Source organism: Eutrigla gurnardus (genome assembly GCF_963514095.1).
Source record: "Eutrigla gurnardus genome assembly, chromosome: 22".
Lineage (NCBI taxonomy): Eukaryota > Metazoa > Chordata > Actinopteri > Perciformes > Triglidae > Eutrigla > Eutrigla gurnardus.
Genome location: NC_139933.1, coordinates 11,947,134 through 12,077,490, shown reverse-complemented (window position 1 = coordinate 12,077,490; position 130,357 = coordinate 11,947,134). Strand labels below are relative to the sequence as shown.

The 130,357-nt window shown below is 44.1% G+C and overlaps 12 protein-coding genes across 24 annotated transcripts in view; 5 read left to right on the top strand and 7 right to left on the bottom strand.

Moving 5' to 3' along the window:
* The window catches only part of bahcc1b (BAH domain and coiled-coil containing 1b), a 52,574-nt gene extending 38,539 nt beyond the window's left edge, over positions 1-14,035 (bottom strand). The window contains 3 exon segments of the mRNA XM_084040527.1: positions 10,256-10,308; positions 10,310-10,574; positions 13,896-14,035. Coding sequence (XP_083896653.1) covers positions 10,256-10,308; positions 10,310-10,413 — 157 coding nt within the window. The 5' untranslated portion in view covers positions 10,414-10,574; positions 13,896-14,035.
* Positions 14,036-46,887: 32,852 nt separating this feature from the next.
* slc38a10 (solute carrier family 38 member 10) lies at positions 46,888-64,729 on the top strand. Of its 4 annotated transcripts, none has more exons than XM_084040668.1 (18): positions 46,888-47,089; positions 47,295-47,511; positions 48,723-48,840; positions 49,065-49,110; positions 49,254-49,347; positions 49,540-49,683; positions 52,187-52,311; positions 55,494-55,596; positions 55,797-55,979; positions 57,145-57,256; positions 58,568-58,674; positions 58,760-58,913; positions 60,437-60,595; positions 60,676-61,101; positions 61,200-61,280; positions 62,004-62,024; positions 62,411-62,551; positions 62,643-64,729. In XM_084040668.1, the coding sequence occupies exons 2-18, from the start codon at positions 47,422-47,424 to the stop codon at positions 63,734-63,736; spliced, it is 3,198 nt and encodes a 1,065-aa protein (XP_083896794.1). In that variant the 5' UTR covers positions 46,888-47,089; positions 47,295-47,421; the 3' UTR covers positions 63,737-64,729. The 4 variants fall into 4 exon arrangements, with proteins under 4 accessions (XP_083896794.1, XP_083896796.1, XP_083896793.1 ...); XM_084040667.1 differs by lacking the exon at positions 52,187-52,311 and adding an exon at positions 51,297-51,421 and having other exon boundaries at positions 46,893-47,089; XM_084040670.1 differs by lacking the exon at positions 62,004-62,024 and having other exon boundaries at positions 46,891-47,089.
* Positions 64,730-64,803: 74 nt separating this feature from the next.
* ndufaf8 (NADH:ubiquinone oxidoreductase complex assembly factor 8) lies at positions 64,804-65,894 on the bottom strand. The gene is made up of 3 exons (XM_084040671.1): positions 65,618-65,894; positions 65,144-65,254; positions 64,804-65,056 (listed from the first exon to the last, which is right to left on the bottom strand). The coding sequence occupies exons 1-3, from the start codon at positions 65,696-65,698 to the stop codon at positions 65,036-65,038; spliced, it is 213 nt and encodes a 70-aa protein (XP_083896797.1). The 5' UTR covers positions 65,699-65,894; the 3' UTR covers positions 64,804-65,035.
* Positions 65,895-66,068: 174 nt separating this feature from the next.
* tepsin (TEPSIN adaptor related protein complex 4 accessory protein) lies at positions 66,069-71,473 on the top strand. The gene is made up of 12 exons (XM_084040339.1): positions 66,069-66,172; positions 66,615-66,687; positions 66,976-67,067; positions 67,236-67,329; positions 67,438-67,587; positions 68,419-68,490; positions 68,584-68,772; positions 68,881-69,067; positions 69,223-69,336; positions 69,456-69,534; positions 69,616-69,750; positions 69,846-71,473. Exons 1-12 carry the CDS (start codon positions 66,134-66,136, stop codon positions 70,509-70,511), a joined length of 1,890 nt encoding a protein of 629 aa, XP_083896465.1. The 5' UTR covers positions 66,069-66,133; the 3' UTR covers positions 70,512-71,473.
* A 109-nt stretch (positions 71,474-71,582) lies between these two features.
* LOC311033133 (uncharacterized protein) lies at positions 71,583-74,392 on the bottom strand. The gene is made up of 3 exons (XM_084040340.1): positions 73,662-74,392; positions 73,141-73,246; positions 71,583-72,837 (listed from the first exon to the last, which is right to left on the bottom strand). Exons 1-3 carry the CDS (start codon positions 73,676-73,678, stop codon positions 72,580-72,582), a joined length of 381 nt encoding a protein of 126 aa, XP_083896466.1. The 5' UTR covers positions 73,679-74,392; the 3' UTR covers positions 71,583-72,579.
* A 517-nt stretch (positions 74,393-74,909) lies between these two features.
* Positions 74,910-76,003, top strand: amz2 (archaelysin family metallopeptidase 2; the record flags this gene model as incomplete). The annotated part of the gene is made up of 3 exons (XM_084002190.1): positions 74,910-74,977; positions 75,090-75,310; positions 75,831-76,003. 3 exons carry the CDS (start codon positions 74,910-74,912, stop codon positions 76,001-76,003), a joined length of 462 nt encoding a protein of 153 aa, XP_083858316.1.
* Positions 75,212-87,916, top strand: arsg (arylsulfatase G). Its single transcript, XM_084040233.1, has 11 exons — positions 75,212-75,310; positions 82,182-82,421; positions 82,525-82,760; positions 83,754-83,868; positions 84,171-84,317; positions 85,097-85,311; positions 85,404-85,484; positions 85,584-85,692; positions 85,957-86,077; positions 86,195-86,285; positions 86,555-87,916. Exons 2-11 carry the CDS (start codon positions 82,195-82,197, stop codon positions 86,833-86,835), a joined length of 1,623 nt encoding a protein of 540 aa, XP_083896359.1. The 5' UTR covers positions 75,212-75,310; positions 82,182-82,194; the 3' UTR covers positions 86,836-87,916.
* LOC311008496 (monocarboxylate transporter 7-like) lies at positions 77,002-80,389 on the bottom strand (the record flags this gene model as incomplete). The annotated part of the gene is made up of 5 exons (XM_084002189.1): positions 77,002-77,189; positions 77,853-78,833; positions 79,629-79,757; positions 79,902-80,045; positions 80,152-80,389. 5 exons carry the CDS (start codon positions 80,387-80,389, stop codon positions 77,002-77,004), a joined length of 1,680 nt encoding a protein of 559 aa, XP_083858315.1.
* On the bottom strand, positions 87,164-93,086 carry LOC311033060 (WD repeat domain phosphoinositide-interacting protein 1-like). Of its 2 annotated transcripts, none has more exons than XM_084040234.1 (12): positions 92,692-93,086; positions 91,720-91,802; positions 91,168-91,337; positions 90,949-91,045; positions 90,588-90,685; positions 90,364-90,456; positions 90,212-90,282; positions 89,766-89,873; positions 89,115-89,279; positions 88,925-89,032; positions 88,702-88,841; positions 87,164-88,551 (listed from the first exon to the last, which is right to left on the bottom strand). In XM_084040234.1, exons 1-12 carry the CDS (start codon positions 92,775-92,777, stop codon positions 88,433-88,435), a joined length of 1,338 nt encoding a protein of 445 aa, XP_083896360.1. In that variant the 5' UTR covers positions 92,778-93,086; the 3' UTR covers positions 87,164-88,432. The 2 variants fall into 2 exon arrangements, with proteins under 2 accessions (XP_083896360.1, XP_083896361.1); XM_084040235.1 differs by having other exon boundaries at positions 91,168-91,334.
* Positions 93,087-93,747: 661 nt separating this feature from the next.
* Positions 93,748-102,050, top strand: prkar1ab (protein kinase, cAMP-dependent, regulatory, type I, alpha (tissue specific extinguisher 1) b). Its single transcript, XM_084040236.1, has 11 exons — positions 93,748-93,937; positions 95,525-95,740; positions 96,888-97,058; positions 97,162-97,253; positions 97,354-97,415; positions 97,508-97,554; positions 97,655-97,813; positions 97,948-98,008; positions 98,230-98,351; positions 99,193-99,274; positions 99,473-102,050. Exons 2-11 carry the CDS (start codon positions 95,567-95,569, stop codon positions 99,643-99,645), a joined length of 1,143 nt encoding a protein of 380 aa, XP_083896362.1. The 5' UTR covers positions 93,748-93,937; positions 95,525-95,566; the 3' UTR covers positions 99,646-102,050.
* A 1,124-nt stretch (positions 102,051-103,174) lies between these two features.
* Positions 103,175-113,546, bottom strand: fam20a (FAM20A golgi associated secretory pathway pseudokinase). The gene is made up of 11 exons (XM_084002017.1): positions 113,025-113,546; positions 111,225-111,418; positions 111,095-111,145; positions 109,962-110,040; positions 109,761-109,853; positions 105,692-105,807; positions 105,143-105,323; positions 104,479-104,588; positions 104,305-104,386; positions 104,156-104,215; positions 103,175-104,028 (listed from the first exon to the last, which is right to left on the bottom strand). Exons 1-11 carry the CDS (start codon positions 113,393-113,395, stop codon positions 103,758-103,760), a joined length of 1,608 nt encoding a protein of 535 aa, XP_083858143.1. The 5' UTR covers positions 113,396-113,546; the 3' UTR covers positions 103,175-103,757.
* A 94-nt stretch (positions 113,547-113,640) lies between these two features.
* On the bottom strand, positions 113,641-129,229 carry LOC311008372 (cilia- and flagella-associated protein 337). Of its 9 annotated transcripts, none has more exons than XM_084002016.1 (19): positions 129,063-129,229; positions 127,828-128,071; positions 126,642-126,788; positions 125,737-125,859; positions 125,396-125,567; positions 125,244-125,290; positions 125,023-125,160; positions 124,727-124,915; positions 123,997-124,188; positions 123,420-123,893; positions 123,146-123,295; positions 121,584-121,768; positions 121,172-121,311; positions 120,165-120,313; positions 119,827-120,038; positions 118,209-118,345; positions 117,532-117,584; positions 117,285-117,404; positions 113,641-113,717 (listed from the first exon to the last, which is right to left on the bottom strand). In XM_084002016.1, the coding sequence occupies exons 1-18, from the start codon at positions 129,131-129,133 to the stop codon at positions 117,324-117,326; spliced, it is 2,904 nt and encodes a 967-aa protein (XP_083858142.1). In that variant the 5' UTR covers positions 129,134-129,229; the 3' UTR covers positions 113,641-113,717; positions 117,285-117,323. The 9 variants fall into 9 exon arrangements, 6 of the variants coding, with proteins under 6 accessions (XP_083858142.1, XP_083858141.1, XP_083858140.1 ...); XM_084002015.1 differs by having other exon boundaries at positions 113,660-113,722; XM_084002014.1 differs by lacking the exon at positions 113,641-113,717 and adding an exon at positions 113,745-114,664.
* Positions 129,230-130,357: the final 1,128 nt, after the last annotated feature.

The following is a 130,357-nucleotide window of genomic DNA, read 5'->3' as shown; positions in this document are numbered from 1 at the left end:
ATATATGAAAGGTGATTCTCACGACACAGTTAAGCTCCACGGAGCGTTTTAGCATCTTTCGGCTTATTGTTTTGGCTTCCTGCAACATTACGGTTTCCCTCATAGCGTCGTTTCCAGCTGCAAGAAAGCTCGGAAAAGCTAAGAACGGCAGACAAAAAAAGTTAGCAACTAACTATTAAACAAAGCGTAGCATTAAGAGGTGAAAGAGCCAGATAGGAATTGGTGGAGAGCAAACATAGAAGTAAAAAGAAGGTTAATATGAGACTGAAATTCATCATGTGGACGCCAACAAGACTCAAGCTAATACTGCTTCGTTACGGCTGGTTGTGGGAATTGTGTACAGTTTGCAATACTATAAGTATGAAAGGATTAACTACCCCAACTGTTAAATCCACTAAGTACTATAATGGCCTATATTTCATTTTACTGTTCAAAAAGTAAGTATGAATGAAAACGCTTTTTTAATATATATATAATACATTTTTGCAGTAATCTATTCTATTGCCTCCACACCGCTTCGAGACAGCTGAGCAGGCGGATAGCAGCTAACAGTGCATCAGCGGAGGGGGAACTGAGCTGGCGACAGTGAGACACGCTCACATGCACGAGGAATACTCAGATTACAACACACAAAGTGGGAGCGTGACTTCACTCTCTGCTCAGGGAGACATTACTCCGCTATAACTTTACATTGCATCTTGTTGTTTGCTGCTATGTTAATGCTCTTAATATTGTCTAGAGAACCTTCTTTTGTCGAGAGAAAAAAAGTCAGACAAGCCCTGCACAAACCGATGTGTTTCTTTGGGTCTGGAAATAACTTTTATTGTCGACTAAACTCACCAAAAATAAAACACTATTTTTAACAATCCTATTTATTTCTGTGAAGGTTTGTTTTCGGAGCCTCAGACTTGCAGCAGCGCGATCGTGCCTGCCGCTAAAGTTAGCACAAACTCCAGTGGAAACAAACGCCACCTACGCAGCAGAGCACGCGGGGCGGAGGACAACATCCTTTGACTAGCGCGGCCAACATCCACCCTGCTGAAGTGTCCTTGAGCAAGACACTGGATCTGTACCAGCCCTGCCACTGCTGTAACTGACCCTCGCGGGCTGAGCCGAGAAAAGGTGAATATCCCTACGGGGGGATCGAATATCACATTATTATTACAGTGTGCTACTTACAAGCCATCTACAGTGCTTCCTTCAATCCCGCGCCACGGAGAGTCATATCTCAGCAACACGGGAGCAGGATGTGTGTGTGTCTGCGTCTATGTATAACTGTGCGTGTGAGTGTTCAACCACGCCGCTCCGTATCACCCTCCATCATCGGAGTTGAGGGGTTGTGGTTCCTAGAGAAGCACTTTACTTAAATGAGACCCTCAACGGCTCGACATGCAGGTGTCAGCGTGTGTGCGTGTGTGCTGCATGTGTGTGTGTGTGGGCGTCAGACAGTCACCGTGTGTGTGTGTGAGAGAGAGAGAGAGAGAGAGAGGGAAGAGACTGAACAAGAGAGAAGACAGACAGCGAAAAGGAGAGAGAGGCGGCGAGGGAGCAAGCGGGGGGAGGAGGGAGGTAGGGAGCGAGGAGTAGGGCGAGAGAAGATGGGAGCCTGTGACAGAGCAGGAGAGAGAGAGAGGGAGAGAGAGACAGCAGGTGAGAATAACCTAGTCTGACCTTATTTCAGCATGGCTTTTCCATTCTTTATATTCCCTCATTGCTGTAATATTTACACAGGAATAAAAGATTATTGGAGAGATCAACGGAGAGGAAATAAAGAGCAAAGAAAGGGGGGCGGGATAAACCCCCCCCCCAAAAAAAGAATAGAGAACAGGCTGATGGATTGGGTAGTGGGGGGGGGGGGGGGGGGGGATTTCAGGGCTGCAACTAACAATTATTTTCATTGTCGATCAGTCTGCCAATTATTTTGTTGATTATTCAATTCATCATTGAGTGTGTGAAATGTGAAAAAACAGCCAGTGAGAACACCGTTTCTGAGAGGCCAAGGTAATGTCTTCAAGCGTCTTGCTTTCTCCAACTGGCACACCAAAACCAGAACACCTTCTACTCACAATGATATTAAAAAGACGGCGGATATTTGGCATTTCAGCTTCAAAAAAATTCAAAGACTGATGGGTTATCAAAATAGTTGCATTTCATTTTCTGTCAGTCAACACACCTTTATTACGACGCTCCGTTCCTTCATTCTAGCCAGAAAGAGAAAGTGGAAGAAAAACGAGTATACGGCACACGGCCTGGCCTTGAAACAGGTACACGCAATGTCTTTAATGATGTCATTTTATCGTTGGACAGATTTTGTAATGTACAAAAGCTGAACACATTTGATGCTGTTGTCGCTTTTTATGCAATTTTGTATCGTGATGTATCAGTATTATGATAATAAGCCCTGCTACCAAGGAGACAAACTGTTTTCACTCTGCACTGCAAGCCGTTGAGACAGAGCTTTACTTCCTGGATGCACACAATTATACAGACTTGTGAGAAAGAAATGAGGGTAAACATGCCCACATGTTTGGAACAGATCAGCAAAACAGGTCTCTTAGCTGCAATATGTATCTGCATGTCACAACTGAGGAGAAAACCCACAAGCCTTTGTTCCACTGGTTTCTGTTATATATCAACTGGATTGTCTTCTTGTTATTATCTATTTATCCGTATGAAGTGTTGTTTTCAGAAATGTGTAATTAAATGTTGGCAATAACTCTAACATCCATGCCGCTAAGCGTATTTGACTTTTTTGTTTTTGATAAAGACAGAGCTTAAACAAATGGAAGAGCCGATGAAACGCAGACAAGACCAACACTCAGAGGTTCTGATGAAGCAAGACGTACAAACGTGCACTGACACACAAACACGAGCAGCCGTGATCACACACACACACACACACACACACACACAAGAGCGGAGATAAGTGCACACTCGCACACAACAGACTGCCCTATATTATGCATGCACACATGCTTCCAAACATTACAAAAACACACATCAAAACGACCGGAAAAGACAGTAGGCGGTTATTAAAGAGACAAAAGAGAAAAATAGAGAGAAGGAGAAGAGACACTTTACCAGCAATCAAAGACGTGGAGGAGAAGAGACGGAGAGAAGGGGAGAGAGAGGGAGGGAGGGGGAGAGAGAGAGGGAGAGAGAGAGACATGCAAAAGGGGAGAGTGTGCTTCTAATCAGGCTGGATCCAAAATTTAGACAGGCACACACAGAGGCACAAGCAGTCCCAGTAGGATTAGGACCTCAGCACTCAGTGTGTGTGTGTGTGTGTGTGTGTGTGTGTGTGTGTGTGTGTGTGTGCACATCCCACGAGACTGATTAGCCATGAATGACTGATGACGGATCTTTGTTGTTGTTGTTTTTTTTCTCCCCACTCTCTCTCTCTCTCTCTCTCTCCCCCTCTCTTTCTCTCTCTATCGTGCTCTCTTTTCTTGTTTTCTTTCTCACTCTCGGGCAGGAGCATGGGAGTGGATTCTCACACACACACACCCACACACACACACCCACACACACACATTTATATAGAGCTGCACACAGCTCCATGTATATTCAACGACGGCTCCTGAATATACTTAATGCTTTCATGTGTGTCACTGTGTAACGATCCATGCTGTTCCACACAGCTGCTTCTCTCTTTTTCTTACTCTCTTACTCCCGTAACACACACACACACACACACACACACACACACACACATGTGCACACGCACGTGCACGCAAACATTTTTCCTAGATAGGAGCACATTAGCCGTCTTTCACACCAAACCCACAATCTGTTCAATCAGCGGTGTGACTCCGAACAAGTTGAAGGGTGTAGCATTCAGTCGGCAGTCTGACCACTCTGCCTTCTTTAACCTCACCTCCAGATGAACCTTCAGCCCCCTCCATCCATCTGAGCCCCTGACAGCAAAACAAACTGGACACAGACCCGCCTGAATGGAGGCCATTACAATATGAATGAGCCAAACAGAGCTGAAATGAATCGAATAGAGGGCCAAAACGCAACAACTGCAGAGAAAAAAGGGCCCCGGCTGACTCAAACAAGTCAGCTCGAGTGACGATGAGTCACAAATGTGACCCCGAGACTGAATGAAAGCCGGTCGGCCTCAGGTGTCGCGATAAGGGGTTGCCGTGGTTGCAACACCTCTGCTTTGCGGTATGCATTTTCAGAGGGTTCAGACCTGTGGATCTGGCGAGACTGTGACATCATGTCTGCCCCCCCACCACCACCACAAAGTGATGTCACTTCTCTATCACGTCGCATAAACAGGGAATCGCCTTGACCCCTCTGAAGAAGTGGAAAGCCATAAAATATCAGGGAATTATATTGTCTGTACGCACGCGAATAGCCACTTTCTTTTCACACATCTGGTGACTTTCTCATGCATTCATATCATCCAGCCACATATTCACATAAAACACCTTATAGTGTGTTTTTAAATGAACACACACACACACACACTGCTTCCCCTCCTCCTGTAGTAAGAAGCTGTTTTAGCCTTGTGTTTTGCGGGCTGTTTAAAATGTCATTTTTCTCTCGTTTCTCTGACTTCAAAGGCGCTGCGCTGAGCCCTCGCTCCCTCTTGCCAAATCCTCCAATCGTTTCTGATTTAGTGAGTTGGCTATGGGCCGAGTAGCACCGGGACAGGCCCGTTAACAACCGGCCGAATGGTGGGGAGAGGGGAAGGCAAGAAGAGAGAGAGGAGGAGGGGGGGGGGGGAAACAAATGAGGCAATGTGGAAAAGATGTGGGAGCAGGCTGAAATTAAGACAGAAATAGGAGGAGTGCTGAGAGAAGCCGGGCTGCTAACAACGCGAGGAGGCGATGGGCGTGTGGGGAGTTAGACAGAGATGGGAGCTTGATATAAGAGGTGGGGGGGGAGGGGGGGGATCGATTGAGAAGAGAAGGGGGGAGCGAGAAGAGTGGGGAGGTACATGTCTGCGAGGAGGAAGGAGGGCTGGAGGACCACTCGAAAATCTGAGAGGAGCGAACGCAGAGTGAAGGGGAAGTGAAAGAGGAAAGCAGAAGGAGAGGAGGAAGAGGGAGGGCGAGCATGTGGTCAAAGAGGAGCGAGGAAGACAGTGTGGAGGGGAGGTCTGGCCAGTAAGGGACAGAAGAAGAAGAAGAAAAGAGGGAAGAGGAGAGCGACGGAGAGAAAAAAGAGCACATGGGCACAGGAAGTCTGGCGCTTTCCATTCACATGCCAAGTCATCAGATGGTGGTGTGTGTTCACACCCCGGAGATGTCGCAACCAAACGCACCCCACTCCCTTCAAATCACTGCTACCGACAATAAGCAGCTGTTCACATGTTGGATGGGAGTTGGAGATGAGACAAAAGTCTTCTGTCAGTGCGGCAAATGTGCTCCAGAACAAACGCGTGCTTCGCTCCAAACTCCCAACATCAGCTCGGCTAATATATTCCAATTTATTTATCTTTTTTTTTATCGCTCCGCTGATGTGACCTTTTCAGACGGCTGGAGTCGGCGGTCACAGTTACTCCGAGGTCAATCTGATTAGACTAGACTGGGTCCGGGAATGTATTTAAATGATGTGCCATAGTCGGCTTGAAATATCAAAGCTAGCGCAAGAGTCTAATTTGTAATGGAAATGCCTTTAATGACTCTACTGGCTTTACTTAATGACTTAATGCTTTAATGCGTCAACACATTTCAAACAGTCAGACTCATTTAACTGATTTCTTTGGCCTTGTTGCATATTTTATTTCTAGTCGTGAAAAGTGCAGTACTGATGCGGGTGTAAAATTAATTCTCCAATGTGGTTTTTTTTCTTCCAAATTGTGCATAATGTAAAATGTGTTTTTTACAGAATTAGTATGGAGTGAGTGTTAATTTTGACCTTAATGTTGGTGATTTGGCTAAACTAAAATTTATCTTAAAAGTGTCACAAATGTGCGGTTAAAAGGATCCACATATTATTTATAAATCAGCAAATAAATAGTATGTTTTTTAAAAGAAGCTATAAATCATATTTAAATGTAGATCAATCAAAAGTAATAATAAAACAATAAAACTGGGTCACAATGTTTAATTTGATTAAAATTAACCCTGTATTGCATCAGTGCAATATTGACTTAAAAGTCCATGTAGATTTTAAGTGTGCTTTTTTTGTCGTGAATTGAACTGAATTGACAGTTTACACTCTGCTCCTTCCTCACTGCGTCCAATCACAGCACGGCTGGCTGCAGCCCCCACCAGCTGTCTCCGGCACACAGGGGGTCGTCTTGCACACTGCACCCGGGATGTGCCCCTTGTACCCTGGGTAGCACTGGTGAGGTGGGGGGGGGGGATGTCTGAGGCTCATCCATTGCTGACTCATCTCAGACACACACACACACACACACACGGGGGAAAGCGTCTCTTCTCTCTCTCGCTTTCACTAACGCGCACTCTTGAGAAGCAGCGGATGCGGTAGGCTGAGGAGTCGAGGATGGCGGCCAGTGGGCGCCGTCAGGCAGCGGTAATCTGACTGGATTACCAACCAGGTGGAAACATTCAGCCTCTCGACTCCCACTGCTCCTCCTCTTCCTCCCTCTCTTCCTCTGCTCCATCCATCTATCATTTGCATGCTTGTTTTCTCTTTTCACCTCATTCTTTCGCAGGGCCTTTTACACACTACACACACACGCCATCTTCCCTCTCTCTGTCACGCTACTTGTCTGTGTGTGAAGGTGTGTGCAGGTAGGAGTGTGAAGGGGCGTGTCTCATATGTGCAGCCGTGACGATCAAAGCCAAAGCCGAGAAACTTCCAAGAGAAGAGAGACGTTACAGACAGCATCATGATGAATGGACAGGGTGGCTGCATGCAACACACACACACACACACACACACACACAGCGGAGCACATTTATAGCAAAGAGTCGCAGGATTTAGCTGCAGGATCTTGTGCCTCACTAACAAGACTGAACGGGAAGCAGGGAGAGCCAGGAGAGAGAGAAAAGAAGAAGAAGAAAGAAGAAAGGTCAAAGAGGAAAGATTGAGAGAAAAGAAAGAGAGGAGCGGCAGAGGTTATCTACTCCAACCGAAACATTCTGATTATGGTTTATTACTTATTCAAAGTACAAAACACAAGCGGCTTAAGATAGAAACCCTTTAAGGGTGTGTGTGTGTGTGTACAGCTGTGCATGCATGCACACATGTGACATGAATGGGCGCTCTTTCTGTCTGTATTACTAGGTCACACACACACACACACACACACACAAAATCATGTAAACAAAAACCGTCTGCTGTCTGGGAAGTAACACACCTGTTCAATGACATGCTTTGCCACGCCCTCCATAATACTGCACACCTGTGCTACTGCAGGCTAAACCTAACCTTAATCACACACACACACACATACACATACACACACACACACACACACACGGCTACTGCCCAGGGGCTAACATCACAGAAAAGGGGAAGAAAGAGAGGGGGACTGGAATAAAAGCAAAGCAGTGAAACAGGGAGGGGAACGAGAGACAAAGGCTTTCTGCTCCTATCAGTAATCTAAACGCCTGTGTAATATCATTGTGGGGCTTTATCAATTGGGAGGGGGGGGGGGGGGGGGGGTTGAATCTTATGCCGTTGGTATGCAGCTGTCATTCCATCACCTTGTCAAGCGCAACCATATTCAAGAAGACACCATGCTGATCTAAATAAGAGGCTTCAGCAAAATTGATGGATTGCAGGTTTTCCGGGATATGAAGAAACAGGGGGGCTTTTTTTTTTTTAATACTATGAATTACTGTAAGTAATGAACCCAGTTTGGTCTTGTGAGAAGTTAGAAATGTGTGTGTGTCTCTTTCCAAAGATCTGAAAGCACCCCCCCTTGCCCTGGTATGGCCAACCCCACATCGTATCTACCCCCTGTGCCGAGGCCTAGGGCCAGGCATACAGCTCTCTGAATCTCTGAGGGGGGGCAAGCACAAAGGTAACCCCCATCTTAACGTCCCAGCACACACACACACACACACACACCAACCCCCATCCCAAAACAACAATCCTCTACGCCCATCATGTCAGTCAAAACCCCATCAGGGACATGCATGGAGAGTCTGGATATCTGGAATCTCAATACAGTGTCATGCACCTTGAGACCCAGTGAGAGGCCCCCTTGAATATATTTCAATAGCATTATCACCGTGCATTACTACACTTTTCTCCCCTTTCAACATTACAGAATCATCTTTAAATTTGACCATAATATATGTCAGCAGGTACGACATCAGTCAAAGTGTTGTATAATGGGTTTAAATTGTTATGCAAGCAACAATCTCGCCATCAGTTAGAGGTTTAAAAATATGCCATTGCCACATTTTTGGTAAAACCGTTTCAGTCAAATTTTAAACGTGCAGCTAAATGTCTTTGGAATTATGGAAAATATTGTATTTATTTAAAATAAATTGAATTATTGTGTAATACTTTTAAATAAATTGTAGAACTGTAATTATGTTAATTGTGTAATGTGAATCATTCTGTAATATATAGCTGCGTTGCAGAAAAATTATACATTTTATGAGACATTATGTACACTTTGCATTTACATTAACACATTTATTAGACATAAAGACGATGAAATATGCTACATTTTAGAATATATTTTTTAAATTCCTAAATTGTGAAAAATAATAAATATAAATATTGTATTATTAGTCCTGTGTGTAGATTGTAAATTGACTTTAGAAAAACTGAAGTGTATACATACACGATACAGTTTTAGAAACAGCATGTATGCTCATGTAAAAACATATCTGAAGACAAAACAAGCTAATAAAAATAATATTTTTCATCAGGCTTCCTCCGTGTGAATTGCAGCCAAGACCAGAACCAGGACCTGAGGCACAGATGTAAAACTGGTTCCTGTTTCTGAAAACAACACAGCTGAATGGATTTGGACGGAAAAGTGGAAATTGCGTATTTTGTTAAAAAATATATATATTTAAAGAAATATGAGTTAAAATTGCGCACCGGACGTTTGCGTCGTTTCCCTCCTGCTGTTGTGTAAAACTAATGAATATGCAAATGAGTGGCGACATAGGATGTGTGGATCCTACACACGACAGACAATATCATTCATTCATAGGCCGCGAGTCTCAACGTCTATTTAAAGAAGCCGCCGCGTTTGATGAATGATAATTAATGAGATTTCTCATCGAGCACGTTTACATTCATCCAGTCACTCCACTTTATAGACACTGTATGATTTCGAGCAGAGCCTTTCTTTCTTTCCCCTTTCTCTCGCTCTACACACGCGCACACATACACACGCGCACACATGCACATGCACGCACCCCCCCACCCCCACCCCCACCCCTCCCCCTATTGAGACAGGATACCAAAGCTACTTGTTAAATCTAATGCATGCACTGTCAACCCATTCGCACCCCGTCACGTCCCCGCTCAATATAGAAACCGGATTTTCTGGTATTACCCGCACCTCTATTAGCCAGAGCTCCCCTCCACTCCCACCACCTCCACCACCGCGACCCCCAGTTTGTGACCAGTACAAACCAGCATGTTCCCCCGAACCCACCAGCATCAAACCCACCGTGGCCCCCGGAGCCAAGGAGGAAGGAGGAAACGTTGCACAGAAACTGTAGTCAGCTAATAGCTTTAATTTATTGTTTAATGGGAAATATAAGCAGTGGAATTACCCACTTCTAATTAATTACTTCAAATGGCAATGATTAGTACTTTACTAATTGATGAAAGCATATAAATCTATGACAAGATTATACAACTGGAAACGCCTAATAATCCGTGTGTGATAAAGGCGAATAATCCGAGAATGTTTCTAAAAAGAGAGGTTTTAAGTCTCAAACAAAAAAAGGGGGGGCACGCCGTAAATTTAAAGTTAATCTAATTTGCCAAGTTTCCGTGTTCCATATTTTTGCTTTTACGCGAGGCTGAAACATTAAACTGGGAAATGATATTTATTTTTCTATAACACACAGAAAGCAGCTATGTCATAAACAGGTCATGAAATAAAGTAAAGCATAAACCACTTTAAGATGCCTGAGCTTTTTTTGTTTTGTTTGTTTTGTTAATAATTTCTAATTGACCCAAATTCTGAGCAATTTCCTCCCACAGTAAAATTCAAGTTCGTCCCAAGCAGCTTTAAGGTTGACCAAGTTTGTAACACGGTGCACATTCTGACAAAAGAGAGTATTCATTTTTGTTTTATATATATATATAAAAACCCACACACGAAAAGCGCTGATTGAAAACTGACCTGAGTGCGGAGCCATGGAGAGGTGGGATGAGTAGTATTTCCCAGGCTGGAAGCACGGAGCCGTGGCCGCCTGGCGCCATCCGAGACGCGGCGCTGTGAACCAACGCGCTCCGCTCCGTCAGGAGGTGGTGCGGAGGAGCGAAATCTCGGCTTTCCATCCCGTCGAGAACCGATAAATCCCAAATCCGACGTAAAATCCGGAGGCACCGAAGGTCTCAGGCGCCCAGATGCAAATAATCCCTTTTTATGAACTTCGGGCTCCCCTCGCATTGAGCGGAGTTTCGGCTTTGCAGCGTAGAAACTGAGTCCCCGTCATGTCCTACAAAAGAGAGAGCAGGAGACGCGTCAAAGCGCTGACAATAATGAGCCAACCAGGGATGTGGTGCTGGAGAAAAGGCTGAGCTGAGAGACAGTCGCTGTTCGCGTTTAGACAAACAGCCTGGCATTTACAAAAGCAATTCGGTTTTCACCAAAACAACAACAAAAAAAACAACAACGAGCACATTTGCCTATTATGCTCACTAGTTTGTCCTCCGCGTTGCGTTTAACGACGACGTGTGCCAGCGCAGGAAGGTGAGTGGAGTCTGCTGCAGATAGAAAGGTGGTTGAAGTGAGTTTGTGTGGATTTACCCTGCACCCCCCCCCCCCCCCCCCCCCCCCCCCCCCTCCATACTAACATATGAAGGAAACCGTTTCCACAATACTCGTGAGCAAGAGCGCACAAACCCCTAAATTATGGCGACTAATATCTATCCCGCCGACCTCAGAGTTCCCACAGTTGCCAAAAAAAAAGGCAGAAAGAAACGCGCGCTTTGATTAATGCGTCGTTGTTTATGCAAATGAAGTTTCTATCCACGTTCAGTTGTCATAAAATCGGATCCATTGTACGCTCATTTAACATGTGGTCGCGTCACTTCAGAGCACAGGCTATTCTATGATTTTTTTTAAAGCAATAAAACATGGGATTAATATAACATCTAGTAGCACACACACACACACACACACATTCCTGCCCCGGATCAAGGTTTTTTTTTGCGTTTTAAAAATGTAATCTGACTTCGCTGCCTTCTGTTTTTATGGCTTAACCATACCAAACTTGTTTCACCTTTAATGTTTGTCTTTCTTTTTTTTCTTTCTCCCTTTTTTTTTTTATTGCTGGCACCATCGTAACCGAGATTCGTATTTGTGGTGTCGCTTATTAATGGAAACGGTGATGAAACAGCTATTTCTGTCAACTCCTACGGGGGTCAGCGGCTGTGGCCCCCTCGCCTCCTGGCGATGGCAAACACCATGCATCAGCTACACACACGGTATACTGTATATGGGCTACACTGTAATCACAAACACAAATCAAATCACCTTTATGCCCCAGCTGCGTAAGAGCGGGGCAATAAACAGCGAAATAGACTAGGAAATCATCGACTTGATATGTATGCCTTATAGCCTATAGGTCATTTACTTAAATAGGGCTCAGACAGTGAGAGCTCGGTGCCTGCGTTCACCCAAACACACCTCAGCAGTCCATCCATTAGGCCTCTCAATGCATGGCACGTCCATCCAGCGCTCTGTAGATGCTGATAGCACCTCCCAGGAACCGACGATAAAGGAACAAAGAAAATATCAAATGCTCTGGTGGACCAGGGGCTTATGAAGAGCATAGGAATATATAGGCTGCACGAGCTCGGAGATTCAATTCTCCTTTACGCACGCGCGCGCGCGCGCACAGACAAGCTGCTCAAGGACTCCCAACTTTCAGGGAATTGTGCTCGGGGTAAGGATGGTTCTCCAAAGTTCAGCGGGGCTGACAGAGCGATGGTGTTCCCGGTCAAACACTCCCAACGAACTATCCAACGCGTGCACACACCGCTTCCCTTAAGGAGAATCTGGCCTAAAGTGCAAGTGCATTTTCAATCACTTCATTTCCCTTTTGTTGGTGCAGCACCACGTTCTGGTTTGTGACCCCCATCCAGTCGACATCGAGAGGGGGGGAAAGGCGAGGGTGAGACGGGAGAGAAACGCAGGCTATACCGCTAAGCGCACTGGGGAAGGCAAAATGGACTCTCTCCTGTCCCCTAGGCTGTGAGAAACAATGGCCCTTCTCTACGGGACATCAATCATAAACCACTCTCGGCTGACATTTGTCTATACATTTTTAAATTTTGGGACCGTAAACACACGTCCTCGGTGTTTACATTCCATGTCAACACAGAGCCACTCAGCTACATTTAACAACCTGGATATAAATCCCGTGTTATCGCTCGCCACGCAAACAAAACAGACGTGAGCAGATCGCGCGTAACAGTTTGGGGGGGGTGCTCATTTGGATCTACTGTATTGTGATGTGTGTGTGTGTGTGTGTGTGTGTGTGTGTGTGTGTGTGTGTGTGTGTGTGTGTGTGTGTGTGTGTGTGTGTGTGTGCGTCTACGTGGAAGGCGTTCAGACTTCCTTCCACTTCATCCAGGCTCCTCCAAAACCCCATACACACTAGGCTACCCAAACATACACACACACACACGCACACACACAAACGCGCGCGCACACGCATCTCCCAAACACGCGCGCACACACACCTCCAACACCACTGGCCCTGCAGAGGGTCAAACACAGCCAGACGAAAATCCCCCCTACAAAAGTGCCCCAATACTGGTGAAAACGACACAACACGAACTCCGCACGAAAAGCAGCACATCTGCAAAGAATTGTATTTTCAGGTCACGTGCAATCCAGGTTTCAAACCTCCAAAATACGCAGTTTGTGCCATTTGAACAGAAATCCATTAAATCATAAATGCGTGGACCTTTGGACAAAAGATTTAAAAAAAGGGGAATTAGTGGCTTCAGGTTCAGAGGCCAACTCACTGCCTTCAACAATTTTGCAATAAAGTGAAGTCGCAAAGCATAAACGAGACACTAAATCCGGGTATTCAGAGGCCGAGTACGCAGGAGAGACAAGCCCGGCCGAGCCGAAGACAGACCGGCGTCTGCGTCAGGCTTCGTACCGATGAGGGGGTGCGGGGAGCACTGCAGTTTGCAATAAACTGCCCCGTCTGCCTCTCCCTCGAATACACACACACACACACACACACACACACACACACACACACACACACACAATAGGAAACTAACAAAGAATAATCTACAATTTAGAATCTATAAAACTACGGGCGTGTGGAGGCGCGCTGAAAAGCGAGTGCTTTTGAATAGTCCTCTGAATGAATCAGCAACACACAAGTAATTTGGCTGTGAAGAGAGGTCAAATCAAAAAAAAAAAGTGACACACACACACACACACTCACACACACACACACACACACACAGCTCCAGACTGGACAGGAGAGACCTGAATGTACACCCTTCAAAATACAGTAAAATCGTGAGACGTGTTGTTTTAATTACAGACTGTCTTCAGATTATTATTCTGTAAGGGTTAGCAGTCACATCAACTCGCGTTTTACTGTTTACTTCTCTCGAGGTGTGACAGTGAACGCTCGCGGAGTAAACTGTAAAAATAGATCCCCATTTAAATAAAACGGTGCATTTAGATCCTCTCGCGTGCAGCACTTGAACTCACATTTACATCCAGTAGCTACAATACGGCAGGGATTATAAAACGCGGCATTAAAAAATAATTTGCTACTTACTGGCAAGTTACATCCATTGCGTGGCGACTCGGTCACAACGAAAGAAGAAAAGTACAAAAAATATTCAAAGTGAAAATCCCCGAGTCGCAGAGATGAAACATGTGGGATTGATTACATCCTATGCTGCTGCAGACTGTGGTGTGCAGTCAGTTGAGGTATGGGAGAGACGCATCGTAGAAGTTCAGGCTTGTAGTGAATCGAGGCTCGTTCATGCAGCCGGAGACTCAGACACGCCGGGAGGAGGAGGGGGAGGAGGGGGGGGTGGAGGGGTGTGTGTGTGTGCGCGGGGAGGGGTGAACGCGCAGGCCTATTGGTTTGAGAACGACAATGTGAAAGCGTGCCCGTGAGGCGCCCCTCCACCCGCGCCCCCCCTCCCCGCCCTACCCTTTCCTACATCCCACACACCCCCCACCCACCCCCCCCTTCGACGGTAAACACACGCCGCCATTGGCTGCCGCTCCGAGCCAATGAGGAAGCCGCCGGAGCCGCGGAGCAAAACCGCGGGCGTTTGATTTGCAGCCCTCGGCGCACTGCGTGCGCAAGCAAATGCGATGAGACAGGCGGCACCGCTCGGCACCGTTCAGCGCGCGGAGAGGAGAGGAACTGGAGCCGTGCAGCGCCGCCTGCACTTTGTGATCACTGGTGGAGAGCAAACAGCATCTAGCCTATTCCGTGTGATCCCACTGCAGTTCAGTTCAAATGCTGCATGCGCTCCGAGTGTATCGTTATTTTGCTGTGTGACAGCGATGATGTGATAGTTTTATTGATGCTCCTTTAGGGAAATCCAGCTTTTTTTTTCTCACTCGTCCCACTGCATGTGTTTTGCTAAATAAATCCTTATTTGCAGAATCTGTATCTGATTTAGTGAGCATGTTGGCTCGCAAAGCAAGACATTTTTGCCCCCCTCCCCCTCTCCCACATTAAGATAAGAGGAGTTTAGGACCTTTAATTGACAGGCATAAAGTTAAGTATAAGTTTGACAGGGAAAATGTGCAGACTGGGATACTGGGAGCACATCTATAGGGTGATTTTATCAATGCAATTTCTCCGCTTCGTCCCTAAATCCTCTCGGTATTAATAGTGCAGGTTATGCTCTGTACATGGACGTGCATTTCTTCTTCATCAGCTTCACTAAATCCAACAATATGCCACGTATTTAAATGACTGCCGTTTAATTGAAAACAGTAAACTGCACCTGAATGCAGATAAGCTTGTTTTTTTTGTGTGGAGAAAGGGTTAATAAAGTTGCTTTATTTTTCATCTATTTTATGACGCTATGTCTGTTTACGTGTCTCTGTCACTCACAAACACGTGCACGCGCGCACGCACACACACACAAATTGAATCACTGCGTAATTTGAAAGCATTACTGTCCCCGGGGTTAGCCTTGCGCACGGTTCACTAATTTAGCCAATTAAAAGTGGAAGGATATGGGCTTGTGTGTTTCCATGTCGAAATATATGAGCTGCTATAGGCTAATATTCCCGTCCAGGTTTGTTTATACGCGGAGGTAAAGGGTTAAAACTCGGGGCTCCAACCTTGCGAGGCTCCTGATTGGCTGGCTCGTTGCCAGATCTCTGTCAATCACCGAGTGTAAACAAGGCTCTGATTGGCTGCTGGCCAGTCCGCACTGGGCTGCCTGAAAAAAGCAATTACTGCCCCTGCGGTTTCAAGGCGGCCCCGCGCAGAACGATGAAAGGAGATAAGGAGGGGCGGTTTCAAGGCGCCCCCCACGGCGAACCCCGTTGGCCCCAGAGCAAAAGGAGAGTCAAGAGTGACTAAATCAAAGGGAATACAGTAAAAGGGGGGAAATTACACGTTGTATTAAATGTAGAGACTAGATTCGCGGAATGGTGCAATAACAACTTTGTGTTTAGAAAATGGAGGGAGAACGGCAACAAGAACGGGAAACAGCTGCAGCTGCTTCGAGGGAGTTCCTTTTTTTATTTTTTATTTTTTGTTTAACACACAGAGAGAAAAGTTTTGCCGAGAATGGAAGCGATGGAAAGAGAGCAATAGGTCTGCTGCTCAATTGTAATATTTTTATCACCTTAATGTTAAAACAGTGGTGATACTGGATCGTCAGGACTCGGCTGTTGTTGTGCTGCTGCTGCGCCCAAAGATTTGACTAAAACTTTTTATTGTTCAATAATTAGGTGGACATTTCTGCTTTTACACAACAGCTTAAATGCAGTTATAGTTATATTAGGTCATTGGTAGTTTTTGAAAGGGATAATAGTACAAATTAACCATATTTTTTAGAAATTAAAAAAACATCTATAAATGAAAAACAAAATATATAGAATAAAAAAATTATGTTTTTAAATTTCTACTATATTAGAAATTAGGAAATAGGAAATGTATATATATAAACACACACCCACAATGTATACACACAATATATGTATATATTGCATACATACATTTTGATAATTTATATCAAATTACGTCGAGGCCAGCAGATTTATCACGTCTGTAATTAGATAATCGTTACCCTCCTTTCCTATTTACATAGCAGCCTGCATTCCAAAGCCCTGTGCTCTCCAATGGGGTTCAGCCACCACGTGTCCACACACACACACACACACACACACACTTGACAACAAGATCAGATGTAGCTATATCTAGCTATAATCTGCAGACTTCCACAGCCATTCAAAGTCAATATTTTAATAGTCCAAATGTGTTCTGCAACTAGCAGAACAACACACACATGCATTAGCATCCATTAAGGTGGCAAAACCTTTGTGGAGTTGCGGAACTCATAAGATGGTGCTCGACCTCCATCAAAATATATATGGGCTGTATATGTGTGCAGACTCAATGAGAGAAAAATAAATAATTATATTATTCTTGAATAGGCTTTCTAATATGTTGAATGCAGAGTGTCAGTCAGGCAGTTTGGATCCGAAATTACCATTTCCTCATTTAAAATCCTAACCAACAGGTTTGCAGTGATATTACAGATTCACAAAATATAATATTGCAAATTATTTAAAAAATATTGCAAGAAATAGGCATGCATTTTTGCATCACTGTATGATAAGTCACAATTCCTCACTCCAACTTCATGGGACAAAAGCAACGGCAGGATATGCGGACATACCCTCAACAGTAGCCTAACTGCATATCTTTTTTTTTTTCTCCTCTATTTTTTGAAATGACTTAGTTCGCCTGTTCTCTCCCACAACAGTGTTGCCCTCGGCACTAATGACAGAGGGACAATAAAGAATCCTGTTCCGCAGCTCACAAAAGGGGTCCGGCACTTAAAACAGAAATCTGCATTTAATTTATTTAGTGACAAGGAAAAGCCTTTTATAGCTTGATTTTTATTGGTTCTTTTTCACTTAAAAGGTGGGGGTTGGGCGTGCGCGTGGATGAGTGTGTGCGCGTGCAGAGAGAGAGAGAGGGACTCTGGTCCGTGTGCCAGCGCGAGCTCCACTACTATACGGTGTGTGTGTGGGGGGGGTAATTAATGCGGATTGACTGATTGCTCTTGAAACGGACCGGTCCTGCGCGTGGATTGTCCTCGAGCAGTGAAGCGTTCCTGACTGACACTTTCCACCATCCCTTCTTCGCTTCCTTCTTCCTCTTTTTTTCCCTCTCCCTCTTTCTTTCCCCTCACACCAGACCGATGTGTAAGAATCTCCCTCCGCGGCGAGGAGCTACACATTCCGGCCGCCTTTCAGCCGTCCAGCCCGGCCGACCGCAGCAGCTTCTCCCCGCCTCGGGAGATGTAGCGTGTGACGATTGAAAACGAAAGAAAAAAAAAAAAAAAAAACGCAAATTAAGCGCGCGGACATCACGTGGAGGCTATTTTTTTTTCCAGAATGTATCTTCGTGTCGATCTACATTATAGGTCCGAAGACATGCCTACAAAGACGTAGCGTCAGTCCAGTGTTGCTTTTGTGTCGCCTACTGCAACTTCATGAATCTCTGTGTAAAAAAAAAAGACTGAAAAAAGAAGTGAATAAGCTATTTTCCGCACATTAAAAAGTGGTTGAAGTGGTTAAAGTGGGTGCTATATCCTCCACTGCGCCCCTCCCCCCCTCCCCAGCATTAATTGAATAAACTTTTGAACATCTAAGTAGGACCACATAAAGAAAAAGCATAATTCACAGTCAACGGGAAACACATTGGCGAGGCTGCTTTTAAATGAGGTCCAAATGGAGAGCTGTCTCCACGGGAGGCCCTCCATACAGGGAAACCATCCCGCTCTCCCCCAGATATTTCTGATAGCCCTTTAATGATGCGGATTTCCAAACGGGGCCGTTCACCAGGGAGACGCCCTGGCTATCTAAAAAGGTGGCGCAACCCCGCCAGACAATAGAGTTACATTAGAGCAGAGGAGCACGCGAAATGTGGCGCTGCCGCTTTTCAGAGTGGTATGAAAAAAACAAGGCTGTTCTGAGCGTCTATAGGCGTGTAAGCCCTTTTTTTCCTCCCTCTAGTCATATTTGGTGACCAACACATTGTAAATATCAACCTCAGCAAACAGCTATGGCACCCATGACCGCAGAGGAAGAGAAGAAGACGTGAGTTGACCGGACACACAAGACAACATGACCTTTTCTTCTCTGTGCGCGCAGGACTGCTATTTCTGATCACCATGTCTCTGACAAATAGGCTGGAGAGGAGCTCGGGCCTCGCGTAGGGGTCATGGAATGGTTTGCATGGAGGAGGGGGAAGAAAAAAAGGATGTTCTCGTGACTTAAACTGGTAGAAGACTCGTGGCACATGTCTTCAGATGGGAGGATGATGGTGCAGCATGAAGATGATGGTGATGGGGATATTGATGGTGACGGAGGGAATGGCTCGGCCACCAAATGAGTGGCTGTCACACAGCCATGTATCCGGCCGTAACCACCGCCGGGGCTGTATGGACGAGATGAAAGCGCCAGCATCTATTTATGGGCCATCAAAAACACGCAGGTGGAGGCTTTAATTATCATTTGGACATAAACAGCCATAGAGCGCCGTCCCGCGCGCGCGCGTGCGTGTGTGTGTTTGCACTGTAAGCTCACGCGCTGGTTTATATTCAGACAGGGAGGAGGATTGAACCTCGGCCAGTGAATTGAACTGAATGGATTGTGAAATGTTGATATTTTACTCGCAAATAACGGGATTAGACACATCGTGTGCCTGACACGTGACGGACCCAGCGCCACCTCATTGCGTAGATTTTTCTCCCAACTTTTCCTCCGCCTGAGCGCGCGCGCGCACGTGCACTCTCATGTGAATTAAAGACGACGTCTTTAGTGTTTTTTTTTTCTCTTCTTCTGATCGTTCCGAGCAATGTACCATCAGATAATCTGACATGTGTTGTCCAATTGGAAAAGCTCCAACGTTGTCAAAAGTGCACGGGCTCAACAGGTCAGCTGACCTTCCGCGATTCACTCCCAACATCTCAGTTTGCGTGGATTTTCACAAAGACGTAGTTCGCAGCCAAGGTCTTTGTATGAATCATAACAGTCGCTGAGAATGAGCTTCATAACGCACCAGTGATTGGCTCAGAAGAGGGGAAAAACAACCTTTCAACAGTGAGAACATTTTCAGTATTTAGTCACCTTCGCCTCGTATTGATGGTAAAGGATTACGCCTGATCGGAACACATCTGGATCACCTCTCGGAAGAAAACTCATCCAACGACCATGTCATTTTGCGTCAATTGGCTGCACGTCGAAAAGCAACGGCGTGTGACTGTCTGATCACAGGAGCCACGGAGTTAAACTTTCAAAAGAAACCGAGCTCTAAAGCAGTCTGTATGTGCAATAACAGCCTCGTGATCCAGAATGACACCTGTGTGATCCGGATACACATTATAATAAAGCTGCAAATTATAATATTTAAACACATGTATTTAAGGTATATTTTTAGCTGATCCTAGGACATTTACATAATGCTCTGTGTCTCTAAGGGAATAAACAAACGCAATTGTGACTTGCAGACTAAAGGAGTAAAGCAGGTGTTGAGTGTAGAACTCCCTTAAAACACTGATCCCAAGTTTGTATTCTGCAAATATGCAAAGATTGTGAATCAATATAATGCGTTGGCAATTATGATTTAGACTCCAAGAAGAAAAATAAAGATGACAGTTAAAGGAAGGAGATTAAGACTGGGTCTGTGTGGTGGGAATTCTGATCAATATCTAATATCTATCTCGTCTTATTGACATTTATTTTCAAACTATAAATCAGAAATGTGGAGGAAAAAAACACTCTGAAAAACGGTCTCGCCAAATCTCTTGATGTCTTTGTGCGTGTGCACGTGCATGAGAGAGAGAGAGACACAGAGAGAGAGAGAGAGACTCCGTATAGAGTGTTACCGTGTAACTTAATATAACACAAGCAAGCCTGACAAAGTATAACACCCAACTGTGGAGCCGATCAACTAAAGGGAACTACACTTTACATGGTTGAATCACCTTGTGTGTGTGTGTGTGTGTGTGTGTGTGTGTGTGTGTGTGTGTGTGTGTGTGTGTGTGTGTGTGTGCGTGCGCGCGCACACCCCACCCAAGAGGCCCCAACCGATAAAACCTTCATTGCGTTAACTCAATGTTAAAGAAAGAAATTCAGAAACACGCATCCATTCATTGGAGCCGTCTGTTTTGTTGGTTTCGGATTAAATACAAATGTATGTGCGGTTATTAGGCTACACGTTGTAGTTGTTGGAGGCGATTATGATAAGGTTTTGGCGTGTTGAAGGCTAGTCATAAATAAAAAGTAGCCTAAACCACATAGTCAGTCCCGTATAAATAGGCAAATAAACACCTTTCTCTCTCACTCTCTCGGACCATATTGGACCCTGGAGCCACGACTCTAAATACGCCTGTCATTAAAAAAAACAAGCTTTGGAAAACAACAAATTGCACTGAGAATGATTCAGCGTATAGAACAAAATACAACACCTACCTATAAAACGACCGTCTCCATAATTGTAATAATTGATATAAACTGAAAAAAAATGTCTTTCTTCCTCTTAAAACTTGAAGAAAATTAGAGAGAGAGAGAGAAGAAAAAATCCTGTTCCTACAGCTTCATCCAAACCAACGCGCGTTCAAATGTATGGACTCAAATAGCGCTCCGTTTCGCTGCGCGCTGGCTCTCCGCTGGATTTATCCACCGAGGGGGTTTTCCCCGACTGCGAGCTCCGGATCCTGTGGATGTGAGTCTCCGTGAGGCTGTGTAATAGCAAATTTATGTCTGGATGACGCGTCCTCTCTCTCTCTCTCTCTCTCGCTCTCCCACAATGGAGCTGGACATTAAACAGAAAATTGATGTAGAGACTCTTTCTTTCTCTCTTTCCCAAGGACTCTCTCCCCTCTCTCTCTCGTTTTGTCCAGGAGAGTAGAAGGCTTGCTTGTATTTTATGTTTTTGTTTTTTTTTAATCAGGGGTGGGGGCACATCATCAATGAGTTACACACCAGGAATACACCCACTTCCATCCCAACCAACAAAGATATCTCCTCGGCTTCACACACATATACGCACCAAAACACACGCACACCTTTTTTTTTTTTTCCTGACAGGAGGCCTATCACTCTTTCGGACCCCCCCTCCCCTCCCCTCCCTCTCTCTACAAGTTTTATCAAAGTGAACTACGAGGTTTTGGGGTAATCGTTCCTCTGTCTGCGCACCATGTGTTTAACCTATAACCGTGATGTGGTGGAAGGCAGGCCACGCTCGGGTTTTTTTTTTTTTATTTGCGGAATAGTTTGAGCCTGGCATGAAAAGGAGCAATCAGCACTTCCCTGGAAATCCAACTGATATTTGTTTATAGCCGTTTGCCAAATGATATCCCTAATTACCGCCTGGAGGTCACAGTTTACCCACCTTTTTTTCCCCCTCAAATTCACCAGCTCTTACATCAATGCCTGCTATATGCGACTGGCTCTCCCGAGTTTCAGAGGCATTTTGTTGGTGTTGTTTTTTTTAGGTTGACCGTCCGCGCGCACACCGCGTTAGAGCTAGAAATATTCAGAAAAGAGTCCGCGGCGGTTTGGAGTCCAACAAAAAAAAAGGGTCCGGACAAGTTTGTCCGTAAAAGTGAATTTATCTGCCGGGAGCTCGGGCTGCTTCGATGTGTCCCTCCGGACTACACACACAAAGACATGCAGAGAGAGAGAAAAACAAACCCACAGACACAGTTTCCAATCCAGGAGGGCGTTTTACTGGAGAAAGACGCGAAAACAAGCACGCAGGTCGGAGATGAACGCGGAAGAAGCGAAATCAGCGCGGAAAGAAATGCAGAAAACGCGGCGATTGTTGAGTGTTCTTCCGTCGTTCCCAAACGGGACCTCAGCCTCGGCTTTCTCCTCTGTTCCCCCCCTGAAGCCCCCACTGGCTGCCCCCGTGGGTCACCGCTTCAGGAGCACCACGTCACCACGTTAACCCCTGCACCGCCGCGTCCACCGGGACAGGAGCGGGCCGAGAGCCCTGTGGGTTTGTGCATAGGAGAGGGGATTGGTGGGGGGGGTCTCCAAATGGGGTCGCGGGGACCTTCAGGCGCCCCGGAGGGCGGGTCCAGGGGGTCTCCAGCAAAAACGAGGAACAGGTTTCTTTCATTTTATTTAAATGAAGCCAACATGCAGCTTATATTAGAATAAGTGCTGTAATTAGTCTGCAGGGGTTTACTTACGGTCGTTTTCTCATACACACAAGCTTCTGACTTACAAAACCGCGTCTGCTTTCTCCAACATTTCAACTGAATGCCGTCTAAAAGCTGAATGCGGTATTTGTATTTTCAGTATATGAATGGTTAAATGAGTTTGCTTGCCTTATCAAGAACATTTCACCAGCCCTTTCCTGATGTAATCTTTGATTCATATTCCAGATTTAATGTTTCAACAAAGCATGCCATGGCTGCTGAATACAGACCAAAAAAACACTCCAGTAATAATAAATATCATTACTGGGTATTTCAATGTTTTCAGCTCAGTCTACTGACCCCTAAAATATGTACCTACTGTAACAGGCAAATCCACTAAAAGTCATTCTATCAGGACTTTTCCAAACCATTGCTGCCCCCCCATCACAGTGTTGAAAAATAGAAACCAACAATGCATCCATAAATCCTTCCAGTATGGTTTTGGCTTTGCCTTTGAAAGGATTTTATGGGAAGAGGAAGTGGGAGGGCCACGGCAGACCCCACCCACTCACATGACCTTTGGCCTCTGCATTGTGGATTTGGAGTCTACATACTCAAAACACAATTTCATATTTTCATTAAAGTCATAATGTCAACAGATATTTTTCATCTTATTGCACGCATTTAGATTCTGATTCATCGTGTAATACATACGTTTTATTCTCCTTTAAAGCATTCCTTTCAAATCATTTTTGTTGTTGCAGAAAACAGTTTTTTGTGTATTTATATAAAGAGATACACAGAGAGATATTAAGAGAGTCAAGTGTTTTTTTGTTTTTTTTTATCAAATGCCTCCCAACCATGATCATCACAGTCCTTTGAAGAAACCCAGCCTTTTTGTCCTATCTAATAAAGCCTTAAGTTTGCAACTTTTCCTGGAATATGTTCACTCTGTTCCCTTTTCTGCCCATATTTTTGTTTCTGTAGTTATAAGCGTATAGCGTATTAATTAATGAGGAATACATAATGCGTGGCTGTTTTTCTCACTTTAAAACACTTTTAAATAGTCCCTTTCTTCTTTATATCTCACAGAATAACTTTGCGAAACTGGAAATTCATCAACAAGACATCATGGAACCTCTGCCGTTTCTGCCTTCGGTCCTTCACTTGCAGCCAAAGTTTCAGCTGTCGGAGAAAGTGGCCTCGGGCTGAACCATTAAGTAGATGCCGTCCATACACTCACTCATCCATCTATTTCAAATCTACTGAAGAACAATCCTGCCGCACTCAAATCATCGCCCGCAGCCTGAAATGCGACCCTTCCCTCCTCATTGGAAGGATCCCAAACAGGCCGGTTCACAGCCGAACCCCCGGCCAGCCTGAACCCTCGCTGCTCTACATGCTGGTGTGGCAAACACACCTCCATGAGATACTATCAGGTGGTTTTCACTTCTGGATTCCTTCACATATACTCTATATATTGTGTAGCACCTGTTGGGACAAAGTTATCTCTCGTGGCGTCGAACCATCTTTGTTTCTTTAGCACGTTGTACGTCATTTCGCAGTAAACAGGTTTGCGCAGGAAACATCTGTAATATTCATGACAAACCACCGCAGCTGCGGAAAAGACAATACTTGCCCTTGTGTGTGTGTGTCCCAAAAAGCTCTTAAGCCGATCACGATGGCGTACACATATGGCAGTATTGATAACCGCGGACAAATGTTTGAGATTTGCTCTCTAGATGTGATGCTTCTCATTTGCTGTGGTGTAATACAGTTGCTCACTCTTAACCCTGTTCAGAGCCTGCTGCACCTGTGTGTATGTGGACCCTGGATAGTGTGTGTGTGTGCGTGCGTGTGTGTGTGTGTGTGACACAGCTGTGATAGGTTAAGAATCAGACGCTAAACCTGTTTCTGGTTCCAATTTGAGGCCACAGCTCCTCTTTGGCAAATGGAAAACACTTCAAGGTGCCACCAGACCTAAAGATGTTGCCTGTTTCTGCAGTTTTACGTGGTCATGTGATTTTTGGAGAGCGGAGGTTGTTTGCCCCAGAGGCAAGTGCACTTCACAGACACACAGAAACACACACACACACCAATGCACTTCTTGAAGTTTATAGAGGCCCACTGACCCCATAGGTGAGCATAGCTGCATATCTGAGGCGGCCACAAAAGGGTGAGCTAAGAGAGCAGAGCATCCTGGGATATGACTTCTTGCCAAAGCACTAAATTCATTCATCTTTGCTCTCACATTGTAATGCGTATCCGTCATAAAAGAGTGTTACATCACTGCACACACAGTGTTGCCTTTATCTTGAATCTGCCATGTAGGTTTTCATCTCTCTCTCTCCGTCTGAGTTATAGCATGTATGCATATTCTATGAAGCCGCACTAAAACACAGTGTAGTGAAGTGACAAAGAGAGACATCTCTTAAACGTCATGCCAGGCTATTCACCCCTCCATGCCATCGTCCATCCATCCTCTTCTCTCCAAGCTTTTTTTTTTATTGCAGCTGCTAACGCAGCAGCCAGAACTGAAACAAAGCTAGCTTTGTGGGCCCCATCTCCCCTCCGCGCTGTCTGCTGACGCGTTCGCTTGTTCTCCATGTCACCCCCTAGCCCATGTTCTCCTTCCAATCTTTCACTAAAAACTTCTTTTCTTCCTTTTATAATTTTTCCCCCCTTCTCCCCACATCTGCAGCAGCGTCACGCGGCCTGGCATGGCCAGCCCGGAAAGTCATGTGATCTCTGCCGTGGCTGTTGCCTGGGAGAAGAAAAGGGAAGTGTGTGTCAGAACCCTGTTTTGGCCCAGCTGGGAGGTCAGGGGTCAACTCAACTCTGATCCAATCAGTTCAAGCCACAAAAGGGCCCACTCACTAGAACTTTGTCTTTTCCCCTCTGGTCGCCGTCTCTACTGCTATCTTTCCTTTCTTCTTTGCTTTTTGGCCTCTGGTCTGTCCCAAAATCCTGTGGCTGACTGTGATTAAAAGATGCGAAGATGTGGTTAGTAAAAGTAAACATCAGCAGAATATCAGGCGCTTCACCACATAAAAGTCAAGAGCCGGACACGGACTGTTTGAAGAATAAGCACCTCATTCCATACGTTCACTTTTAGAATATCAAAAAGGGCAGAAAGCTCATACTTTGTACGTGCGAAATCAGGAAAGATTAAACTGCTGAGCTTAAGGCACTAAAACAACATCTCCCTCCTATATTATAGTTCCGAGTTGAACCGACAGATCCTAAAGATACATATACTTGGAATCAACTCGATGGCTTTCATTTTAGTTAATAAAGAAAGTTCTGTTGGTGGTATTTCCAGATCTAGATCACCGATAACAACGAACCACTATTATGGAGGTCAGCACAGGTGCAGTAAACCGATGCTGCTACAGGTGTAGGATCAGGAAGCATGGGCGCATTGTCCCCTCCCGGCAAAGCTCCTGCATAGACCAGAGCCATCCTCCACAACAACAATAGCTTGTGAATGCACCCTGTGTTGATCATGGGACTGAGTGAACGCGGCGATCCCGGGGGGGCTGAGGAAGAGACGAAAGTGCCGAGCGAATCAAATGGAACTGGAGAAATAAAATGTGATAGTTGAGTTCACGGTTATTATAAACATGATTGCTTGAGAGTGATTTGATTGTAACCATGTGGTTCTAAGAAAAACATGCTCTTATGTTTCTACATTGACTGGATATTCTAAAAAAAATGGCTTATGTGAGATAAAACTGCATGACACACACGAACTGACAACTCTTCACCACCTTCCTCCTCTCATATCATCCCCGCGTCCAAGACAGACATGTTTATGTGGCATGTTGTGAAGGACTTTACATGAAGCAGATGCATTAAAACATCCATCTTACTTGGATGAAATTATTCCACCTCTCCAATCCCCTCCCTTCCCTCTCCCTCTCTCCCCCGTCTCTCTCTGCCTCTCCGTCCTCTTCCCCAGCCGGCTGTCGTCATCTCCAGCAACAAGTGGCCTCTTCCCCAGATGAATTTTTACATCCGTGGTAATGCAGTCTGCTCCCGACATGAAGCAAACGGGGGCGTTTCATTGATTGTGCTCAGGGGTGACAGGTATACATGGAGGAAGTGGGTTTATTGTTCACAAAAATACAACAAGTGCATCCACACACACACACACTTGCGCCTAAATACACAACAGCCACTTTGAGGCTTTCCATCTCGCGTTTCTCTCCCCCCCCCCCCCCCTTGATCAACCTGAGTGAGCGGGGCTGCTCAAATAAAATTTTAGTGCCGTGGTAATGTTGCGGAGCAGCATGGCGCCACAGCTAATGGGGGATCATATCTACATCCCCCGTTCCTGCACCCAGCCTCCACGTTAAACCACAGCGTCTGTCATCATCCTGTGCGCTCAGCACGGGATACAGCGGGCCTGAAAGTTCAAATGTCTGCACATAAAATGACAAGAGAATTACAACAATGTGATATTTCTGTGTAATAGAGGTCATAAAGGAAGGTGGGGAAACAGTCGGTGAGCGCATTTGGTCGGATTTCTTCCGCTGTTGTGGAGGAAATAACGGTCGCACTGGTTATGTGGTTTGTGAAATCCCAGGGCAGGGCTTGATTTGATTTAAGAAGCACTCCATTCAGAGATAAGAAAATATTTGAAAAACAAAACAAATGAAAGCACTGTTGTTAATCCATGTGCAACTGCAGCCAGTTACATTTCTCTGTACCGTTTAGCTCCTCAGATAAACATAATGCATGTAGTGTAAATGCTCTGCAGACGACTCAAAATGTTTTATCAAAACAGAGACCTGCCAGCTCAAGAGTGTGTGTGTGTGTGTGTGTGTGTGTGTGTGTGTGTGTGTGTGTGTGTGTACGTCATGTGAGCGCAGCATTATTAGGCCTTTCTGGGGAGTTATCCATTAATTCGGGGTTAAAGTCCATTTGCATCTAGACAAAAGGGACATGGGCCATCCATCTCTACGCTGAGGGGAAAGGGGTAACAGAGGGAGTGAGAGGGGGAAGGGGGACGTGTGCGCATGTGTGCATGTTTGTGTGTGTGTGCGTGTGTGTGTGTGTGTGTGCGTGTGTGAGAGGGAGGTGAACCGTCCTCTTGCAGATAAATCTGTTGCCCTCAGGGGTGCGTTTACATAGGTGAGGACTGACTGTTCTGCAAGCCGAGAGTGATTTATCTGAAAATACCACCAGTAACCACCGTGCACACACACACACACACACACACATACACATACACACGTAAACACACACACACACACACTGCTCTGAATCAATTCCTTCACTATGGATGAAGCAGCCTATTTCACTTCCAGTGTGTGTGTGTGTGTGTGTGTGTGTGTGTGTGTGTGTGTGCGTGTGTAGATCTACTCAGACCTGCATACTTACAAGTGTACTTACACACTAACGGTCCCAAAAACAACGAGGCGACAATAACACACACATACTAACACCTACACACTGCTCAACAAATATAATATATATATTTATACACATTATACTTAAAAAAGAAGATAAAAAAATACCTAAATCTATATTTGAAAGAGGATAAAAGTTTTTTTTTGCAGAGGATTTTTCTTTTCTTTTTTTACTGCAGCTGCCTTCTCATCCTGCTTGCAGATCCTCCCTCACACAACCACAGAAAGGATTTCCTAGCAACGATTATAATGCGCGCGCGCGTACGACACACACACACACACACACACACACACACACACCAGCTCAACTCGCTGGGGCTCCCTCCAGCTATCAGCGTGGGCTTCCCCCTCCTTCTCTCTCCTCCTCCTCCTCCTCTTCTCCCTCACTGCAGCTCCGCCGAGGAGGGAAGGAGAGAGAGAGAGAGAGAGAGAGAGAGAGAGAGAGAGAGAGAGAGAGAGATCCCCTCTTCGCAACTCTCCCCTGGAAGCCCCAGCTGCTGGCTAGACTGCGCGGTTACACGAGCTGCCCGTCTGCCTTCCTGCGCACCGGAATGGCGGTGTGTGGATGCGGAGATGGCGCCCCTCCTGCGCCAAAAAGCCGGCCACGGAATGAAGGAACGGACGGGAGACGGGAAACGCAGAGGAAGAGGGAGCGTGTGTGTGCACGCGGCGGCTCGTTTTCACGTGAAGAAATCGGGAAACGGCTCCGTGTTTTCGAAGAGAGACAGCGAGAGGGGAAGGGGGGATGGGGGAGCTCCGAGAGCCACGGATGCCGGAGAAGTGCGCTTTTATTCGGTGCGTAATGACACGACGCGTCTCTCCGATGGTCGTGCCGACGTGCTGTTAGCGAGAAGGGGGAGGGGGGGGGGGGGGGGGGTTGTTCAACGTGTGAGGTAATACCGGGGACGGTTTCATATCCAGATACTACAACCGACACAGGAGCGGAGGCTACAGCCTCATTGCGCGCAGCTCGACGCATATGGCACGCCCCTCTCTGCCCCTCGCCCCCTCCTCCTCCCAACTGACAGGGAGGCGTTTGCTGCAGGGCGCCATTTTCAAAAGCCTTCTTTGCATAAGAGATTTATTTTGCTGCAAGAGGGCTGCAGCCGTCCTGCCATCTCATGTTACACATCTAGGAGAACATGGACCGAAGAGGAAGAAAACGGAGAAACTGGACCAAACTTCAACTTGTCATCTATTTTTCGTGTTATGATTATTTTTTTTGTTGTTCCAAAAGGTGAGAACTTTTCTGATTATGTTTGCGTAGTTTACTAACAAGTCCGTGCAGCTGTAGGTTAGGGCCGTGACTCGATTATTATTGGATCGTTTGTTCTGATTATTTCTATAGCATTTACATTTCATGAATAGAAAATGGAACCAGAGATCCATTGATTGTTTAGACAACATGCAATTGTAATAAGTTAAATTTATTTACAGGTCAACAATTATGCAAAGTTATGAAATATAATCAGCCTTAAATATAAAAGTAGTCACATTATAATAATTATTATTTTTATTTAAATATATATATATCATTTATAACAATATAGGCTAATAATACATAATTAATGTTAAAGATATTGAGTGTTGCATTAATGATAACCCCTTCTTTAAAAAAACAAATTAGATTTAAATGTAAGATAAGATTAATTTATTTGGAAGGTTAAAACTTATCTGGATGTTTTCCTTTTATTTAAAATCTCTTAGAATCACGCGGTGGTGCGTAAAAATCCAAACCAGTACAATGTAAAAATCTATTATTGGCGGGGTGGGCGAGCCGCGTTCGCCATGTTGGGATCCTTTGTGTGTGTGTGTGAGTGTGTGTGTGTGTGTGTGTCTCCAGAGGTCCTGTTACCCTGACCTTTTATTTTTTTACCCAAAATTCATATAATATAACGTAAAATAGTATTATTTATGAAATGTATATTTACAAAAAAAGTAAAACTATTTGACAAATTTAAATGCTTTAAATTGCAAAATGGATTCACACTAAAATCCCTATAAAATTTGACACCAGTGTGTTGTTTGGTTTTTTTTTCATAGTATTTTATTTTTTACAAATTTAGAGTGATTCCTTTTCCGAGCTGAAAGATTTAATTTTAGGGACTACTCATGTTTCCTGTCGCCTGGTTCGACGTCGGATCTTCTTTTAAACTCTACAGGCTTCATAAAAATGTAAAATTACAGGCTAGCTGCAGGAGCAGGCCTGCTTTACATAATTACATACGGAGGACTAGTCTGCTCACTTTGAAGAACACGCTTTTAGTTCTACTAATCATCACAGCACCTACAACAGCAGCTCATTAAAACGCGGACATATTATCCGTATTATCTTATTCGCACTTTGTGGAATTCGGTTTGAACATTTTTGACAAAAGGCAACGTTGGGTTTTCCTTGTGTCCGTTCAGCCGTTCCGCCGCCAGACACCGTCGATTAGGCCTACTTTGTATTTTGTGGGACAATCTCTCATTATGGAGAGGGGGCTCCGAACACGTGTTTGTTTTTTGGGGGTGTTTGGCTTCGTTTCAGAGACTGTACGTCGTGTGTGTTTCGGGCTGCTGCTGCAGTCAGTGAGGAGTTAACGTGTTGGTGAAGTTAATTCAAAGTGACTGCAGCAGGACGGGCAGCTTTTTTTTTTTTTTTTTTGTGGCAGCACGATGAGGCGATAATAGCAATAATAACAATAACAAGACGCAGACTCACAGGCGGAGAAGAAGAAGCGATGACTGCTAGTTTTGTATTGTTTGATGGGATAAAGTTTCCAAACTACACCAATAATACTAACAACAATAATTTCTAAATAACATGTATAATGAATATTGACCACACGTTATTCTCAACGTTTCAATTATTGGAAAAATAAATCTGTTGTTAAAGCATATTCATTGATATTAGTTTAATAAATAATACAATTATAGATTAATAAAAATAAGAATTCTGCTTTGAAAAAAATAGAACTGATCCAGCGACACTTCCAACAAGCAAATAAGTAAATAGGTACACAAACAATAAACTAAACATGCATAAATAAATGGCAATAAATACTTTACAATTATTATAATAATACTAGATTTTTATATATTCTAATTGATTGTTTAATTTTTTCCACTTAATCACGTATAGCGTTTATGTTGTTGTCTTTTTGTTTTTAGTTAATATTAACAGCAATATTCACACAGTCAGATTTGACAGCTGTATATTTGTGTGCTATGTTTTTTGTTTTTTTTTCGTTATTGCGTATTTCTGTAGCAAACATTTCCAATAAATATGTTTACAAAACGGTTTGGGCCATTTCGCAGTTTATTCTCTCATAACGTATCCTGTCTTTGGCTGTCTTGGGGGTTTTTCATCATCTTGTTCGTGTCTTTGGGTCGTAACGATTATTTATTCATTTGAGCAAAACAATCGAAGACTTTACATTTTCAGTTGCAGCGGATTTGCCTGTGAAACGACCCTTGTGCGTGCACGCGCGGCCACGCCGTGCGCGTGTAATTGTTACAGGTCTACCTGAATTATTTAAAACATTTGCAAGACAAACGAGCTCCGGGCGCACGCGCGCACGCACGCGCAAATTCACGTGTGCGATCCATGCAAAGCGTGGAAGAAGGCTGCTGCTGACCACATCCATAGAACGTCGACTTGACGTGCAAATAGATTTGATTTGAACAACGACCTCGGACTTTCCTGTCAGCGCTCCGGAGAGGCTCGTGACGGCAGCGGAGCATGCTGGGATGTGTCCGTGCTGAACGGCGTGGCGCTCGGACGTGATTCCAGTTCGGGCCGCAAACAGTCGCCTGAAAGCGGGGTGGGGGGGGAGTCCGGAACAGGGCCTCCTGCAGCACCGATGGTCGCCATCCGCGTCTCTTAAACGCATCGCGGACAATTGAAGTGTGAAGTGGAAGTCGTTCAGAGTGACGCAAACAAAAGTTATAACTCACGTGAAGGTAAACCTGGTTTCATCACCTCATTATTGCATGTTTCTCCACACATACAAGCAGGCAAATGGAGACATAATGGACTTGCTGCGGTTTGTCCTGCTTAGAATGGAGGTTACAGTTATTGTTGTTTTTATTTACCCGTCACTATCATTTAAAATGGACCAGTAAATGCATTTGCACACAATAACCATTTTGGAGAGGACGACGTGGATCTGCAGCAGCCTGTTGTTGCTCTTCTTTACATGAAAGATGCCAATTGTCGCTACCAGTTGATTGTTTGGTAAGACAGAGGCGGAGCTGAGAGGAGGAGGGGTGGAGGGGGGGTCCCCTTCGCCTCCCCCTTTCACTGGGATGGCCGGAGAGGGAATCCCCCCCTCCACCCCCCACCCTATAGCGAGAAGGCACCCAGCTACGAAACACAATACAAACTCAATTAAATGCAGTCTCCGCTGCGATTTACCCCGCAATGAATGATAAATTGGTCGTCATTCTCACACTGTAGGATCTCCGAAATTGCAATAATAGGCAGAATCGTTATGTAAAATATGCACAGGCCCACATTTACCAAATTTAGTCCGGGGGGAGGGCAAGTGGCTGTCTGCGCCTTTGTTAGGAAATTCCTGCTCAAATAACCAGGTTTGTCTCTAAATGCGTGTTTAAGGTCAAACTGCTACACGGGCTAAATTGCCACATTGTTAGCCGTTGGTGAGGACGGCCGCTGCGAAATAAAAATGGATCTATGACTTTCACATATTGCCAGAATGCTGAATAATTTTGTGGCTGTCTAGCGTGAAATTAGTACATGGCAAAAAGATGGTTTAGAAGTAAACCATGTAAACAATAATTACAAATAGAGACAGAGGGACGAGGGGGAGGGGGGGGGGGGGTACCTGCAGCTTCTGGAGCACGGAGAACAAAGCAACGCAAACTCATTTTAGACATTTCTCAAAACCTACGGAACATATTCACGATCGGTCGCTTTAAACCGCAGAGTTAATGCAAAGAAGTGGATGTTAAACCATTTTGTTGATCGCTCATTCAAATGGTTGTGAGGATTTAAAGATAAGAAATATAGCATGTAATTCAAGCCAGGTTGTTCATGTTACTTAGTGAGGTGTGAAGCTAAACTCGGTTCATATATATATATATATATATATATATATATATATATATACACACACACACATACACACACACACTTGACATGAGTGACATTTTATTGTATAGCATTTTTTTTTCTTTTTTTGCAGCTTTTTTATTGTATAGCAACAACACAGTAATGGGTTAAATTTATCCCATATTTATCTAAAATAAGTTTATAACGTTTTTGTACATTAACAGAAATATGAATACAATTCTATTCTCTTTACATCTAATGTAATTTACAGTCATTGCTCATTTTTGCATGTTTATGGATTTGGTTAGATAGTCATGTAAAGCAAAAATTTAAATTTCTCCACTCATTTGCAGCTTTAATGACACTCTGCACAGAATGAAACCTCTATATTTAAAAAAAGAGATGAAAACAAAATGTAATTGATCATGTTAAAAACATAGGTTGTATGAGACTCGACACCATAGCTTGAAAACTTGAATCTACATTAATTTGAAATGATTCTCAACCAGAGTCACCTGGCGAGTGTGTAAATAAGTTGAGCGTCCAAACCACTGAAACTCTTTTTATGACTCACATTCACAGCAAATATCACAGTAAGTGCATCACACCCGTGCCAGGTGAGTGAGCTCGTACGTCCCAGAAGGAGAAAGTGAAAACCACAATCGTGATTTATTTCTGCTTAATATTAAAACAGAATTTTCCTATCAATGCTTGAAAACTTTTGAACCAACGGCTGAATCTGGTGAATTCAACCTCCCATCAGGCTCTTTGAGACATTCAACGCATAGAACAATTCTCTCCAAAACAACAAGCCCACTATTCATTGGTGAACGTATGTGCACATTCCTTTTCTCCCCTCTTCTCTCTCTACACTGAAATTTACTCATACAAGCCTTTCCCAATTACCCCAGCGTGCTCTAACACACTAATTTAATAGAACAGAGAAATCGATGCAGTATTATGCTCCTTGGGCTTCTTAAAAAAAAAAAAAAAAAAATTGACAGACACCAGCATGTTGATGGCAACGTGTTGGAACGAGGTGTGGAATATTATCTGTGAAGTGAGGAGCGACACATGCGCTCGGCAGGAGTGTGTAGAAAAGCTGCAGCCCCCGATGTCGGTTTGCTTTTATTATAAAAACGGAGGACTTCGGGAACGGATTCATAAACAAATCAAATACTACAATTTCAAACAGACGCGCCTAAATAACGCACAAGTCAGATTGCCAGTCAAAACGGCTTATATTTAGGTTTTTAATGGGGCTGTGTGAACGTATACGGCCAACAACGAGGGCTGTGTATCATGGAAAAATATTGATTTTGCAGTGGCTTGACAAAGACAGACACACTCACCCCCCTCATACACTCCCCCCCTCCCTTATTCCATTAATCTCTCGGAGCAGTGTAAGATACTGGAGGGTTAGTGTAACATTGTGCAGCTCTAATATATTCCAGCCCTCACTTTGCCTGTGGCATCCATATGTTTAATTCCACTACAAATGTTTTGACAGCAAATGAAACTCGTTTCTTTCTCCGTTTTTTTCCAACATTGTGGAAAAAAACTGTTCTTTTTTTTTTTTTTTACCTGGATCTAGAGGGCTTCTTTCTCTTTCTCTCTCGTGTGTGTGTGTGTGTGTGTGTGTGTGTGTGTGTGTGTGTGTGTTTCAAAAAAGAAGCACAGATATGCTTTATTTAATTGGTTGTGGACCACCTGGAGTTTCAACATTTCCCCTGGCTGATTTCAGACTCCCTCAGGTCACCTATACATGTGATGTCTATAGCTGCAGAAGAGACAGATGAAATGTCATTTGCAATGCTAAACTGCTATAATTTTGCATGGATTATGTTCTATTTGTCTATATTTTTTTTTAATAAAAAAAAAATGATGCTTAATAATGTTTAATAAAAATAACTGAAAGGGAGATGAATGTGTGGCTGTCATTTGAGGAACACATAATCCTCTAAGTCTCCACCTCAACACGCACAAGCATCATTTACTTAAAGGCATCTACTCACACAAAGTACACAATAAACACGTGCACATGTCCTGCAGGTGTGTATACGACAATGGACGCCATCGACAAGACGCTACACCATATCGGCCTCACACACACACACACACACACACACACACACACAGGCAGAGCAGATGTGTCGACCAGGAAGGAAGGAGGCTTATGAGGTCAACAGGAGAGAAAGAGGAGGAGAGAGGATAGTGGACTCAAGAGTGTTAGAGAAAGCAAGATGTGTGTGTGTGTGTGTGTGTGTGTGTGTGTGTGTGTGTGTGTGTGTGTGCAGCAGGCCGCGCTGGCAGGGGGTTTCTAACGTGTGCTTCCGGTGCAGGATAGCCCATTCATCATTCTCACATGGTGGGTTTACTTTGCCAGTGATAGAGAAAGGGGTATGGAGGAGCACTACGGGGAGAATTAATGTGTGTGTGTGTGTGTGTGTGTGTGTGTGTGGAGGAGGGGCACATCAATTGAGAATGGGGCCGATGGCCAAGCCAGATGTGAAGGTGCGCTGCGTTGCCCGTATGTGTGTGTGTGTGTGTTTATGTGACGGGGTGTGTCACGGGGTCAGATTTACTCCCCCTTTTCCTCCCTCTGTAGCTGACATACACGTCACATGCCACCTCTCCCTCCCTCCTTTTCTCCCCCATCCTCACTTACCAAAAATCTGGCATAGAAAAAAAAAACATACGCACACACAGCAGAGTGTCCACATTCATTACACACACACACACACACGCACACACACACACACACGCGCACGCACACACACACACAAGCACAGAGCTCCACTTTAAGGTGTCTTGTTTGAGATGACATCACGCTACAATTGTGTTCGTGCGGGTTCAGAGTAAGGTCAGGTGACATAACGGATGATCCTGTCATGGTCTCAAACAAACAGCCGCTGCCATGACAACAACTAAATATGCAACAGGCCGTCCGGATGAAGAGAAGAGGAGGTGGAGGTCAAAGGCTGGGAGGAGGAGGACACATCCTCCGCCAGGGTAAACTGCAACCAGCGCAGTGACTTCACACCTCCTCTCCGCAGGTTTTTGTCTGCTAAATTCTGAATCAGCTCAACTGGAACGCCGAGTGATTTTCGAGGGCCCTCCGCTGACCTCTGACCAGCAGGATCAGCTGGTTTGGTGTAATGGGGAGCGACAGGAAGAGTCTCAAAGGATGATCCACAGCCTCCCCTACTGGCCACATACCAAACCACACTTTAATGAAAAGGGGGACTTGAGGTCTGATCCTGAATCATCTGAATCTGATTAACTGAACCAATTAAAGGATCCGTATGATTAAAAGTCAGTAGAGGAGGTGAGATTTGATGGAGAGTGTTTCCCCCCCCCCCCCCCCCCCCCCCCCTCTTTCAGTAAGGGGAAATGGTGAAGGGTGAGAGAGGGGACACTGAGGCGAGGTCGCCGCGGTAACTGGGAATTGGGAACACCTGTGGGATTCTGGGATTCGTCATATCATAGTCATGCATGGATAATACAGTGCAAACGTGTGTGTGTGTGTGCGTTTCTTCTTGCAACGTGCACACACTTAAAAGCACGCGCTATTCTGTGACCTTGTTTGGGGTCACATAAGGGGACTCGAAATGAGTTTCAAATGTTCACATTATTTATTATTGGGTATCATCTCACTGTACAAATCCCTTACAGATGCCTCTGGTATGTGTGTGTGTGTTGCTTGTTGTGTGGTGTGTGCGTGGTTAGGAAGTGCTACGCGGAGACTCACATAAGACTTGTAAAAAGGAGGTTGGGTGGATGTTGGTGATTGGGGAGGTGTAGAGGTCACTGGGCTCTAAGTGATGGCGCATCTTTGCGTGTGTGACAGTAGGCGGCGAGGCTCTGAGTGACTGGAGAAGAAATGAGGGATGATCTTTATGTGGCAGCTTATTTGTTTTTAAATGCAGGAGGCTCAGAGGCCCCTAACTAAAGGCATCAAACGCGGGGCAAGAGGGGCGTTTGTCACCGTACTGTCAGCAGACACACGAGCCGCTCCGTCTTGTGATCGGCCCCTTGTGAGTTTCATTTGAGAGAACACGGCTTCTCGTTTTGCAAAAGAGCAAAACAGGCGCGAGAGCAGGAAGATCACTTGAGCGCAGGTTGCCGTTTCACAAGGCCAAAGAGTGGCGAGTCTGTGAGAAGTGAGAACTAGTCGGAGCAACTAGACTTTAACACAGATTACGACAGTAAAAGGGACATTTTTTTGCTGTCAAATTCTCCTGATCAATAGATTGTGTCCAGGATTTCCTAAATGAGCTTTCTCTAGAAGCGGTTTAAACATTTAAAACTGAAGGAAGTTAATATAGTAATAAAGTACGGATGCATTTATATTTTTGGCTCAAAATGAGGACGTTTAGTGACCCATGCTGAAATTTAAACTTGAATTAACAAACTGCTGTATTGTAATTAAATATATTTAAATTTGACAAATAAATTAATATTCCAGTATTTCCCCACATTTCCCAGGAAATACAACTGAACAGTTAACTAAATAAATGAACAACGCCAGCATGAGAAGATTTTACAGACTCTTTTTGATGTGGGTGAATTTACTCTAATCACGTTAGTATTTGTAAAATCCTAGCAGTGAAAATCATGTGTCTCAAAATGTTTCCTGATATGCTGAATTAAAGGGTTGAAAAAAGTTTTTATTTCTTCTTTTGCCAATAAAACCACTAAGGCATTATCACAAAATAAAAACAAGGCTATTTTTCTTAGTTGATTCATTCAGTTGACATTTTGGATGCAAAGTACACAATTTTCAGCTGCACAAAGCTAAAATCTGAACGCAAAAATGTGCTAATATTATAGTGATATCAGCATTGGAAGCCTATTATTAGTTTTATTAGAATTGTAAAAAAAAAAATGTATTTTCTCAAATTAACTTTAATAACTTCTTTCTTTAAAAAAAAATTAACAATTAGTTGGACATCAGGAAGTAAATTAGAAAAACTTTCAGAGCACATTCTAGGAAGAAAGTCAGATTTACAAACAACAGAATGGAGTCCATAAAGATCTTCCGGCCTGATTTTCCTGATGAGCTGCAGTTTTGTGTCCAACGTCTGGTAGCAATGAAGCTCTATAAAGGTCAGCGGTGAACTCAGAGGAGAGGAGGAGCGACGTTTGGTCGCCAGGCTCGCCTCAGGATAGAGGGTCAGCCTCGTCGCAGCCGGAGCAGGACTGCTGACCTGTCTGATGTCAGAGCAGGGCTCTTTGTGTGTGGATTTAGTGTGTGTGTGTGTGTGTGTGCGGGGACGTGGCCTGCCCTGGAGGAGGACTGAAGGCAGGTCATATATAAATGTGCCCACATGTTGAGAAGGGGATAAATATCTCTCCGACTCTGCATTGGGATTTTTCTTTTTGTGGGTGTTTGGGTATCAGCAAATAAATAAAGAACGCACACATATAGACGAGGAGGAGGAGGAGGAGGAGGAGGAGGAGGGGGGGACTTTGTAAAACACCTCGGGTTTCTGTTTTTGGCCCACACACACTAGAGAGTCCTTGGCAGAAGCAAAAATGGTCGAAAGTAAATAAAAGTGGCCATTATGTGCGGGCTCCAGTAAATGCTCTCTTGTCTCTCTGCGCTTCAAAAAGAGGGGCGGAAGATGCGATCACGAGGAAAGCCCGTGTCTTTTCTTCTCCAGCCACTATAGAGGGGGTCTGGCTCTCCTCATCGGCCTCCGCCTTCCTCCTCTTCTTCTTCTTCTTTACCCTTCCCCCCCTCCTCTCTCCCCTTTTCAGCTTTCTCTTTTCTGCTTCCTGTTTCTCCCCAGTTCACTTTCTGTCATTCCTCTCCTCTTCGTCCTTCTCCTCTTCGCTGTCTCGCTTTGCCCGCCCAGTGTTTCTCAAACACGCAGGAAGGGAGAGATCAATGGTGTCCTCGGAGAGGGAATTACACAGCTGAATTTCGATGAGAACAGAAGAAAAGGAGGAGGAAGGGAGAACAAGTAGAGGCGGGGAAGGCATGTGAAAAGGGAGAGAGGGAAGAAGGATAGTATATCCTTCAGAAAAAAAAGGAAAGAAATGGGAGGAATGTGGAAAACTACGTGGAGGACTGGATGAGTGTGAGCCTGGCAAGACTTGTAAAATCTAAAATTAAAATCCTTAAGAATGAATCTTCAAAGTGTCATTTACGTGTGTGTGTGTGTGTGTGTGTGTGTGTGTTGCTGGACTGTGATAACATTCATAACTGTGAGCATCGGCCCATAATTTGTGCTGACAAGTGAATGCCTGTGCCTGTCTTGGGATTGAAGAGATATTTCCTGTTTATTAGGGGAAATCTGCTGTGTTTGCATCCACACACACACACACACACACGCGCACACACACACACACACACACACACACACACACACACACACACACACACACACACACACACACACACACACACACACACACACACACACACACACACACACACACACACACACACACACACACACACACACACACACACACACACACACAGTGGTGAGAGATTAGAATAACAGCAGCAGTACGTGGAGATTTGTATCACATGAAGTCAACTTTTTTGTTATCCTGGCGTGACGTTAAGGTGAGATGTTAACGTGTTTTCAAAGCTGTGAGCTTAAATGTGACATATGGAAGTTTTTCCTTAATCGTTTAGGCCTCAAGATATATATATATATATATATATATATATATATATATATTCCTCCTTTACCTCCAACTCGTATATCATGCAGATAATTGGGATTCATTTACTTAGGTTTGGAGATTTCTGCCTCCGACATGATAAATTGGAAGTGAATGGGATTCTGTTTGTGGTGAAAATATAAAATCCATATTTATCTTTAAAAATGTTCAACCGCAATTTGTCTTTCAAGAAAAATGTCCTGGATATTTTGGTAATCCACAGACTTCAAAAGAAGGAAAAAAGTAGTTTATAAGGACGTTTTCCACTGTGATGTAAATTTCTATGCTGTGTAATTTTATTTTAATTGCGCTCCATATGTGAAATTCTATTTACATCCATTACTGGGATATCAGCAGGAATTGCACAGATGGATATCTTAAAAGATGGGGGAAAAATAAAAAATAAAATAACTGCATGGCTGAATACTACTGAAAATAGTTTGAACCTCAAACCTAATAAAAAAACACTCATGCTTTCTTGGCACAGATTGATTAGATAAATCAAACAAACTTGGGTTCTGTTTTGCTGTTAAGATCACCTTTGAACATCTGAGAAGCCTTCACGTTCACTCCCTCTGTTGATTCTAGCATTCTGCGCCTCCATGTGGCAAGATTCACAAAAGACTCAAGAAGGGGACTGTGAGAAAATCTTAGTTTCACTTCCAGGAAACTCCTTTGCAGGATTTGGAAACGGTCAACAGAGTTGAAAGCATATGTGGCAAACTGTCCGCCCCAGACCTCCAGACTCTTTCACCTCACTACTTTAATGTCAAACTGCTGTCTGCTTCTTGTCATGTCTCCTCCATGTAATCCTTTAGCGGTTGGGAAAATTCCTCTCACTTTAAGTAAAAACGTTTTGAGTCTATATCATACAAGGCGTACTGGGTTTGTTGAGGACATTCTGGCTGCTGTCTATTCTGCCTCCGTCTGTAATAAATCATCACAGCAATGAAAAAAAAAAAAAAAAGCAGAAATAATCCCAATATTCGTTGGGTAAGGACCTGGCTGTTCATGTGGTAAGTGCCACTCCTAAAATCCTAATGATGCTGCTGGCACCGGAGAGCAATATAAAGCAGTGTTTCGAATGAAAGGCCTGTTTTCTGGCGGCCACTGAGGAAGGAGCAGTGGAGAAGCCTGAGGAGAACCTGGGATAACACCGTCCCTCCTGGCTCTCAACCCGGGGCTCGAACGCCGTCAATTACTGGGAGATATACGGGCCGACCCGTTTCCACCACTTCACTGAGTCCCCTTCAGTTGTAGCCCGCTCGGACTGTAAATTATCACTCCCCCGTCCAACGTTTTGCAGCAGTTTGGAGCAACCAGTGAGACCCTCCTCTGTCTCGGTCCGAATCCGAAGGAATTCCCTCCCTCTGTGTGCCAAACCCCAAAACTTTGCAAACCGGAGCTGTGGAGCATGCAGCTGCACGCCCATGTGGACACGCTCACTCGCAAACATTGATTTAAACACACAGAAATGCACACAAATGTTCGTATATGGGTATATAAAAATCCCCTGGAGCTATAGATCACTGGGAGCAGGTAGAGAGTTTAGCATGCACACACATACACACATACACAGGCCGTAGATCATGGAGGTGGGCAGGGACGTCAGCACTCCCATACACAGTGAGCCTTATTGCAGAGTTTAATAGAGGAAAGCCAGCATGAATCCCCACAGTCATTCTGTTCCAGTCAAACACACCATTCACTACACTCTGGCCGTGTGTGTGTGTGTGTGTGTGTGTGTGTGTGTGTGTGTGTCAATACACACACATGCAAGTCTCTACATACTGTACATCATGTGCTTCAGTGTGTGTGGGTAGAGATGTATACAATATGCATGTATGTGATATGGGCAAGACAAAAATACTGTGTGATAATACAAAGAGAGAAAGAAATAGAGAGAGAGAGAAAGTGTGTGTGTGTGTGTGTGTGTGTGTGTGTGTGTGTGTGTGTGTGTGTGTGTGTGTGTGTGTTTGGGGGGGTAGGATGGGCCATATTGACCCATCAGAGCTGCTCTGTCAACTTTTCTCTTTACGAGTCTGGCCTTTTAAAAACACACTGGATTTATGGTCAGTTTGGACATTATATCAGACACAGTGTGTGTGTGTGTGTGTGTCAAATGACTAATGTAGATCATTTGTCATGTTTGCTGTGAAAAGAGCAATTAAATACGGATGCATTGATCTGGATCAATGTATCGATTCAAAAATCAACGCTCCAGATTTAAGCCTTTATTTTGAAATTCCGATGGCACACCTCTGTCACCATCTCCATCCGAGGACACCTCCTTCCTACAGAACCCAGTAATACATTGTCAAAGGATAGATTAGCTGCTTTTTGGGGAGTTTATATAAATGTAACCGATATCGTATCGTGGAAGACTTTGTGAAATCAGAAAATATGGCATCATTGTCAAGAATCGAGATAATATTGCGATGAAACTTGTGATTTACAAAACAGTCAAAGTGACTAGAGGGTTCATCAGTGCTGTGTTATTCCAAAAGTATGCATAATATCAAATAATCCATAATGCTTTGAGAGTGTGCAATTACAAGCATTAATTAAGTAAAAGCACTAAAAAATGTCAGTTGATCCGAGTAAGAAGAGAATTCTTCCTGCATCTAAACATAGTGATTCATGCCGCCGTTAACACACAGGACTGAGCGGTGCAGATGGCGACTCGGCATCTCTCTTTCTCTGCGATGCAAAGGGAGATTAACAAAGTAAATTCCACTTCTTCCCTCCTAAAGAAGCATCCACAACGTTTTGCTTACACCTCAGATAAGCAGCCGGGACCGGGTTTTCTTGGGACTATACGTCCTTTATCTGTGATTCTAGGTGCTATGTAATTGTAGATGGATTCTAATGTGTGGTCCATTTGCTTCATTAATGGGGCAGACGCAAGCCGCTGAGCCAAGAAAACGCCTATTGTTCCCTTTACCTTGCCGTTTTTAATGTGCGGCATTAGTCCAGTTGTTAGTGCTAGACCCTAGTGCTTTGCTGATGGTCAAATGACAAAGTGTTAATAGAATATAGTGGGATGGGCAGGACAAAGGTGGGCAATGTTCAGCTGGATGCAGCCAATTTCTGTGTGAGAGGCCTGCCTAAAAACCCTATTCATAGGCCGTCTAATGCTGGTGCGTAATTAAATGTGATTACTGGAGCAGAGGGCTTCTCTCTCCCTCTCTGAGGGCCACACACAGGACTGGAGGCAGCGTGCATGCGCTCATTAAGGAGGCGCTAACAGATGTACACAAGCAACGACCACAGGCATACCGAAAAATCTATGCCATCTCTCTCTCTCTCTCTCTCTCTCTCTCTCTCCCCGATACGCAAACATAAACACAAGTACAAAATCATGCATCTCCAAAATGTCAACTTTTCAGGAAAGCAGGATTGGATTTGAAAGGGAATGAGCCCAAGGGTGGTTGCATTTTTTTTTTCTTTTTTAAGAGAGGAGTATGTAATCCTTCAACTGAAGTTTAAACATGAATTGCACTTGCAAGGTTTTTACTTGACAGTTTCTAGCCCCCCCCCCAAAAAAAGCCTCCAAAATGCACAAAAACAAACACATACCAAGGAACACAGCATAAATAAAAATCAGGCTAAACTATGACCTTCAGTCAGTGATAATCATAAAGCAAACAAGCAGAAACATAAACAAAAATCAATTATGGTTTCCATCAACACACACACACACACGCTCGCACACACACACACACACACACACACACACGTCTGGCCCGCTCTCCGGTCCAGTTTCCTGGGCAGACACGGTCCCCTGGTGCTCATGGGAAATAGCGAGCATGCCAGGCCCCACAAAGGCGTCCTTTCAGCCGCCCGCATGCTTGACCTGTGCAGGGTCAGCGCTCTGCTTTGTGCCCCGCGACCCCTGAGTGACCGGGGGTCACGGTGAGGGCCCGAGGTCAAATCCAGATGCCTGCGTCTAATTTCGCCCCAACTGGGTTATCCGACCAAATCTGCCCTAAAATTTGCCCCCGCCTACCCCGCCCCGAAACCCACTACTACCTCTACACATGACTGAGTCCTATAGAAATACATAGGTACTCTGCAGCCTAATTGGACTACTGTGGAGTAGAGCTCACACTGGAGCTCTCTCTCTGTGTCTCTCTCTCTCTCACACACACACACACACACACACACAGACAGGCACACACACACACACACACACACACACACATGCTGGCCTGACCCCCTGTAACTGCACTAATACCCCATCCCATGGCCTTTGGTCTATCTTGAGGGATTAGGTGCAGAAAGACACACATGCAAGCACAGATACATCCACACACACACTCTCTCTCTCTCTCTCTCTCTCTCTCTCTCTCTCTCTCTCTCTCTCTCTCTCTCTCTCTCTCTCTCTCTCTCTCTCTCTCTCTCTCTCTCTCTCTCTCTCTCTCTCTCTCTCTCTCTCTCACACACACACTTATGAGCGCAGCAGGCCTGGCTGAGGGTCTACCTTGAAGGATTAGGTGCAGAGAGACAGGACCCTCCAGCCAATCAACCGGTCTGTCACATTGATTTTGAGGGGTCACTGGTGCACAATGGCCAGGGTTTTCCTGTCTTAACCTCCCTGATCACACACATATGCACGCACACACACATAATGACAATAAACTTTATATCATTTACGTACGCTGGCAACGTGTTTCTGGGTGGGTTAAATGCTGGATAACTGTGTAAAAAATAAATCCTATAAGAACAAAAACGATACGCAAGATTTAAAAAAGATTACATATTCAAGCCAGAGTTGTTTTCAAGAGTTAAAAATAATATTAAAAGTATGCAGAAATACTTCAGAGAGGACATTCACCAACCTTACACACAAACACACATGTGCACCCGTCTATACGAATCAAAACCCCCCCCCCCTGTCCGCCTCTCAAAGCTTCATCACATCTCTGCTTCTGAAAATCCTCCGTCCCTGGGGGAAAGCACACCCGGTTGAGGGAAAGCCCCCCCCTCCCTCCACCCAACCCCTGTCTCATTCTTCTCTTTCCTGGTCAAACAACACAATAGCCATCTATCAGAGGGGGCACTGGCCAGGCGCTTTGACTGATTGAAATAAACCCAACTACAACATTTCAGGTGCTCGGGCTGAGTGTTTTCTCTGATGTCATCCACAATTTGCCTGTTCTGTTTTAGTCTTTTTTTATCCCCCCCCCCCTCACACCTTGCATCCCTCTGTTCCCGGTTTCCCTTTCCTGAAGGGAATCTCTGTGGCATCTGGAAAAACAGGATTTATGATTGTTGGTATTGTTATGATTACAGAGCTCATCAGCGGTGGAAGAACCGAAGAATCCTTTAGTTAAGCAAAAAAAAAAGCAACACAACATGTGTGTTTTCAATTACTCAGTTACTAAGTTTAAATCCTTCCTTCAAAATCCTACCTAAAAATAAGTATAGGAGTATTAAAAGCAAAATGTGCCTAGAGGATCAAAAGAAAAAGTACTCATGGTGCAGAAAAATGACCCATTATTATATGATTATATGCCACTGATGCATCAAGGTGTCAGTAACATTTTGCTGTAGCTGGTTGTGGTTGATACAGTTTGGATGTCCAGTGGTTTCCAACCTTATTCAAACGGAGCACAAGATACATCTGAAGGGTTCTGAGGTGATTAATAAGGTAGAAAAAAAACATAAATGCTACATATATTTGTTTCGATTTATTTTTTTCCCCCTCCAATCTTGTTTTTGTGAAATATTCAATATTTGATCACTTTGGGCTTTGAGCAATTATATTGAAAAGGAAACCAAATGAAAAGTTGAGAAAATAAATCAAGCATGGATTAATACTTATTACGCCAGGCTTATATTGTACTGCAGCAGATATAATATATAAATATAGATGTAATATATGATTTATTTTTGGCTTGGCCCCGCGGTTTTCAAATCCTTCGCCAGGCTTTTTTTATTTGATAGGTGTGTTTTAATTGACCTTATTCGTTGCCTGAACCTGGGTGTTCCTGCATTGTGTCGTTTTGTAACCTAACTTTGTTTTAGAGCTAAAGTGTCATTACTTTGCTCAGCATCCCCAGCTTTATCATCCTTTCACAGACATAAACACTGTTTTTCAACTTAAAAAAAAAAAGCTTTTATTAGGTTTTAATATATTTTCTCATATGAGAAAGTAACCATTTACTTTACCAATATGTGATTGGACATTTCGGAGCTGTGAGGAGTTGCTGGCTGCATGAGAGCAGCTCGTCAAACAAAAAGCATGAGACAGTGTTTATGTAATTACTCTCACTACCAGAAGGGGTAGACACAGGTCTGCACTGCACACATCACTAATTTGGCAATAGCTAATTTCGTCTACCCTTCTGGCAGTGAGAGTAATTACAAAAACACCGTTGAGACATGCTTTTGTATGTGGATTCGGACACTTTTATGCTTTGGTTCTTTAGTAGGTCTACACCAAGATACACTACAAACTAAGAAATAATTTACTCGTGTGATTTCAGGCCATTTTCATGCCGTCCTTCCAGTCACTGATGGATGTGGTTCTGTATAACCATCCAGTGTAGCTGCTGAATTTTCCAAAATAGCAACACTGTTTACAGGACTGGCAGAGAACTGGAAAATGGGCGGGGCAGCATAAGGTGAACAGTTCCATATAAATTTGCCCCGACCTCCACCTCCACCTCAAGCCAAACCCGAGTGGTGTTTAACATACATGGCCCTCTGAATTAAAGTGGACATCCTCTATATTTCTCCACTTTTAAGGGTTAAACAGGATATAAACATAAAGAGATGTTAGCTAAACGTCCTGCAATGGATACATGATAAATATAGTTATGTATAAGTATGGTTGTAGAAATGTAAAAAACAGGCCTCACAGATAAATAACCGGGCCTCACACTGGTAAGCTACCGTACCCGCCATCCGGTCTCTGCCATCCGCTTCGCTGTCGGGCTGGGCCTCCTCAGGCGTTCAAATCCCACGGTCAACTGACCTGACGTCATCGTCATCAGAGCCAGCAAACAAACCACAATATTTTTCTCATTTGCAAATAAAGAAACTCTGCGTTCATTGGTTCGTACCTCAACCGTGATTAACAGCGGAAACACATACAGAATGAAGCTACAGTTGGTGGGTTTTAGTCGAGCAGGAGGAAAGAAAAAGAGGAAAGGAAAACCCAAGTATGTTCTACAATGTGACCACGAGTGGGCGCCCAAGTGTTTCAACTGTGACGGAACAAGCATGCCGTGTCGTCTTCCCTCAACTTCCTCGACTACAATCTCTACTTCCTGGATACGCGTTCAGAAAAAGTAACAGCTATTTTAGACTTGTCTATCTCAAACAGTTTCCGTTAACGTGTTTCTTACAAACACACGAATACAGATTTCCCCCCCCCCTAACGACAAACGGCCGTTTAATGTCAGAAATGACGTAAAACAGGACAGCGACGTGGTAGGCGCAGAAAAAGGTGAGTTAACGTTAAGCTAACAAACTCATAAAAACTATTAAGGGCTAATGTTATCTTGCTAGCTAAAGGCTGTAGTCTTTATGTCGTGTAGTATTTCATTGTAATTCGGTTTTTATTGCCGTTTGTGTCGGTGTGTATTTCACAAAACGACGAACGTTTAAAAGTGTCAACCGTGAAAGTCTGTTGTCTCTGTGTTTTCTCCCAGAGCGCCACGTCATTGATCCGCGGAGGAGTCGGACAAACAAACCCGGGATTTAGCGCGGACGGTTTATACTTCACTGTTTGTTTGACGTTTTCTGAACAAAGAAGGGTCGGTCAGCGAGCGTTTTAAAATGACGGCGTCTAACTGGGGTCTCATCATGAACGTGGTGAACAGCATCGTCGGAGTCAGTGTACTCACCATGCCCTTCTGCTTCAAACAGGTGGGTCACCTGCGGCTGCACGTCAAAATCCTCCCCGGAAACACGACCCTTTCTTTTAACTGAACACAGCATGTACACGTAGCAGTATAAACACCGAAAACAGAAGTATTGGCGACAAAATATACTATATTATTCTAGTTTGGCCATTGCTGTTGCTGCATAATCATCAAGTTTAATGTTTAATAAAGTATCATGTATGTTGGCTGTGTGAAATCTTAATATGTAAATGTTTAACTATAGCTGTGATATAAATAGTAGTTTTAGTAGTATGAGGGAAATGCACAATACAATTACAGGTAGTGTATAACTGTATTTATGTACAGCCATGGAATAAATGTACTTGGTTGTCACTTTATATCATTCCATATTTTTTTGCATAAATTCACAGACATTAGTCAGATTGTGTATTTGTGAATAAATGCTTTCAGCAACATTAACATTGGCTTTTATTTAATTCCATTAGTATTGCATATCAACCAGCATAAGGGAAGCTATAGACAACCTTTTAAACTGTGATATATTATGTACATATTCACTAGAACAACTCACAAGCACACATTAACAAGCTTCAAATAGACGTAGTTCATCAAAATAATGCTATTTGCAGTCAGTAGTAGTGGTGTTGAATTTTACAGCAAGGTGTTTCCTATATGATATATCACAGCTGGACTTCTTTATAAGGGCTGATCTACCTAAACATAACACAATAATTTATTGGGCCCTTGATTTAAAATACAACAACAATGCACCTCCCAGGCAAAGTAAAATGTCACTTATTTAAAAATAGTCCCATTTAACATGATGACTCTTTAGTGGCCATGTAATGTTTTCACGCAGGTCCTACACGTCTTTTATCACACACTCTCTGGAAGCTAATCACACTGTTCTTGTCATAGATTAAACTGATTTGTAAAAGGCTCGTTGGTTATGCATTCTTTTGTTAAATCTTGAAGAGTGTATATTAAACTGTCTTTCTATAGGGCTTCATGGTTTGAGTCTACTTATATCAAACTGAAGATAGGTTAGGATAGGATGCCAATTTGAATCCCAGCCAGGTTATGAAGATTTAAACAAGGCCACTTTAACAAAAACAGATGCTTGGATCATTTCATAGACAGCATTATTTTATATTCCAGTAAGAGGACCACATTTCAGGACAACTTTATGCATGTGTGTTGTGTTTTTAAGTGTCCCTTTGTCCTCTCTTGCAGTGTGGGATCGTGCTGGGAACCCTCCTGTTGTTCTTCTGTTCGTGGATGACCCACAAGTCTTGCATGTTCCTGGTCAACACTGCAAACACCACCAAAAGAAGGACCTATGCAGGATTAGGTGAGTTTTAAGTGACATTCTCATCTTAACGATGCATTTTCTGTTTTTGTATTTATTACTGACAGTTAGCGGAAGCATTGACTGAATGACTGAACAGACTGATAAAACTGTGTCCGAAGAAACAGAAAGTTAAACTTCATGTAGCGTACAGAAAATCACATCACAATCATTCTCCATTGTGTTTGGCTGCATGTTGTTCACACTGACATCACTCTCCTCTGCAGCCTTCCATGCTTATGGGAAGCCAGGAAAAACTGTGGTGGAGATGAGGCAAGTCATAATATTATTTCACCACACAGTATGCTGTATTTGAAGTGTATATTTTCACCTTTATCTTGTTCTAATAATTATCATAGATGTATTTGAGAAGACACTATAATAATTTCCCCCGTCCTCTCTCTCTGCCCCTTCAGTATGATCGGTTTGATGTTGGGGACCTGTATTGCCTTCTACGTTGTGATCGCTGATCTGGGCTCAAATTTCTTCGCTCAACTGTTAGGTTTACAGGTTTGAGATAATTATTTGCTATATTCATCTCTCAATCTTTGCAACATATGTTACAGATCTACTGCTTTCTTCTGCAACCAAAAATGTTGATTTAGGTAAATCAACAGGCTAGAAATAAGTAGACTCAAGTCTGTAAGTAAGTTCTTAAAAAAAACAAAAAACAATGTGGTCATTTTACGTTGTCTTCTAAAGGTGACTGGCAGTTGTCGCGTGCTGCTGCTGATCGCAGTGTCTCTGTTCATCGTCCTCCCTCTGAGTCTGCAGAGGAACATGATGTCCTCCATCCAGTCCTTCTCTGCTATGGCTCTCATGTTCTACACTTTCTTCATGTTCACGGTGAGCTCGCTAACACACAGCCACACTTCACATAATGCATCTGAACAGACTGCAATGGAAACACTTTGGCTTTTCTTTTGGAAGACAGTGATTGCTGGGATTTAGTTGATTTGTTGTTATGCTACGTGTATCTCCAAGTACTAGAGTTGATTCTGAAGCCAATGTGCTCTTTGTTGTAGTGTACTTCCTGTAAAATGTAGTGCATATAAGTACCATAAATGCATTTCTGTACCTGCAACACAGTTAATTGGTTTCAGAATATTGTTCGGATGCATTTTATTTTGTTGTATTCTTTGTTAATTCCTCCTTATTTGCTCCATTGTACAGAACAATGTCTTCCTTACCGACACAATATTGTCTTGGTCCTGTTTTTTTTAAAGAGCAAATTCTCACTTAATCACATCAGGTAGAAAACAATTGCTGCGCTGCACGATAAGCTGAAACAAAGGCTTTCCCCTGGGAAGGAGACAGCACTTGGAAATACCCACTAGAGACATGTTAAGCACTGTAAGTGCAAAGTAAATAGAGGCCACAGAGTTAACTCCACCAAATCACAAACCGTTGCATCTTCAGGGAATTATCTTTCTATATTTGCCCATTTGTTATATAATGGTTATTTTCTGCAACCCTTTGAAGTTACATTCAGTCTTACTTTGAATCATTTGAATCATGCTTCACTTATGGCTGCACTCAAACCAGTAATGTCCAAGCAGGTGGCTGTTTAATATACAACTTGTTTGGGCTCCTTTGAGGCCTTTTAGGTTTTTTTTGCATGGTGAACGATACATCCACAGGGCAACCTAGGGTTCATTTTTTTCACAATCAATTAATATCTTGAATTGATTTTAATCGATCAAATAAACTCCGTGGTTGATGGATGGATCACAACTTCCTAGATGTCTTGGTGACATCTTCTAATAGCTGTTTTTGTCCAAAATCCAAAGATATTAAAATTACAGTGTTCCCAGTTAATAGACAAACCATTTCAGCATAAGGTCAAACTCAGTGGGGAAGTGTATATGTAACTAATGTACTGGTACAACTCCTTCCAATAGGACTTTCAGTGCTCTGCTATTTATATTTAATGTTAAGCAGTACTAAGCACACAGCTCTGATGGATTTCTTCCTCGTAGGTTGGAGTGGTCAGAGGTGCAACATACTAAAACATTCTGATTCCAGTGATGTCCAGCTGGTGTTTTCTCCCTCATGTGATTCAGTGCGTTTACTCTTTAAATGCACACACAGAGTTTGTGTGTGTGGTTCTGTTTTACTGACCCACATTACTGCTTCCACAGATTTCTCACTGATAGTGACGCATATTTCCGTAGCATGGCGAAAACCTCGAACAGTGGTGTGGTGTGTGTGTCTGGCTTTAGATCCAGGCCCGGCCCTATCCAGACCCCTAACCCTCTAACAGTGATGTATCTCCTTCCCTTCCTCCTTTCATCCTACCCTTCGTTTTTCCTTTTCTCCTCATTGCACCCCTTTTATTCTTTCTCCTTCTCTTTTCCCTCGTGTCCTTCTGCTCTCCCTCACTCTCCTCGGCCACCTCCTCTGCACCCTTTGTTTGCTCCCCCTCTGTCCCACTGCTCTTTCTGCTGCTGTTGCTGTAGATAGTGTTGTCATCTCTGCGCTACGGCATAATCTCAGGCTCCTGGGTGGAGCGGGTTCACCTGTGGCGCATCAAGGGCGTCATTCAGTGCCTGCCCATTATCGCCACAACCTTCTGCTGTCACCCGTAAGTAAACCACGGAAACCATTCCCGACATAACACCACCGTCAGGGCAGTTGGGGGGGGGTTGGAGAGTGAAGGAAGCCAGATGTCTCCCCTGCATCTTTGCGCTCCTTAACCCCCCCCTTCCCACCTTCCTGAACCTTTCGCCCACTCCTCCTAGTCATTCCCATTTCTCACCTTTTAATTCGGGTTTGGTCTGAGCCATTTGAGCTCTCTGAGTGTGTCTGTGTTTGTGTGTTTTTGGTGGCAGTAGTAGTCAGGCAGAGGTAACATACTGAAGTGAAAGTTTCATCTTTGCTGACCTCCCGCCACCGCCCCACCCCCAGGATGAGCAGCCTGGGTGTGGGAGGGTGGGGGGTAATGGAGTGTTCTGCTGCCTGATTATATCAGGTAATTCAAGGAGCAAGACGTAAGAAACGCATGCTGATCGAAAACCTGTGAGGCTGTTTTTGTCTAGACTACCCGTTCATGAGCCTTTTATTTGATCAAATGTGTGTTTTCACTTTAATTCATTACATATCCCCTTCATTACTCAATTTTTTCAGCTGTGACAGGTTTTGTGTTCGGTATGAGGTTTCTTGTCATGTCTTTTCGTTGTTTCCCTTTCTTCATTTTCTCTGGTTTTCTCTCCTCATTGATTACTTTCATTATCTGTCTGTGAGCCGTCAGCATGGGTGCAGCCCCCCTCCTCTTCTCCGTTCTCTCCCTACACTTGTCTTCATTTGGTTCGGGCCGTAACTCCCCCCCCCTCCCCCTCCTTCCCCTCAGATGGTGCTGTCCTCGTTCAAACATGGGCTGCTCAGTGGCTGGTGGCTAGGGCAGGTCTATGTGGTGCGCTGGGAGGGTGTGTTTCGCTGTCTCCCCATCTGTGGGATGGCCTTCGCCTGTCAGTCGTAAGTACTCCTCCCGCCCCTCTACCCGAACAGGACCATGTATAGAAACTAATGTCGAACAAGGCTGGGAACAAGCTTCAGAATAGGGAATATTTGACAGTATTCCTCACAACCATGTAGTGGGTAGATTCTCAAAAAGGAGGCTTTTCCGCCATCTAGCTCCTGCAGAGGCACTGAATTGAATCGTTCACTGCTGCATGTAGAAATTGAGCAAACATATAATTAGTGCATGTGCACTTGCTTCGCTGCTTTAACCCAGAATAGAGGTTTTGGGGTGAGTTTGTCATGTAAAGACACACACATTTGTGTCGATGAGGTGGTTGATGGATAGCTAGTTGTAAAGGGAGGCTACGCATTACTGGTTATGTGCTTTTCAAAGTCAGCCCGTCAGTGTCTGCTCCACGCTGCCCCCTGTAGAATGAACCTGAGACTAACTGCTTCAGTTCTTTCTCATGTGACAAGAATAAAGCTCAATTAGTCAAATCAATTTTATATGTCCCAAGAATTGTATAACTATAGTCTGAAATTATTACATTTAGACAAACAAGGAAAACGTTTTTTTAAAAATAATACATATTCATCTTAATGTACACATTGTAATAGAGTTTTCACGCCAATCTTTTAATTCTATTATTTTTCCCACAGTGACTGCGCGTCACTCCTTAAAGCTTAATCAGAGCTTCTCTGAGTCACCGTATTCACTCATTTCTCCATCTTCACTCATCTGCATGCTCTGTCACTGCGTCTTCTGTCCTGTCCTCTGTGCTTACGTGCTTGCTCTAGTTTTGACGGTACGGTGAGCGGGTAACGTGAAAGTCTAATGGGATGTGGATGTACAAAGTCTTATCTTTGGTTTGAATGTAGTGCTGGGGAAGGATGCAGGGAGTGTTTTGGTGAGGTCATTAGGGACCAGATGTTTGGGTGGTGCTGCTGTATGGGTCTGTTTGTGTCCGAGAGAGTGACGTCAGTGGCAGTAGAGGGAGACTGTAGGATTGAGACTGAAATGAGACCTTAATTAATGTTATCGCACAAAGCTAACATAACATTATGGTATGGTTCATTAGCAAGTGAGGTGTGCGCATGTTAGAAGAAGAAGAAAAAGTGTGCACTTGTGTGTTTTGTGCGCCGGTTCCCACTAGCAGTGCTGAGTGATATTTGGCAGGGTGGTTTCTTGGCCTGTGGTCAGGCCGAGCGAGGCAAGAGCTCCGTTAGGCGGCAGGCAGCTAAAGCCAAACCACTAATCAACACATTGGACCGCCGCCATCTTGCAGACACACACTGATGTATTCACAGGCTGATTAAACCGCTCTCAGCACATTGGATTTTTATTACATTCATGAAATGTGTTTACTTTCGGTTAAAACATTACTTAACATCACCATTATAGCGGGATGGGAGCTGGCCCTGTTGTTTTTTGGCTGCGCTTTTGAATAGCGAGGAGCAGTTAGCTCATAATAGAGGGACATAAGAAAAACATGCGCAGCGAAAATGTCCCTCTGTGATGCTACTGTCAGCATGCTATTATATATTATCGACAGCGCACACTCGAGCCCTCCCAACACACATACGTACTTAACCACATTTCCTTTGAAGATCTCCTCCAAAATATTTCCTTGTTTTAAGGGCGACGCCAAAGGAAAAACACATTAGCCTCTGAGTCAGGACTATTGAGTGAGCATTAGATGCTTTGCTCCCCACTTGCAATATGCTGTTTTCTTTAACGGTGGTTATGAGATTTATTGGTTTGCGGATTCAACAAGCGTCAAGAAAAAGCACCACGGGACAGTGCCTGCTCATAAAAACTAGAGTGTGTGAAAGAGAGACAGGCAAACAGAGAAAGAGAGCTTATGGTTTCTTACTCTCATTTCTTCTCTGTTTCTTCCTTTCACACACACATATATTTATATATATATATATATATGAGGGGGTGCACAAAGAGTCTGCCAGGAAAGTTTATAATGCTCTAAAACCTGCCAGGCACTCACTGTTTTATATATATGTATTTATATATAAAGCCTGTAAATTCACCGGGTAATGTGGCGATGGGCCCCTCCACACCGCCACGTTCTCCTAGAACATGACAGCGGGGACGGATAGACGGTCTCAGGTGTAACTTAAGCTAGCCTCAACTACTGTCACCCATTCTGTGTCACACACATATATGCACACACTCGTATGTAGACAAACACTTCCTACATACTTCACCCCCCACTGCCATGACATTGCTTCCATCGACTGCCATTAAAAGATTAGGAAACACAAATTATTAGTTCATGAATGTTAGCATTTTTTTCATAATGTGAAAAAATATCCACACGCTAAAAGAATTGTTGCATTCATGTGCATGTCGGATGTTCTTACATGCATACATGCGTCGGATTTAGAGTCTAATTTACCGTCTGGCTGCATGGCTTTGGGGGCCCATTTTTGCAAGTAATAATCAGCTAATCAATTAATAAATCACAGGACATAACAATTAAGGATTCAAGTGATTCCTACTATTGATACTTGCTTAATTAATTTCTGGAAGAATGGGGAAAAGGGAGTTGAAAAACTAAACAAACTATTTAGAGAAAAATAATGAATTCACTTTAAATAAGTATAAATTATATATGTTAATTGCACATAGGTTGCTGTCTTTAGTGCCAACAGGAGGACTTGATCTAAAATATCATTTTAGATCAAGTTTTGCAGACGTTTTTGAACACATTCATTAACAAACCATGGAGATTATCTAAACATGTACAGAAAAAAACAGAAATTCAACCCCAGCTTGGTAAACAATTAACGTCTTAATTGATATTAGCAATGACTGTTTAATGGTGTTAAAACATAAATGGGCTAAACAAGCAAAAATGAATCACTTGTCTGAGTTCGATGCTGAGAGGGACACGAGGAGAGACTTGCATCATTTAATTGAGTGGCACAAATGGGCCTCCAAATGGCTATTCATTAAAGAAATCTACAGAGCAGTTCCACTATCACATTTTGAGCACCTAGACCGGCATATGCTGCATGTTGTCAGCTGTTTGAGCACTAAAAAGACTTAGGGGTGCAGCTTCCCATAGCTAAGTTGTTTATCTGATCATCTGGACGGCACATGAATGCACAAGCGCAGCATCGGTGTGGTCTTGTGTCACGCAGCATGTGGAGTGTGTTGTTGGACTGCTTGTCTCTCACAGGCAGGTGCTGCCGACGTACGACAGCCTGGACGAGCCGTCCGTCAAACGCATGAGCACCATCTTCACCTCGGCCCTCAACGTAGTCACCATCTTCTACATCACTGTGAGTGGAGAGTTCGCTTCCATGAGTCAGAGCCACCGCCGTTTACACTGGCTATATTTGTCACTGCTGTATTGATTTTATGGTATCATTAAGAAGTGTCTACTTGTCCTGATCAGTCATCTTCACATTAGCATTTTTAATGTCTTTTCTCTCTTTCCTCCCAAACCTGTATTGGTTCCCTCCACCTCTCTCTGAACCAGGTGGGGTTCTTTGGCTACGTCAGCTTCACAGAGAACATCGCAGGCAACGTGCTGATGAACTTCCCATCCAACCTGGTGACGGAGATGATCCGCGTGGGTTTCATGATGTCTGTGGCTGTCGGATTCCCCATGATGATCCTGCCCTGCCGCCAGGCCATCAACACCATGCTTTTTGAGCAGCAGGTGAGCTTGACTGCTACTAGTAATACTAGTAAAACTACTTATAATACAAATGGTTTAATGCTCTGGAAACTCAAGTTAGTATGTGATTTGAAATCGCATCTGAAATCACTTTAAGCTATTATCATTGCATCACAGATGGAACATCGTGTGAGTGTTCTTTCTGATAATTTATGGAGGCCTATTTTCTTTTTCTTTATTTCACTTCTCTACTATGATAGCGAGCTAGAGAGCTTTTTTGATACACATGACGATATATTCACCACGATCAACATGTGTGTGTTTTATTACAATGCATGATAGAATGGTCCCGTCGCTAGACACTAGTTGCCCTTCCAGTAGGTGTTGGCACAGTAATACACAGTGTAACCTGCTTCCTAAGGATTGTGTGAACAAGCACTCCCATTGTCTGTGTGACGCAGTTTGACAATAAATGAAACAGAAACCTGTCGCTCCCTATAAATAGAGGCCCCTGGAAACACCTGCTGAGGAACTCAACTGTGATGTCGATTACATTTTTATCATATCCAGACATCACAGGCACATGAATGCAGCTGACTCGTATTAATCCTTTGACAAGAACAATACCTGTTGTGGTTTAGAAAAATGCATACCATGTCCAAAAATGAAAGTTTATGTTATACACTGTTGCCCATAAAGAGTATAATATAATATAAAGAGTAAGATAATATTTTGTTTTCAGACACAATCCTATGTTTATTCCTATTTAAATGCATCAGTTATCCCTTTTTACCAGGTGCAATGATTACATTGTGTGTCTAAATTATCCAGGTGAAATTAATTCATGCATAACATTTGTTTGGTGGTATAAAAGACAAGACATTTGCAAATGATTCCGACTTCTGTATTTCAAACTGCACCATAGAAACCATCTATTGGCTCCGCCATAGAAAGAGGAAGTACTGCTTGTGGTTTTGGTGACAACCAGACCAGCAGTACTAGCTGTTGGCGATATGATTAGAAATAAGACAATATTCTGGAGGAGAATTGGTTTGGCCACAGCACTACACTGAATGTAGCAGAAACGCTAAGGAGCACCCAGGAAACAAAAATCAAATCATACCCTAAAACAAAAGCCAATTTAATTGTAAATTTGAGATTTTATGTATTCGTTTTGTCTTTCTCGCTCTTCGTTTCCGTCTTACAGCAGAAGGATGGGACGTTTGCTGCTGGGGGATACATGCCTCCTCTGCGCTTCAAGATGATCACCCTCTGCATTGTGTTCGGCACCATGCTGGGAGGCATTCTCATCCCCAACGGTACATCCTGTGTGTGTGTGTGTGCGTGTGTGCACAGCTCGCTGACTGGAGGTCTTTAAGGTGCATGTGTTCCTTTATGTGGGCGGAGTAGCTGGGGAGCTTTACGACATGTGTGAATGTGACTTTACGAGTCAGTGACTGTCACACTCTAACACAGTCCTTAAATCAGGGCCCTAACTTTTATCTCCTTTTAGACGGGCAGACGGAAAGATAGGGCTATTATTCTCCCAGACTCACTCTCTCTCTCTCTCTCTCACACACACAAACACACACACACACACACACACACACACCCCAATATATGTACACACCAATATTGGCTCTCTGTCAGGGTCTTTGGGTCTTTCCGTCTCACTCACAAACGGCTCCAAAATGGTGGAGATGTAAAGGTTAGAATGAGTTTATGTTTTATTCATCCTTTTATGTGGTGGCTGTTTGTTAAACTTTTGATTGGGTGGACACACACACACACACACACACACAGCGGGTTTGGCTCCCTCTTTGTGTATCTAATCAGACTAATAGACTGAGGAGAAGGGAGGTAAGGGCCCTGGGGAGAATGGACACTAAATCTGAGGGAGACAATATGGTGTCCGTCCTCTGGATGAACGATGGGTTTCCAGGCCTGACGCCCAGCCGGCCGTGGTCCACAGAGGGGTGGGGCCAGGGCTCGCTGCTGCCAAGAGCAGGGTGCCATGGATGGGAGCCTGGGGCTGGGCGGGTACTGGTTATGAATAGCAGAGGCAGGTATGAATTGAGCTATAACTAGGGATAAAGAGCGGGAAAATGGGAAATTGCTTATAGCTTTTTAGCAGAAGAGAATTGGAACCAAAAACCCTCAACTCTGGCAGTTTTGGTGCCACGTTTGGCTCAGTGAGACAACCTTTTGTGTGTTATGTTAACGTTGCCCCACATCCCTGATAGATGAGCTCAAGTATCCCTTCATTGACACCACAAAAAGTGATTATTTAATAGTTAAATACAATAGTTTTAGTTTCATACCTTTGTTAAAACTATGGTCAAGTTTGCATTCGTACTACTACCACTTGGATTGGCAAGAGCTGGATCTTTCAACCATTTATGATTACCGTTTGTTTAATTATTTAAAATGTTTATCTATGACATTACCTAATTATTTCAACATTGTATCCATTACTTTCAGCTAACTATTTTAGCCGTAAATGTTTGGTCATTATTTCAACATGCATTATTTATGACTACCACAAACGCTCTAACTGCCCCCTTGTTGCGAGTTACTATACAGGATGACAACATGATCCCTGCCTTTTTCTTCCCCTTTTATCTCTTTAGTGGAAACCATTCTGGGTCTGACTGGAGCCACTATGGGCAGCCTCATCTGCTTCATATGCCCTGCTCTCATCTTTAGAAAGATCCAGAAGAATGGCATCATTTCCCAGGTTACCTAATGCAGAATTTGCACTTTCCTAATCAATTGCTCAGTTAAATTGTGTTATTCACTGACTTGTTCTCTCCATCCTGTAGTTGGTGCTCTGGGTGGGTCTGGGCATTCTACTGATCAGCACCTTTACCACCCTCTCAATTTCGGCCAGAAGCCCCACCACCAAAGTCCAAGTTCCTCCTCCTCCAACACCTGTTAAGAACGAGCTGCTGCTCCCAGACCTCCCTGAACCGCACGGTAAAGATCATGACGTGGGCTAATGGCTGGCAATCACTTATCTACTTGATGGACTATAGCAGAGAGTGGTTTACTAATGAGCCATGGAAACATTTACCTCAACGGGCCGGAGCCAGGGTTGTCTGCAGCGTCTGTGATCAGACAGCAGTGCTGCATGTAATTATTTCATGCAAAAGGCACCGGCGGCACAAAAGACATGTTTATTTCTTGTTTTATTTCCAAAGTCGTGGACCACAGCGCCCTAAAACGGCAACGTAAAGAGAATATGAGCCAGTGCCAAAGGGCCAGTGAGACTAAAACAATAGCACCAAGCCACAGCAAAAGAAAGGGTTTCTTTCATCTCTGTGAGAAGAAAAGATGGAGACAGACAGTGACTGATGGACAGACAGGCAGGGTGAGGAGATAACCTCTTGATAATATCTGAGAGCAGCACTGAGTGCTTGACATTGATGGAGCGAGAGTGATGCCCTTCAAACTCCAGTAATTTCTCTCCACCCCTGTACCTCTGTTCATTTCTCCTGCCACCCCCTCCCCCCAAAATACATTGTCTCCCCCCCATATCTCCTGTGGCAGCTCTGCTATAAAATGCCTGCAACCTCCGGCTGTATAAAGGAAGGAGGGTGATATGGGTTTGGGAGGGGTATTGGGGTGCAGATGAAACAAATGGAGATAAGACTTTCTAATTAATGTTCTTAGTTTTTGGGGTGAGACAGGAGGGACTTCCTCTCCTTATCCCATGACATCATTTTCTAACCCGTTAACTGACGGCAGCAATGAGATTGTTTCTTTTTTTTTAACTAGTTTGATTTTACTGCATTCTTTCCTAACATTTTGACTCGATGTGAAACCCATTTGGTCCGACCCTTACACCTGTTTCCTGTTTGTCGCTTCAATTTGAATTCACCTCCCCCTCTCTTCTCTTTCTCGCTCAATTATTATACCCCACTGTTTGTGGGCCGTTGTCTGTATTTGCTGCCACCTAGTGGTTCTACACGTCAGGTATCGACTGCTAGAATTCAATTACATCTGGGAGCGTCAGTACGCACAGTTCATGTGAGATATACCGGAGGTGTTCATTTATTTTAATGTCGGCGGTTAATGTGTGTAATAAACACGACTGGTCAAGAAAATAAAGAGTGTTGGGGCCATAGTAATGCACTAAAATACAGTCATTCAGACTTTTCTCAGACAAGAGAAAACCGTGGAATAATGAGGTGTCGAATTTACGTTTTCTTAATTTAGTCATGTTAATGTGTCTCAAATGTATATACTGGTTGTGTGAGAAAATGCAGCAAAAGCAAATAAAAAAACTCACCAGCAGCACTGGTACTAAACAAGTAAAACATTCTAGCGTAAAAACTATTTATGGATAAATTAATCTATTAATATTTTCTAATGTTGCCTCAACAGGAAACAATGTTTTGCTAGATGATCTTGGAATTATATGAGACATTTTATAGAGCTGATAACCAGTAGCAGTGGTCTGTGTTGTAATAGATTGCGTTTTGTGTATCTCCGTGTAGACAAGAAGCCAGTGATGATAGAAAAACCCGACCTTCCAGCTGTGGAGGTTGTACAACCAGTGGAGAGGGACCCGCCTGAGCCCCCCCAGATTAAAGGACCAGTTGAACTACCTGAGAGGAAGAAGGAGGAAGAGGCGCAGTTGAATCGCCCTGATGCTGGTATGGAAACAACCAAAGCTGGAATCTTCACAGGGTTTTGAACTGTGTAGAATTGCTGATGTTTTTGTCTGTTTTCCCAGGTGTCGCGGTGCCAGAGGGCGAAGCTCATCGCCACGAACCACCCATCCCTCATGACGCGGTCCAGGTGGACACTAGAAAGAACAACGCAGAGCTGGAGGAGGACAAGAAACAACCCGAAGAAGCCAAAAGAGATGAAGAGCAAGGTTTAGGGCATGCTGTGAAGGTAGAGGGCAATGAAGTCAACAAGCTTGAAGTGAAGCCAAAGCCTGTGGAGGCTGTCGTGGGGAAAGAGGAAGTGAATTTGGGTGGAGGTGAAGTCGAGTCCAACGAGGTGGTGGAGGAGCTGCACGCGGAGGCCGACAAAAAGCAGGATGTTCTCCCTCTAAAGGAAGTTGACAAGCCCGTTGTAGTGAAAGATCCTCTTCCAGGGAATGCGGTCGATGTTGTCAAACAAGTGGACAAAGTTCCAGATGCTGGAGTGAAAGGTGAGTATTAGTTTTATAACTGCAGTTAGAGGCAGCTGGTGGAAAAACAGTTGTAGGAAAATGCAACATTGACCCGGTGATATCTGTTGGTCCGTCAGCTCCACTTCCTGAACGAGAGCATCACCCTGCTGGAGAAGAGGCTGCAGACAGCAAAGACACAGCAGACGAGAAGATGGATGGTGAGTGGAGGCGAAAATGTCCAGGGGGATGAGTTAATAGTCTAATTTAAAACAAGTTGCACTTTTTTATATTATACAGTGGATTGGTTGTATTCTAAAATATAGCTGAATCAAATGTATTTTGTCCTGCTAACTGGTTGGTACACATTTTCACCAACATTCAACAACCATACAGCAATAATTTCACATAGAAACTGTGGGGATACCAGTCTCTCCACCGACAGTAGCCTCTATAGACCAGAATGCAATGAAGCCAAGTATTAAAATTATTCTTGTAAATATGTAAATACAACATACTGAGACAGGTTGCAGGAAATACAAGTAAAACAGGTAATCACAAAATAATTAACATGCACACATTGAAAATGATTAAAAGTGTGTTTTTCCTTTTCTATTTAAAAAAACCTTAAATGATTTGCTGTGATCTGTTGCATGATGTTTATGTCCCCACCTCTCTATTTCCTATTTCACTTTACTCGTGGTATCCTGGGTAATCTCTGTGATCTGTCCTTGCTTATTGTGCCCATTTTTGACAGTACAAACGGTTTAAAACGACAGAAATATTCATTTTCTTTCTCCTACTTCTTGACCTTCCTTGATACACCGTGCAGTCTTTTTTGGCTTTTGTTGACTCTCTCGTTCTGTTTACCTTTGCCCTCTCTCTCCCTCCTTCTCCATCTTTACCCCTTGTTTCTTTCTGTCTCTGCTGGACTCCTATCACAGTGATAAAAAAGCTGGTTGCAGGTATGAATTCCCTCTCGCCTCTTATCTCGGTCTGTCGCTCAAATTTTCTGTCATTCTCTCAGTTGTCCATGTTAATAGATATTTACATATAAATAGAGTACATCTTTATATTTATCGTATAACTAAATAATATGCCAGTGTAGAATCCGCCTCACCTTGCCCCCTAACATAGTTTGTGTGTGTCTACGACTGCCCATTCCAGTTTATGTTTGAGGCTACAGTCGTGTTTGAATGGATCAATGAGGACAGTACTAAGCCATAGTGGAATATTTCTCTTCCCCTCTCACCTAGACTGGCCCTACATCAGTCTGACTAAGCTTCTTAACTAATGCAATGTTCTGAGAGCAGGTTGTGACTTATTTTAATGAAACGTTTCTGTCCTGTAGAAGGCCAGCTCGACCATGCCGTGCTCCTGCAGGTGATTAAGGAGCAGCAGGAGCAACAAAAGAGACTTCTTGACCAACAGTCAAAACTGCTGGCTGTCATAGAAGAGCAACACAAGGAAATCCATCAGAAACAACCTGCTGGTGGGTGGACGCATAATGCTTTGCAGATATGACATAGGTGGTAGTGCTGGATTTAAGAATTAAATGTGACAAAAGTATTCTTAATTTAAAGGGCCTGCTGAAGGTGAGCCAGAGAAAGGCATCAAGGAGGGGGTGGATGGTGGAGCAGCAAAGCCCAAAGAGTCTGGCCTGGACTCAGATTTGAAACAGCCCAGGGAGGCAGCAGGAGCTGGAATAGCCAAGCCTCACGACGTGGACCAGAATCAAGCACAGGCCGGGGATACGGGTGCTGGGGTCGGGGCTCCAAAAGTAGCTGTTCAAGCAGCTTACAAGGAGGATGGCCGTGCTGGACTTGGAGGAGAATCCCATAAGCAAAGTGAGCTGGGGGCGAGGGGAGTGCCACTGGGAAAGAAAAAATCTGATGGCCATCAGCCTGTACTTCCAAATGATCAGGTAGCTCAACTTAAAGGTGAAGAAAGAAGCATCGATAAGGAAAAGGAGAAAATTGAAAAAGTACGGCTAGAGAAAGAGGCTCAGCTTCAGCAGGAGGCAAAGGAAAAGCTGGCCAGAGAGCAGGAATTAGACAAGGAAAGGATAGAGAAAGAAGTGCAGGCAAGAGTGGAAGCACAACGACTGGAAAGGGAGAGAAGAGAGAAGCTGGCCAGAGAAGTCGCACAGGAGAAGGCTGCAGAAGTGAGACTTGAGCAGGAAAAGCAGAAAGCAGACAATGAAATACCTGAGAGAGCGAAGAAAGAGAAAAAGGTGGAGGAGGCTCGGGAGAGGCCGGCCCAGCTGGAGCGAGCTGTAGAAGACAGAAAGGCTGCACAGGGGGCTGAGAGAGAAGATAGTGAAGCTTTGAAGAAAGGAGGACGAGACCTCAAAGAGAACGTTGCTGCTCAGGCGGACTCCAGGGAGGGTGTGGAAGACAAGCCCGTCAAAGCCGAGGCTCACCCCCAGGGCTCCCATGAGAAGATCAGGGACCAGGGAGAGATGGATCTAAGGCGGAGGCGCAGGGCATTGGGACCCAGAGAAGCCGGAGGGCCCCCGGAGGAGACCGGGTTGTCCAGGGGGGTGCCCGGACTGGAGCCCCTGCTGGAGCTGGGGGGCTCTGACCTGCACATGGCCCTGGAGGAGCAGCTACTAGCTGGGGCAATGGTGCACTCGCGGCAGATTAAACAGGCCTCAGAGGATGAGGGGGCGGAATAACACACATCAGACACGTACAAATTCACAGTCAGTGGTTGGACAGCAAGTTCATCACATACTGTACACCTGCAGGAAACGTGTAATACTTTGGACCACAATATGGCTGCCTTACATTCTTTCTTGCCTTCAGAAATGTTATGGACAAAGGGGAAAGGTTTCTCTTTCTCGATACTGTAGCCCAAAGTCTTTATTAAAGAGCAAAGTGTAAATATTAACTTATTTTTGTCTTTTGCGAGGAACCTTTTGAAACGTTTGTTAAAATGTATATAAATCTATGCAAATGCCATTCTATGTAGTGTTTAGACAGGGTGGGTGTGTTAACGTTTGGATGTGAATCACCTTAGTTCTGATTCACATTCATCCGTTTGTGCTTTATGTCTCCTATGCTGATGAAAGTGTTTCTGTTACTTTGAGATGTGTACATATATTGTAATTTCTCTTATGTTAAACTGCGATTGTTGTTTAAGGTTTTTGTTGAACCTACATGTACCCCATATTGGAATTTAATGTGGGTTCAGGCACCTTGGTGAGCATTTCAATGTACTTTCAAATGAAAGTAACTGAATTCAACATCAGGCTGGAGCTACCAGGTGTATATAATGTAGGCTCTCTGTTTGTTAAACTGTGGACAATGAAGCAGCTGGATCCAGGACTCTAGTTATCAATCATTCCATCTTCAAGATAGATATATCCTTGTTGATTTATCAGTGCCTTCCAAAACATATACTGCTGTTTTATCTAAACAAAATGTGTTTTATTTACTCAATTTGTCTTCTTTTTGCTTCTAATCTTACTATTAAGACAGTACAGTTGTGAAATAAATGTTAAGGACAGTGGGAGGAAATATGTTTGTAGTGTTTCTTCAGAAAATTCCTCCATCTGGCACCAAAAGACCCTTGCTCTGTACAAGAGGCTATTTTTCTATTTTTTTCTATGTGCATTGTATTTCTGTAAATTTTGCTGATAAGAATAAATTTAAAAAAAACATTATTACATTCATGGTTGTTGTTCTACATTCCAATAATGGTGGCAGATATTAACAAGATTTTATTCACCTTTGTATATTACATTAAGTCTTGCATATTAAAGATGTAGCAGTACTACATGATTTTTGCTCAATTGTGACATGTAGTCTCCATTTCAACATGAAAAACAATATCTTTCAACACATCCAGTTCATTTATACTGTCTGGTAGAGGAAGTGTTATTTCATCAACATAAAATGAGGCGCTGCCAGCGCCACAAGTCCATCATCACGACTTCTCTTTTCAGTTCCAACAAAGGTGGGGCCATTTCCATTCATTTGGCTTTTTTCTTTGCCTGCAAGAATTAAAAATAATGTTGAATCATGACCATCTATCATCACAACATAAGACCAGCACGAGGATTACTGACTTCATCACTTACTGCATTCATAAAGCAGGTCTTCAGAGCTTCAAATTCCTTGGCACACATATCCTTCCTCAGCTCCTGTCTGCCTGTTGTGGTCGCTGCCACACACTTCCCATACGCTGCTGACTGAATCACACACAGGTTGACACAAAACAAAGGAGACTTAAGTAAGTTATCATCTATTTCACTTAGAATATTGGATCAATTACTTTATATATATACTAAACCCTACCCTACACATATTTAATATACATCGAATCAGATAAAAGAACACTATAGTGAAGTGCTACACAACTACAGCTTTAACAGCAGCATGATGATGATGTGCAAATGCAATTAAAGAAAAATAAATGGCACGTGCTCTAAAAAGGAAAGGGTCGTTAACTTGCCATGGGGGCTAACCGTGTATTGTAGTAGCATAGGCAGCTAGCTGCAATGCATTTAAATGTCAACAATTTCCCCTTGCTACACTGTGACTACGGTGCTTACCTCTCCTGCACACTGTGCAAAAAGTTCGGGGAAAACTCTCAATTTCTCTCGACTGCGACTCCAGACATTTGACCCAGACATGGCGGCTGTCCACACGTCAACAGAAATTATTCAGTCTTTAAGAAACTAGAAAACTAAACCGATAATGCCTCGCGGTTTCCTGCGTCTATTAGAAACCGTATAAAGCATTTAAATTAATAAAAACACACACATCAGCCAGCAGATGAAGCATTCCTGTAAACCACGGGCAGCGCCATATTGTTGACCCTGTCATCAAGGAAACGTCCAGCAGGATATTCGGCAATGCGATTCGCTCGTGTCGCTATCAATCAAGGTGACAGCTTTCGCTTTCCCGAAGTTGATTCGCTGTTTTTGACTGTGGGCGGAACTACAACGCCAACAGATTTTGTGATTGCTACTTGCTGTTCCGTGATTGGCTAGCTGTCACCCTGAACCCCGCCTCCTCTCGTACCCCTCGGAGGAAGATGAGTAACCCGCAGCCAGGACCGCTAAATCATGGCAACATTTATGGAGCGACTGGCTTTTCTTCAGAAAGTAAGTGCTTTTTCGGTCAACACTAGTTGTGAAAAGCAGTAACGGCCGACGTAAGGTCGGCGAGTTTGACGTACGTTAAAGTGTCTGTTTGAATCTGTTAAGTTGGGCAATCACTAGCTATGCTAGTCGCATGCTAGCTAACAGCAAGAAGAAACACATTTTGGTGACGTTTGTTGCCTCTCGTTGCATTTTTATGTTGACCTGCCAGCTTGTTTCGTTAAAGTCTTTCAAGTCTGTTTGTCTAAAGCTAGCCTGGTACTTACACCCGGCTGTCATGGCAAGTTTGTGTCCATGTCGGTGTGTGCTTTACCGTTGATCAAACTCAAAGTGCAAATGGTTTTGTGTATTTTTCTGCGATGCTCATGAGCTACAATACAGTTTCTTAGTTACAGTTTTGAACTTGCATCACATTTATTCCCCATCATTTCCCCTCCGATTGTAGGTCCCGACTCTGGTGAAGGCTACAGCAGATGATGAAACACCCTGTCCTGGCTACCTTTTCCAAGAGATTGGAAGTATCCTTCGTCAGCTTCTGTTGTGGTTCAGCCAGCAGCTGCAACCTCTGAAGATGATTTACATATTGTTTACGTGGCTCACGTGACACATGCATATCAATAGATTCAGATGGTGGCTGCTAAATGGTTCAAAATCACATCTATGATCTAATAGAAGTCTGGTTCTTCAAGATTTAATATCATTCTAGAAAATGTATCATGTCTGAACTGTTGAAATCCATTTCTGAATGATGTGCCTAAATCAGACATATTGAGTCTATTATACCTTTAACCGTCATCACGCTGTAGAAATCTCCCATGAGTCTTCAGGTTGCGGCCAGTGTTTGTTGGAGTACCTCCTAGAGAGGCTGCAGGTGGAGTCCTGCCATGTCAAACTTAAGGTGAGAACAGTGTTATCATTCAAGTATCTGTTTGTCACATGAAACTGTGAAGTTGAGTGGAGCTGTGTCATGTTTCTCATGATGTATACAGTTTTTAATGGTGGCCGTTTTCCTCCCTTCCCCGTCTGTGAGTAACTCAAGATTCTGTTCATGCTGCCGATGTTTTAGGTGCTCAAGATCTTTATCCATCTTTGTGGTCACGGCTCAAACTATTTCCTCACAGAACTTAGAAGGAACTCCACCTTCATTCAGCAGGCATCAGGTTAGACCTTGGTCACTTTTGCTTTTTCTGCTCCATTCTGCTCTTCTGGCTCTGGGGCTGCCTCGTCATCTTAATATTCACTCGTCGTCTGGTGTTTTGCTTTTGAAGTTTACAGTGGTCCGCCTGATCCTATCCATGGCACAGCGTTGTACCAGAAAGTGAGAAATACAGCACAGGAAGTGGCGAGGTTGCTTTTCACAGATACAATATCCACCAAAGATGGCGTATCCCCACTCAACCAAGCACCACCATCAATGGGTGAGTAATAACAAAAGCTTAATATGCTTCTTACTACTACTTAACTACTCTACTTGATACTCATTATTTTCTTTCTTTTTTTATTGATAGTTCCTCGTCGTTGCTAAATACATTTTAAAATACATTGAGAACAGGATTAGAATTTTTTTTTAAATTTTAAATCTAGCTAAATGTTTTTTCAAGAGCAGCAACAGTAATGTTCATAACAACAAAATCAATAATGAAAAGTAACTCTTAATCTCACTAGAAACAAACCTAAAATCCAAATAAGGTCACTTTGATTGCTGCGTGTGCGTTGTTGTAGGTGCTCAGCCCCGACACCGAGAGCTGAGGCGCGCTGCACCATGATAATAAATTACACCAAAACGTTAAAAAGTATGCATTAAAGAATAACATAGGAGCGTATCAATACTCTTTTTAATATAGGGTGGTTCATGTTTAATATTTCGTTTCACTTCCCTAAATACTACTACTAAATTAGACTTCAGCTTGGATTCATGGTGGGCATAGCTATACTGGAAATAATGTGTGATCCAGATACAGTTCAAAGAACAGGGCTAATCAGGTACAAGTGAAAACACCAGTGCAGATGTTTCCCCTGGGTGTGGAGTGCTGCCTTTAAAGAACAGAGAAGAGAAGAGACAGGATATATGATGTTATAGGATTGTCTGCATCCATTCTTACTCTTGTATGTAATAATACTGTCCATTAAGAGTTCTCTAAAGAGCTTGAATGGAGCCACGCAACTGGTTAAATGAGTTGCTACGGTTCTTTGTATTTTGTGAACTGAAAGCCCAGAGTACAAGAGGTCTCCTGTGTCTTTCTGTCTAGGTATGGGCTCAGCAACTTCCCACAGATCAGGAATGCAGGGCTTCGGATACAGTCCAGGGAAGCAGGGGACAGGTGAGTCCTATAGACCACCACACAGACACAAATCCAGTCCAGCTTATCTTCTGTGTAACTTTCTGTACCTTTTTATGTATCTGTGGCTCCCAGGCAATGACTCACTACTGGATAAGATCCAGAAAGCTGCAGAGGTAGTGGCCAGTGCTGTCCTCCCCCCAACTGAACACCAGGGCATCCGTCTCCATGACAACCATTACCGGGCCGTGGTGGCGCCGTCTGCACCCATAGAGGTAGCCGTGCCTGCGTGTGCCTATAACCAGCCTGCTCGTAAACCGAAAGGTGAGACGTTGTCAGTGGTCAGAAAGGTGGGCTGTGTCATGACTTCATTGAGTTTGATTGTTCAATATTCACTCTCGCACCGGGAACTACTGCATGTCTTCACCACAGCGTTGACCCAGCGGTGTCCAGGGCAGGTGGGAGGCGGCTGGGAAGAGACCGACAGCGGCAACAGCTCCTCTCACAACTCTTCTCAGGATATTGCAGCTAACAGCAGGGCCTCTGTGGGCAGCAAGTCACCTGGTACCGGGAGCCAATCTGGGGCCAGTAGAGAGAGCAGTGGGGACCTATCGGACCGGTGAGTGGCGAAGTCGACTCGTTTAAACCAGTGATTGACTGCCTAATTCAGAGGTAGAGTAGTCGTTGGATGTCCGGTGTTCATACGATAATAAAGATATTCTCACTTTCTCCACATCATTGTCATTTCTGCCTCGCACACTGTCCGGCCTCCAGGGTGGAAGCCTTGCAGTTGGGGGACTGTGGCCAAGAGATGGCGCTAATCAGCAGACTGACCGAAGGATCCAGAGTTTTCCTGTCCAGAGAGGAGAGCCAGCACTTCATTAAAGAGTCAGCGCATCTAAACTCAGACTGAGAATACTACTGATTGTCCCTTCATGAACTGTATTATTTGTTTTTGTTTCATTATTTATTTTTTAATGGCCTGATTCTGTCTCGTTTGTTGTCAGGTGCTCCATTCTCAACTGTGAGGTCGTGGTGGAGTTGCTCTCAAGCAAGCTTCAAGATCCCTCAAACACCGTTAAGATGGTAACCACGGTTCAGATTCACGTCACTCAAGATCTTGATTACAGCGATCCCAATTTACATTCTTTTCATCCAACCCTGCAGCGGGCCCTGTGTGCTGAATCATGCCTCATGACCTCTGACCTCCTTTCTCTGGAACAAATGTTTGGAGCTACACAACGAAAGCTCCGCCAGCTGAGCGAGGGTGCTCCGGGGCCTGTAGCAAACAAAGCCACCAAGGTAAGAGAGACATAAAGAGCAAGCGACACGTGATGATGACTGACAGGACGGCACTAGATGATACTCTTTTGTTTGTTCTTATCTCCTCTGACCAGATCCTGCGACAGTTTGAGGCTCTCATGGGTGGATCTGTACACTCTCCGAGGCAGGACACAGCCAACAGCAGCCATCAGGCAACAACTAATCAGCATACCACATCTACCTACTCGGATGCTTTAGTACCAACCGACTCTGCAACCGACAATCACAACCTCAACCATTATCAGCCTGATGCTTCACCCAAAGGTGTCACCCAAGCACCAAATCACCCATCTTCACCCTCTGGTCTGGCCTTGGCCCAGAGAGACTCCTCGGGGGAGCTGATGAATGACGGCGATGTGGAGAAGCTTTCTCCCATTCTGCATGAGTTGGTGCAGAACCAGGCGGAGCCAGTCAGGACTACTGAGGCTGAGGTTAATTTGGTCGCTGAAGAATCCGAGTTGAACACCGATGAGAGCTCTTCCCCCGCAGCCGAGTCCCAGAGTGAGCAGCCCTGTCTGAGCAGACTGTCCCTGTTCAGCGGCATGGAGCTGGTGACAAAGGGGAGGCTCCTGTGTGAAAGCGAGACGTCCCAGACGGACATGATGGGCGAGAGCATAAGGGAGAGTCTAGCTGTGCATAATAGCATCATCAAAACCAGCGATGAGGCTCCTTTCATTTGCAATTCAGTTCCCTCTGATAGCAGCCCACCAGTATCTGCCTTCTCATTTCTCAACTTTTGACCGCAACGTTTTACAGCTGGAACTCTCATAGTTACACCAATGATGTCATTAACCGAATTAATTTTATAAACCAAGATCAGACATGTAATCTTATAACTATATAGACAGCAGATTCACATTATGTTTGGATTTTCTGTTCTTATCTGTATGGTGCCTCCTTTGAAATTGTATTTAAGCAGCAAATCGGGCTACGAGACAGAGACTAAACTGTAGTCTGTAAGAGTTAGTACAATCCAGTTGGCATAAGAAACCCCTCAACTGTCATACGTGAGGACTGGTCTGGAAGCTGTGTTGCTGTTTGTTGGTCGAAGACTCATCTCTCAAAGGAATGCTCGCCTTGAATTTCAAGTTATCATTGACAGTTGCTTTATCTCAGGATTCCTTTTAGCCAACTGAAACAACTCTTGCGCCTCTGCAGCACGTCCTAAACCTCTGAGGGAGAATCCCTCCATTTGTAATTTGCACTACAATTTATGGACTCACAAATCTACAAATGAGTTGTCTTCCATAGTTTTTGGTACTGAACTATTACGTCAGTGTAAATGTTAAAGAGTGTTAGTTTACAAATGATTTATCATGTCTACCCTGTATTGATTCAAACATACCTGTGAGTGGTTGTAGAGTGCATGATTAAAGACTAGCTTGGAGAACCAATGGAGGAATTAATTGAGGTATTTTAACTAATGTGTGGAACTGTTTGATAAAACATCCTCCATCAACATAATGCATTATATCAATAATTGAATGGTTCACGATCTCACCATTGCTGTTTCAGTTGCATACTGTGGTGTTGGGGACGGTGGAATGCGGTGCACACTATATGCCAAAATGGTAATCCAACCTACCGATATGTACAATGAATGCTACTGATGTATTTTGTTTCAGTGAACACGAGCTATGCTGTTGCACATGCTGAGTAACAATAAAACCTGCTGTATTTTTGTTACAGCACTTAACGACTACATCAATGTTGGACCGTTTTTTAAACATCAGTGGCATTTTGCAGACATCACTTTCAGCAACGCTTTATTTCAATGTCAAATGGTTTGGAAAAATTACATAAAATATGAATCACTTTTACATCTCTTATTTTATTTGCAACACAGTGTACTGGTCATATTAAACCATACATAAACAAGTATGGCTGACAGGCGTTATGACGCATACACGCGCAATGTGTAAAATGCTAAAGTAAACACATGGTTACAAGCTGATTCAGTGAGCTTTTTCTGAGGCGGTTTTTGTTAGACGCACTGTGCTGAGCGTTACGCTGCCTGAGCTGCAGGCTCCGGTGCTCTCACAGCTCTATAATTAGCCAGGGTCTAATCTGAGGTTGGATTTTGGTGGTGAGGCTCATGAAGAATCTCTGTTCCATTACCTTGAACCCACTGACCTACCACACCAAAAAATTACAGATTCATCGCTGCAAATATGCTATGACTTTGTCACTTTGGTTAGAGAAAACAAAGGCCTAAAACGTTATTTTACTGGATTGTTTTAATAATGCTCTTTGGAAGTGAATCCATTGGCCTCCATGAACTTCCTTTGTGAAGATGATCACAACAACATCCCCCACTTCACAGATACAAACATGCGTCTGACTTCCCAAGTCAAGAGTAAACAGAATGAGGAGTTATTGAGTAAAGTGCTTAGCTTTATTTCGTTTTGCAAGCACTTTGGATCATCACACGTTTCTTGTGATTAGCACCAATGAAAATGTCCACGCATCAACGCACGCATGTAAAGAGAATGATACCTCTTTATAAAGTGCACAGGGTGCGTGCACACACACGCGCACGCATAAACACACACTTACACATCAACACTGCACAGAAAACCACAGTGGCTGGGCCATGGAAAGGCGGATGTGCTTATGGTCTTGATAAATGGTACATTGTGAGGTGGGGATGAGCCTTTGTGCCCCAAATCTGTAAACCTCCCCACACAGCATCTCCTTCCCCTGACCCGAGTGTGTGCCTTGAGGCTTTCAAGGAGAAGCCACCGTGCCAGTAGTGTCAGCACTGATGGGCGAGGGACAAAAGGTCAGGAGAGGAATCAGAGGTCACGGTCATGTTGAGCCTGGACGACCTCTGGTCTGCAGACTATTGAAGTGCGCCTCCCTCAGGACGCTGTTTATATAGTCGTAAGAGACACTGCTGCCGTCGCCATGGAAACCATGCTGCAAGGAGCTGCCAGAGTCTTCAGGCTTTGGGCTGAGGGAGTTCTGGGTGATGCAGTTGTTCTGGCTGTGTATACATGGTCTGGTGGTGGCTACTATTGCTCTCTCTGGACTACTGATCCCATTGCTGCTGTCGCTGCTGGAAGACTGCAAAGGCAGAACAGAGATGGTCTTTGAATTGTAGCTTCATGGTTGGATGCAAATGCCGTAAATAAAACATTCTGTGCTTTTCCTGACAGTGGTGCACTGCATATGTGATGCAGAATCACATTTATTTATACACTTGATTTCAGGCTTCTTGCGCTATCTACAGATTTCAATTGGCTTTATCAATGACCTTGGCAGATTTATCCTCTCCCCAAAGAAGACTATCATTACACATCTGATCAAATGGTAAGAACTACGTCTATATTACGATAACGATGAATGTGAAGATCAATTCAATCTCACCTCCGAATCCAAATCTGACACGAGCAGACTGGGACCTCCTCCTGACCTCTTGGCCTGAGAACTGAGCTGCTGGTCCTCCTCGCTCTCGCAGCTACGGTGTCGCTTCCTATGCAGGACAGAGATGTCAGGAACAACGAGTGGCGTGTGAGCGAAGAAGACAGCAGCAGCGTGAACATAAAAAGTGATGGAGAGGGTGTGAAAGAGCCGATGCCAGCAGGGGGAGAGATTGGGCAGAAGAAATTAATCAGAGTATTAGAAAGAGAGAACGTGAAGCAGAACCAAAAATAGCATTTACATGATCAGACATGTGGCACTCCCATTATGTGAGAACACATTGATTAACATACATGCACTAGGAGTCTATATATAGAGATTAAACACATGGATACTGCATTATCACGCTGAATTCAGTCATTTAGTTACAATGTTGCATTGCAATAGTCATACAGTCAATACATGTAATATTATATGTCAAGCCTGTATTAATGACAAAGATGGGTAAAAAATGTTATTCCCATTACCTGCTGTCAGTCAGCATTTCTGCAGTGTTGACGGGTTTTTTTTTTTTTTTTTTTTTTTAGCAAAGAGCAAGGTTGACACTCCTTGTGAGCCGGACTGAGATTATCTTATTTTTAAGCTTTGGCAATGTTACAGCTCCACGGCCATTTCATAGAAACTCGCTATGGCAAGCTCCCTCTCATCTCATCCAGTCCAGGGAAGTCCAGGGTGTGTGAGTGAGCGAGCAATCTCCGGACGCCTAAAACACAGGTCCGGGTAGGAAAGCGCAAACCTCCGCTGTGTGTTGGTTCAGACCTGTCACCGTTCCAAGTCCGGTCCGCCCTGCCTACGCCTCGGTGGTGGAACAAACTGCTGCTGGGCGTCGGAAAGCTAGCCAGCTAACCGCGGTGTGTTCTCGTTTACGCAGCGAAATCTCGAGAAACTCCAGGCATGACAGCGAAGAGAGCAAGCTAGCCCGCTAGCTGCTAACTACTTTAGCTAACTACCGCGGCACTAACGCTACGCTTGCTGAAAGTTCTTCCGCTTTCGTATTCCGCCCGGCTGCCGTGAGCCGTGGTTAACTGTCGCCTGTACTCGACACCACCGCGACGCGGAAAACTAAACAAGAGGAGTTTCAAAGACTTATACAATTTTAAACGTTGTCCGAAGCAGGATAGCCCATACTACGAGGTCGTTAGCCGGGCCATGGCAGTGAGCTTGTCTTCTTTGCTAGTCGTCAACTATTTCCCTCGAAGAGCTCCGCCCCTCTGTTTACCTGACGTCATCAGGACAAACGCAAAGCGGAAACGGCTTCAGCACGTCGTCAATATGGTCAACTAGCTACAAAAGAGTGATTTAGATAGTGTCAAAGACAGAAAAGCGGATTGGTATATAATAATAATAACGATATTTACCCATGTCTGTGAGCTTATATATTTTTACTTTCACATTAACGTCGCCTTGGAGATTTTGTATATATATTTTGTCTGCAACTACTTCTGCTATTTTACAAACTCTACTTGTGCAGTATTTTAGACGTGGTTATGTATTTTCCTTACAATAGCCTATTTCGTGTACACATATTGTCTAATATTTTCATTGAATTATATTTTTCCTTTGCTAGCTGGCTGCTGCAAAGATCACATGACTGGGCATTTACACCATTTTTGGCATAAGCGTGAATAGAAAACAATCTCTAGCAAAGTCGTGTTACACATTTGACCTTAACCTCATCTGTAATCATGTCAATGCTGTGTGTGTGTGTCGTGTAGATGAAGGTGATCCAGCACTCAGTGGAGACACTGCAGAGAGCTTTGGTCTCCGATCGTCAGGACTCTCAGCACATAACCTCTGAGCACTAAAAATAACATCTTGGCACTGGATGACCAAAAATACATTGAACTACATTGTGGGCTGACATATGCATGAGGCAACCACAATATGTTATGCAGGATGTTTTGTGCACCATGTTGCATATATTTGAATTCTACACTTGTAGGTTCCTTTGGGGACGCGGGTGCCCAGACAGACCAGTATGTGGAGTGGTTTAGAGAATACTGCCAGGCCTTCTTCTTTGGGCTTTCTGTCAAGTTGCTGCCGGCAGTCACTGTGCCTGGAACAGGATGCTCTTTCAGGGTAAACAGTAACTCTCACAACCTTCAGATCCTCACTGGTAAGTTAGTTTTACATAAAGCTGGCCTTCATTGTACCATATACACCTCTTGTGGGTTTTTGGTTACACTCCATGCAGAAATGCCAGTGTGTGATGTTGCTTTGTGATTATTGTTTTCCCTGTGAAATGTAGGCTACCTGCTGTGATTCCTGTGGAATAAGAAACCGTATTGATTGATCTAAGACTAAGACTCCCCCCAGAGGCTTCTCTCAGTATGGGTGTGATTTTTTACCACAAAGCCATTACTTGGAAAATGTTCCCTCTCTGTAATTATTATTGATAGAGGATACCACAGGTAATAATACGGCTCCTATGCATCTCAACATATTTTACATTTGCAGCTAAAATACACTATGTCGAGGACAATATCAGGAATATTTCATCATGAATCACACTTATTCATTATCATTAATCTCTGACTATGTGATGTGGTTCAGCTGCCACTAGATGGAGCCAAAGTGAAGAAAAACATACAACCAAGGAGATAAATTGTTACCTACATCCTCAATCTTGCTCCCAGGAATGAAGTGTTTTCAGCGTATGATGACAACTTCTGCTGGGAGGCTAGAGAAGAGGCTTCAGCCAAAACAGGCGGACTACTCTGTGTTTGACAGATATTACACTCCACCTATCACCAGCACCCTGCTGCTTCCATCGTGCAAGATTTCCACTCGCTCAATTTTGGTACTATGAACCTTTTAGTTATCTTGCTAAAGATTCTCAATCCTTTACTTGTATCAATACGGCCGATTAAAACACTCAATACCGCTGGGTTTTGTTTGTTTGTCAGAAAACACAAATTGAAGTTATTTCTCTACAGACAATGTCCCATAAGATTGGCCATTATTATTATAGTATTAGCCACTAGAGACTCTATCAGGTGTATATGGAGTTGTAGCGATTTAAAAACGTCAAATGGCTCTTTGTGTTCCCAGGCAGAATCAAACACAGAGGTCATGTTAATGTGTTTTATGAATCTAAACTAAAGATGCGGTTTGTACTTAGATTTTGTTTTGTGAAAATATATCAAAATCATCATAATTTGTGACGTTTTATGCGACAAAAACAAAGAGCAGGTGAATAAAGGACTTTTAATGTTGGAAGTTCATAAAACAAAGCCTTTAAAACAAACAGAAAGGTTCAAGTCACTCTTGCATTATTGCAAACACATTTTCAGTAACAAAATATTTTGAGTCTGACGTCGTCAAACATCACGCTACGGTGCATACATTGTCAGCTTGTTCACAGTTTGATTAAAATCATGTATAAAAAACATTCCAACACATCTCCTGAGCTTCATGTATTCTCTGTAACACGGTACAGAATCTGTGCGATTTATTGTTTTTGCAGCTACATTTGCATTGAACGGCAGGAGGTAAATGAGTTCATCAAGTATCAGTGTTCGCTATGTTAACATATGTAAGACACGCTTGGTAGATTGTGATGTAAACAGTCTGAAGAATGCTCTCAGAGCCCAGATCTACAACAGCAGACCATGAACACTTTTGGTCTTTCTCTTCGTGGTATTCATGTTATTTCAGGACCTGCCTGCTGTATGACCTGACTCTTTAGTTCCCCACCCTATCTCATCAGCTCTAGCATAACAGATAACATCCTGGATATCTCTTGTGCACTCCGCCTGGTCGTCTACTTCACAGCGATCCTGACGACCGTCAGTGTTTTTGTCTAGTTTATAAACGTGTGTGTTCAGAGTCCCTTTCATGTATGTATTCTGGATGTTTTGAATTCCTCTTCTTCGTGCAGAGCAATCCTTTCTTAGCAGGTTTTACCAAACCCAAGAACAGGGCGCTGAGACCCATGCCAGCTGCACAGGAGTAGAAGGCTGAACCGTAGTTCTGAGTCAAATCCACCAGCACACCTGTGGATAGAGGAGAGTTAGAGGGGACATCCGACACATTATTGTCATGGTGACCACAGCTCAGCCTGTGGAAACAGTTGTATAATGTCTTCTGTGGCTCTGTAGGGGGCTGAGAAAATCACCCTGATGGTGTCATAGTGATGTCATCTGGACTATCTCACTTTGGGCATGGAGACTACAATTTCAACACAAGACAAGACAAGGGACAGGAAGGGTCAGAATAAGAATGAACCCATCAGGTTGCATTATGGGAAATGTAGGACCCAGAGTACTGCAGCCACCGTTTGTTAATTTCTCTTTCATAAGTCCCTAAAGTCTATAGAGGTGAAGTACTAAAAATGGAGATGCACTTTACAGTTTTTTTTGCAATTGATTACACCTGTTTGGCTCATTATGTCAAAACTACCCACAAAACTTAAAATAAACGTCCAACTTCTATGTCAAAATAAAACTCTGCCATCAAAACCTAAAAAACATTTTTCAAAATGACATATTTGCAACAAATTGATCGAGTTTCAAAAGAAGAGCATGATTTGACTGTGCATACAGTCAGTAGAACATTATATGTAAATCATCCCTGTGTGTTAAGAAGATAAAAGCTTGAGTCAAGTGAAACCATAGCTGGTATTTAGAATAAACGTATCGCTGCAAGATAACTCTTACCTCCAAGCGGGGGTCCAGCCAGCCCAGCAAAGCTCTGTATGAACACATAGACACCAGCAGCTGAAGACATCTTCTCTATGCCCACCACTTCATCCTCAGCCAGCATGGGGATGTGGGTGCATGCTAGGGTTCCCATAAAGAACCCATACAAGGCGCAGCAAACAGCCAGGCCGTAGAACTCCGTCACCACAGTAAATCCAACCAGATCGGCCGTCATTGAAACTACACATGCCAGGAGCACAAGCAGCTTGTTCTTCCTGAACTTCTCTCGTGTTAGGATCCACCCGATGGAGAATCGACCAAAGATCTCAGCAACAGCCATGATGGAGAGCATGTAGGCGGCTCGGTCTCGCTCCACACCGCGACTCACACTCAGCTCGATGATGTAGAGTTGAGGGGCGAAGAAGCCGAGGGTGGCGAACAGCCCGAACAGAGAATAGAGAACGAAGCCGCGCTCTCTGAGGATGCAGAAATCTAGAAGCTTTGAATTCTTTTCGGATGGCTTCCTGGATGGATCACTTGATTTCATTTCCCCATCTTGTTTCTCTGCATCTTTGCCCTTTTTCACCTCTATCTCAGATTGTCTAACCTCCGCCACACTGCCTTCCACAGGCTTCCCTGCTTCTTTGTGCAGTGACGTCTTCTCGTCTCGGCTGCTGTCGTCTTTGTCCTGTAGAGACTGGACACCAGAGTCTCCAGTGCTCCCGGAGTCTCTGGTTAGGTCGTTGTGGGAGTTATTTTGTGCCTGTGAGGTATCTTTTACCACAGAGTCTTCTGGGTTTGTGCACTCTCCAACCTCTGGTGTACTGTGAGCTTCCAGTTCCTTTGGGGACAACACCTCAGTCTCTGTCTCATGGCTCGCCCTGGGTTTGATAACGATCGGCCGAAGCAGAACACCACCGAGGATGATGGTGCTTTGCAAAGCTCCCATCACTGTCATGGTATGTCGCCATCCAATATGGGCCTTCAATGCAGACAAGGCTGAGGGGCAAACGGGGGTTTTAAGTGAAAATTAATCAATGCTCTGCACACACAATAAGGTAATCAATATGGGGTGATCTGACTTGTCAATGCAGAGGACACAACCTCAGGGCCGTCAGTCATATAGCTGTGCTTCTCTCCATTACAGAATAAGGCAAGCAAAGTATTTCTGTTATTTTCAACAAGTCCAATTAAAAGACTAAAAACGATGTGTTGGTCCTGTATGTGGCATTAAGCCAATTAAGTCAATTGTTTCAGATCATTTCCTAGAACAGCTGGGCACTCTGGTGTTTATTAAATATTATAAAACAGAAATACATGTATACAGTGTATTGATTAGTACGGAAGAGGATTAGGGCCACGTGAATTTTATTTTAGTTCTGACTTTATTCTCAGAATTCTGACTTTATTCTCAGAATTCTGACTTTAATCTCAGAATGCTGACTTTATTCTCAGAATTCTAACTTTAATCTCAGAATGCTGACTTTATTCTCAGAATTCTGACTTTAATCTCAGAATGCTGACTTTAAAAGTTCTTAAAACAATTCTTAAAAGTTCTGATTTTAAAAGTCAGAATTCTGACTTTAGGGACTATTTTCAGTATGTGGAATTATTATTATATTGTTGAATCATATCCTACAATACTTGTTAGTTGGATCAATTTATTGTCGGTTGGGGTCATTTCTTGGTCATTTTTGACAATATCCTTTTAGAATAGTCTCTGAATCTTCTTGTACAAACGCTTGTCTTCTCCGACTGTATGCATACAATATGAGTGGAAGCTCTTGCACTCACCTGGAGCGAGGGCAAACATGGACAGGGGCTCTCCAGTGGAAGCCAAAGCTGTGACCAGAGACCTTCGCCGGGTAAAATACTGGGAAAGGATGGTCACGGTTGGCAGGAAGGTCAGACAGTAGCCCAGACCTGCACAGTGGAGGTGGAAGCAGAGTGCAAGCTTTCAAACAGTACTTTGTGTAGACAAGCTGCTAAAAAAGCAAATGCAATTAAACAATAGCATTATGTGATGTTCAATTAGGGAGACAAGGAAAGGAGAAAGCAATTCAATACCGGCAATTAAACCATAGGTGATGTACATTTGATTGATAGAGCTGGTAAAGCTGCTTGCGATTGTACCGGAGGCAATAAACAATCCTCCAATCACGACAACCAGCTGGAACCCAAAGCGGTTAGTCAGCACGGAGGAGAGAGGAGCTGAGGAGACACGGAGGGAAAAAAAATGTTTCTCACAATGGCATGATCATAGTCTGCGCTTGCTTTTGAAAGGTTGCACCCACACAAGCTCATCAGCTGCACTCACCATTGAAGGACATGACAAACACGCAGATGGAGACGACCCAGGAGACCCGACTGTTGCTCTCTCCAAACTCCTCCGTAAGGTCCTGGAGGAAGATGCCAAAGATCTTGATGGTACCGTAGGTGAAAACCTCCACCAAGAAGAAGGCCGCAGCTACCACCCATCCCCAGCCTCCATCGGGGGCTTCTTGGTACACATTGGGCCCCAAGAAGCGCGTCACCTTCGCTCCACACAGAGCCATGCCCTGTGAAAAGAAATGATGGTTTAGTGTCTGGCAAAGTCAAGCTAAGCAAAAACAAAGTGAAGTAGATGTGAATCTATTACTGTAAGTCATATAGTGTGTTGATGCATTAATCAACGTCATGTTGTGCCAATGCCAAAAGGCTAATTTTCAACTGTTGTCCCTTAAAAACAACAATAATAAAACACGCAAGTAAAATATGAACAAGAAAGAATAAAACATGAAGCAGCTCAACCAGTAAAACGCTTTAACAAATATGGCAGTGTCATGCAAAGTACATATACATAAACAAGTCATAAACAAGCAGAAAGGTGAAGGAAAACAAAAACGAAACAAAAGCCCCCACAATGTTGGTCTTTCTATAGCAGCTTAAAGTGGTATCTATACCAGGCTACTGTCTCACTGTAGTTAAATACATTAAATGGTGCACACCTACTTTTACAATTTGTCTCTTTTTGCCCCGTCTGTACAGTAAGTACATCCCTTTTGTGACTTAATTTCTACTTCTTTGGCACAACTGATGTTTACTATTATAATATGTATGAAACAATATGAAAATGATGTTTCAGATATCAGTAATGGAAATGTTAGAACGACGTGTCATTTAGGATGTGTTGACAGTCATCTAACTGTCGTTTTGACTAGTCTGATGTTGTATAAAATAATCTTATAGTGTTAGTTCCGGATAGTCAAATACATGTTAAAACGTCTTGCCACGAGTACAACTGAAGTTGGAGATGCCTTGAAAGACTACAAGTAACACAATTATTTTGTATGTCTAATTACCATTACATGTTTTTATACCATAATAATTACCATTATTCCTGTTTTCCCTTCTTTTTCTTTTTGTGTATCTTATGTTTGTGTGCAACGAATTGTCAAATAATCCATTTGACAGTTTACTACCAATATCGTTATGATGTCTTTGAACAAAGAGGGACGGGAGGGGGTACTAACAGCCGCGGCCACGCGGTCCGCGCTCACGCGCCTGACGCCTGACGTAAACGCTCTCGGTCCCGCTGCGGAATTGTGACGTTAGTAGCAGCTCACACACACACTTTGTAAGTACTTTGTAAGTCATTTTTCTAACCTTGTATCTTGAAGTAACTCACGTTTAATAGTCCGCCTCACCTGTGTGTCGCTCGTTTTCGGGCGGAAGTGCGGTCACTTCTCTCCCCGCTGTTTCCCCGCTCGTGTCGCGCGCATCCCCAGCGAGCGTTCCTACACATTCTCACGTGCGTGTGTCAGCAAACACGGACACGTGGGGAGGTGCTCATTTAAACACCCCTAGCAGTTCTGCTCTGTCTGACAAAGTGTCGCATTCAAGAGCATCAACAAGCCCCCGGTGTGTGTGTGTGTGTGTGTGTATTTGTTCTGCAGACGGATATGGGGGGAGAACCAGATCTATTTGACCTTTAACCGCACTTACCCCTTCCTGCATCTCAAGGAGAGTTTATTCTTGAATTGGGTGGGGGTCAAATATGGTGTGTTAGAGGCCCTATTTGGCCATTTATATTGTAATGTGACCGTAGATTTATGACTCTTTCTGCAGACCCAGTTTTTGTTGCTTTAAGCCAATATTATCTGGGAATCTGCTGTTTTGACTTAATTTAGGTTATTACACACTTGATCAGGTATGGTCCAAAGTTGTGAAGCCCATGCAGCAGGTGACAGCTGCTAAACACTCCCTCACTGACTGTCATGCATATTTAACTTGTTTGACTGTTACATTGTATCCTTCAATGGTTGTATACACAGTTTAAATGCTACGGTGAAGTGTAACCTTTTACAGATTGTGATCCAAAATGGCGGCGGGTTTCAGCCTGTTTCTTTTGCCTGGGATGATGATGTGTGGTCTGCTGCTCCACATGGTGTCCCGACATGGAGCCATGGTTGATGAGCCGAGTAAGAAGCCCAATTTCATCATCATTCTGGCAGATGATATTGGCTGGGGCGACCTGGACGCCAATCGGCCTGAAGAGAAAGCAAACAACACGCCTGTACTCAACCTGATGGCTGAGCAAGGACTAAGGTATAACGTATGAAGTAATTATAAACCTGATCCCTTTCTGTTGCCAAGAAGCTTAAGTTTAATTTCTCCTCAAATATCCTTAATATATTCATACTTTTCCCAGATTGACAGACTTCCATTCCCCTGCATCAACCTGCTCCCCATCCCGCGCTGCCATCCTGACAGGCCGCTACGGTCTGAGAAACGGGGTGACTCATAACTTTGCTGTGAGCTCTGTGGCCGGTCTGCCTCTGTCTGAAGTCACCTTGCCCCAGCTCCTACAGAAGGCAGGATATTACACCGCCATGATCGGAAAATGGCACCTCGGCCACAATGGGGCATACGCTCCAACTAACAGAGGCAAGTGGGAGTCATTCATACCCCAGAAAAACCCCTGGAGACAGATCGAGCAGATCTTCCCTCATTGTTCAGCCAATGAATAGAGATCGGTTTAGGTTACAAACCTTCCTTTGACTACAGGAATGGAGAAATCAACATTTGAATCAAAAAGCTGATGTTTTGTTTCCACCTCTGTGGTGCCCTTTGGTAAATGTACAGTGAAACAGGTGAGATTAAATCAAGTTATGTGAAACCTCAGTAAACCCTCTGAGGAAATTCATAGAAGAATGGAGGAGAGAAAAGAATGAGATATGAGCTAACATGCATTGTTCTTGTTGCACTATAGTATGTTTTCACCTGCAGCTCACTCAACTACAGCTCCCTTTAACACACCTTTCTTGGGTAGCCTTGCCTCTTCCACCTCACCTTAACCACCCCAAACTGTAAATTCACATAATTATTATTATTATTATACACATTGAGCAGGGCGAGAATACGCTCATGATTGTCAGACCAAAAAGCAGTAGTTGTTGAGCAGTCACACAGCGGGCAGGTGGAGCTACAATATGGGGTTTCCAACATCAGGCCATTCAGCTGCCTTAAAAATACGGGCGTTAAGAGTCAAACAAGACCACAGCGTCGGTGCAGTCAGGATCAGGTTTTACTGTGATGCAGGGAGACCTGCTAGACGAGAAAGCACAGAGACTCCAGGGGAGAGGGAGGGAGGGAGAGGTGCTTAGATCACAGTGTGGTTCAGAGACAGTGTTTTAAGGTAAATCCATTTTGAACAAGATCAAATTAAAGGAGCAAACTACTCCTTCCGAGGTCAAAAAGGAGCTTTCAAGCTCAATTTCTTACTTATATTAATAAGCATTCTATGTCATTAGTTGAGAAATATTTATTCTAACATCGTTTAACTGTGTGTTTGTTTACGAGTGTATTAGCCTTTATAATGACAGGTTATCACAGCTGTATTTATGGATCTTTGCAACACGTGTGTTGTCTCCTTGACAGGTTTTGACTACTACCTAGGTATTCCCTACAGTAATGACATGGGCTGTACTGACAGACCGGGATATGATGTGCCACAGTGCCTCCCCTGTGACTCGTCTGGACCTCAAGTGATCAGGTGTGGCTCGGGGTTACTATCTATTAGACAACCACAGACGTTTCATAATGTAAGACTCAGAGCATGACATTGTTATCAGAGGACTTAAAACATTTTAAATTTGCATACTTGATAGAAATACAAGTTATAATTGAAAGTACTGTAAATGGATGCCCTTGAAAATAGTTAAGAAGTTTGACAAATTCACTTTTATACTCCAGTCTATCTATCTATCTCCATTCTAATAGTATATTAGTATTTCTAGACTTTACAAGGTCATGTATTTGTCATGTTTTTCATTCTCCATTGTTCACATGGTCTAGATTAAAGAGGAGCGCGCATGACGGATGTTATTCCAAAGTGGGCCTTCCTCTGGTTGAAAACAGCAGTATTGTGCAGCAGCCGCTTGATCTGTGGACTCTGACGGAGCAATACAAATCTGCTGCCACCAGGATTATACACAAAGCAAGGTACGATACAGCTGCAAACATATACAATACAAAAAGACATTTATATTAGGCAACTGACCTGTGTGTGTTATGGAACCTCCAGCTCACACGGTGACGTAATCATGACATTGTTTTTAATGGGATCTATACAGTATAATGTAATATAACACAATAGCCATCCATTACATAAGTGGTGCGTTTGTGTGTGGTTTGAGGTAAAGGAGGAGGGCAGTGAACCCTGCTGTTTGCAGCTGTCTACATGTCTTCACGCTACGGAACAAGGTCATGTGAACTAGGAGTACGTCAGTCATGTGATGTAAAAACCCAACAGTGAACAGCTGGGGTCGCCAGACTTCCAGTTCCTTTAATTAACACTGCATTGGAGTTTAACAGTGTTGAATAAATCTCAATTTAATACCAATAAATACTTTTTTAGATAAATGTTCACACCACTAAACTACTGTCATGTCAAACATTATTGAGAATTGTTCCGTAGTGATTTTTCTATAGCACATGGCGTTATATTTTTCTGTATATTTTCAAAAATGTTTGGCCACCCCAGCTTTACTAATGATCTGTTACAGAGTCCACATTCCTACTGGACATGTGGACCATTAGTAGAAAACCAGCTTCATGCGCTATGACGGCCACACAGATTATTTTCCAACTTGATTAAATCCATGAAAACGCTGCATTAAGTAGTAAAAACCGGTTTGCTAGCGAGCCACTGAACAAGATATGGTTATGGCGTTATGTTGTAGAAATCACTGACACGGCATCACCTCATTAATTGTCTGCAGGGAGCGAGGACAGCCCTATCTCCTCTACATAGCGTTGGCTCACATGCACGTTCCCCTGGCACCTCCGCTCCACCCGGACGCTGCTGCCACCAGCCGCCGCCCAGACGACACCGAGGTGTACGCCGCCAGCCTGCGGGACATGGACGGCCTGGTGGGGGCGGTGAAGAGCGCCTCCGATGACACGGATAAAGACAACACTCTCATCTGGTTCACTGGTCAGTCTGCTGGATGGCTTCTGTCCACACCGATGTAGTCGTTACTCCGGGGAAAGTCTTAAACACAAGTGTTATGTGTGCGTCGTGTCCAGGTGACAACGGCCCTTGGGAAAAGAAGTGCCAGTACGCAGGAAGTGTAGGACCTTTTCTGGGGAAGTGGCAGACCAGCAGAGGTAGAAAAATGAGGATGCTGAGAAACTGGAAACTCCTTCCTGGCATGCTTTATTGTTGGTATGAATATGACCTAAAATCATGTTGTGTCTGCGTGTTAGGTGGAGGCTCAGCCAAGCAGACCACCTGGGAGGGAGGTCACAGGGTGCCAACCGTGGCTTATTGGCCCGGGAGGATCCCTGCAAACACCACCAACTCTGCCCTGCTCAGGTATCCCCATTCAACCAGTAGATTCTGTGTTTACATCATATACCCTCGGCACTAACTCACTAGATATGATAGATGCAACCCTGTTCACAGCGATATAGCATTAGTATAGCAGATAAGCCATAAGATCCAGTAAAAGATCTTCATGGTGCCCAGAGGATGACTCCTAACGGCTTTGGTGATTTTGTGACGTTTCATGTAGCAGGTCAGAGATTTCAGATTTCAGATGTTTAAGTCTTCTCCTCTCCTCCTTGTGCCCTCTTACAGTGGTATGGACGTCTTCCCGACCCTCCTGTCCCTGGCAGGTGTAACGCCCCCCACAGACAGATGCTACGATGGCAGAGACGCCACAAATATCCTCCTGCACGGCGAACAGACTGGTCGTGAGGTACGAAGCACTTTCTGTTGTCGATCTTTAGTTTGTATAAATGATGTGCCTGTCCTCTCAGGGGGTCGTGCATTCGGGTCTCGTTGATGAAGACATGGGTTCTCTTCTCTCTTGTAGTTTCTTTTCCACCCAAACAGCGGTGCTGGGGGGAAGTTTGGTGACCTGCAGACAGCTCGAACAGAGAAACACAAAGCGTTCTACATCACAGGTGTGGGTCATACGCCAGCGACACTACATTCCCGTCATTATTCATTAATGCACATGTCAATCATGGTCGTCCCGCCTGTCTGGATTCTCAGAGAGTAACACAAAAGATGTTCTTCCATTTAGGTGAAATATTGTGTATATAAACCACACCTAACCTCAGGCATCGTATGTAATAGACAAGGATAACAACTCACAAAAGGAAATATATGTAATACTGGGATGTTGTAGTTGGTGTGGGCAAGAATACACATTATCCTGGTCTCTTTGCAGGTGCTGCTGAGGTGTGCGGAGGCGCAACAGGAAGGCAGCAGCTCCATGACCCGCCGTTGATATTTGACCTGGAGCGGGACGAGGCCGAGGAAACACCCCTGGAGGTCGGGACGCCCGAATACCAGGCAGTAGAGGAGAGGATGACCCGCGCGAGGGAGACGTTGTTATGGGACATTGCCACAGACGAGTCTGTGTCCACCGCAGACTACAGCAGAGACGCATCAGCGGCGCCCTGCTGTGACCCCGGGCGGGCTGCGTGCCGCTGCAACACGCTGGGCTGAGAGGTGGAGCAAACACATGCAACATGTAAAACACATGCAAATCCTTTAGGCGTGCGTAGCTGTCTGCTTGTGGGCGTGAGGAGAGAAATGCAAACAAGCAGAGGCGGCGGGACTTTGACCTGTTGGTGTTGTGAGGTCAATAATTTGGGAAAAACAAGATCTATTCGGCAGTAAAGCCACCACTGCTATTTATGAATCAATTTGTTGTTCATGATTGTGTTGATGTCCAATGCTTTTTTTATTTTTTTTGTTGGATTTGATGAGATTTAATACAGATGAAATCATTAGAAAACATAAACATAAAAAATTAAATAAAAACGACACCACACAGAGGTTGAATCACTTCTCAGCTTTAATGAGTCTCTGGTGTAAATGTCCAGTATTGAACGGCTCAATCCAGCGTAAGGGTGTCCTAACAGCGCCACCTTTTGGCAAATCAAATGGTATTACCATGTTATTTATTACAACAGTACTATATAAATGTTATATACATTATACACACAGTAAAAATCCTCAATATATATTGACGCATGATAAGTCTATGTGTAATACTTATTTTTTTTTCCAAAAGTATATCTCATACATCAAAGTAAAAACGTCTCGCATGTCAGTTTTTTTCAGCATCATGTCGTAAATAATAATAATAATAAAAAAAGAAGTCTTCAGGGTATCACTGAAATTCAAGGACCTTTAAGTTCGTCATGTACAGCGTCACCATCGCTGTCGACTGCTCCTCCCACAGAGGCGACTCCTCCGCATCATGTGATCAGGTTTCATTTGTGACTCCGCAGGTGTTGAGTCTCGTCTACCGCTGCCATAATTAGTCTGACGGCTGGATCTGCGAGTCATGTAATACTGCACGTCTCACCGTTTAAAAGGTGGAACACACTCGCGATGTCTTTTCCTTTTTGACTGAACCACGGCTCCTCTTCACTGAGGTTCGACACATTTAATGCCCGTTGATAAGATTCCTGATTTATAAGAGTTATATATATTCAGATGCTTATAAGTGGCAGACAACAAGACATGACCTTAAGAGAGTTGACACGTGTATTATTATATTTATATTATTGTCTGTACTTGCTTGTTTACAAGCTGCTAAAATGACGTCTCTTAAGAGCATTTTTGTGAATCTGGCCCCGTTTCCTCGTCTGTTGTCTCCAGCTTGGTATAATCGGTCTGCTCATTAATACTCTGCCAGATCAATCTCACGTTGATCTGATTGCTACCATGATAATATTGTGCGACAATAACATCACTGCGTTGTCATTATTCATTTCATTATTTAAAAAAAAGAAGTTTAACACCGTGTTAATGGTGTATTACGGGAGTTAATTTCATCTGTTTAATGTGTTGTGATGTGTTTTAGTGACCTTCCACCCTTTTTCATGTTTTTTTTTTTTTTAAATCTCTAAAAAAAACTGGAGAGGAACGTGGAATACACAAACACCAGGAAGTAACATTCTGGCAAGATTTGACCCTCGGCCAGCAGGGGTACATGTGGAAGGGTGGGGGGTGTCACCTCAACACTCCCCGTTTCAAACAGTCCGATTGTAATGCAGGGATTGGATGTGTCATAAGGGAGGGATTTGGTCAGTTACTCTGGTTTGCCGAATGGAGGGAACTCGTTCTCGTCGTCCAGACAGACGGGGCCCTCGGCGAACTCGTGCTCTGGGATGACCTCCCCCTTCTGGGCTCCTCCCTCCTCAGAGTAACCTGGGGAGAGAAAGGAGGATGAAAATTGAAATATTTCTGATATTTACATATGAAGTGTTCAACCTTCCAACAAAACAGCGTGTTTAAAACGGGTCCAATCATGAAAACCACAGTAGGTTTTAAGGTGCAACTGTTGGATAAGTGATGTACCCAGCAGAGTGGTGGAGGAGGGCAGGGTTGAAGGGAGCGCCACGGTGGCGGCGTATGATTGGCTGGCTGGTTGGGGGGCGACGTCCTCTGGATTCTCCTCTTCCTTCTGTTCCACCTGCTCCTCGTTGGAGTCAAACAGCCTGCACGAACAGAGCGAACAGAACATCACGACACCAAACTCACTGTAAAAAAAAAAAACACAGCCTGACCGAGACATACACACCTGTGTTTTTGGACCAGGACACACTCGCCTCCATCCTGTGGATCCACATTATAAATGTAGAGACACCCGTCTGAGGACGCCACCAGAAGACGAGGGAGTTTCTGAATCCTGACAAACGAAAAAACACACGTGAAGATGCGTAAATAAAAAAAAAATTTAAAATCCCCTCTCTCGTCTCACTCTGCCTTACGTAGCCAGCGCACAGATGTTCTTCAGGCCAAACAGGTTGAGTCGCACGGTGGCGAAGGCTCTGTCCTGATGCATCATGTCGGACACCTGGGTGGGCAGGTAGGTGCTGGCCGCCGTGAACATTTTGCCCACATACGCAGACCACGTAGGAGACTCCTCATCGTGACTGGATCACAGTTAAACACAGCAGAGACCAGTGCATCATTAATGGAGACATTCATTACGTTCAAATTAAAATTTCATAGGAAACCTACTGACTTGCTTTACATCAGAAATACACCAGAGGGTGCTGGTTATTCCATGCGTTGTCCTTTTCTGAACCATGTGAGGTTCAGAAAAGGACATAGGATGCAGGCTTCTAATACAGATAAATCACTTGTTGTTGTAATATATGAACATTTTACCAGGCTTTCACTCAATAATGTGGTTTATTCTTATTTGAGTGAACCAGCAAACCTACGTTGGCTTTATCAGCACATAGTGTCAAAGCTGGCTAGTCAAGTCAGTAATTAGTTGATCGACAGAGAATGAATCAGTGAATTATGAAAAAAGGAGGAACACACTGTGTGTGTGTGTGTGTGTGTGTGTGTGTGTGTGTGTGTGTGTGTGTGTGTGTGTGTGTGTGTGTGTGTGTGTGTGTGTGTGTGTTTACCTGGGGCTGTGCTGCTCCAGCTTAAAGATATGGACCGTCTCGGTGTTGCTGGAGGCGCACAGGAACTGGGCGTCCGCGCTGAAGGACAATGAACTGATGCTGACGTATCTGACGAACGCAGACAGAAAAAAAAAAAAGGACAAAACAACATGTAGGTTTTTTGTTTTTACTTCAGCCCAAATGTGTCAGACTTTTATCCATGTTTTTAGATTTAACCTCATCACTGCACCACGTGTGAGTGAGTGTGTCTTAACCACAGTCACTGACGCTGGCATCCACAACCCACTATCATTGGCTGGAGTTGTCTTAATGACCTAGACAGTAACTGTTGAGTAATATGAGGGTCATTCAAACCGCTGAGCTTCCTCTTATCTGTAACGTCTGCCACCTGACCACCATGAATCATGAATTCTTTCAGGCTACACCAAAAGTTTGAGCACACCAACCTCTTCATCCCGCGGCGGAATTCAAACAGCCTCTGTCCTTCGGGGACGCTGAAGACCCTGATGACGGTGCCCTGTCGAGGAGAAAGCAGTCAGACTGAAGACGGTGGGCGATAAAACCAGAAAGGAGGGTTTTAAAAAGGGGGAATCCTCACCTTCTCTGAAGCGCTGGCCAGTTTGGTGCCAGAGGCGTTGAAGGTGAGGGCTGCCAGGGGACTGTCGTGGGCTTGGATCAGAGTCAGGGTGCTCTAAAGGGGCAAATATGTTTCTTAATGATGACATTGAGCTGCTTGTTCCCATTGTTTTTTTTAAAAGAGACACGACAACAGGATTGTTTTCCCCCCCTGTGTTGCCATGTTGGAGTGTAATGTCGCCTCACCAGGTTGTTGGCGTCGTAGACGGTGATCTCTCCGATGGTGGCGCTGCCGGGATACGCCAGGTAGGAGTTACTGTGGTTGACGGAGAGAGCACAAAGACCTACAAGGGAGTACAGAGGATAATTTTCTCTTTTCCTGTCTTTATTCTTCAACACGCCTATTGGACTAATATTTGCCAGTTGCTTTACAATAGAGCTACACGTTGTATTATCTGTCTGAATCCATTACTTGTCCAGCCCTGAAAACAAATCAAACACTCTATTCATGAGACATCAAAATGTTCTGCAAATGCTTGGTTTGAGTACTATTTTGATAAATTATTGATACAATAAGACTGCATTGGTACATATATATAAAGCGTACCTGTGGGGTTGATGGGTGTGTTCAGCAGGGTTTTGAGTAGTTTCATGTCTTTGATATTGTGGATGTAGACCGACTCCTCCAGGCAGACCACCAGCCGCTGAGGTAACATTGACAGACAAGATAAATATCAACCAAATATATGGATGAATAAAATATAATAGAGCACAAACCAGAAGCAACACGTTTACAGGTATATAAAGATCCGCTTCCTGTCCTTACCTGTCTGTTGAGCCTGACGGAGAGGATGTTGTTGGAGTAGCTGTAGTTACAAATCTCCGTGCCCTTCTTGAAGTGGTAGACGTTCATCCGCCGCGGCATGGACAGACTGACCACCACCACCAGGCTGCTGGAGAACAGTCGCTCCACGATGTACACATCTGGACACTCTACTGGGAGACGGACGACAGGAAGACCAAAGGATACTTCTGCTCAGAAAAGCAGCATAAGCTCCTATCACCGGTGCGGTGAAGGCAAATACAATGACTTCGATCCTGCACTATAATTAAACATGGTGATGTCTTTACAGCAATCACGCTCGGCTACCAACCCAAGTTAGTTACACATTCATTACAACTGTCACTCCCTGGACAAAGAGAGCTCAAACTTATCTCCAAAATGTCTATTTCCTTGTTGCTATTAATGTTTGCAGTAATGTCGTGCATACTGTATATGCACGACTGGATTTGATGAGAGCTGCCATGTGACATTAAACACTTTCTGGCATTTTAAATAATTGGAACTGCAGGGAGTAAAGTACAGGATCCATCTTACCTCCCTCATGGATGCAGTCCAGTTTGTCCGCAGAAGTGACCGAGAAGAGCCGGTAGCCGGTCTTGGTGCCCACTGACAGAGAACTACAAGGAAAACACAAAGGCAGACCACACAATACCTCAATAACATGTGTTTAGAGTCGTGAATTACACTGATTAAAAAAATGTTTTATACAGAAACTTTTCCACACACAAACAGGGATACTTCACTGGCCCCATGAGAGAGAAATTAGTGCCATGATCATATGAGGGACACCCGATGATGGAGCCTTTATCTTTAGACAGCGCAGCCATAACACACCTTGCCATGGGCTGAGGTTGAGAAGAACATGTTGACAACGAGATAAGAAGGTTGACTGTTTGGCCACCTGATTAGATTTACAACCAGAGCCACGGGAGATGTTTATGTAAGGGGACACACCTGCGTTCTGCTGGATTTATCTGCTATAGTTAATAATCCCTAAACAGTGGACACCTACAACACAGGTGGGATTAGTCTAAATGATCAGGGAGTCAAACAGTTATAACACAGGAGAGTTGCTTCCAATAATGCTGAATATGAAGCTAATATGTTAACTGGCGTCATGACTGAAGCAGGAGGTGAAGTGGTAAAGTGAGACACTATAGATTAGGCCTCATTTCAATGGATTGGATTAAGCTGTATCTTATTACACTGCAGCCAGAAGTGTTATGACTACGTGTCTAGTTTAATGTACAGCAGGCCTTGGAGATTAACATAGTGGCCTACTTCACTTAGGGGCTAAATCTAGAAGTTTTTAGCCTTCAAAGGCTGTGGTTTCATTTTGGACTCGCGCGCGCGCGCGCACACAAAACCCTATGTGACAGTTGGAGCTTTCACTAGCAGTGAGAAAACAATCCGGGGCATGTAAATGCGAGTGTAAATAACGCTCCAACAGTCAGGTGCAGCAGGGAGATTGAGTTCATGCCGGGCCCCGGCCCGCAGGTCGCTTACGTGGTGTCCTGGTTGAACGAGGCACAGATGAAGGCTCGGTGCGCGTCGGCGCCCTCCGGTACGTCCTGGGACTCCGGGGATTCCATCGGAGCGGCCCAATGTCCTCTCCTCCTGGAGGCCGAGGTCGCTGGCCTTGGCGCTCGGGTCGATCCCCGCCGGAACCCGCTTCCCCTCCTCTGCCCCCCGACTCCAAGCGCCACGCTCACACTCTTCGGGGAGAGAGGAATGTCCGGGCAGACTGACTCAGATGGCGAGCATCACACGCCGGGTCAACTATCCCAAACGTGAACAGGGTGGAATAAACGGACGATCGGCCGGCCGTTTCACCCGGCCCTGTTGTTATTATGTTATTAACTTCCAAAATTCACTCGGCAAAAACAAAACAGCTGATGGGTGGATGCGTCACTTTGTGGTGCATTCTGATTGGTCGGAGCCGACGTGTCGAACACTCCTTTGCGGCGTTTCCATTGGTCGAACCGTTAAAAACTTCTCGTCGATTTGACACCAAGGCTGTCAATACAAATAAGAGCCGCCTACTTCGGGAAGCGACTGTTGATTGGTCTATTACACTTTCAGTCTTGTCACGAGGAATTGTTTTGATGATTTTATTGGATGAAAAATATCAAGCTTTTTTCTTTTTTTTGCCCTGCTCGTCCATGGGAGAGACGTGCAACTGCTCAACAAAGATAGTTTGTCTTATTTGACGAGATCAGTGTTTTACGTACATTTATTTATTAATGTAGGTATACGTTAATGTTCATGTACCTTGAATTATTGAACCCAAATGCAGGTTTTTAATACTTATCCCTGAAATATAATATATGTATTAGGCTACAGACAGGAAATAGACTAAGTACATCTACTGTACATTTTTTATTTACAAAATATAAATCAGTGTGAATGCATTCCGACCACAACATTAAATACTGTCATAACATTATATATAATATCACATAATTCTGACAATCACATTCTGACAATCCTCATTTCTAAACTATTTCCTTGACGTCACGGTTTCCGTGCGGGCTCCTTTAAGGTTGCCAGGGGTGACGGGCTCACATGTCAGAACGAGGAGAATTGACGTCAGTGACGGCTGTTGATTGGTTCTCAGCCGTATCCGGTGGGGCAGCGGTCCAGGGCTCGGGAAAAAATCGAAGCGAGGAGGATCTGGTAACGGTACGCTTTTGAGAAAAATCATCCATCCCGAGTCGCTGTCGAAGGGCTCGGCAGGAATTCACAGTTTCTTGTGAGTATTTTTCGTTTATTTTCAGTTCACGAATCATATGACCTCTGGATAGGTGAAATTTGTTTCCTCCGTCTCTCGTTTGTTTATGATAGAACTCAAGATGGCGTCATTGGAGGAGAGCTTTGCCTTTGCACGGAGCTAGCCAGCTAGGCATCAAACTAGACACACTCTTTAACGCAACGTAGGCCAAACGGAGTCACGCAAACGTGTACAACGTTTGTAACTGACATGTTCGACGTTTGCTGGCTGTTGAGTTTCCGTGTAGGCAGCGTTTCAGCGCCAGTCTGCTTGCTGTGAGCTACTTGGCTGCAGCCGTCAGCCTCCTCATGAAGCTTTCCTGACCTAGACGGTATTACAGACAGGGCATTTGCTTAACACTGCCTCTAAAGGCGATAACATTGACGCAATTTGTAAACCATTTAGATGCGTTATTATCACCCATCCTCCCGTATACCCCGTTGTCACTGGTTCAGCAAGGTCATTTGTGCATCACCGTGTTGTCAATAATTGAATTGACAGCTCGCCTCTCATTAGGGCAGCAGAGGTGATGCTGTAGCTCAGTAGCTGAAATAGGAAATTAACATTTTAATTATATACTTCCAATACCTTAAATATTTCTAAGATATATAATATGACACTCACTGAATATACTATGACTGATATGAGGCAGTAAAGTCTGTGGTTGAGGCTCTTAATTTAACCCACCTGGTCCAAAAAACCGTATATTTATAGTTTGTCACATAGTTATTCCTCTGGTAGATTAAAGCGAGGCCCGCCAAGTTTCCAGCATAAGTGTAGTTACTGGCAGAATGGTTGTGCCAGCCTCATCTTTGATAACATGACCAGTAATCTCCTCTGGGCCCTGGTGAGATTAGAAATTATCTGAATCCTATTATACTGATGCACATGCATGATACTGTGACAGGATGGATGGGTCTGTTTGTTCGTCTAAAACTGCACACGTTAGTTAGACGAGGCCTTCCTGTCTTAGACTACACGGCGAGATCAAACTCAGAGCCACCCGAACCAGCTTATATCACAGAGGCTGATCACATGATCTGGGATCCGACAGGCTAGTTCTCTCAGTGGCAGTATTGTGTTCGGATATTTTGTAACCCCAAAGCGAGTGCACTTGCTTTTATGGTTTGTTCTGTTTCACAGTGAATTGATTCACTGGCTTTCATTCTCATCCTCCGTCTAAAATTAGGACTTGTGTATGATACCGCCTCTCTGATAGAGGGCTTCTTTCAGGCGGGCGAGAAAGTTAAATTGTTTTCAGTAAATAAACCCAGGACAGACAGTGTGCCTGTCCTAGTTTGTTGTCTGTGGTCAGATGTGTGTGTGATCACATCATATGACCAGTTTCCACTCCCGACACTAAGAAGATCCCCGGCTCCTCAGTGACAACACCCCATCTCTCACTCTGGTTCTATTTTTCTCACATTCTTAAGTTTTCTGTCTGTTTCTCATCACGTCACTCAGTCGCCACCACTCTGCGTTTGCTCTCTGGTGATCCGGTGACTCCACATCGCGCAGCCACGATCCAAACTCACATTCCCTCTTCCTGTTACTGTCCGCTCTCTCCAGTCCAAAGGTTAGAGGTCACAGAGCAGGGTTGCGGTTGTCGTCATGGCATCTGGAAGTACGAGCAGCGAGGAGGAGCGGAGCCTGAGGGAGTGTGAGCAGTACGTGCAGAAACACAACATTCAACAGCTGCTGAAGGACTGCATTGTCCAGCTGTGCACCTCCAGGCCGGACAGGCCCATGGCTTTCCTCAGGGAGTACTTCGAGAGGCTGGAGAAGGTTCGTTATGTGCTTTTTGGTTTTCTTAATGGTCAGTGCATGAAAAGCAGATCATTACACAGTGAAAGATGAGCATTATATACTTCCATATTACACCAGGCAGTTAATATTTGATAGATAAAGGGATTCTCATTCATTTAGCCTGAAACACTTGATTATTCTGTGATGTCATCAATAGGTTTGATAATGTAATGTTTTTAATGTTATTAAGCTGATATTTTTTTATTGTGTCAAAGGACAGCGGTTTGCATAATAAATGCATAGCAATAACAGAAATGTGTTAATGACATTAAGAGAAAGCTAATTAGCCTTCTAACTAACGTGCCAACTTAAATGCTTCTGCACCTTTACGTGCATAACATTCTGTGTTTTGTTCATGCTGAAACTGTACATAGTGAACAAAACACTGTATGATATGATTTTTGTATACAGTATGCACATGATTTGGACAATATTGTTTATATACACTTTGATCAGGCCCGTGTTCAAAACCAGATGCTACGGATGTTTAGTTATACTTAAGTATCAGTAAGCAAATTGTTAGGCAAAGTTAGTGATACTTGACCGAAACATTTTATTAAATTAAATCCAGACAAACTGCACTAATATCAATTCCACATTAACACATTCATTATTTGTAAAATAGTTGAAACTACTGCTGTTATGCTCAAAATATGCACTAATAACTAGCTACTAGCTTTAATTCAAAGGATTTATTTAGAATTATTTTTTAAAGCGTCTTGTTTTTGCTCATCATCACTTGTTGTATTGTCAGATTTCTTTTTCAGATGCTCATTTGACCATAACCTTTAAATTGTCTTGAAAATATTATTAGCTATACAAAAACATAGAAAGGAGAAACTTGGCTGGAAATACTTTGCTATAATATATTAGTAGCCTTTGGAATGATTGCCAGGAGGTCTAACAGCTACAAAAACATGAATGGTTATAAGATGAGCTTCAGATATTATTTTTAGTTGTGCTTTTATTAATTTATTTGTCACACTTGGTTGTTGTGTTTTATATGTAACTATATATGTTACTTTTTTGTAGCACTTTATTGCACAAAAAATGCTTTCATAAACAACTCGTGAGTTAATGTAGATGAAGTGCAGCAACTATAAATCTTCCCCTGCCTCCCCTCCAGGAGGAGGCCAAGCAGATCCAGAACCAGCAGAAGGCCAGCAGTTCCCGTTCAGACTCCCGTGATGAGGAGGTGTCTCCACCCATGAACCCTGTGGTAAAGGGTCGCCGGCGGAGAGGAGCCTTCAGCGCAGAGGTCTACACAGAGGAGGACGCAGCCTCATATGTCAGAAAGGTAGGCATGCATGCGTGCTAGCAGCTACGAGAGTGTTGCAACACATCAACAGCTGATGCTATCAGCGTTATGAAACGTTGACGTCTTCGGCCTGTTTTTTCAGGTCATTCCAAAAGACTACAAGACGATGGCAGCCTTGGCCAAAGCCATTGAAAAGAACGTGCTCTTCTCACACCTGGACGATAATGAGAGGAGGTACCTGTCCTAAACCGTGTTTGTTTTTTTGTATGTCTTTATAAATAAAGTTTTGGTAATTGCGTTCCGCTCGTGAACTCACAAACCTGCTCCTTTCCAGTGACATATTTGATGCCATGTTTCCAGTCACCTATATCGCCGGGGAGACGGTTATTCTGCAGGGTAGGATGACGTCTTTCCAGTGATTCACTTTTTCCCGAATCATAGAATGTGTTTGTGTGTCGCTAACGGTCGTGTTGTGTTGTATCACCTAGGTGACGAAGGAGACAATTTCTATGTAATCGACCAAGGGGAGATGGATGTGAGTATTGGATCCTCGCATAATGTATTAAAAAATGTTTGTTTTGTTTTGGTCACCGTATCATTTTAATAACTCTGTGTCTACCCCGCTAATCCGACAGGTGTATGTGAACAATGAATGGGTGACCAGCATCGGGGAGGGTGGCAGCTTTGGAGAGCTGGCCCTGATATACGGCACCCCAAGGGCAGCCACAGTTAGAGCCAAGACCAACGTCAAGCTGTGGGGCATTGACAGAGACAGCTACAGGAGAATACTTATGGTGCGTATTATTAATATGCATGGGTTGGGAAATGTTTGTCATCATTTAATGTAACGCTCTCATTGTCACACTTCTAACGAAACTGTAGTTTCATTTTTACGCACCGACACTCACGCAAATATTTGTCTCTTCAGGGAAGCACTTTGAGAAAGAGGAAGATGTACGAGGAATTCCTCAGGAAAGTGTCCATTTTAGGTGGGTTCGTTTTTAAAATCGAGCCTCATCCCAAAACTTAAAAATAGAAGAGAAGCATGTCACTTGTGTTTGTTGCAGAGATGAAAATAACCTGTAAGGGCATGTAAAAATATCTCACCTGAAAAGAAAGCCTATAACGGGTTCAACTGTTCAAATGTGTTTTTCTTCATGGTTGTCTGTCATATCAGCTGACTTCTTTCTTCTGTGTTCTCCCCGTTCAGAGTCTCTTGATAAATGGGAGCGCCTGACAGTCGCTGATGCCTTGGAGCCCGTTCAGTTCGAGGATGGACAGAAGATTGTTGTTCAGGGAGAGCCTGGAGATGAATTCTTCATCATCTTAGAGGTATCTACTTGATCTCTAACTTTCTCGAACATACACACCTGCCTTCAAACATGCTACGTGTGTCGCGGTGCCTGAATTTGACCTTTTGAACTTGACGTTTGATCAGTTGTTTAATTGGCTGTTGGTCTAGTTTCATCATGTTTCGGAGGTGTTTGAGCCACTTACTGTCTTTTAGTGAACCACACATACACGCCCCCTTGTGGTAACTCTCACCTCACTATGAACGGGCATGAGCTGATAGGATTATAGTCATTTAATTGATTACTTGGAAATTTATTTCCAAATACTTTGATCATCAAAATAAGTAAATGTTACAATTACTGGTTCCAACTTTTTAAAACATTCTTTTTTTTTTTCACCTTCCTGTTGGGGAGAAAGATAAAACCTTTTGAAGACGACACCTGATGGGCACATATTTTAATGATGTTTTTTTATGACATTTTGCAGACAGAAACATTTACAGATTAATCGGAATATAATCAGCGTATGAATCGATCATGAAAACCTCAATTTGATTGAAGTATTAAAAATTCCTAAAACAAATTATTAAATGCGTTCTCATTTTAATGGTATCAGCTGATGAAATTGTGACAGAGACTACATACAAGAGAAAAAGTAAATTATGTTGTCTGCATTTCTGCTTGTGTGTTTTATTGATTGAAACTTTAGTCTCAACGTGCTGATTGAGTAACGTGTAACTAATGTATGATTCATGATGATTTAATGAACGGATGCAAGATGTATCATGAATTCCTGCTGCTCAACATTAAGAAATGAAATTGTTTATGTGATTAGTTAATTGCTTTATGGATGAATAATTGACTTTGTGTGTGTTTCTCAGGGTTCTGCAGCTGTGTTGCAGCGTCGCTCAGAGAACGAGGAGTTTGTGGAAGTGGGGAGGTTAGGACCCTCCGACTACTTTGGTAAGAAATAAAGCATCAGCCGTCTTTTATTTCCTTTAATTAACTGACATGATTTTTGTGGTGCTGTAAATGCAGAAATAACATTAAATCATTAGAGTGGCACCAAATACATGCAAAACAATGTCATTCTGTCTCTATGTCATGAAAGCATTTCTGTTTGTTTAGACTTTAAACTGTGTGTTTTTCTGTGTTGCTCAGGTGAGATTGCTCTGCTGATGAACCGCCCCCGCGCCGCCACCGTGGTCGCCCGCGGCCCCCTGAAGTGCGTCAAACTGGACCGACCTCGCTTCGAGCGCGTCCTGGGTCCCTGTTCAGACATTCTCAAACGTAACATCCAACAGTACAACAGCTTCGTCTCGCTGTCTGTCTGAAGGGGGCGTCCTCCCTCTCACCACCACCCCCTCCCTCCACCCTTTCCCCTCTATTCTCGTTTTAGACCCAGGGTCCACCAATGCAATTTGCTTTTCTTTTTTTTTGTCACTTTCTCCTTCTTTCTGTTCGGCTTTTCTCCCTTTTTGTGTTCCACACGGAGATCATTTTGTTGTTACCACCCTTCACGCTGAGGTGACTTTCAGCCATTCACCAGCGCTTGTACCAGCTGCTGTACGCTACCTTGTAGGCACAGTTACATCTCATGTTACCTATGTTATGTATGTATTTGCTGGTTACGCTTTTCTTTTTTTAGACTTGAACACAAAGCAGGATTGTTAGATCTGAAAGACATTAGGGTCTCAGACCGATGAGACCGGACAATCAAACTTTACATGGCGCTTTTTGGTGAATTTGTTACAGATTTGTGGCGTAGATTGAAGCAAAGAGAGGACTTCTTCTTGCCCCGATAAATATTTTCCTTTTTGACATCAGTTAGCCTGGTTAGATGCACAGCGTAGAGCAGAAACTAGAAACCGTACAAGGCAGAAAGAATAGGATTGCATCAAATTTTTTAGGTTTTAACTATCTGATGGTTTTGCTCCATTGGTTGTTTTTGGTTACCTTCGATTGGCACGGTGAGACGATGACGAGTCTGTTTGCTTAGTTCCAGAGAGCTTGTACAAATTTAGGTTTTTATTTGATTTTATTGTGCAGCTACCAGGCTAGTGCCAAATGTCGATTATCGTCACAACGCAAAGATGCATAGCCGTGGAAATGCAGTGCGTGTTTTCGTGTTCCGTTCCCTGACTATTTTGGAGCTCCAAACAGGAAGTAGTTATTATCCTTATTGTCCTCTTGATTGGTAGAATGACCATACAAGAACTGCCTTGACTACTCTGAGGAAAAAGATTAATTAAAAAAAAAATATATAAGAGTATTAAGTGTATTTCAGTATTCCATATTATTTTTTTGGGTATATACACCAAATGACTTGGTCTCTCTTCTGCTATGGTTTGTAATCAAAATGTTATCATAGTATAGTTAAAAACGATCATAGTTATATTATTGACTAAATGATAAAGTTATGGTTTGGAGTGACGGTGATCTTAAAAAAATATGTTTAACTGTCTTTTGTAAACACTTATTTTTCCATAAAATCTATTTTAGGTGTCCAGTGCCACAAAGTAAATAAATGCTTCTTCTTGTCAACTGACAAAAACAGTATGTAAACGTATTGTGTGAAACGTCATGGGTTGAAACTTAAAAAAAAAAAAAAAAAAAAAAAAATAGATCAAATGGGTAATTCCAGGTTTATTGAAGTGAAGTCTTGAAAATAACAAAAACGAGCTGGTTTATGGATTTCAGGACACCTGAAGTATTTATGTATTAAAGCATCACAGGCGAGCTGACGGGCAGAGTGAGCAGATATTTATTTAAAAACTAGTGTCATTGCTTTATTGCCTGTTGAAAAGGTGGCTGTCTTTTCATCAGAGTAGCTTGTGATCTGTTCTCTATGCTTACTTGGCATGATGTTTTAGGCATCCAGTGGTCCGGTATGAATGGAAGCGTGTATTTAAAAAAACAACAACAAAAAAACATAAAAAAAAAAAAAAAAAACCTGCAGCTGCGTGCAGAAGCAGGAACTTTGTCAAATATTTGGTTTGTTACTCCCTTAGCTTAACTGCTTCATGACTATTTAGATGGCATAAAATGTTTTAAGCTATTTTTTAAAAGATCTTTACCAAACCTACAATGTTGACTTCTGGATTATAGGCTTAACTCTTCATTCCTGCCTCACGTGTCTGTTACCAGAGATGACATAGAACCAGTCATGTGTTTCTGTTTGTTTTTTGTTTTTTCTCTCGTTCAGAGCACTTCAACATGCTCGGAATTGAGATTTCTGTTTGTACGTCCAAAAAGATTTGATTTTGGTGCCGATTGCAGGGTAGTCAGGTTAGTGAGAGGAGTTTTTGTCAATGGACATGAGTAATATGTTTTCTTTACAGTTATATTGATCATCTTCATCTGATCCTCATCCTGATCCACAGGAAATGACCCCGTTAGGGGGCGTGGGTTTTGACTCACCTTATGGGAATATTGTTTTCTTGTAAATAGCGGCATCATCGGTTTTAGTCCAAAAAATGTTTTTAGCCACACTGCAATCGTCCCGGTTTGCCTTAGCTTACCTAACCTGGGTTTACGGTAGTAGTCAGTCACTCCTGCTAACCCGACCCTCAGTGAGTTTGTTAGACCTGCAGCGCAGAGAGCTGCAGGCCATCAGAGGACCATTCTTTTTCTATTCTACCCTGTATTCAGTTTGACCTCCTGTATGTGCAAAGATGTTTATCCTTTTGGTATAGATTGTTCCAGATGGCAGTTTAAGCAATAAAAAAGTAAAAAAGAATTCATCTTTGTCTCAGGCTTCGTCATTTATGTTGCAACTTTCGACTGTGTTACTGTACAGTTCAGGATGCCTCGTGGGCTCCCAGTGAGTCACTCCTGTTTCTGTAACTGTCTTTTGATTAACCTGGTTTTAATGGTATGGAATGGATTTTGCAAACAGACAGATGTAATACCACATCTGTCCACAGGGGGGAGACATGTCGCTGTTCTAAATGCAGAAAAGCCTTATGATGATTGGTATTCACTTTGCACCAGAGCATGTAAAAAATAATCATATATATTTGAATCTTTACACACATTTTTAAATGCGAACCGTTTCTCCATTCATGATTTGTAAACATGCTTTGTGGAATTAATCATCTTTATCGCTCGGTTGTTCCTTTAAGATGATTTTAGCTGTAGGTCATTTTTCCATAAAGTGATGTTCTCAAACAATGAGTGAAAGTTTTAAAGTTAATTATTAAGAATTGCACTTGGCTCTGGGGAAACTTCCAACATTTGCTGCTTTTTTGGTTCTATTTGTTATTTGGAGTCGGAAAAGTTGGGTCTGTTCCTTCATTTCCTCATTCTTCATCCTCGGCAGAGGTTTAACATGCTTATTGCTGTTACCGCGGTGTTTACTGGAGATAAACTGTTTGAATGCTGAAGGTATTTCACCTGTGGCACGGAGCATATTTTCTGATCTCACTGCTTATCGGCCTCTGACTGTCTGACTTTATATGCTCTCTTAAAAATAGTTGTGGTTCTACGTCCTGCTTTGCATCACGCAGAGACCTGGAACATATCAGACGTGTTGACGAAAAGTACAAAGAAAACAACAAAAGGCCGAAGCTCATAGCACATTCACACACTGCTAATAATAAAATGTTGGCTTATGATATAACACATATTTCTCAGTTGCTTTAGGTTAGCCACCTAACTCTGTCTCGGCCTGTTTTAGTCGACCGTGATGTGGTAAAGCTGTTTAAACACTCTGAGACAGAAGGATTACATGTCTGGAAAACGGGGTGGAGGAAACTCAGTGGCAGCTTTAATGGGTTGCACCACACACACACACACACACACACACACACACACACACACACACACACACACACACACACACACACACACACACACACACACACACACACTTACACTTATCACTTGCAACTAACTTTATTCATAATTATAACACACAAACTCACAAATCTTCCTTTCCATGATCACAACATGATAAACAACTGATCCAGTGCATTACAGCTCTCTCTTGAATATGAAGTCCATTGCTGATTTTGATGTGTATGACGAGAGAAAGCTCCGGTATTCAACCCTCCACACTGTGAGTGTGTAAAATTGGTCTGTAATTCTTCCTTAAAAGGTCTTAATCCAAACGTGTCAACTCAAAGCCGACTCCGATGGTGAAGGTGGATGCTAAAAGTGAGAACTCATCATAAAATGCACCCACGGGGGAATTTATGACCATGAGAGAAACAAAGAGGAAATAAAAAATGTGACTCCCTCTGTGATAGGAATCTGAATCCCGCTGTGATTTATGCGCTGAAGCTCCACGATTGGGATTCCTTCCATCTCTGAAGATTTCACAGCGTCTTCCATTTATGGCTTGGTTCCCTGAAAACCACCTGAGCCTCGTTTGCTCACATGTGCTTCATCCTAAAGGCCTCTGTGGCACAAAGAGCCGCTGCGAAGAGGACCCTCTCCTCCTGTGTTACCTGACCTTTCCCGTCTCTGTGGCGGTTTGAGGTCTCGCCGTCGATTTGACAAAGTCCTTGGTGATCACGTCGTCCTCGCCGAGCCTTCGGACGCAGCGTTGGACCGCTCTCAGGACCTTCTCTAGCCTGCGGTCCAGGGCCAGGAGGTGGGGCTCCGTCAGGATGGGCTGTAAAGGGTCTCCCTCCAGGGACTCCCTCATCACGTCGCTGAGTCTGAACTCTGGTTGGGCCAGGAGCTGCAGCCTCAACAGTGTGGAGCGTTTTATCCTGAGGAGGGAGAGGAGACGGTTCCCAAAACGCTGCCAAGCCTAATTTACTCTAAATATGAACACTTGATGGATAAACTGCTCTCATGTAGGAATTTGCTGTTTCCACTGCAGGATGACATACTCACATGCAGCACTGAGATAGCGGAGCCAGGATGGACATCTCATCTTGAGAGCTCTTCCCAAACCTGAGCACAGGATGCGATAAGGAAATAAAAACCACTACGGGTAATTTCACAAACGCTAAATGCTCTGCAACACTTTTTTTTTGTCTCACCCTCTGGCGTTGTCCAAGTGGAGAAGGAATCCTTCGTCCCCGAATTTAGTAAAGATCTCATAGTGGTGCCTGTCCATGTTGCCTGTGACAAAAGGACAAAGACTTTATAAAAAGATTGTTTCTGATGGCTCGAGTGCTTGTGTGAATAGTAGGCGATGAAGTGGTGTAAAATACTTGTGAGGAAGTCGAAGATGGACATGTCTATGATGTTGAGGAGCCTGTTGCCTGAGTTATAGGGATAGAGCTGCTTTACGGTGTCACAGTAGAAGGGGTTCACTTCCCACCTTTAAAGAGTCAGACAAAGACCAGATGTGACCAGATGTTTGAAACAGTTTTACAAAAGAATTTTGAGACAATAATGATGTAATGATGAAACCCGCTCAGCAGAGTTGCGGAACAAAACAGGAAGAGGCTGCTGTTGGTGCAAACTAACGTCAATGTTACAGAAATAGAGGCTGAAGCCAAGAAAGAAAGGCTGAAATTAAAGAAAGCACTCTTCCACCTTGTTTAGCCCTAATTAGAAAAGCCTTTGACCAAAGAGATAAACATCCGATATGATGATTCAGCATCAACAGGATTTATGGGGAATCTGGTCTTTTATCTTTTATTTTGAAAATACTGGAATTTACGATCTGACTTGGAGGCCACCAACGGTCTCAACCGCATGGATTATAGTCAGTCAAAGACAGTACATTTGCACCACACTGTGACTCTAACTAAACCATTTGGTAAACATGTTTTCCACCACATCCATGTATTTATATCATAGGAGAAGCAAATTCAAGTATTTTTCTCTAAGATTAGATCTTATTCCTCCTGGGCGAGGTTGAGGACTTACTCTTCCCGTCCAGTGAAGGTGTAGGAGCGTATCCAGGGGTTGGGGATGGAGATGCGGGGAGCGATGCTGAGGCCGGGCAGGTAGGCCGACATGGAGCCCTCCAGCAGGTCGGGCCCCCCACACACCGCGTATTCAGTCTTACAGACGTACAGACACTTGGCGAAGAAACACGTGTTGTTGGCTGTGTGGGGAGCAGCAGAGTGGAATGGCAAAAAGTTTTCACAAACAATTACGTCCTGTTTGATCAGCTCTGCCTTTCCCTCCAACTGAGAAACATCAAACCAGAAACAACAACAAAAACAGCTGGAAACGTCTGAAGGTTAGGAAAGTCTGTCTAGCAGCACCCCTAAAGCTTACAGATTAACACATTTTATTTGTTTATTCAATGCAAAAAAAGGAGAAATGTCAAAAAGTTTCATTTTTAACCAACGGTCTTTATGCTAAACTAAGCTAAGCTTCATACTTCGAGTACAGACATGAGTGGTGTCAATCGTCTCTTGACCAAAAATCCTAAACTATTCCTTTAAAAGAGACCTGCTTCTTATTTACCCGGTGAGGTGAAGAAGACCGCCCTCAGGTCTTCGTTGTGTGTCACTTGGAGGACTTCTCCCGAGATGTTGACCAGCCTGCCAGCCACCGGCGGGACCCTCCGAAAGTCCAGGATCCTAAAAAACAATAAGCCAATGAGATTAAAGGTTGAGTAGGTGATTCTATTCAGAAACACTTTCTGTTATATTACTTGAAATCCTTTTAACATACCGATAGCCATCAATACATTAAGTGCTCTGACATATATATTTTTTAAGTAATCTGTGGCCGTGGCAGGACTGTAAAAACCCCGTCCAATCAAAAAAGTCGGGCCTGAGAAAATAATTGGACGACTGTCTGTCAATGCTTACTTCCTGATTGAACTCTGCAGATCTCGAGCACTGGTTTGGGGTATGTTTTGGACACTCGGGTGAAGAGAGGGGCTGAGCTGTCAACTGATCACCACCTGGTGGTGAGTTGGATCCGCTGGCAGGGGAGGAAGCTGGACAGACTTGGCAGACCTAAACGCGTTGTGAGGGTCTGCTGGGAACGTCTGGTGGAACCCTCCGTCAGGGAGGTCTTCAACTCCCACCTCCGGGAGAGCTTTGACCAGATCCCGAGGGAGGCTGGGGACATTGAGTCCGAATGGACCTTGTTCTCTGCTTCCATTGTTGACGCGGCTGTTCGAAGCTGTGGCCGTAAGGTCTCCGGTGCCTGTCGTGGCGGCAATCCCCGAACCCGGTGGTGGACACCGGAAGTAAGGGATGCTGTCAAGCTGAAGAAGGAGTCCTACCGAGCCTGGTTGGCTCGGGGGACTCCCGAGGCAGCTGACAGGTACCGGCAGGCCAAGCGTGCTGCAGCACGGACGGTCGCTGAAGCAAAGGTTCGGGTCTGGGAAGAGTTCGGGGAGGCCATGGAGGAGGACTATCGGTCAGCCTCGAGGAAATTCTGGCAAACCATCCGGCGCCTTAGGAAGGGGAAGCAGCCCTCCACCAACACTGTTTACGGTGGAGGTGGGGAGCTGCTGACTTCGACTGGGGATATCGTCGGGTGGTGGAAGGAATACTTCGAGGATCTCCTCAACCCCACTGTCACGTCTCCCATTGGGGAAGCAGAGGCTGGAGACTCAGAGGCTCATCCACCCATTACCCGGGCTGAAGTCACCGAGGTAGTTAAGAAGCTCCCCGGTGGCAAGGCACCGGGGGTGGATGAGATCCGCCCTGAGTACCTCAAGTCTCTGGATGTTGTGGGGCTGTCTTGGTTGACACGTCTCTGCAACATCGCGTGGCGGTCGGGGACAGTACCTCTGGACTGGCAGACCGGGGTGGTGGTCCCTCTATTCAAAAAGGGGGACCGGAGGGTGTGTTCCAACTATCGGGGGATCACACTTCTCAGCCTCCCCGGGAAAGTCTATTCCAGGGTGCTGGAGAGGAGAATTCGGCCGATAGTCGAACCTCGGATTCAGGAGGAACAATGCGGTTTTCGTCCTGGCCGTGGAACACTGGACCAGCTCTATACCCTCCGCAGGGTGCTCGAGGGTTCATGGGAGTTTGCCCAACCAGTCCACATGTGTTTTGTGGACTTGGAGAAGGCATTCGACCGTGTCCCTCGTGATATTCTGTGGGAGGTACTTCGGGAGTACGGGGTCGGGGGCCCTCTGCTAAGGGCTGTTCGGTCCCTGTATGACCGGGGCAGGAGCTTGGTTCGCATTGCCGGCAGTAAGTCAGACCTGTTCCAGGTGCATGTTGGACTCCGGCAGGGCTGCCCTTTGTCACCGGTCCTGTTCATTATTTTTATGGACAGGATTTCTAGGCGCAGCCGTGGGCCGGAGGGGATCTGGTTCGGGAGCCACTGGATTTCATCCCTGCTTTTTGCGGACGATGTGGTCTTGTTGGCTCCTTCGAGCCAGGACCTCCAGCATGTCCTGGGGCGGTTTGCAGCCGAGTGTGAAGCAGCCGGGATGAGGATTAGCACCTCCAAATCTGAGGCCATGGTTCTCGACCGGAAAAAGGTGGCTTGCTCCCTCCAGGTCGGGGGGGAGTTCCTGCCTCAAGTGGAGGAGTTTAAGTATCTTGGGGTCTTGTTCACGAGTGAGGGAAGGATTGAACGCGAGATTGACAGGCGGATCGGTGCAGCGGCTGCAGTAATGCGGTCGCTGTATCGGTCCGTCGTGGTAAAGAGAGAGCTGAGCCGAAAGGCGAAGCTCTCGGTTTACCGGTCAATCTACGTTCCTACCCTCACCTATGGTCATGAACTTTGGGTCATGACCGAAAGAATAAGATCCCGGATACAAGCGGCCGAAATGAGCTTCCTCCGCAGGGTGGCGGGGCGCTCACTTAGAGATAGGGTGAGGAGCTCCGTCACACGGGGGGAGCTCGGAGTAGAGCCGCTGCTCCTCCACATCGAGAGGAGCCAGTTGAGGTGGCTCGGGCATCTGCATCGGATGCCCCCTGGACGCCTCCCTCGGGAGGTGTTCCAGGCATGCCCCACCGGGAGGAGACCCCGAGGAAGACCCAGGACACGCTGGAGTGACTATGTCACCCGGCTGGCCTGGGAACGCCTTGGGGTCCTCCCGGAGGAGCTGGGGGAAGTGTCTGGGGAGAGGGAAGTCTGGGCGTCCCTGCTCAGGCAGCTGCCCCCGCGACCCGGTCCCGGATAAGCGGAAGATAATGGATGGATGGATGGATGGTTTGGGGTTCTGGGGGGCTTTGAAGAGACGTCTGAACGAAGGGGGCGGGACTTTTTAGATTCGGTGATGCGTTCAAAGTCAAAATCTCTGTGGTATTTCCAAATGACCTACTCTGCCTTTAAGAACTAATATGAATGATAAAAACTAAAAACTAACATGATTAATAGAAACTGTACGAGTTACCACGCTTCAGGCTTGCATAAATTGAGTTACATAAATGTAACGTGAACCCTGTCGAGATCGTGGCATCCTTATCTCCGTCTGCTCGCCTCATTTCACAGGAGCCCGCGGTTCATTTTCCCTGATTCTTATCAATGAATGTACGCTACTGACTGTCATTCAGCTGTCTGAAAGCTCAGACACACCACCAAGAGCTTATACCTCCCCGAGGGCCTCGGAAAACGGTAATCAAGCAACAATCGGCGTGTATCGCTGAATGGCTGTTTCTAAGAGCGGCGGCGGCGGCGTTTCCCCAACTGCTGATTGCTGGAGACGATGATAAGGGTTGGCAGCCGGCGCAGACACAACAGAGAAAAGACAACGCGCTGCCATGAATTAAAAATAGGAGAGAGCGGAGAAACCATCCGTTTAGTGTTTGATGACAGACACCTGCATTTTAAAGGCTAACACTTAAAATATGAGCAGCTGAATAATAATTACAGTGATTGCCGGAGTTGTTGAGTGATGACTTATCATTGTGTCTTAATGATACCGTCTCGCTCAGGCAACTGTGTTTTAGAGTGAATCACCTCAGCCGATGTGTAATTTACACCGAGGTGTGCGAAGGGTGTGCACACGTTCTGGTGTTTGCACACAGACTTTGGTTTGTACTGATCAGCTCGTTTGGAAATCCTGGGCTGCAAACATGTTGCAATCTCCGCCTGAGGTGTTTATTTGTTGGCGCCAAGCGTTCGCCACTTCTCCTCTAAGACACGATAACGCTAGCGTCAGCATGCTAGCACGAGGACAATGCTAACATGCCGAAGCAGGTATAAGGCTTGTCAGGTTCACTGTTATGGTTTATTGCTAATTATCATCGGATGATGGGAACGTTAGTTTTGCAGGGAAGTCAGCAGGATTCATCCTCTGAGGACAACGAATGACAAAATGTTGTGGTAATCCATCTAATAGTATTTCAGTCCGGAAGATGACTCAGCTTTTTGTGCGTTTCACACTGCTGTTCACAATTCATTTGCAACACGTATGTGCCTTTAAAATAAAGGCATCAAAGAAACGTTCAACACTTCAGTAGTAACCAGAGCCATAACAAAAACAAAAATGATCCCCCGAGCTTCACTCGGAGACTGCTTGAAACACGCCGAGTGTAACGGAGAGTCTCGTAAAAACAGCAAAAGACCGTTATGTGATAATGAGCTTGAAGAGTGGAGAGGAGGGCCGCACCTGTCCAGGTGGAAGGCGGCGATCTCTGCATTGTGTCTCTGGAAGTCGACGAAGTAAAAGAAGTCTTCTGGAGTCTCATCGTCCCTCTGTTGCCTGACACACACACACACACACATACACACACACAATCATCAGACCCACAGTGTTGTACGTGTTTGATATAGACCGTGGACCCCGATCCAATGTGGATCCGGTCCTCACCTCATTGGCTTGAACATGGCTTTGGCGAAGTTCTGCGTCTTCAGAGCCAGCTTCAGGTGATGTCCGCTGGGCTTCACGACTACAGCGGCGAGACGGGAAGAGAAGGAAACATTACATTTACTTGAATGTAGAAAACTGGAATGTTTGAAGCTGCAACCATTTCTACGTGTCGATCTTGTCAGTTCCCTCAGAAATAATTGGTACACTGCTCTCTCTGTCTCTGTCTCTGTCCAGCAGTATATTACACTCACTGCTATTATCACTGCAGCAGGCCAGACTCACCACACATGCCTTCCCCCTGCTGGGCTAGTCAAACCCCAGGGTATTAATAGTTAACGATCATATAAGATTCACAATCACTACTTTTTTGTTGTTGTCTGGAAATGAATCAAACCGAGCCGAGCCGGTGCTAACGGCCTCCGCTGTCGCTCTTCGCTTGCTGAAATAACGAGCGAGTCTTTTGAGGTTAAATTTATACAGACGGCGTGGATTGTTTTGTTGCGTTTCGTCTTGGCAGCGGGGGATGTTTGTGTGGTCAGCCGCTTCACTGTGCTGGTGAAGTACAGACGGGAACAAAAAAGCAGCATATAGAGGAATATGTGTTTGTCTGAAAGCGCTGAAGAGTTTTTTTTCCAAATTTGCTTTCATGTTCATACTTGACACGTGCATTTGTATCCTAACAGCTAGCATCATTACTCTACTCGCCACTCAGTTTATGCTACAATAACAATCTATTAAAAGTCCTTTTGTGCGTAACTTTTTCATTTATGTGCGGCTTTGACTCGCATGCTGCCAAGAGGTAGGAGATGTTAGCGTAGGTGGTGTGTAGGTAGGAGCCTGGAAACGTCGGCTTCCCTCTGAGCATGCAGACATCAAACATTTACTGTAATTAAGAGCTCTGCCTTTGAACACGAACACATGTCTGCCTTCTTTCTTCTTCTTTTTTTTTGCCCCAGAGCAAGTGTCTTACACAGTCAGACGAATCTGGATTCTGATGCCAAAAGAAAACAGAATCCTATCACAAAGGCAGCAGTGTGTTGGTGTCTGACGGCACGGAGAGAAACCAAAAGGGGGAAGTCAGAGATAGAAACACAAAAAAGCTGGAGCAGACCCAGACGCCTCATTGGCCGTACCTTGTGTACAATCACACGCTCCTTTTAGGGCCTTCTCATCTTGAGTGTAATCTGTAAGACACGAAGGGTTTGTTGGCTCAGAGAGTGTTCCATGTAGCATTGCAACATCAACATCTACTCCGTGCATCACCTGCGCCGACGACCGCCATGCCCTGCATGTCCTTGAGAAGGCGCGGGATGGCAGGGTCATGGCGGGAGTACAGGGCGTAGCGGCTTATTCCCAGGTGGAACTTCAGCCAGCTGGCCTCAGGGTCGAAGCTCACTTGGTGTTCAGTCACAGTGATGTTGGACAAAGCAGCCGCCTCGCTGTAGAGTTTCATATGTCTGAGGAGGAAGAAGGCACAGAGAGGTTGACCACAACCAACACACTGACAAATGGATGGGGATATCGTATTTTCTTGCTGCAGAAGGTTTGAAAACGTTACATAAACAACATGAAGCTGACTTGAAGAGAGCTGGGCTCTTGGCGCGCTGCTGCTAAACCTGGATTGCCAAGCTTTATAAAAAAAAAAGAAAAAAAAACACCGCTTGGGAATTGGGAAGGCAGTATTTTATTTTGGAAAGACCGCAGATTTGGAACGGTACTTGGAGCCAGAAGTCCGTGGCAAAGTGCATTCAACAGGTTTTCTTACCAGCAGCTCTTAAAAGACTGCGTCCAATGAAAGAGGATGCATGAACTACATGGGGGAGGATTTATTAGATGTATTACACATGCTGTTTTTGTTTTAATTCCCCCCTGTAGACCAATTCTGTCTTCGCGTGAAGACATTTTAAAAGCTGTCTTATGGGCTGTCTATTGTTTTGAACAGTAGTTGCAACAACAGCCTCCTCTGCTCTCTGCTATACTTAAACCCTCAGCCACAATAATGAGACCAAAAACACAAAAACAACTCTATTGTCAGAGAATGGACAGAGCTGACCACACTGAGTGGGACAGTCATCCCAACCAAAACAATATAATAGAGTGAAGAGCTATAAATATGGCAGATCGAGGTAATCAGGACAGTTGGAGAAGACCTGATGATGATTTTCTTTAGATATTTAAATATAAAACAGACAAAAAAATGTCAATTTTGTTTATTTATTTGATTTGATTTAATAATTTAATAACATTTTTATTTTACAACCCAGACAGTGTCGAGTCACACACAAAGAGGAAGTGGACAATGTTTCCGAACACACATGTTGAGCAGGAAATTCATTTTGAAGCTGCTGTTCGCCGTGCGTCTGAGCCGTCAATAAGCTCTCCTGGGTTTGTTTGCTGCGGTGTTGAGATGCTGTTGCAAGATTTTGCAAGTCTTAAACAAGCCTTTGGGCTTTCATTGTTTTGGTGCACATTTATAAAAGGCAGAGAGAGAGAGAGAGAGAGGCGATCCGATGTTCATATTTCTTCTTATTTTCCATCGTGAAAGCCCAAAATCTGTATCTCTCTGGAGGAGTGTGCTGTGTCGGGGTAGACAGGCAGCCTCACGAGCCAAGACGGCTGCAGCTCTCACAGATTAAAATGGGCTTGAGCAGTTTTTAAACCCTTGTTTACATTAAAGAGAGCGTGCCAGACGCAGGCTCTCAGGATGACATGTTTTTTTTTTAATGACGCACAGAATTGTCTCCACATCCTGATGTCTGTCTGTGGGTGCACATCTGTTATCGGGGAACAAATGCACAAGTGTGTTCACGCGCCTGGATGTGTGTGTTGTGTGTGTGCGTCTGCGGCGGCTTTGGCCGTGATGTCGGTGACCCTGCCCCGTGACCACAGTCAAGCCTCAACGCGTCCTTTCACAGTGAGATCTGCCAGCCAAAGATGATCCTCTTTCACAATGAAGTTGAACAACACAAGTCCACGTTTAGATCATTGTCAGCCATTGAAAATCATTTGCACTGTGGGCAAAAACAAGCAATGAGTTAATGTTTTAAACGTCAAGAAACTGACCTTTCCCAGCGGGACACCTTCCTCCTGTAGTACTCCATCAGCTGCTCCGCCTGCAGCAGCCTCTCCTCCGGCCCCAGTGCCGGAGTCTGGATGTTGTAGAGAGGGTGAGCGAACAGCCTCCCCAGCTTTGAGCCCCCGTCGCCGGGTTCGGACGTGGCACCGTGCTGGGCCGCTGCAGAAGTCCAGTTGGAGAGCTGCGGGGTGGCGAGACCCCCGTGCCTGGGAAGGGTGAGGTTGCTGGGTAGGCATGGACAAAAGTGTCCCGATCCTTGGCCCACGCTCCGCAGCTTTGGCAGGAGGATGAAGTACAGGTCAGCGGAGAAGATGGCCGTGAGGGTCGCGGCCAAGAAGAGACGGTCCCTCCTCATCATCGTTACAGAGAGGAGAAGATGTAGAGAGAGAGGGAGCTGAAGGAAGTCCTGACTATGTGCTGCTCCAGAGAGTGTCAGGCATCACTTGGAGGCTGTGTTTCACACACAGTCAGCCAAGCAGAAGTTGGTCCTCGTCTGTCTCGTTCTCTTTTTCTATCTGTGTGTTTCAGTCTGTTGCTTCCAGCCTCACTTCTCCTCCTCCTCCTCCTCCTCCTCTTCCTCCTCCTCCTCCTCCCTTGGCAGCGACTGAAGAAAGAGCTGAGCCGAGAGTGAGCATGTGTTTGCAAGAGTCACTGACAGTTTGGCTGATTCCAGGGACCTGCTGCTCTGGGGACGAGAGCGAGAGAGTGAGTGTGTGTGTCTGATAGAGAGAGAGAGAGAGTAGAGAGGGAGTGTGTGCGTGTGTGTATGTGCAAATATGTACACAAACAAGTGACGGGTTAGTAGACTGAGAGTGAGTGCAATGAGGGTGTAGAAAACACACACACACACACACACACACACACACACACACTGAAGCAGAAGTCCTTGGGAGCAGGAAGAGGTGGAGACAGTGCACTTCTTCTTGCCACAACAGATCTGAATGAAACCACATCCAGCTGTGTGTGTGTGTGTGTGTGTGTGTGTGTGTGTGTGTGTGTGTGTGTGCATGTACAGCTGCAGGTCCAAGTCCAGTTTTCATTCATGCATGTGTGTCTTGTTAGCCTTCCTCCCGTTGTCTGCGTGTGCAGATTTGCAGGTGTAAAACAGTGTCCGCGCCGAGCGTGTGACTCGCCTCGACACCCGAGAGCCCAGGAGGCGTGGAGATGACAGAAGGGACCTCGTCTCCTCCTCATTAAGTGGAGTCTACTTTCACTCCATCAAATCTTCTTTCCTCATCCCATCCCCCACGCTTCATGTCATCCCCGCTTCGCAGGATTTATCCTCTTTGCTCCTCTGCTTTTCTACCTCTCTCCTTCCTTCTCTTCACCTTTCCCTCTCCTCTCCTTCTCGTGCCCTTTTCGCCAGAGACGTCCAGTTTGCTTTGCTCCGGGCGAAAAATTCCAAGCTGCACTTTCCTTCCTGCTGTGGTTCCCACACATGAATCCCTCTCTTTTTCTCCCCGCCACGCTGATCTACGGAGGGACGCAAGCTCAGAAAAAAATGGCAGTGCTGGGGGAAAAAAATCGCATCTTCTTGCACAACTTCAAATGAGAGAACATGCAGAGAAAAATAACACCTCCCCTCTTTCACAGGCCGCCTTTTCTTTGCTCTCTCCCTCTCTGATTCCTGTGAAAATATACAGTGTATAAATTACTGCCGCTGCTTGTTGCCCATTACGGCTCCTAAAGCCCTAAGCAGCTTTATACTGAAGCAATGAAGATCTCACAGGGCATTTCCCAGCCTGCATCTGTGCTGTTGTTACTGTGGTATTTTAGAAAATCTGTCGTCTGTTTGTGTGTGTGTGTGTGTGTGTGTGTGTGTGTGTGTGTGTGTGTGTGTGTGTGTGTCTGGCAAATTTACGCCTGACTGTCTGGGAGTTGTCCTCCAGGGTGTTTTACCCGCTCTGAAGAGAGAACAGGCTGAGAGAAGTCTTTGCTGATGTTGGAAATTAGTGAAAGGAATCTTTAACCATTCAGACACATTGTGAAGGAGCTTCTGTTTTGCCTCCATACACACACACACAGAAACACACACACACACACACACACACAGAAACACACACACACACACACAGTCGAAGTGGGTGACTGCCTTCTTTTTCACACCGACAAAAACAAAAAGAGACACTTTTTGTTGTTGTTTTGACCCGAATGCATTATGTAAAAAAATATCTGCTTTAAGACCAGCAGGAGCCACATTTTTCACAGCTCAATGAGATTTCCTTTTTGAATTTCTTTCAGTTCTTCATGGTCTCTTGAAGCTGTATTTTTCACTCGACTTCCGCTGCGAAACACCCCCCCCCCCCACAAACCGACAACAAATGGAGAAATATATAAATATGTTTTGTTCTTTTATTCCATTGCACAAAAAAAAATAATACTTTACAGCGTTATCACTTTCTGTCAAACTATCTGCTGTCTCAGCAGACGGACGATTTTTCTGAAAACGCAACACATTTTAGTTATGCAGCGTTGCCTTGTGCCTGAGGGGCAACAGTGTAATCTAGATGACTTGCCCTGTTTGTCTCAGCTGTGTCTGTTTGTATTCAACAAACTGGAGAAAGAGCTCTGTGCTCGCTTCCTCCCCCACTAAAACATCCAGACCGGTGCCTAAAATAACCCTTTTTGTGGGGGGGGGGGGATGAGCAGGTGAGCACATGCAAAGAAGTTGCAAAATTGAATACGGAAGGAAAACAAGTGAAAATAGGACATTGAGTCTTGCGTCACCAATTTGTGCAACCTGCATGAACTTCAGTGCAGGGTTGGGTTGAGATAAAGGGTTGTGATGGCTCAGATGTCTGTCTGTCTCAAATATCAGGACATTTCACACTGCTGATAAAAGAAATACAACAATAGGTGTACACAATACACCGGGAACATGAATAGCTCAGATTTTACAGCGGTGGTCCACCATTTTTTCAGTTTAAGATTAGAAACAGCTCATTTGGCCGTGTTAGAAGAAGAAGTTGTTATATGTTTTGTAGTAACTTCCAGGGTTTTTCACTGAAAATGATAGATATTTCAGATTCTGGTTCAGAAAACGATTCGCTTAAAAGCAACATAGAGGCATTTCTGACATTCTTCCTTCAACCAACATAAAGCAGTCGGACGATCGATGGAAGTCTTTATCACTTTCTGTCTGACCTTGCAGCGGTCAGTCCATATAAATCGGAAACTACAGGAATGCACAAAAGGAATAAAGCAGCACAACACTCAGTACATAGAGAGATCAGCAGAAGGAGGATGAGGGAAGAAATGCGTGCAAACACTAAAAAAAATGCATTTTTCCCCATTAAATGTATCTAAAATAGAATGGCACCATTCCTCCATTTCTTCTTGTATCCGTCTTCAATTATCCCTCCCATCAATTTAATTTTTCTGGAGAACTTCAGCTCTACAGCCACAACCGGGACGAAAGGAAGTGGAACTGTGCCCTGACATTCCTGCAGGATTGATTGAGTTTTTTATAGTAGTGTGTGCTGACCAGTATTTTTATGCTGCCCGCTGGATGTCCACAAACCCAGACAATAAACATTCCCACTAAAGAAATAATACATTGAGAATAAAAACGCCAATCAGTCATTACAGCAGCGGAGAGCCGAGCACTTCGAAAATGAAAGAGACCATGTAACTTTTGCTGAACCACTTCGAGAGGTCAAAATGATAAAATGGAGTTGCACAAGAAGTCATCGTCATAAAGTCACCAAACTGACTTGCTTCATCTAGCTATAGTTTGCTAACATTAGCCACAACAAGCTAAGAAATTTGCATTTGTTTCTGCATAACAGATTAAAGGAATAGCTAACGAGAATTTCCCATCAGTTTAATGTCCAAAGTTTACAAAATCTACTAAACTGGCACTCTTTGCGGAGCAACTTCACAGTGATGACAATTGAGTCTAGTCTGACACATAACCCCCCATAAAACCACATATTGTAAGACTCAAACCAGCAAGATATACTGGCTAGCTGTTTCACCCTGTTTTCAGTCTTTGTGCTAAGCTAGGCTAATTGGCTGCAGCCTCTCGCTTCATATATAAGAGTGGCATCGGTCCTCTGATCCAAACTATTTATTGACATTGATTTGTTCATTTGTTCTTTTTTGGCGTTATTTTTGAACAACAGAGAAGAGCAATGAAATAGTTAGATGAATATTTGTTATTGCAGTCAACAGAGCGTAAAGATCAGGTATTTATAAAGCGAGCAGCAGTGGGAGGAGAGAAAGGAAAGAACCCAGTAATCAGTCACCTGCAGGACCAGAGTCTGACGGGGGGCGAGAGCAGCCAATCAACAGTGATCACTGTCATCAAACAGATGTCTCCTCTTGTGACACGAAGCTGCCGTCTGGCTGAAGTCGTCACACAGATACTGATGCAGAGGGATGATGGTTGGACGGGAGTGTGTGCATGCATGGAGGGAAGGAAAGAAGTCGACTGAGACGAGAACGACAAGTGTTTCCACTCGTGGGCTGCGGATTGTGTGATCTGCAGGTTACCATGGGTTGTTGAGGTCGCTCGTGGTCGTTCTCTGCTGGGCTGGTGGGCGAAGCTAAAGTGGATGACAGGAGACAACATTAGTTAATGTGTGTGTGTGTGTGTGTGTGTGTGTCTGCCTGGGTGTGGTTGCTGAGAAAGCACAGCTAATCGCTTATTTTGGCAAGTTCTGAGTAATAGGCAGACAGTGAAAGGAAAGTGTAGGAAATATCTTGGAGACACACACACACACACACACACACACACACACACGCACAAATCTTGAGCATTTCTTTTCTCAATCTGGCTCGTGTCTCTGGAGCAGAACATTGCCCGAATGTTCCCGAGCCGAGCTCCAGACTTCAGTGGAGGAGAATGTGAAGAATGCTCCGACCCTTCTCCTCACAATGTGGCAAAATTGGACATGATTTAATCAGAGTATCAGGTTTAATTAGCTTGGAAGGCCATTCTGACCTTTTCCTTTCTGCAGCAGCGGCTACATACTACCCGTACACATGTGGAGAGGGATTCTGACAAAAGTGGCAATTACTGGAAGGGACATTCCCAGTGCAGAGCCGAATGTGACTGGAGATGGCCTGGGTCAGGGAGAGTCCATCTGTGTGTGTGTGTGTGTGTGTGTGTGTGTGTGTGTGTGTGTGTGTGGCACTTCGAAAACACCTGTTTGCACTAAAGTGATTACCTTCAGAACAGCATTCCTCTTGTGAAGTTTGACCCCTGTTGGTGGGGCCAAGTACTCGACTTTTGACCTCGCCGAGCTCCGTTTCGTGTCTTTCAATCCTCGCCTCCGTGTCTCCTGTCAGTTTCTTTTGTGACTTCCTACGGATTTCAGAACCCAAAAATGAATCGCTCTTGACCGACGGGAACTGGCTGCAAACACAAAGCTGTTTACTTAAGATTAGACAGGTTTCCCAATTTTGTTCATGTCACTGAACTAGACGGGATCATGGTCTGTGCTGCATGTTGTTAGATTTGATTTAAACCAGAACTGTTGCTGTTCTTGAGTACTTGTGTGCACCTTCAGCGTGTGTGTGTGTGTGTGTGTGTGTGTGTGTGTGTTTGTGTGTGCGTGTGTGTGTGTGTTCGTGTGTGTGTGTGTGCATTTTAGGACTTTCTTGCGTAAATCAAAAGTAAAACTGATTAGAATTTCAACATATGAAATTTTACAATTATTCACTGTTTAAAGGACATTTCAATGGTTCAAGACTTTTCTGGCAAAAAAAAAGAGATTTTGAAAGTGAATGCGTGGCAACCTCTCTGTTGAAAACACACACATGGAGTTGAAAATTTGGGATGTTTACACTTGCTAATGCATTGTTTAAACATGTGGTACTGCTTGGCTAGAAACTGGACAATGCAAAGCCAAAACCAGACAAGTCTACAGCCATGCTAATGCTAATGCCAGGATGCTAACTTGCTCACAATGACTGAATACTAAAGTGTTGATGTTAAGTAGTTTCTCATATTGGGATGCTTACGTTTGCTAATTAACACTAAACTAAAGTATAGCTGATGCTGATGGGAATGTCATTAGTTCTGCAAGTATTTGATGGACATTGCACAATGGTCAACCAATCAGAGTCCACAAAGAATGTGACAGACGGAGAACGATTGGATAAACAACTTAATTTACTTTTAGACCACAAATGTATGTATCTAAGCTTGTGTTGACTGTTTTTTCTTAAATGAAATGAATTGATGGTTCATGTTGCCCAACATGTGACAGAAATACAGTCAAGCACACAGCAGAGGCCTGGGCCAAGCCAGAGTTTATGACCTTTAACCAAACTGAAGTTTCTATTAAAGACTCGGACATCTGTGGAAACAACGAGAGAAGTTTCTTTTAGAGGAAGCAGTGTTCATGGTGTGTTCCCTCTATATTAGATTTGGCACAAAAACCATTCGATGTTGCCATCATTACTTGTTTGGACACTTCCTCTACACTCTATTATGTGTTGGCAACATTTTTTATGATAAAAAGCCCCAAAAAGCTGCCATGTTTACACACGTCATCCTCAAAATGTGGATTTTCTGATCCAATATGCTTCATGCAGTCATTTTTAGCATTTATGGCCTCAGCTATGGAAGAGTTAGCACAGGGAGCGACACAGAGTCGATCCGTTAACCCCCAGTGGGTTCAACAAAGTTAGCCACTGTTACATTTTGATCAAAATTAGGAATAATTTGTCTCATGTATTGAAATATAATTTGGTCATGGATGCACTGCCATTCCTGAGCTCCACCCTTTTATTGGACATATTATTTGAGATATACAACATGGATGAGCTCATGAGCCTCACCTCTGGTAAGTAGCCGGATCTCTGATATTCCACATGACTCCCTGCCAGAAAGAACCCACATGATCCCCTTCCTTTGTCCACAGTCCAGAAGAGCCGTCAGCTGAGGCTGTGAGGACGAACAATCGCTCGGCCACCTCAAGGACTTCCACGCTTACCAATGCTCTCTCATGAGCCTTCCAACACCGAAGCAGAGGAGGCCGCTCACAGACTGGCTGTGGGGAAGGAGAACACCTCAGGTACATATACAGGGGGAATATACAGTACAGTACACACTTGATCTTTTATTTATTTTAACCACCACCACACACACACACACACACACACACACACATGCTCACCTCCTGTTGGATAGCCAGTGCATAGTGACAGATGTCCCATATCTGAAGCCAGCCAGTTGTGTCTCCAGTGACCAGGATGGTGTTTTTGGGCTGATCTGAGCTCAGGCTCAGCACACGCTCACCTGGCTGCTCTGGAGCATAGAACTGGCCTTGAATGAGGAATGAAACTGAATTTTACATCGTTTTTCAAACAGAAAGAAAAAACAAGAAAAATCAAGATTCATTGAAATGTTTACAATATTCTCCAGGTTTGGGAAAGTGAATGACGGTTGTTAGATTTTGGGCCAGTTTCCAGCATACCAATGCCTTAATTACTTCTGAGACAAACTGCTACCCTTACATGTTATGTCACACATCACAGTATTACTCTCAAATTCCTCTATGCTAGAAAAAACGCATGGACAGATACACACACAAATGCACACCGGCTCGCTCACACACACCCATGCATGCTCGTGCACACATATGCAGCGGTCACAGTGCATGGATCCCAAACCACTAAACACAGACGGGATCTGGAAAGAGACATAGTTGTGGACGGCCTGGAATGGTACAGGCGGGAGTCCAAGCCCACAGTTCAGCCTGAATGTCTCTGACTGCACTGGCTGTTTGCAAATCCATCTTTAAAACTGACAGCTGCTTGTCAATTGCTTATTCGGTTTGGTGCTTTTCGAACTCCCTCGTACTGAGAGTTTAATTCCAGATTCAAGTCTTTGTACTTCTGCATGTAGTTCTTCTAAATTATACTCTTTGCAGAGTGCTTGAAGTGGGAAAAAAAAAAAAAAGTTGGGTGCATCAGCTGGTATCAGTGATACCGATACGAGGAGATAGTGGTCCCTCCCCCTAGAAAAATAGAAGGATTTTGCACAGTCTAAAAGATTCTCCCCCAATACACAGGGTTTTTCTTATAATCTCCATAACCCAAGTTGTGGAAATCCATTGTGTCTATAGTGATGTAAAAGTGCTCCATGGACAAAAAAAGTGCATCCTTAGCTCTCTTCTCTCACCAAAAGTGTGCGTTTGTCCAGTGATGCTCCAAAAGCAGAGACTTCCAGCCTGCGACGAGACCAGGACACCTCTGTTTCTCAACTTCCTGTCTCTGGCCCGATGCTGCAGGAACAAGAGGCCGTCCACGGGGGGCATCACTCTTCATGCACACAGGGAAGAAAAACAACAATGGATACCACACAGAACCCCACTAAACACCACCTTGTTTTAGGAGTTACAAACAAACAAGTTTGGTCTGGTTTAATCACTAACAATGAGTTGTATTTCATAAGCATTATATGTTTTTAATGTGGTACAACATATTCCTCTGAAGTGTATGGTGTAGGAGTATAATGTAGCATAAAATGGAGATACTCAAGTAAAGTACAAGTACCCTCAAACATGTACTAAGTGCATCCCTGCTTTTCTCACCCTCCCCGTGTCGGCCCCAGAAGGTGAAGCACTGGTCCTTGTGTCTCCAGCCTCCATATAATGACCTCGCCGTCATGGCTCGCCGTGGCAACGACCCCCAGAGCGTGGCACTGACACACAGCTACGATGTCTGATTTGTGGACACCGCTGGACTTCCAGGACATGTCTGCCCTCACATAAAAATCCTGTATAAAGTTAATACACAGATGAACATATATGAAAAGAAAAGTTTTTTTTTTTCTTGGTAATGATACAAAAAAGGAAATATTTATGGGTAATATTCAGTTTGAAAATGAGAAGTTGTAGCAGTTTTGTGCTAAAAACGACCATGTTTGTCTTCAGGCTCCACTGTTTGCCTGAGCGTGTCCCACTCCAACAGTTTACAAAAACTCTGCAATAACAAAAGCAGCTCTATTTCCTTCTCTGTTTACAGATTTTTGTTTACACCCCTGGGCTTACAGCTATGAGGTCAGCAGTGATTCAGGGGATTGAGCTGGTCGGCCTTTAAACACCAGTTGTCAGATTGAACTCCGCCTTCTTCTGTTCTCCTCCGTGTCGAAGTCTCGCTGAGCGAGACGCGGAAGTTCCTCCCCGGGCGCTTTATAGCAGCCCACTGCTCGTTGTTAGGAAGGGGTTAAACGCAGAGGTCAAATTTCACAGAGTTCAGTTCAAATCTGGAAGCTCAGCATGGTGGATGTCAGACACGTCTTGCCTGGTACAGATGTCTTTGATCCCACTAGGTGCTTGTGGAAATGTAATTTACGTCATTCGCTGATATCATTTACTCGTAAAGAAACAGACATTTTTCTTTAAGCCTCCCAATGTTTTCTCAAAAACCTGGCTCTACTTACTTAGGGGGGGGGGGGGGGGGCTTTACAATGAGAAACGTTATGAATGGGAAAAAAAGAAGATGGAGAATTTGCTAGAGACGCATGAATACTGAATGTTACTACTGTGGTGACGGGTTAAATCTAACCACAGAGCAGATGGTAGCTTAAGGTTGAGAGGTAAAATAAGAAATGCATTTCCACGACTTTGGGCTCACGTTGCAGTTCATGCTGGTGTTTATACTGGCAACCATTCCTCTTTATTTCTTGAGACCAGTGTGTAGGTGGACGTGTTGAATAAACATTTCATAAAAAGACGTAATATATCACATATTTCTCTAGTCATGGGAATTAATCAAATACAGTTTGTGCTACAATTGCAGGAAATATGTTTCTGAGCTGAACAAACTGTTTTAAGTCTCTACCAGATTAGTCACTATGGTGGCAGCTGTTTGTGTGGGAGTCATCATCCACCACTCAACATCTGGGGACAAATTTGTGGATAACTAAAAAAGTGCGAAGGCTGAGACAAAGCTTTTTAGACGGAGTGTGAGTGTAGAGGGAGGGTGTGGTACGCAACAAAATCAACAGAATCAACGTCGGGTTTAAATGGCATGGTTTAATGCCTCGCTGTGTTGCAGTGATGCACAGGTGGATCACTGTTAATCATAGTTGCCATAGTTACTCTATGTGAAACTGCTGTTTATCATCAACTTGAAACACAAATCATTTTACCTTGGCAGCTGCAATGTTGTACTGAGCGATCCGCTGGCTCCACCCAACAGACAACAGCTGGTTGCCGTGGAGACATGTCAACCCGGTGACCTCGGATTGGGTGACGGGCTCCAGTTTGTGCAAGTTGAGGCCATTTAGTAAGTTCCACACCTGTAGGGGGAGTCGTTTTCTCATTAACTCTCGTTCCAACACTCTCATACATGGGAAATTAATATGTACAGTATTTTTTCAGCAGTATTTTCATCCAAACTGATAGTGAGAAGTGGTATTTAACCTTTATTGTGCCATTGCGAGCCCCAGTGATCAGCCTCCTGTGGGAGGAGTCTAGTGCCATGCAGGTGAGCTCATCCTCTCCGTGAGCGTTCTGGATCTGAAGCCTCCTCCTCCCCGTCTCCACGTCCCACAGGGACACAGATGAGTCGACATGTCCGGTCACCAGCTGTCTCAGAGCGGGGTTGTACAGAGCGCAGGAGAGGGCAGGACCACTCTGAGCGTTCGCTCCACTTTCTCTTCCTGCGTCAGTCAACCACCCGCCCCCTCCTCTCCTCGTTTCAACCAGGTTAAAGAGTGCCAGGTAATCTTTGCATCCCACCACTAGATGTGCCCCTGTCTGCTCAGGAAGAGGTGGGCTCAGCAACAGGAAGGGGAAGTTGCCATGTGCTGGGATTCGCCCTGGCTGCTGGCAGGGGAACTGCAGGCAGATGGTTTTCAGACAGTGATGGCTGGAAATGTCCCAAATCCTCAGCTCCTGACAACAAGGAACAACATTTCAATAAACAAGCTCTGTCAAATATGACTCATACGATAAACAATACAAATACAAATTTTAAGCTACATCTTTAATGACTCACAGCATCTCTGGAGTAGCTGAAGATCTGCCCGACAGGTTGGTAGATCGAAACATCCAACACAGCGGTGCAGTGACCCAGCAGCGTCGCTACGGGACGCGTGGTCACAAATCGAGTCCACAGTCTGACGGCTCGGTCACACCCTCCCGTGACCATCAACTGCAGGGATGCGCTGTAGTCAAAACATTTAGCTCCCTGCAGTGAGACAAAAAAAAGTCCAAGATGGTATAAAGAATATGCTGCTTTGAAATAATGACACAAGTCAAGTCGGCTGGTGTCATTATTTTGAACTGGGGAGTTTTTAAAGGTGGCTTTATTGTTAAAATGTCCAGACAGTTAATTGGAGTATAAAATTAGTGTGCGTGTTCCAAGAAAAAAAAAGCCATTGTGAATAACAGGAAGTATCACCACCCAGTTTAATAAGGCTTTGTGTAACATGCATTACTTCTCCTCTCCACAGGCAGCAGTGTTGTCTGCCTCTGCATGCTGGGCAGGAGGCAACTTTAGCAATAACTTGACTCACATCTCATATTGTTTTGGGGGATAATTCACCAAAAGAGTTTGGCACGCAATGACATCCATTGATTTATAAACAAGTTTGAGGGGAAAGTTTATTTTCTTTTAGGTCAGGGTCACCCAGACCAGAGTGCTGTAACCTCCATCTGGCCTCGAGCCACATCAAAAGTGGATAAGGACATAAATCATTACACACATTGTGCTGTCAATCAGTTACCTGCTTAAATTTCCAAATGTAAGGCTCCTGCTTCAGTGTCACACTTGTAAACACAACAGAGGTGGTGTCGCTTTCCGATGACGTCATGATGACATTGGCGCTGGGCTCAAACATCACTCTGTTGATTGGTTCCTGGTGGATGTTGGGGATGTGACGGTAGGAGACCACGTTGCTGTGTTCACTGAGGTCCTTTTGTCAGGATGGAAAACAATGAAATGTTTGTAAAACTTGGAGTGTAATGAATGAGCGACCTTCACTGCTGACTGCTACACTGGTTCTACTGGTGCCAAGCTTACTGGGAAATAGATCCTTTGTGGGCCATTCTCTTTCTTTGCCGGGGACTTGAAAAGACCTTTAGATGGATTCAGGAAGCGCATGAGGTGGACTCCTCCTTTTTCATCTCCCAGTAGCAGCAGAGAGGGTTGCTCTGGACACTTGGAGGGAAAACCCACATAGATTCAAACAGTGATTTCATTGCTTTCAGGGTTGATTTGTCTCAAAGGAATGGTGGTCCTACCTGGACATCATGCCAGTAACAAAGAGCAGTCGGGACGCTGCGAAACCCTCGGAGCAACGATGACAGAAAGAGTTATTACGGTATTTAGATTTAGATTTAGATTTTCACCTCAGTCTGGTACAATTTGGCACATAATAAGCAATCAAGTATACCAAACAGGTGTACGTCCTCAAATATATTGCTCGTGGAGACACTGACAAAGCGCAAGTCCCGGCAGTCAGTTGCTATGGCAACCATGTGGACGTTGCCCATAGAAACGGCATCAGTGGTCCAACCTCTGAATCTCCTCGTGTGGGCCACTTCCTCTGTTGGGTCTCCAGCGAGCTGGATTGTGGAAGATTAAATATAGAAAATGAATGTGAGTGTGTGTGTGTGTGTGTGTGTGTGTGTGTGTGTGTGTGTGTGTGTGTGTGTGTGTGTGTGTGTGTGTGTGTGTGTGTGTGTGTGTTGTACTTCCATGTGGATGTAAAAGTATGACCATGATGTCACTCACCCCGAGACTTTTGAGGATGTGTAGGCTGCTGTTCCAGACGGTGATCTGACCTCCCTTACTGACACTGATGTAGCGGAGAGGAGGAGGGTGAGAGACAGCAACCACACGCACTGTCGGCTCCCGCTGCACAGGAATGAGTACAAATCATATAAAAATGATTACTTCTACATATATAGAAACTGGAAAATAAACCCCAATTTGGAGCAATAAGATGATTCAGCCTTAATTGTAGCATTAGCACCTTTAATCATTTGTCCAAAAACAACTAAACAAAAACTGTTAATTGTGTAAAAGTTGATTTAATATCAATATTATGAATTTGTTAAATACATTAATAGGTCAAATATGTATCGTCACAGAGGGGCAGAAGAAGAGCTAATCCATACACAGCTAGCTAACATGTTCGCTAATAATTTGACATTTTTCGATTGAACTCCTGTTTCTGCTCACCTGGCCAATGTAGCCAATGTTCACTTTCGTTTTTGGATTTGTTTTGGTCCATTTTGAGGACAACATTTGACACTTTCAACGCATAATTATAGCATAGCATAATTGCTATCTTCGTCTGGGCGGCAGTTAGCATTCTGGCTGGCACGTTGGTTAAAGACCAACTGACACCCAGTAAACTGTTACCGGTTCGTCACTTTGTCCCACAAATTAAACGTAAGTGTCATTTAATTCAATTGTGGCTGTTTAGGGCTACGTTTAGCGTACGACTACTTTGTTTTATTTCATTTATGTGCAGCTAATGGCTAATAGAAAATGTTTTGGGATTTTGCTATTAGCTAGCTTGCATCTGCAGCCCCACAGAGGCGAGGTTACTCAAAACTCTGCTTCTCTTTCAGTGTTTGAACATCGGAACATCCTACGAAGATGCATAACTCCTTCTCATCTCGTGTTTCGACCTTGTTGTGAGAGCAGTGTGTGATCCGAGGCTGGGAGTCCAGCAGAGCTGCTCTGGGGATGGAGGCCCGCTCCCTCTCGGTGTATTCCAGAAGCAGGTAGGAACAAAGCTGCTGCCACTCCACCTGCCTGGCACAGCTGACATCCACCTGGATATGAAACAGTTAGACTCTCAGCTGCCCTGCATCATCTATCCATCCATCCATCCATTTTCTACCGCTTATCCTGTATTTAGGGTCGCGGGGGGCCGGAGCCGATCCCAGCTGTCATTGGGCGAAGGCGGGGTACACCCTGGACAGGACGCCAGTCTATCACAGGGCTGACATGTAGAGACAAACAACCATTCACGCTCACATTCACACCTACGGGCAATTTAGAGTCATCAATGAACCTATCCCCATCCTGCATGTCTTTGGACTGTGGGAGGAAGCCGGAGAACCCGGAGAGAACCCACGCTAACACGGGGAGAACATGCAAACTCCACACAGAAGGAACCCGGGGCCGACCCGGGAATCGAACCCAGGACCCTCTTGCTGTGAGGTGAGAGTGCTACCCACTACACCACCGTGCAGCCCTGCATCATCTATGTCATCCCAAAATGTCTTTTTTTTTAGGTACATTGAGTTCATGCTGTGTGTCATGTGATATACTGTGGAATGTCCTGGTATGTGTGTGTGCTTTTTTAGGCAGAGGTGTCCAGGTCCAGTCCTGGAGGGCCGGAGTCCTGCATGTGTCCTGCAAGCTTCACCTGCTTCAAAAGTTCATCCAAAAATATCAACAAAAAAAAAATAAAATAAAATAACTCAAAAGTTTTTTCCTTAAAAACAGGTCAACAATATGAAAAATGTATCTACTGTATATTGTTCAATAATTCAGCAAAATCTTCTCGAAAACACGTTCCAAACTTTAAAAAATCAATCAAATTCTATGTTTTTTTTTCAATAAAATTAAATAAAAAAGGAATCTGCAAAAAATAAATATTAAATATGAAAATTCATCAACAATCTGAAAAAAAACATGTTACAAAAACTGTATCAAATATGTTTAACATTTCAACAACAAAAACATTTCTATGAACAATAATTAAAAATGTACCGACTGGGGAGGAACAAAAACCTGCGGGACTCCGGCCCTCCAGGACTCAGTTTGAACATCTCTGATGTAAAGCATTTTTATTTTTCTCCTCACCTCACCAAAGAACCTCTCAGCCCATGTATCCTCGACGTCAGGACCGATCACAGACCTCAGAACCTCACGGAACTCTTCAAACTTCATTCCACGCTCTTCATTTCCTCTGTTCCTTCCACTCCTTACTCTTGGCCTGCTTTCTTGTATCTGTGCTCCGGCTTGTGGACAGCTAAATGCGTTTCTCAGGAGCTGCAGGTGCTCCGGGGTCAGTTTCTCTGCAGGACTGACTCCACAGTCTGAGTTACTGCAGCGATAATTATTTAAAGGAAAATGTAAATTAATTGATCCACTTACTGACTTCTTGTGGTTCAAAACACAGATATAAATAATTAGTTGAAGTTAAGACAGTGTGGCTGGGCAGGACTGGAGTCAACTTAAACCAAAGATTGATAAATCAAGAACAATCAGTTGTTTTAGCATCACTTATTTTAGATTTTGTTCCTGAATTTGTTGATTCCATCCGTTCTGAATGAACGCAGCACTCCCAAGTGGCAGCACTGGGACAACACACTGCTGAAAGGTAAAAATCACATCATGAAGTCTAATATGGTGATTATTCATCCGAGTAATAGGAATATGGGTAGATTGAAATGTGCACTTGGAAATGTTGCAAATGGGGAATACCCCCCCGTGTTAGGTTTGGGGGGGACATGTTTCAAACATCAAAGTGGTCTTCACCACCAGCAGCTCCTGTGTGGGCCTGTTGCTCAGGGAGACTACAAGCTGGAACAATAAGTCACATGCCTCAGCATTGTGAGCTCTTTTCCAGCTCATGCATGAGTGGTCCTTTACATCTCACACATTTCTCACCAATGCTAGAGGAACCGTAAAATAATTAAGTAACAAAAGTGCATCAGTTTCCTGAAAAAGGGGGTGAAAGAGTCTGTGAAGCTCTGTGGAAAAGAAATCCTTGTCGGCGTCTGAGTGGATCAAATATGTGAATCTGAACCAGATGCAAACATCTTCATAAAGGACTTGATATTACTTTTTGTAATGTTATGGAAGGACGGATGTGTGGGTGGATGGTGACGGTTGTAAACCAGCATATCTTTTTCACAATAACATTTTTTGTTTTTGTTTACAGCAAGAGATTTGAGATGATAAAATGCAACAAGATATGAACTGATATCACATTAGGATCATAGATAGCAATTAATATCACATGCAAAAAACAAACAAATATAAATAATATTTATCAAGATCAGATTAAGAGGAACAAACCAAAGAAAACTCACCAAAACCTGCTGTGTGGTATTTCTTTGTCATATAGCACCCATGGATTTTTCTTCTTCCTTAAAGTATCCATATTGATAACCTGTACCTCACTGTTTCAACGCCTCTTTAAATGACTCCAAACAGCAGACTGCTCCGTCTTCTCCCCTTGAATTTTAAATCCAGATTAAATCTATCAGTGTTTGAAGTCCTTTAAATCCTCATTCGGGTGGAAGATGCAGCAACCACAAGTGCTGAAGCCAATCTGAGATCCTCACCAAGCAGGGCCTTTGTTTCCATCCCTCCCTCTGTCTGATTTGCTCAAACAAAGCTTCTTGTCTCCAGACAGGGAAGGAATGTCCAGGTCCACGGATCAATGAGTCATCCGTCACAAGTGTTTGAGCGCTCCGAGAGGGGAAAGTCAACACATCACGGGTGAGAACACCGTGGTGAGTTTCCGAAATAGCTGCAAGTCCGCTGGGGGTAACAGCACCACAAACCCTCGGTGGATTAATCATTCAAAGAGGCAGAGTTAGTCAGCACCCAGCAGAGTTCATATTGGCAACTTTTCCACAAGGACGGTTCAGCTCTTCAAATACAATGACGGGGCAGAAATCTTCGTTATTACAATTTACATCTCAAGTTAAAAAAAGAGTAAAAAAAACAATCAATGATACTTTGTTAATGTTAGCCTCACAGACTTGTAGAACCAATGTAGTTTAATTATTGCCAGGCAACCCACAGTGCTCCTGCTTACCACTTCAATGATTTCCCACGATGGTTAATGCAGGTAAGTCCCACTGAGTCTGGTCTGCTTGGCAATTCCCTGCATATGGGCCAATATTAGACCCACACACACCCGTAGCCTGTACTGTAAGCTGGCTCACACATCTACATAATTCATCTGATATATGATGCAATGACCAGTAATAGATGAGAGAATGTAGCTTGCACCTTTTTTTACAGCATATTTTGGCTTGTTATAGTAAGAAAACATGAGACGGCTTTCCTGATTCACCATATGGATGTTTTACAGCAGGGTGTGTCGTATCAGTGATGTCATCAGCGGGTTTTCGAAGGTGGCCACAGGTATCTCAGCCTTGTAACTAATGGTAACTGCTATACTACCATTCCAATAGGTAGGCAATAAAGGTGTATATGAAATGTATTTTATCCAAGTTCCCCGGGATACATTTATCGGCATCACTCTATAGATATGTGTTTAGCTTCTGTTTGCATGATAATTAGGAAGCTGGAATATAATTGTCTCCAAAATGATGAACGCACAGTGATTATGAGTTTTGAAATGTATGGAAGT

Excerpts from the sequence above, each read along its gene's own strand:
- slc38a10 (XM_084040668.1), top strand. The coding sequence starts at position 47,422 with ATGACGGCGTCTAACTGGGGTCTCATCATGAACGTGGTGAACAGCATC. Across the intron at positions 49,111-49,253 it reads AAAACTGTGGTGGAGATGAG|TATGATCGGTTTGATGTTGG; the intron begins GCAAGTCATAAT and ends CTGCCCCTTCAG. Across the intron at positions 61,281-62,003 it reads AGCAGACGAGAAGATGGATG|TGATAAAAAAGCTGGTTGCA; the intron begins GTGAGTGGAGGC and ends CTCCTATCACAG.
- ndufaf8 (XM_084040671.1), bottom strand. The coding sequence starts at position 65,698 with ATGTCTGGGTCAAATGTCTGGAGTCGCAGTCGAGAGAAATTGAGAGTT. Across the intron at positions 65,255-65,617 it reads TTGCACAGTGTGCAGGAGAG|TCAGCAGCGTATGGGAAGTG; the intron begins GTAAGCACCGTA and ends TGTGTGATTCAG. Across the intron at positions 65,057-65,143 it reads AGACCTGCTTTATGAATGCA|GCAAAGAAAAAAGCCAAATG; the intron begins GTAAGTGATGAA and ends TAATTCTTGCAG.
- tepsin (XM_084040339.1), top strand. The coding sequence starts at position 66,134 with ATGGCAACATTTATGGAGCGACTGGCTTTTCTTCAGAAA. Across the intron at positions 67,068-67,235 it reads CCTGCCATGTCAAACTTAAG|GTGCTCAAGATCTTTATCCA; the intron begins GTGAGAACAGTG and ends CCGATGTTTTAG. Across the intron at positions 67,330-67,437 it reads CTTCATTCAGCAGGCATCAG|TTTACAGTGGTCCGCCTGAT; the intron begins GTTAGACCTTGG and ends TTGCTTTTGAAG.
- LOC311033133 (XM_084040340.1), bottom strand. Across the intron at positions 72,838-73,140 it reads TGTCAGATTTGGATTCGGAG|TCTTCCAGCAGCGACAGCAG; the intron begins GTGAGATTGAAT and ends CTGCCTTTGCAG.
- arsg (XM_084040233.1), top strand. The coding sequence starts at position 82,195 with ATGGCGGCGGGTTTCAGCCTGTTTCTTTTGCCTGGGATGATGATGTGT. Across the intron at positions 83,869-84,170 it reads TCTGGACCTCAAGTGATCAG|ATTAAAGAGGAGCGCGCATG; the intron begins GTGTGGCTCGGG and ends CACATGGTCTAG. Across the intron at positions 84,318-85,096 it reads AGGATTATACACAAAGCAAG|GGAGCGAGGACAGCCCTATC; the intron begins GTACGATACAGC and ends AATTGTCTGCAG.
- LOC311033060 (XM_084040234.1), bottom strand. The coding sequence starts at position 92,777 with ATGGAATCCCCGGAGTCCCAGGACGTACCGGAGGGCGCCGACGCGCAC. Across the intron at positions 91,803-92,691 it reads TCGTTCAACCAGGACACCAC|TTCTCTGTCAGTGGGCACCA; the intron begins GTAAGCGACCTG and ends TTTTCCTTGTAG. Across the intron at positions 89,874-90,211 it reads TTCCGCCGCGGGATGAAGAG|ATACGTCAGCATCAGTTCAT; the intron begins GTTGGTGTGCTC and ends TGCGTTCGTCAG.
- prkar1ab (XM_084040236.1), top strand. The coding sequence starts at position 95,567 with ATGGCATCTGGAAGTACGAGCAGCGAGGAGGAGCGGAGCCTGAGGGAG. Across the intron at positions 97,555-97,654 it reads TCGACCAAGGGGAGATGGAT|GTGTATGTGAACAATGAATG; the intron begins GTGAGTATTGGA and ends CTAATCCGACAG. Across the intron at positions 97,814-97,947 it reads GCTACAGGAGAATACTTATG|GGAAGCACTTTGAGAAAGAG; the intron begins GTGCGTATTATT and ends TTGTCTCTTCAG.
- fam20a (XM_084002017.1), bottom strand. The coding sequence starts at position 113,395 with ATGATGAGGAGGGACCGTCTCTTCTTGGCCGCGACCCTCACGGCCATC. Across the intron at positions 105,324-105,691 it reads GGTCTTCTTCACCTCACCGG|CCAACAACACGTGTTTCTTC; the intron begins GTAAATAAGAAG and ends CTCCCCACACAG. Across the intron at positions 104,589-105,142 it reads ACCTTCACTGGACGGGAAGA|GTGGGAAGTGAACCCCTTCT; the intron begins GTAAGTCCTCAA and ends GACTCTTTAAAG.
- LOC311008372 (XM_084002011.1), bottom strand. The coding sequence starts at position 129,133 with ATGGATACTTTAAGGAAGAAGAAAAATCCATGGGTGCTATATGACAAA. Across the intron at positions 125,860-126,641 it reads CACACTGCTCTCACAACAAG|CGGGAGCCGACAGTGCGTGT; the intron begins GTCGAAACACGA and ends ATTCCTGTGCAG. Across the intron at positions 118,346-119,826 it reads GATCCGGCTACTTACCAGAG|GAAGTCACAAAAGAAACTGA; the intron begins GTGAGGCTCATG and ends TGAAATCCGTAG.